Consider the following 144,179-nt stretch of genomic DNA (forward strand, 5'->3'; position numbering starts at 1 on the left):
TGCTACCTTCTTTGAGATAAAAAAGCAGGCGGTAGCTTTTAGAAAGGAGCGATTTCTTTATCTCTTCTAATATTTATCTTCGTTTCCTTCTGCTTTCAAATTGCCTCTTCAGTTGGTGTAATAATACGTACACCCTTATAGACACATTTTTTAAAATGAATGTGGTACAGTGATTGCCCTTGACAAGAAAGCATTTTAATAAAAGTACTCTTCTCCCTTTAAAAACTTTAAAATATGATAATGTTCTTTCACAGAGTGGGCCACTCATCAGAATATCCAGGGAAACCTTAAAAATTGTGTTCCTGTGACATCAGATTTTTTCGAAAGGTCTGTAGGCAATTCTGATGCACAGCCAGGTTGAGAATCAATTATCTTTCGTGGGAAAGATCTTAGTATGTTTCAAAAAGTTTTCCTTCTCTCTTTTTTTTTAATAGTTCACCAGCTTAAATATAAGCCCTGGCTTATTTATTTGTCTCTCTTTAAAAGAAATGAACTAGTAAGCATTAAACTCTGCCATATTTAAACAGTTTGTGACCCTTTGCTTAACTCTTGATAAGAATTTATTTTGATACCTGTAAGTTTTTCTTTCTTTTTGGAACTGGAGAAGCTGATTCTAAATTTTATGTGAAAAAGAACGTTGTTGTTAGGTGCCATAGCGTCTGTTCCAACTCATAGCAACCCTATGTACAACAGAACGAAACACTGCCCAGTCTGCGCCATCCTTACAATTATTGCTATGTTTGAGCCCATTTTTGTGGCCACTGTTGTCAGTCCATCTCGTTGAGGGTCTTCCTTTCTGACCCTCTTTTTTACCAAGCATGATGTCCTTCTCTGGGGACTGGTCCCTCCTGATAACATATCCAAAGTAAGGGACAGAAAGTCTGACCATCCTCGCTTCTAAGGAGCATTCTGGTTGTGCTTCTTCCAAGACAGATGTGTTCGTTCTTCTGGTAGTCCTTGGTATATTCAATATTCGTCGGCACCATAGTTGCGTTTTTTTCTTGGATCTTCTTTATTAATTGTCCCACTTTTGCATGCATGTTAGGTGACTGAAAGTTCTATGGCTTGGGTCAGGCTTACCTACTTCTCAAAGTGACATCTTTGCTTTTTAACACTTTAAAAAGGCCTTTTGCAGCAAATTTGTCCAGTGCAATACCTTATTTGATTTCTTGACTGCTGCTTCCATGGGTGTTGATTGTGGATCCAAGTAAAATGAAATCCTTGACAACTTCAATATTTTCTTCATTTATCTTGATGGTCCAGTTGTGAGGAGTTTTGTTTTCTTTATGTTGAGGTGTAATCCATACTGAAGGCTGTGGCCTTTGATTTTCATCAGTAGGTGCTTCAAGTTCTCTTCACATTCAGGAAGCAAGGTTATATCCTCTGCATATCATAGGTTGTTTATGAGTCTTCCTCCAATCCCAATTCCATGTTCTTCATGTAGTCCATCTTCTTGGATTATTTGCTTAGCATACAGATTGAATAAGTATGGTGAAACGATACAATCCTGATGCACACCTTTCATGATTTTAAACCGTGCAGTATACCCTTGTTCTGTTTGATGACTGTCATGGATTGAATTATGGCACCCCCAAAAATATGTGTATCAATTTGGCTGGGCCATGATTCTCGGTATTGTGTGACTTTCCTACATGTTGTAAATGCTGCATTTGTGATGTTAATGAGGGAGGATGGGCAGCAGTTGTGTTAGGCAGGACTCCATCAACAAGAGTGGATTGTGTCTTGAGGCAACCTCTTGAGATATAAAAGAATCCAGCAGAGAGACAGGGGGGCCTCATACCACCAAGAAAGCAGTGCTGGGAGCAGAGCGCGTCCTTTGGACCCAGGGTCCCTACACAGAGAAGCTTCTAGTCTGGGGGAAGAGTGATGAGAAGGCCCTGAATTTGGACTTTTAGCCTTCTTTACTGTGAGGAAATAAGTTTCTCTTTGTTAAAGCCATCCACTTGTGGTATTTCTGTTAGAGCAACACTAGATGACTAAGACCGCCCCTTGATCTGTGTACAAGTTCTGCATGATCACAATTAAGTGTTCTGCAATTCTCATTCTTTGCAGTGTTATCCATAATTTTTCATTATCCATGTAGTCAAATGCCTCTGTGTAGTCCATAAAACACGGGTAAACATCCTTCTGGTATTCTCTGCTTTCAGCCAAGACCCATCAGACATCAGCAATGATATCTCTCATTCCACATCCTCTTCTGAATCTGGCTTGAATCTCTGGCAGTTCCCTCTCTATGTACTGTTGCAACTGTTTTTTTGTTTTTGTTTTTTAATTACCTTCAGCATAATTTTACCTGCATGTGATATTAATGATATTGTTTGATAATTTCCATATTCCGTTGGGTTGCCTTTCTTTGGAGTAGGCACAGATATGGATCTTTTCCAGTTGGTTGGCTCCCAGCATTACATCCGTTTGTTGAAACATCTCAGCTAGTATTGGGTCAGTTCCTGGAGCCCTGTTTTATGCCAGTGCCTTCAGTGCAGTTTGGACTTCTTCCTTCAATACCAATAGTTCTTGATCATGTGCTGCCTCCTGAAATAGTTGAACATTGACCAGTTCTTTTTAGTATGGTAATAGTAGATTTTAATATGTCATTTTCAATAATTGAACAACTGCAAAGAAAATCAACAAAGATATAGAAGACCTGAATAACACTATTAACCAACTCAACCTAACAGACATGTATAGAAAACATCACCCAACAGCAACACGATACGCATTCTTCAATGCATATGGAACATTCTCCAGTATAGAACATATTTTTTGAAGCCCCACCTGATTTGTATTTTAGGAAGGGCAACCTGACTTCTGTGTAGAGAATGGGTTATTAGGGCAAAAGTAGAAGGAGATCTGTTTGGCCCTCAAAAAAACCAAAACCAAAGCTGTTGCTGTCGAGTTAGTTCTGACTCATAGTGACCCAATTGGACAGAGCAGAAGTGCTCCAGAAGGTTTCCAAGGAGCAGCTGGTGAATTCCAACTGCTGACTTTTTTGATTAGCAGCTGGGTTCTTAACCACTGCACTACCAGGGCTCATCTTTGGCCCTATCGTAATGTAAATGGAAGACGAAGGTGATTTGGAGTAGGTTGTTAGTTGTGGAAGTAAAGGGAAGTGAATAGGTTAAAAATATGTTTTGGTGATCAAATCAATAAAACTTGATGATGAAACATTTGGGTAGAGCCTAAGGGAAAGAGAGGCATAAAGATAATGTCTACGTTTATGTCCTGTGCAGTTGGGTGAATAATAGAGCCATATATTTAGAGTGGAGACTGACGGAGAAATAGGTTTGGAGGCTAGGGGAAAATCATGACATGCTAAGTTTGAAAGGCCTATTAGATATCCAGGGAGAGATGCTGAGTAGACAAGTGGACATGTAGAGTAGTCAAGGGCTATAACTCTGAAGACAGCAGCAGGGCCTGAAGGGGCCCAGCAGCAAGGCTAGCAGCGACAGGCCCAGAAGGGGCCCTGCGGCAAGATTGCTGGTGACAGATGGCAGGGCCATGACTGAGAGAGGGTGTGCACAGCAGACAGAAGGACCTGCTTGCTTGCATAGCTGAGGTGCTGAGAGAGCTGTCCTGCGCTAAAAATGGAGGGATGTGCTCACCTCTTCAGGGGAGCCTTCCAGACTTTGCTTACATGCTTCCTGTTCCTGATCCCAAGTGTTGCCTGTTAATCCTGATCCCTAGTTGAACCCTGTTGCTTGCTTATTAAACCATTAACTGTCAGTATGATACCTGGATTCTGTGTGGCCATCGCAACGGATTATTGAACCCAGTAGAGAAGTAGTGCCATGAGAGGGACAGCTGGTGTCAGAATTGGTGGAAAGGTTGGAGAATGGAGGTATGTCTGACCTTCACCTCATGGGAATCAGCCTTAGGCTGATCTTGATTCGCATCATCCCCTTTGAAGTAAGGTTCTGATGTACGACTCCCACCATTTTATAGACTTTCAAAATTATTTGCTCCAAATTTCATTTATTTACGTATGAAAAAACCAAAGAGAGAAGTTTTGATTTTCCAATTTAATACAACGCGTAGAAAGAAGAGCTGGGGCTTGAGCTAAGCCTCTCCACAGAGAATTTTTCACCCAAAGATGACAAATATAAGTTTCAATTTGCATGCTCACACTAAATCATCTGGTAGTCATTGTCTAATGTTGCATAGGGTAGGATACTGAGGAATGTCTGATCTCAATGGGGAATGGGGAATAGAAAAAAAAAAAAAGCCGTTTCTGCCAGGGGCTCAAAAGGTAGGCAATGATTGCATACGTGGCTTGGTTTTACATTCCCAGCAGGAATAAGATCTAAATGCAAAGGGAGAACTTCTGGTTTGAAAGTTGGTATGTTAAAGTCAACTTGTAAATTATCTAAAATAATAAAGAGAATGAGAAACAATGGATCTGAAGCCCTGAATCATAAATTAATAGGAAAGAGTTGCCGAAAGTATCAAACACCAAACTGGAAGAAAGCAGAGAATATGCCTGTAATTGCAGGTCTCAGAGAGAGATGGCAGCGTGCAGGTCTCTAAGGTAAGTGTCTCACTTAGAAAAGGGGCAGCCTCAAATCCTTTGTCTGCTATGAGAAGAGAGGGCAGAGACTTTGATGGGTGCCTCTGCTTCACTGAATGTGGTTTGGATCTGAGAAGCAAAGAAAAGGTTGACAAGGAATCACACAGACAAGCTGTATTTGCAGAATGGTGGTGGCGACCACTGAGTTGGTGGTAATGGTGGTGGCTGGCTAGAGAGAAAATTACATTGTGAGCAGCCTGTCTTCACTGACTTGGAAAAGTAATACTCAAAATAACTCATTTAAAAAATGTGGGTCATCATACCTCACACCATGCACAAAAACTAACTCCAAGTGGATCAAAGACCTAACATAAAGACTAAAACGATAAAGATCATGGAAGGAAAAATAGGGACAACGTTAGGAGCCCTAATACAAGGCATAAACAGAATACAAAACATTACCAAAAATGACGAAGAGAAACCAGATAACTGGGAGCTCCTGAAAATCAAACACCTATGCTCATCTAAAGACTTCACCAAAAGAGTAAAAAGACCACCTACAGACTGGGAAAGAATTTTCAGCTATGACATCTCCGACCAGCGCCTGATCTCTAAAATCTATATGATTCTGTCAAAACTCAACCAAAAAAAGACAACCCAATCAAGAAGTGGGCAAAGGATATGAACACGCACTTCACTAAAGAAAATATTCAGGCAGCTAACAGATACATGAGAAAATGCTCTCGATCATTAGCCATTAGAGAAATGCAAATTAAAACTACGATGAGATTCCATCTCACTCCAACAAAAAAAAACCTCCAACAAGGCTGGCATTAATCCAAAAAACACAAAATAATAAATGTTGGAGAGGCTGCAGAGAGATTAGAACCCTTATACACTGCTGGTGGAATGTAAAATGGTACAGCTACTTTGGAAATCTGTCTGGCGTTATCTTAAACAGTTAGAAATAGAACTACCATACAACCCAGAAATCCCACTCCTCGGAACATACCCTAGAGAAATAAGAGCCTTCACACAAACAGGTATGTGCACACCCATGTTTATTGCAGCTCTGTTTACAATAGCAAAAAGCTGGAAGCAACCAAGGTGTCCATCAATGGATGAATGGTTAAATAAATTGTGGTATATTCACACAATGGAATACTACGCATCGATAAAGAACAGTGACGAATCTGTGAAACATTTCATAACATGGAGGAACCTGGAAGCCATTATGCTGAGGGAAATTAGAGGCAAAAGGACAAATATTGTATAAGACCACTATTATAAGATCTTGAGAAATAGTATAAACTGAGAAGAACACATACTTTTGTGGTTACGAGGTGGGGAGGGAGGGAGGGTGGGAGAGGGTTTTTTACTGATTAGTTAGTAGATAAGAACTACTTTTTAGGTGAAGGGAAGGACAATACTCAATACATGGAAGGTCAGCTCAACTGGACCGGACCAAAAGCAAAGAAGTTTCCGGGATAAACTGAATGCTTCAAAGGTCAGCGGAGCAAGGGCGGGGGTTTAGGGACTATGGTTTAAGGGGACTTCTAGGTCAATTGGCAAAATAATTCTATTATGAAAACATTCTGCATCCCACTTTGAAATGTGTGGCGTCTGGGGTCGTAAATGCTAACAAGCAGCCATCTAAGATGCATCAATTGGTCTCAACCCACCTGGATCAAAGGAGAATGAAGAACACCAAGGTCACACGATAACTATGAGCCCAAGAGACAGAAAGGGCCACAGGAACCAGAGACTTACATCATCCTGAGACCAGAAGAACTAGTTGGTGCCCGGCCACAACCGATGACTACCCTGACAGGGAGCACAACAGAGAACCCCTGAGGGCAGGAGATCAGTGGGATGCAGACCCCAAATTCTCATAAAAAGACCAGACTTAATGGTCTGACTGAGACTAGAGGAATCCCGGCGGTCATGGTCCCCAAACCTACTGTTGGCCCAGGACAGGAACCATTCCTGAAGACAACTCATCAGACATGGAAGGGACTGGACAGTGGGTAGGAGAGAGATGCTGACGAAGAGTGAGCTACTTGTATCAGGTGGACACTTGAGACTGTTGGCATCTCCTGTCTGGAGGGGGGATGGGAGGGTAGAGAGGGTTGGAAGCTGGCAAAATTGTCACGAAAGGAGAGACTGGAAGGGCTGACGCATTAGGGGGAGAGCAAGTGGGAGTATGGAGTAAAGTGTATATAAACTTGTATGTGACAGACTGACTTGATTTGTAAACGTTCACTTGAAGCTCAATAAAAATTAAAAACAAAAAAAATGTGGGTCATAAGGAAAGTTCGTGCTAGCCAGGAACACAGAGAAAATTGTGACCAAATATTTAGCCATAAATAAACATTTACCTATATAGAATAACAGCACAAAGAAGAGGTACAAAAGCTTAGGGAAGAGAAAATGAAAAAATGGCAAATGAAATGTGAAAAAAATAGAAATAAAACCATCACAAAAATGAGGGTGAATTCAAGGATGGTGAAAGGGAGAAAAGTCACTGTTGAAAACACATGTATAAGAGATATAAAAGACATGTATAAAAAACACGAGAAAAGAAATGAGTAATTTAAACAAGTTAAAAGATTCAAGAATTATAGCTAAAACAAAAATAAGAACCAGCATAAGCATAATTGAAAAAAAGGAGAACATGGAAATAAAAACAATTTAACATATATAAAATAAATAATTTTATATAATTCAATAAAAGTTTTCAGAAATGACAGAATTTAATCTGTAATTTGATAGGACAAATCAGGTCCCAGGAAACACTGGCATAGAATAGTCAGCATTGAGGTTACTGTCAAACAGCAAAGATAAAGCAAGATTCTTTTAGGCAATGAGGCCCAGAAAATTAACTAAGGGGAAGATTCAGGTTAGCCTCAGACTTGGCCACAGTAACATCCAAGTAAGGCAGCATTTCTAAATTCTTAAGGAAAAATTGTGACCCCAAAAACTAATAACCGGGCAGACTTTTAAAGTATGAAGGCAAAAAACATTTGAACATGCGGTAACTCAATATTGTTTCCATAAGACCTTCCTTAAGAAAGTGGTAGAAGGTGAACTAGTGGACTAGTGAAAAAAATACAGCAAAAGAACTCAGACATGGTTGAATTGAGAAAAAATATATTAAAAGACAAAGTCATTTTTAAATGATAAAATGTGCAACTCATAGTGAAGACTGATTACCATAAAACAAGGCTTCAAAAATTTTTAAGTAAAAACTACAATGGACACAAGGAGAAAAAAGAATCATATTAGTATTAAGTATCTGTAGAGACAATTTCCAAAAATTCCAAAATTGAGAAACAATAGAGACAATATTCCCTGATTACAGTGCCAAAAAACAATTCATTAGCTTTACCAAAAATGAATATACAAAAATCCTTAATATTTTGAAATAAAAAATAACACTTTTTAAATGTCCTTTAAGTTAAAGAGGAAATAGAGGAAATAAAAATAAAACTATCAAGTATCTAAAAAATAGAAATTGTGAAAACACTAAAATTCTTTAGGGGTAACTCTAAAGTGGTCTCCTGAGAAAAATGCATGGTCTTAAATATTTCTATTAATAATCAAGGCAGAATGACAATAAATGAAGTAAGCATAAAGAGCTGGCAGAATGAACAAAAATGAATGCTAGCAGTAATAAGGAAGTCATAGATTAGAACAGAAGTAAGTTAGAAAACAGGAAGACTAGAAAAACCTGGTTCTTAAGAAGAAAATAATAAAATAGATAAACCTTACTTTATAAAATCAAGAAAAAAAGCAGAAGAAAACAAAAACAAGTGATAATTAGAGATGCAGAGAAAAATTCTTAAATAATGCAAATACTATGCTCGATTCTATGCAAACAAATTTGGGGACTTGATGAAGTGGGTTTATTTTTCTAGAAAAATGTAAATCATCAAATATCCCAAAAGATACGCTAAAAAATCTACATAAATTTCAATGGAAAAAAGTAGAGAAAATTGTTGAAGAATCATCCCAAAGGATGAGAATATTGTACCAGACCTTGGAAAAGCAAATAACTCAAAAGCTATTAAACTCTTGTAGTGCATAGGCAGAAAAAAAAAGGAAAGCTAAATTCTTCTCAAGCAAGCAAAACATTGATACGAAAACTCAGGAACACCCTGAAGAAGAAAACTGGAGACCAGTTTTACTTATGATTATAGATGCCAAAAGCCTATTATATAAGTATTAGCAAACAGAACATAGCTGGGCATTAAAAGACTAATACCCATTACCAGTGGGATTTTCTTCAGTAATACAAGGATAATTCAGTAGGAAGTCTTTCAATTAATTACATTCGTAGATAAAAAATCATCTAATGATCTCTATAGATTATAAAAATTTATTTGATAAAGTTCAACATCCTTTCTTAAAAAACTTTTAATTTTTCATTTACATAATAAAAATACATATTTTAAACTCAAAGCTAATACCGTGCTTAATGGGCAAACCCTAAAAGTATTTCTATTTAAGTTGGGAACAAGACTACTATTAACATTTTTTTCTTGAGGTACTGAGCAATGCAAACAAACAAACAAAAAATAATGAAATTAGATATTTAAAAAAAATTGGAAAGGAGCAGTTAAAATATCGTTACATAATCATATGCCTGGAAAACCTAAGATATCTCCTGAAAAACTCTTAAAAACAATACCAAGACTTGGTAAGATTGGTGGGTACAAAATTAATGTGAAGAAAACAGTATCCTTATATATACACAGAAGATGTAATGGAAGAAAAGATCGTATTTAGAATATCAGCAAATACTACACATAGGAGTAAAATTCACAAGAAATATGTGGTAAGTATATGAAAAAGCTCAGGGGGCAGAAAAAAGGTACTTGAACAAAGAAAAGTCATACCATATTATTGAATAAGATGTTTCAACATTACAAAGATGTCAGTTCTACCTAAATTCATCTATACATTTCATGTGATCCCAAAAAATTCCCGTAGAAAAAGTTTGACAGTTAAAAGGGAAAAATACCAAACCAAAACAAATAGGCAAATTATCATTTTTTAAATGGGTCATTAAAGGACTAGGCTTATTAGATAGTAAAGCATATTTTAAAATTATCACTACCAGTTGCCAATGAGTTGATTCCGACTCATGGTGGCCCCACGTATGTCAGCGTAGACCTGTGGTCCATGGGGGTTTTAATGGCTGACTTTTCAGTAGTGGATCACCAGGATTTTCTCTTGAGATATCTCTGGGTGAACTCAAACCTCCAGCTTTCGGTTAGCAGCTAAGCACATTCACTGTTAGCAGATCATTTAAATAGAATAAGAATAACAGAAGTAGGCTCAAATAGATATGGGGACTTAGTATAAGATAAAAGCATCATTTCAAGTTAGTGGAGAAAAGATAAATCATTCAATAAATGGCGCTGGGACTTCTGAGTCGCCATATGGAAAAAACAAACTGGATCCATAGCTCCCATCTCACCATGATCAGCAACTTGAAGTTAAAAAAAAAAAAAAAAAAAATCAAACAAATAGTAAAAGAATCTCTAATATTTCACTAGAGAAGGACTTCCTAGTATGCTACAAAATCTGTTAAGTCACAAAGGAAAAAGACCGATAAAATCAACTAAATAAAACTTAAGCTTTAAGAAATATAAATTTAAAATGTATGATGGCCAAAGCCAGAATAAACATTTAAAAGAAAAACATCTGCAGATATTGCCAATTCAGGGAAATTCTGAAATTAATAAATTGCCAGGCCTGGGTAGTGCAAATGGTTAGGCACGTGACTATTTTAGCTGAAAGTTTGGCTGTTTGAACCCTCTCAGAGGTGCCTTGGAAGACAGATCTGTCGACCTGCTTCTGAAAGGTCACGGCCTTGAAAACCCTGTAACTGTTGCCATTGAGTTGATTCCAACACATAATTGACCCTGTAGGATAGGTAGAACTGCCCCATAGGGTTTCCAAGGAGCGGCTAGTGGATTTGAACTGCTGACCTTTTGATTAGCAGCTAAGCTCTTAAACACTGTACTGTCAGGGCTCCTGAAAACCTTATGGAGCTGTTCTACTCAGCACATGTGGGGTCTCAAAATATCTTGAAACTGTTGTTGGTATGCCTTTAAAAAAAAAAATTGAGACATAGGTATTGAGATAAAGTTTACACACAGTAAAATTCACCCTTTTTAGGTGTTCAATTCTTTGAATTTTGACAAATGCATATAATTGTGAAACTATCGCCACACTTAAGAAAAAGGACATTTCCATTATCCCAAAAAGTTTTCTTGAACTCCTTTGTGGTCAATTCTTTCTATTCATTCCAAATCCCAGGAAACTAGTAATTTGACTTCTGTTCTTATAGTTTTCCAGTTTTTAGAATGTCATATAAATAGAATCGTACATGTTAATGAGGTCATACCAGAGTAGGGAGAATTCCTAAACCTAATAACGTCTGAGTTATGAAAAGAGAGAAGTAGAGACATACAGGAGAAAGATGCCATGGCGGATGAATCTACAGGCTCGGGAACGCCCATGATTGCTAGCTACTAGAAGCTGCAATAGACAAAGAAGGACACCCCTGTACATCCATGCCCTGAATTCAGACTTCTGGCCTCCTGAACTGTGAGAAAATCAATTTCTGTTCTTTAGAGTTCTAAAAATACTTGTCATATTTTTTGTTACGGCAGCACTAGGTCACTAAGTCAAACACAAAGTATGTCTCTATGACTTTATTTTCTATTATCAATGTTTTGTGGTTTTTGTTGTTGGTGGTGGTGGTGCTGACATGGAGTCGGTTCTGACTCACAGGGACCCTATGCACAACAGAATGAAACACTGCCCGGTCCTGCGCCATCCTCACAAGCCTGTTGTTGCAGCCGCTGTGTCAATCCATTTCCTTGAGAGTCTTTCTCTTTTTCGCTGATTCTTTATTTTAACAAGCATGATGTCCTTCTCCAGGGACTGATCCCTCCTGATAACATGTCCAAAGTATGTAAGACGCAGTCTTGCCATCCTTGCTTCTAAAGGGAGCATTCTGGCTGTAATTCTTGCAAGACAGATTTGTTCGCTCTTTTGGCCGTCTACAGTATATTCAATATGCTTGGCCAACACCACAACTCAAAGGCATCAATTCTCCTTCGGTCTTCCTTATTCATTGTCCAGCTTTTGCATACATATGAGGTGATTGAAAACACCATGGCTTAGGTCAGGCACACCTTAGTCCTCAAGGTGATATCTTTGCTTTTCAACACTTTAAAGAGGTCTTTTGCAGCCAATTTGTACAATGCAATGCGTCTTTTGATTTCTTGACTGCTGCTTCCATAGGTGTTGATTGTGGATCCAAGTAAAATGAAATCCTTGATAACCTCAATCTTTTCTCCATTTCTCATGATGTTGCTTATAGGTCCAGTTGTGAGGATTTTTGTTTTCTTTATGTTGAGGTGCAATCCATACTGAAGGCTGTGGTCTTTGGTCTTCATCAGTAAGTGCTTCAAGTCCTCTTCACTTTCAGCGAGCAAGGTTGTGTTATCTGCATAACACAGTTTGTTAGTGAGTCTACCTCCAATCCTGATGCCCCGTTCTTTTTCATAGAGTCCAGCTTCTTGGATTATTTGCTCAGCATTGATAGGTATGGTGAAAGAATACAACTCTGACACACACCTTTTCTGACTTTAAGCCATGCAATAGCCTTTGATCTGTTCGGACTACTGCCTCTTGATCCTTGTACAGGTTCCTCATGAGTACAGTTAAGTGCTCTGGAATTCCCATTCTTTGCAATGTTATCCATGATTTGCTATGATCCACACAGCTGAATGCCTTAGCACAGTCAATAAAACACAGGTAAACATCTTTCTGGTATTCTCTGCTTTCAGCCAGGATTCATCTGACATCAGAAATGATATCCCTCGTTCCACGTCCTCTTCTAAGTCTGGCTTGAATTTCTGGCAGTTCTCTGTCGATATACTGCTGCAGCCATGTATCAGCTTTTGAATGATCTTCAGCAAAATTTTGCTTGTGTATGATATTAATGGTATTGTTCAATAATTTCCACATTCGGTTGAATCACCTTTCTTGGGAATAGGCATAAATATGAGTCTCTTCCAGTTGGTCATCCAGGTAGCTCTCTTCCAAATTTCTTGGCATAGATGAGTGAGCACTTCTAGCACTGCATCTGTTTTTTGAAACATCTCAATTGGCATTCTGTCCTCCTTTTTCCACCAATGCCTTCAGTGAAGCTTGGACTCCTTCCTTCAGTACCATTGGCTCCTCATCATATGTTACCTCCTGAAATGGTTGAGTGTTGACCAATTCTCTTTGGCATAATGACTCTGTGTATTCCTTCCATCTTCTTTTGATGCTTCCTGCATTGTTTAATGTTTTCCCCATAGAATCCTTCAGTACTGCAACTCAAGGCTTGAATTTTTTCTTCAGTTCTCTAAACATTTGTTTGGGACCATTATTCTGCCTACCACAGATGGTTTCAAGAAGAATGGTGACTTTGTAGCATATTCAGAATTTCCTTTTGTTAGTGTAGGAGCGACAGTTTTTCCAGCTTTCTATATCCTGCATTCTGAGCTCTGGGGGAGGATGGGGGGAACCTTCAAATAATATGGTTTTGTTAATTAGCTGACAAAAACGGGGAAAAACATTTCATTACTTGATTTTGTACTTACACCTAATTTTAATTATTAAAAATACCTGGCACTTTTTTTCTTTCTCCTTCTCATTCTCCCTCTCCTCTAATGCTTTCTCTTTCTCTGTTGAGTTCTGAAGAACCTCCTCTTACAAGTCTGCTGCTGTCTATCTTTTGCCCAGTTGGTGGTGTTATTGATATAAACTTCTTTCCATAACCTTTCCAAATTCAAACCACACTTCTATCAACACTGAACTTCTTTATTTTTCATCATCACACAATCTTCTTCACCCCAACATTCAGACAAAAAGTAAATCTAAATTTTGATCTTCTACTTGGTTACTCATTTGTCGCTTAGTAGGTAAGACTTACCCTATATCCCTGGGTTTAGGACATTCAGTTTGTCTTCTATAGCACAGGTTTATCTTTTTACCCATGATATTCAGTAGTCTGAGTCCCACCTCTCTCCAGCTCTCATCCTTTCACTGGAGCATGGAGCAGGTCTCCCTCTTTTGTAGAATGTTTGGGTACTTCCTATGGATGATACACATTTCTCTCCAATTTTATTCTTCGCCAACTATTAAATATATACCCAGAGGCTCACATAGGGAAAAGGAACCCCTTTTGCAGAAGGAATTTGCCTACTAGGTTTTGATATTTGAAATGAAGGAATGCTTTTAAAATTTTAAATTACTTATTTCTCCTGTTATCTCCTCATATACAAATGTCAAGAACTACACTTATCATATCTTCAAAATACAAGCTTTTGAAGATGAAGGACCGTAGATTCAGGGGACATTTACATCAATTGGCACAACATAGTTCATAAAGACAAAGTTCTGTATCCTACTTTGGTGAATAGTGTCCAGGATCTTAAAGGTCAGAAGTAGCCATCTAAGATACAACTATTGTTCCCTTACCATCTGGACCAAAGGAGAGTCACAAAAACCAAAGACTCAAGGGAGCAGTTAGTTCAAAGGACTAATGGACCACATGAACTACAGTCTATATGACCCCAATGCCAGAAGAACTAGGTGCTCACTACCGGTTGCTCTGACTGGGATCAAAACAAAGGGTCCTAGACAGAGCAGGAGAAAAATTATACAATAAAAAATCAAACTCACACAAAAGACCAGACTTACTGGTCTGACAGAGACTGGAGGAACCCCAGAGACTATGGTCATAGATACCCTTCTGAACTGGAACTGAAGCTATCCCCGGCGACTACATTTAAGGCAAACCACAGAAAAAAACATTTAAGGCAAACCACAGACAGGCTGATAAAATAACACCTGAGAGGAATGTGCACCTTAGATCAATTACATGAGATCAAAAGGGCAACATTTGTGCAAAAGCAAAGATGAGAAGGCAGGAAGGGGCAGAAAATCAGGACAAAAGAAAAAGGGGAACCTAAGACTGAAATAAGACTGCTGATAGATAAAAACAAAATACAAGGTTACCCTCTCAAATGCCGTGTTTTTGGTAGTGACTCTGGACTCCTTCCACTCATTCAGTCTCAAAACTTGGGGTATATTTTTATATCTTCCCTTTCTTTTGTCATTCATGTTAATTATCGAGTCTAGACAATTCTCCCTTCATCATGTCTATGATGTCTGCCAACTCATTTCATTCCTGCTTTTACCCTCTTTCTGGAAACAATTACTTTATTTGGACTATATACATAAATTTTTATTAAATGAAAATCATCTTTGTTTTTATCAAACAGTAAATAAACATTTAAAAGTCAAATAGTACAAAAGAAAGCTTATCAGGAAAAGCAGAAGTCCTTATCCTTTCACTTCCCCATCCTTATCTATTCCCTATTGGGGAGGGGGTAAAAAACTTTTAATATTTTTATCAGTTTCCATTTTAATTTTTTTCTTTTCAGGTAGTTACATTTATATTTCTAAATGATATGCCTAAACTGTTATTTCCCTATTCATCAATTTAATTTTTTCAGTTGAATACTACTATGATACATGGTGATTTCGCTCATTTACTCCATTTACCTTTCATCTCTTTCAACCTCCTCGTCACATATTTATGTTACTCTTCTTACTCTCATGGTCACCTATGTAACTTTAAATAATATATTTATATTATCATTTCTTATTCAAACAACTATGGAAAGAATCTCTGAACTCCTCATTTTGAAAGATGAGGGTACTAGAGATGCGACCCTTCATCTACCTCTTCCCTTTTCATATTCCAACTCTTGTTCACTATAATTTTTCTTTTAAGTTGTCAGGAGTGATTCTATTTACAATTTGTTCTATGAACCCAATTAATTCTTCTGCATCTTGTATATTGATTCTACAATTTGTAAAGCAAGAGAAAGGTTAGATTATTGACCAATAATTTAACCTATCACCGGTAATGGCGCTCTGGTGGCGCAGTTGTTAAGAGCTTGGCTGCTAACCAAAAGGCCAGCGGTTCAAATCTACCAGCCACTCCTTGGAAACCCTATGGGACAGTTCTATTCCATGGTATAGGATAATTATCAACCCATCTTGATTGTATGTTTGATCAATTTCAGACTGCAGAAGTTGGTAAAAATCTTCAATTTCTTCATCTTTGGCATGGTGCATAAATTTGAATAATAGTTGTATTAACTTGTCTTCCTTGTAGGCATATGGATATTATCCTATCATTGACAGCATTGTACGTCAGGATAGATCTTGAAACATTCTTTTTGAAGATGAATGCAATGCCATTCCTCTTCAATTATCATTCCTGGCATAGTAGGCCATATGACTACCTAATTCAAAATGGCCAATACCAGTCCATTTCAGCTCACTAATGCCTAGGATATCCATCTTTATATATTCCATTTCATTTTTGATGACTTCCAATTTTCCTTGATTCTATAATTTGTACAGTCCACATTCTGATTATTAATGGATGTTTGCAGCTGCTTTTTCTCATTTTGAGTTGTGCCACATCAGTAAATGAAGGTCCCAAAAGCTTGACTCCTTCTACATCATTAAGGTCAACTCTACTTTGAGGAGTAGCTCTTCCCTAGTAATATTTTGATGCCTTCCAACCCGAGGGGCTAATCTACTGGCACTATATCAATGTTCCGTTGCCATTCATAAGGCTTTCACTGGTCAATTTTTTCAGAAGTAGACCACCAGGTCTACTAGCCTGTCTTAGTCTGAAAGCTCTCTGAAAATTGTCCACCACGGGTGACCTTACTGGTATTTGAAATTCTGGTGACATAGCTTCCAGCATCACAGCAACACACAAGCCACCACAGTACAACAAACTGACAGGTGAGTTGTGGTATAATTGCTTGAGATTGGAATGCAAATTTGGAAACAAAGAAGGATTGGTAGTTGGAAAAGATGGCCTTGGTGATAGAAATGATGCCAGAGATTGCACGATAGAATTTTGCAAGACAAATGACTTATTCTTTGGAAATATCTTTTTTCAGTAACATAAATGGAGACTATACATGCGGATCTCACCTGATGGAATACACAGGAATCAAATCATCTGTGGAAAGAGAATATGGAGAAGCTCAATATTGTCAGTCAGAACAAGGCCAGGCACCAACTGTGGAACCGACCGTCAATTGCTGATACGCAAGTTGAAGTTGAAGAAAATTAAAACTAGTCCACGAGAGCCAAAGTTTGACCTTGACTATATTCCACCTGAATTTAGAGACCATCTTAAGAATAGATTTTGACGCATTGAACACCAATGACCGAAGACCAGACAAGTTGTGGAGGGACATCATACATGAAGAAACCAAAAGATCATTAAAAAGACAGAAAAGAAAGAAAAGACCAAAATGGATGTGAGAAGAGACTCTGAAACTTGCTCTTGAATGTGGAGTAGCTAAAGACGATGGAAAAAATGATGAAGAGCTGAACAGAACATATCAAAGTGCAGCTCAAGAAGACAAAGTAAAGTATTATAATGAAATGTGCAAAGACCCGGAGTTAAAAAACCCAAAGAGAAGAACACATTCAGCATTTCTCAAACTGATAGAAGTAAAGAAAAAGCTCATGCTTCGAGTTGCAGTATTGAAGGATTTCCTGAGCAAAATATTGAATGATGCAGGAAGCATCAAAAGGAGATGGAAGGAATACTCAGAGTCACTGTACCAAAAAGAAGTGATTGATGTTCAGCTATTTCAGGAGGTAACACATGATCAAGAACTTAAAGTATTGAAGAGGTCCAAGTTGCACTGAAGTCATTGACGAAAAACAAGGCTCCAGAAATTGATGAAATACCAATTATGATGTTTCAACAAACAGATGCAATGCTGGAAGTGGTCACTTGCCTATGCCAAGAAATTTGGAAGACGGCTACCTGGCCAACTAACTGGAAGAGATCCATATATATGCCTATTCCAAAGAAAGGTGATCCAACAGAATGCAGAAATTATTGAATAACGTCATTAATATCACACACAGGTACAATTTTGCTGAAGATAATTCAGAAGCAGTTGCAGCAGTACATGGAGAAGGAACTGCCAGAGATTCAAGCCAGATTCAGAAGAGGACTTGGAACAAGGGGTATATATCATTGTTGATGTCAGATCTTGGCTGAAAGTAGAGAATAGCAGAAAGATGTTTACCTGCATTTTATTGACTGTGCAAAGGCATTTGATTGTGGGCATCATAACAAATTATGGAAAACATCGTAAAGAATGGGAATTCCAGAGCACTTAATTGTGCTCATGAGGAACCTGTACATAGACAAAGAGGCAGTCGTTCAAACAGAACAAGAGGATACTGCATGGCTTAAAATCAGGATAAGTGTGTCAGGGTTGTATCCTTTCACCATACTTATTCAATCTGTATGCTGAGCAAATAATCCGAGAAACTGTACTATATGAAGAAGGTTGGGGTATCAGGATTGGAGGAAGACTCATTAACAATCTACTATATGCAGATGACACTACTTTGCTTGCTGAAAGTGAAGAGGACTTGAAGCACTTACCGATGAAGATCAAAGACCACAGCCTTCAGTATGGATTACTCTTCAACATAAAGAAAACAAAAATCCTCACAACTGAACCAATAAACAACATCATAATAAATGGAGAAAATACTGAAGCTGTCAAGGATTTCATTTCACTTGGATCCACAATCAACACCCATGGAAGCTGCAATTGAGAAATCAAATGACACATTGTATTGAAAAAATCTGCTGCAAAAGACCTCTTTAAAGTGTTAAAAATCAAAGATGTCACTTTGAGGACTAAGGTGTGCCTGACCCAAGCCAAGGTATTTTCTGTCACCTCATATGCGTGCAAAAGCTGGACAATGAATAAGGAAGATCAAAGAAGAATTGATGCCTTTGAGTTATTGTGTTGGCAAAGACTATTGAATATGCCATGGACTTTTTAGTAGAATAAACAAATCTGCCTTGGAAAAAGTACAGCCAGAATGCTCCTTAGAAGTGAGGAAGGTGAGACTTCATCTCATTTACTTTGGACATGTCATCAGGAGGGACCATTCCCTGGAGAAGGACATCAAGCTTGGTAAAGTAGAGTGCCAGTGAAAAAGAGGGAGGCCCTCAATGAGATGGATTGAGACAGCAGCTGCAACAATGGGCTCAAACATAACAATGATTGTGAGGATGGCGCAGAACTGTGCAGTGTTTTGTTCTGTTGTACATAGGGTCGCTGTGAGTCGGAACAGACTCTATGGCACCTAACAACAACAAAAACAACAATGTAACCTAGCTGCGTTCTATGATTTCATTTCCTTTCTTGTGTAGTGCCCTTCTTCATGATAACTGCCTTCATTGTTTTCTTACGTCATGGTAGCAGCCCAGTATTGTGTGAAGTCTATGGTACCTTTCCCACCCCAACATTTTCTTTTGGGATTTCCTTCCTGGAGGCTCCATCCCTTGACTGGACAGTTCTCTCTGGGCCTGCTGCTCAGGCATCACAAAGGAGGCCTCTAAATGCCTGCATGTAGCTTTGCTCTCAGGGCCATCACACCCATACTAACAACCTGGCTCTCCTCAGACAGGGCATTCAATTTATTTTATTTTTTCAAGTCTCTTAACTTCTTATTTTTTCTCTTGGTATTAGAGGTGGGATGTTTGAGCTCCAGAGTATTGAACGTATACATGCATTGTTTTATATAGAGATTTTTCAATCAATTTTTCTGTTTTGGGCCTGGCGTGTCATTCTCACTCTCCATGCTCTCTGGTATCTGTGAGTCCCAAGCCTTTTTGGTATGCCGCAGAACAGACTGTCTTTCTCTTATCTGCAGCCTCCTTTCTGTGGATTTTCGATTAGAGCTTCCTTAGCCAGAACCACAGCTTTTTTATCTTCCCATTTCCCAGAAATTTGATGACCTCTCTCCTGTGCTTCCCTTGTATTCTCTTTATTGTGAGGTTTTTTTTTTAATGCCTTTATTCTAATTTTTAGTGGAGTTCAGAGCTTATAAATTCTTGTGCTTAGACTGCCATCATTAGCTAGATGTCCTGAAATGATTTCTTAGTGCTCATTCTGCTTATAGACTCTTTTCCTGCTCTACCAGCCTCACGTAATCCCCTGAAGACTCAGCCTTGTTCCTCTTACTGTCTGAATTCAGCTTGACATAAGCAAAGCGGTGTTCCAGCTGTCAAGTAGACTTCAACTCAAGGTGATCCCATGTACAACAGAATGAATCATTGGGCCATACTTATGATTATTGTTATGTTTGAATGTTTGAGTCCTTTGTTGCAGCCACTGTATGGTGCCTTCCACTCTAGTGGGTTCATCTTCCTGCACTATATTAGACAACACTCTGTTGTGATCCGTAGGGTTTTCATTGACTAATTTCTGGAAGTAGAACACCAGACCTTTCTCTCTAGTGTTTTAGTCTGGAAGTTCTCCTAAAATCTATTCACCATAGGTGACCCTGCTGGTATTTGAAATACTGGCAACATAGCTTCTGGCATCATGGCAACATGCAAGACACCACAGTATGACATACAAGGTAGTTGTATTTAAACCACCTCTGTAGCTCCCTCATAGAGAATGATTGAATCATCCTGCTGGGCCAGTGTTATTATAGATTGAATTGTGTCCCCCACAAAATATGTGTGGAAATCCTAATCCCTGTACCGGTAAATATGATCCTGTAAATAGGTGTTTTCTTTTGTTATGTTAACTAGGTAAGATAGGTCCTAAACCCAATGACTTCTAAGTTATGAAAAGAGTGGAATAAACACAGACACATACACACAGAGGGAGGAGAGAGACAGACTATGGAGGCAGATGCATCTACAAGCCCAGGAACACCAAGGGTTGTTGGCAGCTACTGAAAGCTGAAATAGACAAGAAAGGACCTCCCCAAGAGACACACACTGAATTTAGACTTCCAGCCTCCTGGATTGTGAAAAAAAATAAACTTTTCTTTGTCTTAGTCATCCAGCACTGCTATAACAGAAATACCACAAGTGGATGGCTTTAACAAAGAGAAATTTATTCTCTCACAGTTCAGTAGGTTACAAGTCCAAATTCAGGGTGCTGGCTCCAGGGAAGGCTTTCTCTCTGTTGGCTCTGGAGGAAAGTCCTTGTCTTCAATCTTCCCCTGATCAAGGAGCTCCTCAGGTGCAGGGACCCTGTGTCCAAAGGACACGCTCTGCTCCTGGTGCTGCTTTCTTGGTGATATGAGGTCCCCAACTCTCTGTTTTCTTCCCTTTCCTTTTGTCTCTTGAGAGATAAAAGGTGGTGCAGACCACAGCCCAGGGAAACTCCCTTTACCTTGGATCAGGGAGGTGACCTGGGTAAGGGTGTGTTACAATCCCACCTTAATACTCTCAATATAAAATTATAATCACAAAATGGAGGACAACCACACATGGCATAACCAAGTTGATACACAGATTTTTGGGCAGACATAATTCAATCCATGACACTGTTCTTTCAAGTCAACCACTCGTGGTATATTTTGTCTGGCAACACTAGACAACTGAGACAGCCAGGTATTTTAGTGCTGATCTTTGAGTCCCAGATTAGTCTTCAAGTTATAGTTTCTCCTGCTCCTTGTGCTCTAGATGCTCAGGATTTCACTTCTGCTGCATTCCAATTTCTAGCAACTCCGTCTTACTTGTGTCAGCCTTTTCCCTTGCCTGTCATTCTGTCTTGTGGTTCTGCCTCCATGTAGCACATCTCTAAGATAATGACCGCTAGCATGCCCATTGCCTGTGAAACACCATCTCAGATTCCTTGCTGCTGTGTGCTGTCTACCTGATTGAGACCTCATCATCTTCTCCTGGAAATGCAGGTGCCAACTGTTGCCTGTGTCTATCCTGAGGTGGAACGTTTTTAGAACACTTATCTTCCTGGTTGACCTTCTTTCTGTTAGTTCACTCTGTCTCCAATCTGAAGTAAGTTACTGTCTTTTGTTAGACCCCAGCTTCTTCTACTTCCTTGCTTGCTTATACTGCTACAAGGAACACAGAAATACTTTGTACCCCATCTTTTGACATGTTGTTGTTAGGTGATGTTGAGTCTGTTCTGACTCATAGTGACCCTATGTGCTACAGAATGAAACACTGCCCAGTCCTGCACCATGCTCACAATAGTTGTTATGCTTGAGCCCATTGTTGCGGATACTGTGTCAATCCTCGTTGAGGGTCCTCCTCTTCTTCACTGACCCTGTACTTTACCAAGCATGATGCTCTTTTTCAGGGACCGATCCCTCCTGATAACATGCCCAAAGTATGTAAAATGTAGTTTTGCCATCTTTTGACATACCACCCTTCAATTCTATATATCCTACAATCTATGCATTCTCAGTGGGGACCATATCAGTCCTAAGAGGGTGAAGATTTTTTTGGAGGGAGTAGAAAATAGCTTATTTTTTAATGTATAAGGCATAGATATACATACAGCACATAAACATATACACAATATATCTGTGGTTTTAAAATTTCATAATGGGTGGCAATTAGAAAAAAAAAGTATATTCAGGCTCTTTAGGGAGAGCAATAATAAAAAAAAGCTTGGAAAACACTGCTATAATCCTTGCTACTTTGCTTTCCAAGCACCATTTTTGTAATGTCTCCCATTGCTTAGAAACCTTCCATAACTCCTTATGGTCAACTTCATAGAGCCCAAACTTCTTGGGCTGTAGTTTAAAGCTCTTCATATTTTGCCTCCAACTCTCTTTCCAGTCTAGGTCCTACTTTTCTCTCTACATAGATCATCCACTCCAGTTAAATTTCACTCCATAGCCCTGAACCTCTGCCTATGTTTCCGTACTTTGTTCTCATCAGTTCTGTTGCCTGAATGCCTCCCCCTCAGCTCTTCTAAGATAATCCATTCTAGTTTTCAAGACCTTGCTAAACCCTGACTCTGTATTTAAACTTTCCCTAATCACTTCAGCCAAAATAGACCACTCAATCTTCTCTGTTTCAAGGGTATATCTTACCTATATCATGTAGTTGATGAGGATTTATTACTTTGTGCTTTTAGTTATCCTATTTAGATCTTCTTTTCTCAATAGAATGCAAATTCTTGAAGAGCATTCCTGAACCTTATACTCCTTTCTACCTAGAATAGTCCTTGTACAGTTGGTACTGATACGTATATGGTAATTTTCTTAGTCATCTAGTGCTGCCATAACAGAAATACCACAAGCACATGGTTTTAACAAACAGAAGTTTATTCTCTCACAGTCTAGTAGGCTAGAAGTCCAAATTCAGGGCGTCAGCTCCAGGGGAAGGTTTTCTCTGTTGGTTCTGGAGGAAGGTCCTTGCCATCCATCTTCCCCTGGACTAGGAGCTTCTTCACACAGGAACCCCAGGTCCAAATGACGCACTCTGCTTTTGGCACTGCATTCTTGGTGGTATGAGGTCCCCCTGTCTCTCTGCTTGCTTCTGTCATTTATATCTCGAAAAAGATTGGCTTAAGACACAATTTAATCTTGTATATCTCATCAACATAACTGCCTTAATCCATCTCATTAACATCATAGTAATAGGGTTGACAGCACATAGGAAAATCATATCAGATGACAAAATGGTGGACAATCACACAATACTGGGAATCATGGCCCAGTCAAATTGATACACATATCTGATACACAATTCAATCCATGTTAATAATTTATTTAATTTTTCTAATTTTGATTAAAGAAACCCTGGTGACGCAATGGTTAAACACTGGGCTGCTAACTTGAAGTTTGGTGGTTCAATCCTACCCAGCACCTCTGTGGGAGAAAGACCTGGTAATCTCCTTTCATAAAGGTTACAGCCTAGAAAACCTTATGGGGCATTTCTACTTTGCCACATGGTGTTGCTTGGAGTCAGAATTGACTCAACAGCAACAACAACAATAATTTTAATTAGCAAAAAGCCCAAGGATATACACTGGAGAGAGAGAGAGAGAACTTTTGTTGATGGCATGAAGGAATAGATTTATATGATTTTTTTTTAATATAATTCTTTACTTTCCTAGTTAAGATAATTAATACATTTATCATTGAGCAGTGTGAGAGATTTCTACAGAACAATTACACAGATGCCATAAGGTCATGGTATTCTCATTACCCCTTGTTTAAAGAAATGATTGTGACAGCCAGAGCTGGAATCATTAGTCAGAACCAAGTAGAATGTTAGAGATCAGAAGGATGCCAGGCAATAGTTGATACTGAAGGTCTTCTCTCTTTACGGTGATAAGTAATCTCTGCTTAAGAAGAATTTTTTGGTCTAATGGGGAGGTCCCCATTGGTGGGCCTGTTCCTGAATATTCTACCCAACACCGTCTTTGGCACTGGGACAGGACTGGGCTGGATATCTGCAGGAAGACTAGATGTGTGTAAGGGTAAGAGAAAGAGAGAGATTGATTCTGCTGCCATAAGCATTTTTTTTTGTACCAGAATTTCTGTATCAGATAATTTAGAACAAAATGGTTTTCTTGTAAAATAACTAAGTTTTGTATCATTTCAGAAAATGAAGGTGCTTTTTTTAATGTGTATTAGGTATGGATGCCCACCAATATCTTTTCAGTGCTCTTGGTGTTCTTTATCTTACCTAGGTATTAGGGGAAGTGAAGATTAGGGTTCTTGGCTGAAGAATCCTAGAGGGTAGAATGCATTTCAGTTTGATAGGTCTTAGGGAAAGGGATGGTGGAAAGGGAATTTCCAACAGGGAGCAGTGAGCTGTGGATGGAAGACTCTGGTAGTCACTCTATTAATATAGATGCTAGTATGAAAAGAGACATGTAATATCTCATTAGGACACTGATTATGAGCACAGCTCTTGAGCCAGACTGCCTATGTTAGAATCTCTTCTTTACAATTTACTAGCACTATGACTCTGAGCATGTTACATGACTTCTCTTAAGAAAAGCTTTCCTCATGTGTAAAAAAATGAAGATGATAAGTGTGTGCTTCATTGAAAATTACATGAGTTAATACTTGTGAAGATACACCTGGCATGGAGTAAGTGCTCAAGCATAAGTATTATTATATCCTGAGTCTCTAGCACCATGGATGTCAAGTAGAAAGTATTGAGAAATATTTGATGAATTATTTGACCATAATAAATGTGGTACTGCCTAGGAGTGGAATGAACTAGATCATTCTTGAGTAGTTGGTGAATGATGAGGCAAAAATTTCAATTCCAGGATCTTTTTATTAAAATACAACCTTAAATAAAGCAAGTTAAGCACTTAATGACTAGTTTCAATTTGTTGAAGTCTATTGCTAGATTCCATTTTTATGGGTACATGACAAGGAGAATTACACTAGTTTTTAGAATTATTACTAGTTTTCATTACTGTTGTTGATGCTGCTGCTGCTGAAGACTCACCAGGGAGGAATTAAGATCTCATTTTTTTCATCCCAACCCAGAAAGGAGTTGGTATCTGTGTTCCTGTGAAGGACACAATTTGGTCTGTGAGAAGCATCGCTGGTTCAGGTGTTATGGAAGGGAGAGTAGAGGGCAGTGGGGGGATTATAGAGGATACTTTGAGCGGAGGAAGGTGAGGTGGGGCTATAAGGGTGGTGAGAACAGAGGAGACCTTCAGATGGGGCTTGTACCACTTGCCTAGTTCCCAAGAGGAGCCCAGGTATGTGGCAAGGCCTTAGGTGGGGCAGCTGATAAAAGCAGCCGGAGGGGGATGGGCATTGTTCAGGAGCTGCCCCTTGAAATGACCATGCATCTTTCAGGATAACTAGGATGGACTGGTTACCACAGAAGCCCTTAGAACTTTTCTTTTGGATCATGAAAATCCCACCAGTTTCTTGTGTGATACCAAAGGAGGGGTAGTGGCTCACGAATCCATTTTGAAATGAAAAAGTTTTAAATTCTTATCAATATGGAAGATACAGAATTTAGGTTCAGATTTAATTTGACTTAAGACAAAGAGAATAATGTGACGTTTCTGCATCCTAGTCTTGTGCTGGCAGATTTGAAGTACTTTACAGTTTTCAGTTCAGCTGATGGTTGTAGGTGAACTGGACATAAAAGGAAGATTTAAAAAATCTATTTTTGATGATAGGCATTGCTTTTTAAATTTGAAGTTTTTAAAGTTTATACTCACAAGCTTGTTTTCTCCCTAGGAAGTAGGCTGCAGTTTGAGGAAGTTATTACTTAGGCACACATGTAGCCTGGGATATGTCTTTGTGACTTGAACAGTATGCCATTGTGATTTGCTGGGTGGTTCAGTTTTTTTTTTTTAAGGGGCAGCTCCAGAACACTCCCTATGGCTGCCCCATCAAAGGTTTTGCCACAGTCGAGGCCACCTCATGGGACCAGTGAGTGGTGTATAGGTCCAAGCCCCTCAAGAATGACCCCTTAGTATGCACATTCCTTATGGCCCCACCTCACGTTGTCCCAGTCAAAGCATGGAAATATATGATATTTGTATTTAACATATAAAAAGATCTATTGTTAACAAATTAGCTAAACATAAACAATGACTTTCAATTTCTATATTTAAAAGTGAGACATAATTTGGAGAAGATGTAAGATTCACTGCCGTACATGCCAGGAACAGAGCGTGGTACATAGTAGGCACTCTATATAATTACTATTTGTCAGTAATCATTTGCCAAGTTCCCCAGGTGGCACAAACGGTTAGTGCTTCAATAGGCCCGGTGATCTGTTTCCAAAAGGTTACAGACTTGAAAACTCTATGGAGCTGTTCTATTCTGCACACACAGGGTCAAACCTTGAGTCAGAATTGACTTGGCAGGTCATTTGGTGTGGGTTAATAGTTTTCCTGTAGTTGTTATATAAAATGGCTATGTATTTTATATATTTATGTTACGTAATACCTATATATTTTATATAACCCCTCTATATAAAACATTTACTCACAGGAGGCAGCATGGGATAGCAGGGTGAGCATGACCTTCGCCATCAGAGGAACTCAGATTGAAATTCTGAATTGCTAGCACTTAGTCTTCAGCCTTGGGGAAATAATTTAGCTTTAAGATAGTATTAATAAAGCCTACTGCACAGAATTGCTGTAAGGATTAATTAATATAAGTATTTAGCAAAGTGTCTATAATATAGTAATTAATATATATTTTTTTAATGGTTAGGGAAATAATGCCAGCTACTGTAGCATATAAACCCTGAATTCTTAGATGCATAACCTTATAAAATCTATTTCTCATTTATTTTGAGTTTTTCCAGGTGAGGGGCACTCCATGGGGTCATTTAGAAACTGAGGCTGCTTCCATTTTATGGCTCTGTCCTCATCTTTGTCCTCGGAGCCATCTCCATTCACCTAATGGATGGGGAAAGAGGAAGCAGGATGTTATGGGTATGTCTGAAAACAAGTCTTAAAAAAAAAAGTTGCTGTCGAGTCAGTTCTGACTCATGGCAACCCCATGACCTCATGTGTGCAGAGGAGAACTGCTCCATAGGATTTTCAAGGCCGTGATCTGTCAGAAATACACTGCCAGGCCGTTCTTCCGAGCCTTCCTTGGGTAGGTTCGAACCACCAAGCTTTCAGTTAGTAGTTGAGGGCTTAACTGATCACACCACCTAAGGAAGAGAGACTACTGAATGTAATCTCATTGTGTGCTTAGAAGAAGAGGAAATGAGTTTGGTGTTACAGTTTTATTCTCCTTCCGCTTCTATTTTTCTCTTCTCTTAAAACCAGGAATATTTTTATTTATTATTAATAACTACTATGTCAAATGCTTTTTTAATTTTTTATTATTTTTAATGCTATTTATTTCTGAAGGTCTAATTTATCTGGATAGTTCTTGTATATAATAAGCCTTTTTTTTTTTTTTTTTGTAGTTCCCTGGTTTTGACATACTTTAGACATGTTATCAGGAGGGATCAGTCCCTGAAGAAGGACATCATGCTTGGTGTCATGGATTGAATTGTGTCCCCCCAAAATGTCTGTCAACTTGGCTAGTATTGTGTGATTGTCTACCATTTTGTCATCTTATGTGATTTCCCTGTGTGTCGTAAATCCTATGAAGTTAATAAAATGGATTAGCAACAGTTATATTGATGAGGTCTACTAGATTAGCTAGTGTCTTAAGCCAATCTTTCTTGAGATATAAAAGAGAAATGAGCAGAGAGGCATAGGGACCCCATACCACCAAGAAAGCAGCACTGGAAGCACAGTGTGTCCTTAAGACCCAAGGTTCCTGTGCAAAGAAGCTCCCAGACCATGGGAAGGTTGATGACAAGGATCTTCCTCCAGAGTCAACAAAGAGAAGAAAGTCTTCGCCTGGAGCTGACACCCTGAATTTGGACTTCTAGCCTACTAGACCTTGGGAGAATAAACTTCTGTTTGTTGAAGACATCCACTTGTGGTATTTCTGTTATAGCAGCACCACATGACTAAAACACTTGGGAAAGTGGAGGGTGAGTGAAAAAGAGGAAGACCCTCAACAAGATGGATTGATACAGTGGCTGCAACAATGAGCTCAAACAACAACAATTGTGAGGATGGTGCAGGACCAGGCAGTGTTTTGTTCTATTATACATAGGGTTTTAGCCATGAGTCGGAACACACTCAATGGCATCTAACACCAACAACAACTCACTCACTCCTGAGGAAATAATAAGTAGCAACTTCTGCAGGAGCCCTGGTTGCACAGTAGTTAAGAACTCGGCTACTAACCAAAAGGTCAGCAATTCAAAGCCACCAGCCACCCCTTGGAAATACTGTGGGGCAGTTCTGCTCTGTCCGACAGGGTCACTGTGAGTTGGAATCAACTGGATGGTGGTGGGTAATGGGTAACCCTCTACAGATAAATTTGACTTTAAGATATTTAGACAGTTTGACATAGTGATTTTATTTTTGTGAAATGATCTAAGGAAATGCTTTGAAATATAGGTAAAAATTCTTATGTATAAAAATGTTCACCATAAAATGATTTATAATAGCAAATAATTAGAAATGATCTGAATGAAAACCCTAAGAGAATGGTTAATAAATTGTGCTACAGCCATACAATGAAATATGCAGCAATTAGACATAATATTTCAGAATTGTTTTTAATGACATAAGAAAGTACTTACACTATAATGTTAAGTGATTGAAGTGAAATATAAAGTTTTAGAAGCACTATACATTTACCATGGAAAGAAAACATTCAAGAAAAATATTGGCTATAACCCGTATGCTTATGTAGAATAGAATGGATATATTAAATTACTGCCTTTCATTAATTACTGCTTGGAATATTAAACAGCAATGAAAATAAATGAACTCCAGCTACACACAATAATATAGATCAATCTTGCATACATATTGTTTAGTGAAAGAATCAAGGCATAATTTACATATGATATTTGTTTTTTTGTTATTATCTCAATTATATAAAGTTAAAAAAACAAAGTAAAATATTTTTAATGATACACACTCAGTTGATAAAACTATAAAACAATGTAAGGGAAATAATTATCACAAAGTCAAGTGGTTATTTACAGAGGAGGAAATTTACGACTGGTGTTATAGATTGAATAGTGTCCCCCCAAAATATGTGTTGTAAATCCTAACCCCTATACCTGTGGTCATAATCCCATTCGGGAATAGGCTGCCTTTGTTATGTTAAGAGGTCATATCAGTGTAGGGATTTTTTTAAGCCAACCACAGCAGATTAAACACAGAGAAGCAAGCAGAGCTGGAAGAAGATAGACGTCATGCCACATGAGATCTCCAAAGAACCAAGGAACAGAAGCTGAAAAAGAGACAAAGATATTCTCCTAGAGTGGACACAGAGAAAGATTCCCCCTAAATCCATGCCCTGAATTCAAACTTCTAGCCTCCTAAAATGTGAGAAAATGAGTTTCTGTTTGTTAAAGCCACCCACTGGTGGTATTTGTATTACAGCAGCACTAGATAATTGAGACAATTGGGAAGGAGCTTATGGGGCTTCAGAGATAATGGTAATTTTATATATTTTGACCTGGCCACTTGGAGCCCTGGTGGTGCAGTGATTAAGAGCTATGGCTGCAAACCAAAAGGTCAGAAGTTCAGATATGCTATCTGCTCCTTGGAAACCCTATGGGGCAGTTCTACTCTGTCCTGTAGGATCACCATGAGTTGGAATCGACTTGACAGCAACTGATTTGGTAGGTTTTTCAGGTAATGGTTACTTGGGAATTTAGTAATTATTCACTAAACTTTACATATATATTGTGTGCACTTATATGCAGGTACTATATTTTATAATAAAAATATTTGAAAAATACTAGAAATAAGTAAACTAGCTCATAAAAGTGATTATCTCTTGATGGTGAAATTATAGTGATTTTTGTTCTTTATATTTCACATCATTTTCCAAATTTTCTACAATGTACATGCCTTTTATCATCAGAAAACCAGTGAACAAAAGCCAATTATAAAATCATTGCTGAGACTACCTTCCCATTCCCTGACAAGTGAGAAGTAACTAGTGCAAATTTATTTTAAAAAGTCTAAGAGTTCCAGTAAGGTGTGCTGGTGGTGCAGTGGTTAAGAGTTTGGCTCCTAACTGAAAGGTCAGCAGTCTGAGCCCACCAGCCTCTCCAAAGGAGAAAAGACCTGGCCATGTGCTACCGTAAAGATAGCCCGGGAAACCCTATAGAGCAGGTCTACTCCATCATTTGGGTTGCTACAAGATGGAATTAACTGGATGGCATACAATGACAAACATTCCAATGAGATTTTAGAAAATATTTGAGGGAAATTCCAGGAAAAGATGAGGGTTCCTGCTGTCAAGCTGGTCAGAGCATCAGAATTTGGGATATTAATGTGAAAATGACCCGATTTGCTCACACAGCCTGGCAAAGCATGGAAAACGCAGGTTACACAATCTGCTAGTTTATATTCCCTGGTTGCAAGTACTAGAAATGAACTCAAGCTGCCTTATATTGAGAAGATTTATTGGGAGTATGTTGGATATATAATTTAGTTTGCTTTAACCCAAGAGTGAGCAAAAACCCAACTAACTCTTATTTAAACAATATACAATTTATTATCTTGAGTTGAAATTGACTTGACGGCAGTAGGTTACAAAACAACAAGCTTGGAGGCTCCAGAGCTGGCTAATTCAGTAGCTCAATCAGAGTCCCAGGTGCTTTCCAACTTTTGGCTCTTTCCAACCACAGCGTATTAGTGAGTCTCTCCTCGTGGCTTTAAAATGGCTCTAGGTGTTCCAAGAATCACATGCAGACATGACACCTAGAGGAGAAGAGGAGAGGAGGTGAGAAAAACCTTTCCTAGCTTTCTCCAGATGACTCCATCCCAGGTGCTACAGGAATGCATGTGCCTATACATAAGCCAATCACTGGTAAGGAGAATGAGACCGCGTAACTGGCTCAGACCATGATTTACTGTCTTGGGTCTGGAAAAGGGCCCAGTGCCTACTGAGCACATGGTCAATTTGAGCTTCTACTACCAAGGATGAGGTGGGAGAGGAAATAAATGGCTGTTGGATATACAACCAGCACTGATTCAGCTCAAAGAATCAAAAGAAAATAACTGAACAACTAAATCTTGGATGTGATGGATGCAGGGCACTTCTACGGACCTTAGCAGAAGTAACACATGGATTTTTTTTTCCCCTTATGTGTTGGAATTACTATGATTTCATTCTAACAATTTCCCATCTCATTGTCTTTCAGTTCAAATTGTCAAATATTGAGAATGACTGGATTTGAATGGCCCAGCTCATGTTTGTTGACCACTCTGCATCAATAAGCTACAGCTGTGTAGCAGAGTTACAAAGAACAATCAGGGATGCTGGGCACGCAGCTCTGCAGGTAGCCAGCTATCTTATCATCTGGTAAAGAGGAAGGTGGGAAAGGGTATCCATCTAGAGCGAGTAATCATTTTTTTTGGACTCTTCAGTATTCCTGTATTTTGGTAACTTCGTCTCTGACAGCATGTGCTATTTGAATCTTGTGGCCCTACTTTCTCCAACACCCCAGGCCAGCTAATCAGAGATCCCCTTCTTCTAGGCAATGAGATTGGTTCAGAGATGGATGTGAGACCCAAGGAGTGGGTCTTTTCAGGATTTAGTATGGACCTTAGGGAAAAACAGTTTACTTATCTTTTCTCTTGGCTGATATTCTGAGAAAACCATGTAAATCTGTATCTCTGGTGGCTATTTTTCCCACTGTATGAGAAATACAGCCTGAAAATAAAGCCAATACAGAAAAGAACAGAGTGGAGAGATACAGAGGGATAAAGTCCTGATGATATTCTCTGAACAATCAGATTCATCCCTGCCTGAAGCTAGAGCAGCCCTGCTTGAGCTAGTTTCTGTCACAGTAACCATGAGTTCTGACCAATACACATCTTGCCTTTCACTCTGTGTCAATGCAACTGAAAATGGAGTAAGTATGAAGTAGGTGTTATGCCAACAATATGCATGAAAACCTCAATAAGAAAGCAGTTTTATAGTCTATATTGCCAGCTCGAATGGGGGCATAGCACCATACACCATTTAACTATTGCAAATTTAGCTAAGAGAGAGAAAGAGAAATGTGAGAAGGTTTCACACAACATTGCATTTAAGACTTCTCTGTCTATAACAGGAGGTAGTGGTGAGATCCATTCCTTCATGTCTCTCCTAGCCTGAGCTCTTCACCAAAATGAGTCTGATTATAATATTTAATGATACAAGCTTGTCATAAAACATAGCTCCATAGGAAGAAATAGCGATTTGTTCCAAATCTCATGAGAAAGCTGGCTGCTTGAAAGGGAGAACTTTATCAAGCCTTGGTGTCAAGCGCTGTAATAAATGCATAGCTGAATAAACAAGGGTTGGATAGGATGTTAGTGAAGACTTTTGGTTGGAATACTGAATCACAAATGTGACTCTATTGATGACAACACATTTCTATAACTCTTGCTTTCAGATCTCTTGTTGAAAGATTAAAAAAATATATAAAATCAACTAAGGTTGGCATAAAAGTTTTAAAATCTGCTTCAACCTTAACCAATATGCAAACTATTGGAGAAGGTGCAAAAATTTTTTTTGTACACTTATTCTTTAAAATATACTCTGCATTACTATATGTATTACATACTTTAAAATTCAGAGTTATCCACCCAGAGCCAATATAGCCTATGCTTTCTGGTGTTATGATTTAAGGGATTTTCGGTGTGATCTTTGTGATTTTGCTCTTTTTTTTTTTTTTTTTTAGCTTTAGAACCTAACCTTCAAATAAGATGCAACTCCACTGAATTTACATTCGTAATCCACTCAATGGCAATGGACTTGGTGTTTGGTTTGGTATGTACAAGAAGAGTTCTCCCAGCAAGCAGCCATCTAAGATACGGCTATTGGTCTTTACTCATCTGGAGCAAAACAGAAAGAAGGAAACCAAAGACTCAAAGAAGAAACTACTCTATAGGATTAATATCCCACATGAACCATGGCCTCATCTATTCTGAGACCAGAAGAACTAGATAGTGCCTGGTTACCACTATTGACTGTTCTAACCTGGAACACAATAAATGGTTCCGGATGGAATGGGAGAATAACACAGAACAAAGCTCAAACTCTAAAAAAGGCCAGTCTCTACCAGTCCAGAGAGGAAGTCCCAAGGCTATCACCCTGAGATACGGCTTAAACCTGGAACTGAAACTATACCCGAAGTTCACCTTTCAGTTAAATAACATATTAGCTCATAAAATAAACAAAATCACCCGGAGTACTGTGTTCTTTAAAAAAAAAAAAATCAACTATATAAGACCAAATGGCCAACATTTACCCTAAAGCAAAGATGAGAAGGTAAGGGGAAGGGCAGAGAAACTAGATTAATGAAAATGGAACAACCGGAATGGAGATAATGAAAATGTTGACTCATTGTGAAATATATAACCAATGTCACTGAACAACATGTATAGAAATTGTTAAATGCGAATCTATTTTGCTGTGTAAATTTTCACCAAAAACACAATATTATTAGAAAAATAGTTTTCCCAATGATTTCATTACACAAGGATTAGCTATAGCTTCTCTCCAACTTTAAAGACATCAAAAACTTCTTCTGAGCTTAAAATTTTCATTCAGTTATAAAAGTATACAATTATAAAAATAATATGATCCTTTTAAGAAAATTGAGCATATACAGAAATGAAAAAACATACTCTACCATCTTAACAACCGATATACGTACCATTTTCATAGTTTATCTTGTTCTTTGCCAGGGTTTTTGAGGACTCCAAAGTGTAGAAACTGTCTTTCCCACTTGGTTCAGATCAAGTTGGTAAAGTAAAACAAAAAATACGACAAGTTCTAAAAATTATCTTTATTCTTGTGATAGGAGCTCTAGGTTTGCCACATGCATTTGCTAGTATTGTACACCAGAATTAGGCAGATAAACCTAGGCCAGTAGCCTTGGAGGAGTAGCAGAGCCCCTGGGGTAACAGAGGAACAAGAGCGCCCTGAAGCCAGGACAATTTCAAGATGGTCTAAGCCAAGCACATCCAGTTATTCTTCCTAAATTTAGCAGCCAGTTAACTCACACTGCCTCTCCAGGTTCAGTGTGAGTAAAAGGAAGAAGGGAGGTTAAGAGTGTACTTAGAGAAAAATCCTCCTCATGGAAAATGAGACTGGGAAAAGATGTTTTCTTCTTCTTCTTCTTTTTTTTTAAATAAACCCCAAAACCAAACCTATTGCGTCGAGTGGATTCAGACTCATAGCCACCCTATAGGACAGAGTAGAACTGCCCCCTAAGGTTTTCAAGGTGTGGCTTGTGGGTTTGAACTGATGATCTTTTGGTTAGCAGCCAAGCTCTTAACCACTGAGCCACCAGTGCTCCCAAATAAACACAGGAGTACAATATTTCAAAACTCATAGATAGAACAAAGCAAGAGTTGTAATAGAGCCAGGATTACTGTCATATCAAGACATGTTTGCAGAAGAGTTACCAGAGAAGGCCTGAGACTGCTGTCCCCAGGAAGGCATGCTTGTATGATTGGCCTTTGGCTGGTACTTGGGAACTTGTAAATTAGGAAGGGTTCTTATCAAGCCCAGAACTGATAAGAGTGGCTCACTGTGCCTAAACAGTTCATACAAACACTGTAGTTTATACTGAACATCTCTTTTCCTTCTGGGAGTCTGGAATCTTGGTACATGCTAGGCAGAGGGTGCCTACACGACCAGCCCCCAATAAGAGCCTGAAGGACTGAGTCTCTAATGGGCTTGCCTGGTAGAAAATACACCATGCATATTGTTACAACTTGTTACTGGGGGAATTAAGTGAGACTCCACTATTGGAAACTTGTGCCTGATTTTCTGCTGATTTTACTTTGTATATTTCACTGTAATAAATCTTAGCTGTATGACTATATGCTGAGTCCTTTGAGTCTGCTTAGAGAATCATTGAACCTGGAGATGGTTTCGGGGGCCGGTAGATTCTATTGTCCCTTTGGTTCTCAGCTGTTTCTTCCATGAAAAGAGAGTGGTGGGAGCCTTGTTGCCCCAAGATAGACAGTGAGTCTTAACAGCCTTGGAAGGAAAGTAACATGGAGGCCATATGTCCACGGTCTGTGGTTATATTAGCTTGGCTAAGGTAGAATTATGTTTTCCAAAGTTTCCTGATTTGTTCTGGGTTAGCATTGGCCATGAGAGATATTTTGTGCAAGATTTGGAAGGTAGAAATGGAACAGAAGCCATCTTGTTTTTTATGCTGTAAAGGTTGGTGAGGCACTGTTGTAAATCATGCGTGTCATTGTTTATCTGCTGCCACCTGGTTGGCATGGGATAGCAGTCAGGCTTGCAGCAACTGCAACTCTTGCCTCATTTTCCTTTAGCTTCTCCAACACTTGGACCAGATGTGTGTTTAACTTTATAATGGAGGGCACCTGCTTCTCCTTCAGGACACATCTATTAACGAAGTTGGAGACTTTGGAGGCGGTGAGAGACTGAGGCAAGTTCCAATCCGTGTGATGGGTTCCAGCTCAGCCTCACAGGTGTTAGAAGAGGCAATCCACCATGAATATTGAGTGTCCCTTTAGATTCTTAACTGGGTGTTTACAGCATTGTGTTTACAGCAAGAAACCTTGAGGATAAGGTTATATTTCCCTCTGGGACAAAAAACAGACTTGCTTACTGATTATTATAAAAGCTGTGGATTCTCCAAACTCAATGTTTCTTCTTGTTATTTGCTGTCGAGTCAGCTCCCGACTCATGTGGCCCCATGTACAACAGGATCAGACTGTTGTGATCCATAAGGTCTCATTTGCTGATTTTCAGAAGTAGATCACCAGGCCTTTCTTTCTAGTCCATCTTAGTCTGGAAGATCTACTGAAACCTGCTGAGCATCACAGCAACACACAAGACTCCACAGACAGAAGAGTGGTGGTTGTGCGTGAGGTGCATTGGTCAGGAATTGAACCTGGGTCTCCTGCATGAAAGTTGAGAAATCTCCTACTGAACCACCACTGCCCTCAATGTTTGTTTTGTGATGCAAATTCATCATGAGTATGCAACATTCATCTGGATCCCTCACATAGCCACTGTAGGACTTGAGGGAAAAGGGGAATGGAAATAAACATGAAGTTCATGCTGCTTGCTGTGCGCTAGTAGCAGAGTACACTACCTCTTACCCAGGAATCTTGCGTCTTCTTCCATCATCCATGAAACAGTAAAAGGCTAACTTCTTAGCTTGAAAATAGGGTAAACTCCTAGACCCTGACAGCAGGTTCTGGTTTATCCTTGCTTTCACCACTTTGTGTCTATCTTCACTTCCCAATTCCCTGACCTATGAATTTCAGGCTCAAAAACCAGACACAAAGACAACCACAAAGATTGTTTAACCAGAGTCCACAATTGTGTAAGAATAAATCCTCACACCCATTGCCATTGAGTCGATTCCTGCTCATGGCAACCCTATAGGACAAAGTAGAGCTGCCCCATAGGGTTTCCAAGGAGTGGCTGGTGGACTCCAATTGCTAACCTTTTGGTTAGCAGCTGAGCTCTGAATCACTCCTTTTTACGTGTATTTTTCAGAGGCTCTGCTTCTCTGATCAAACTCTGATTATTACAGTTCTCATAACTAGTCTAATCAGTCCCCTGATATTCCATATTTTTGTAAATTCTGTGTTAATATCACCCTTAATGGCAGCAGAATATTTCACATTAGGTAGATCAGGCATAATTTGCATACCTGAATTTTCGGCACAAAAAATAATCGGGCGGTCAAATTATTAATCTACTAAGAAAAGGATTTATGAAGTTGAATTAAACTTTAAAAATAACACCTCTCTTCCTGTAATATTAATTTTATGTAAGTATTGGAACACTTTATTATGCATTATTCTGAAATTTTTCATTTGTTTAGAACTGGACTATCTGCATCGCAAATTTAAGAGAAAGAAAGAAAATTGAGTTAACATATTCCAGCCTGTAGAACCAAGTTCTTGTTTGATAGGGAAAAGAACGCTGAAATGAGGGGGCAATGAGGCCAAGTTCTGGTAGGCCCTCTGTGATGGTTAAGATTGTGTGTCAGTTTGGCTGGGCCATGATTCTCAGTGTTTTGGTAGTTGTATAATGTTGTGATCACTTTCCTGTTGAGATTTGATATGTGATCACCTCCATGATGGGATCTGCTACGAGTAGCCAATCAGTCGAAAGGGAGTTTCCTTGGGTGTGTGTCCTGCATCCAAAGATAAGCGGATGTTCTGATTTTTGCTTGCTCTGGATCCTGCATCTAGCTCCTGTCGATCTGACCTCTGGTTCTTGGAACTTGAGCTAGCAGCTTATCTTCAGTCTTGTATGCCAATCTTGGGGTTCGTCGACTTTCACAGCCTGTGAGCAAGAACCCTGCTCTCTGCCATGGTGATCTTGGGTTTGACAGCCCCTGTGGCTATGTGAATCAGGAGAAGCCTCTATCCTGATCAATGGATTTGGGACATTTCAACCTCTACAACTATGTGAGCTATTTCCTTGATATAAATCTCTATGTATTTATACGCTTCACTGGTTTCGCTTCTCTAGGGAACCCAGCCTAAGTCACCCTCCTATATTGTTGTGTGCCATTGAGTACATTCTGACTCAGTTGCCCCATAGAGTTTTCTAGGCTGTAATCTTTACAGAAGCAGATCAGCAGTTCTTTTCTCCCATGGAGCCACTGGTGGGTTTGAACCACTGACTTTTTGGTTAACAGTCGAGGGCTTAACCATTGCACCACCAGGGCTCCTATAACCTCCACTGACTTTTCATGTATTGACTTGCTACATGGCTTAATTTTAAGGTATGGTTAACATAGAAACAAACTTAGTCTTGGATGTAAGGCAATATGAAAATGGGCTTGGTGACAATATCTTCCTTCTTTCCCAATTAAAAGCTCTCAGTGACTCAGTTCATTAAACATGGTCTTTAAAGTGGGAGAAAATCATTATTTGAATTTCTCGGCACTGAAAATGGCCATTATTTTGCTCTGTGCAACTCTGCTTTTGTGGAGGGGAAACAAAAGACCATTTATATATTAATTTTCCTGGCACTGTGTCCCAAATATAAAATAATTTAACTATTGTTCTAAAAATGCTGGGACATAGCAACACCTATTATTATTTTAAGTGGACATCATATATAAGGAATTCTTGCTGAATCTGGGTAAAGAATGTGATGCAAGAATTACCTTTTCTACTGAGAAAGGAACAGAGGCAAAAAAAAAAAAAAAAAATTAGACCGTAGGCATTTTTTTAAGGAAGTGATTATAATAATTGTCTTATTTCCTGCTCTATTCCTAGGGTCCAACACAGTGCCTGGTACAAAGGGGATGCTTAAAATTATTTGTTTAATGAATCAACAAAAAGGAATTCAGAGACAAAACTAAGCTTTACCCACAGAGAGCCGAATCTTTCTGAACACAGATAATCCAACTAAGTTCCTGAATTTGAAGTTGAATGCCAGCAAGAAAGGACTCATTAACCCTTTTATCCCCACGTGTCTGTCAGTTTGTCGTACTGTGGTGCCTTGCATGTTGCTGTGATGCTGGAACCTATGCCACTGGTATTCAGACACCAGCAGGGTCACCCATGGAGGACAGGTTTCAGCTGAGCTTCCAGACTAAGACAGAGTAGGAAGAAGGACCCAGCAGTCTACTTCGGAAAAGCATTAGCCAGTGAAAACCTTATGAAGAGCTGCAGAACATTGCCTGACACAGTGCTGGAAGATGAGCCCCCCAGGTTGGAACGCACTCAAAAGATGACTGAGGAAGAGCTGCCTCCTCAAATTAGAGTCGACCTTAATGACATGGATGGAGTAAAGCTTTCGGGACCTTCATTTGCTGATGTGGCACGACGCAAAATGAGAAGAAACAGCAGCAAACATCTGTTAATAATTGGAACCTGGAATGTACGAAGTATGAATCTAGGAAAATTAGAAATCATCAAAAATGAAATGGAAGGCATAACCATCGATATCCTAGGCATTAGTGAACTGAAATGGACTGGTATTGGCCATTTTGAATTGGACAATCAAATAGTCTACTACGCGGGGAATGACAGCTTGAAGAGGAATGGTGTTGCATTCATCGTCAAAAAGAACATTTCAGGATCTATCCTGAAGTACAATGCTGTCAGTGATAGAATAATATCCATACGCTGGCAAGGAAGACCAGTTAATACGACTATTACTCAAATTTACCACCAACCACTAGGGCCAAAGATGAAGAAATACAAGATTTTTATCAGCTGCTGCAGTCTGATACTGATCAAACATGCAATCAAGATGCATTGATAATTACTGGTGATTTTAATGCGAAAGTTGGAAACAAAGAAGAAGGAGAAGTAGTTGGAAAATATGGCCTTGGTGATAGAAACAATGCTGGAGATTGAATGATAGAATTTTGCAAGACCAACGACTTCTTCATTGCAGATACCTTCTTTCACCGACATAAACGGCGACTATACACATGGACCTCGCCAGATGGAGCACACAGAAATCAAATTGACTACATCTGTGGAAAGAGACGATGGAAAAGCTCAATATCATCAATCAGAACAAGGCCAGGGGCCGACTGTGGAACAGGCCATCAATTGCTCATATGCAAGTTCAAGCTGAAAGTGAAGAAAATCGGAGCAAGTCCATGAGAGCCAAAATATGACCTTGAGTATATCCCACCTGAATTTAGAGACCATCTCAAGAATAGATTTGACACATTGAACACTAGTGACCAAAGACCAGATGAGTTGTGGAATGACATCAAGGACATCATCCATGGAGAAAGCAAGAGGTCATTGAAAAGACAGGAAAGAAATAAAAGACCAAGATGGGTGTCGGAGGAGACTCTGAAACTTGCTCTCGAATGTCGAGCAGCTAAAGCAAACGGAAGAATTGATGAAGTAAAAGATCTGAACAGAAGATTTCAAAGGACGGCTCGAGAAGACAAAGTAAAGCATTATAATAACATGCGCAAAGAGCTGGAAATAGAAAACCAAAAGGGAAAAACACTCTCAGTGTTTCTCAAGCTGAAAGAACTGAAGAAAAAATTCAAGCCTCAAGTTGCAATAGTGAAGGATTCTATGGGGAAAATATTAAATTGGTTCAATTGGTTTTATATAGTTATTGTTTTCAGAGGACAGCTAAATCTTGTTTCTGCTAAAATAGGCAGTTCCGTCAAGAAGAAATTATGGAAACAAATGACAGCACCACAAAAATTATTTCTTGCTGGCACTAATCCTGCTACCACTAAAACATGTTGAATAAATATTTGTGAAATACTGTTTTGTAGGGTACCATATTATTAGCCTGTTTAGAAGACTCATATGTCTCTTTCTAGCTTGATTCTATAAATATTGTGGTAGGAGGAAGGAACAGGACACCTATGGTATTTGTATAATTATTCATATCTATAAGTTGCTAGGAAACCCTGGTGGCATAGTGGTTAAGAGCTATGGCTGCTAACCAAACCGTAGGCAGTTCACATCCACCAGGCACTCCTTGGAAACTCTATGGGGCAGTTCTACTCTGTCCTATAGGGTTGCTATGAGTCAGAATTGGCTCAAGGGCGATGGGTTTTGTTTTTTGGGTATAGGTTGCTAAGTCCTATAATTTAAGGTAAGGTTTATCCTTTGAAAAAGTTCACAGAGTCCCCCTAAGTCGGGCAGGCGCTATTCATAAGTTAGAGATAGAGAGCTGAGTTCTTTCCGATAGCCAGAAACTTAGAGGGAAGGAAAAACTGTGTACAAAAGACATGGGACGATTGAGTGTGGGAGTGGGAACTGGGCAAGTTACAGAAGGCTGGACACCAGTTTAACCTAACTGAAATTGATCAAAGACTAAACCATAAACCCAACCAAGCCCATTGTCATCAAATCGATTCCCATTCATGGCGACCCTATGTGTTACAGAGTAGAACTACTCCATAGGGGTTTAATTATCTGTAATCTTTACAGAAGCAGATCTCCAGGTCTTTCTTCTATAGTGCTGCTGGGTGAGTTTTAACCATCAAACCTTCAGGTAGTAATTGAGCCACCCGGGGGAAGAATTAATATATAAGTGATTTTTGATAAGAGGTGGATCCAAGTGACTACCAATCTCTTAAAACTTCCTAAGACCTTAATTATTTCTTTCAACAAAAATGCTATGCATATATACTCTACATAAAGCACTTGGGTGGCACAAATTGTGTAAGATGTGGTCTCTGCAATCAAGTAGTTTATGATTGAATTGGATTTGCAGTAAAGTCTCTACTCTGAGATGCTTAGTGGTGTGTGGCTGAGTACTCCTACACTAAAGGGAAATCCATGGAACCCGTCATACCAGGCTACTCCATTTGATTCAGCATTTCCAGAATCCCATGGCATAATGACATTATCAATAATGTTTCATCATTTTCTTTTTAAAAACATTTAAGGGTATTATGTTTTGAAAAATAAGAACATAAAAAGAAGCAAAAAGAAATAAAATAAAACTCTCTCAAAATCATGAACCAGATCTAATCACTGTTTACATTTTAGTGTCTGATACTTTTCCTTTGAGACAACAAATTTTCTGTATTTTTTGGTGTGAATAGCTTTACAGAATGTGTTGTATCTTCAACTTGTTTCTTGATTTTCTAAAGATGTAGGCATTTTTGAAGTCAATGGAACTAAATTGCAACTAAGAATGGGAATAAAATTTAAAAAGCACAAACTATTAGTTCCCACAGGAAAAAAAAAAATTAGTTTCCACAGAGGACATGTAAATGCTATCATTTGATCATTCATAGACTCAGAGAAGAGTTAAAAATATTATAACATAATTAATACATGTCTTGGTAGAAAAATTAGAAAGTATGGGTATGGTAGAAGAAAAAAAAGTCACCAGAAATCCCAGAAATAATATAACTATTAACATTTCAGTGTATGTCTTTCTTGAACTTTTATCTGCATGCACACAGCTTTCAACAAAATGTGATCATACTCTACAAAATGGTTTATGACTTTACTTTTTTACTTTTCCACATTCTTCTATGTCAAAAAATATACTTTGGCTACATAATTTTTTTTAAAAACTGCATGATATTCCATCATATGGCTAGATCATAATTTAATAAGCTTCTTATTGTGAGGCATATAAATTGTTTCCAATTTATAGTTAAGAATAGTGAGAAGAACATTCTGTCTATACATTCGCCTCTTCTTTTTGATGATATCCTTGGTAACACAATAGGCATTTAAAGTGATGAAATACGCTTGTCAGAATAGAGAAAAAAATCTGCTTCTCTGATAGTTGTATGTCAAGGTGTCATCACTTACTGTGTCCTGAAAATTGAAAGCTATTTATCAAGTAGCGTAAGAAAAAGTGACAGAATAATGATCTGGCTGAGAAACATAACTTAGGATGTGAGATAATGTGGAAGGACTTTTCTGAGAACTATTTAATGAGTCCTCATAAAATGTTGGTCAACTGAATCTCTAACCTTGGATTTGAGTCTGATTACTCTTTAGTTAAAACATTTTTTTTTTTGTCAAAAGTTATTTATGCTTCACAGTATCTAGCTCAGCTTCCAGATTTCAGCATATGATTCACAGAGGGAGGAAAAACAGGAAGCACAGAAATTTAGCAGGAGTCAGCCGTGACAGAAAAAAGTGTATGATATATATCTTGTTCAGGATGGGAATAAACAGCCATGGTTTTGGATAAACGTCTGATGAACTTGATAGAACATTATGTTTCTGAGGCAGTAAATCAAGAACACAGGAGCAATAGTGAACAGTGGCAAATTTTAGCACTTTTCCAGGCAAGACCCAAATTACCACGCAGAAATTATCAGAACAGGGATTTAACCTGCAATGCTGTAGGTGGGGTGCAGTGTATACCTGGGTGAGATAAGAATCATATTGCAGGTGCTGGGGCTATGTTCACCCCAGAAGGATCATCGTGTGTACAAAAGTTTTGGTAAGACACAGCAGGGATAGCACAGTAAAGAATTGGTATCAATAAGGTTAAAACAGGATGCATCCCAGCAGATGAATGCAACCCATGGATAAGAAATCTAGAAATAGGTGGTTATTTTAAAAAGTCAAGTAATACAAGTGGCAGATATCAGAGAATTCTATTGACAAACTTGAAGGGGAGAATCCTAGTACCTGCAAAGAAGAACCTATTGGCAGGAGTAGGTGGACCACCTGTCCAAGAGAGACTAGGTCACTAGGGTGGTTCCTAAAACGGGGCAAACAAGGTAGGGTGATCAGTGATTAGAAATGGGGCTGGCAGAGACTGTCTGGACTTAATGGCAAGACTGGCTTGACACTAAATGCTAGAGTCTAGATTGCAACAGAATACAAGATCTGAATTGCACCTAGAGACAGAAAGAGTGGAGTTAGCAAATAGGACCCAAGTGATTCCAGCTCCGGGGAAAAGAAGTTTGCAGATTAGAGGTAGGACCTGGCTTGAGAATGTGAAGCACCTATCATTAGTGATGTTACATATAACAGCCTAAGTGCTGTCATCTTGTCACCTGGTATTGTCAGGTCCCTAGGTGGTACAGTTTACACTTGTCTACTAACTGAAAGGCTGGTGGTTTGAATCCACTCATAGATTCTGCAGAAGAAAGGCCTGTTGATCTACTGTAAAATTATAGCCATTGAAAATTCTATAGAGTGCAGTTGTATTCTGACACACATGGGGCTGCCATGAGTTAGAATTGACTTGACAGCAATGGGTTTTCCCTCTTACATAACAGCACATGACCTTCTTTTACGTTCCAGAGCCATTCTCAACCAACTGACTCTCAGAGTGCACATAATTTTACCCTTCTCTAGGCATGGCAGGAGGGAGAGGATTAGAAGATGGTTGTAGTTTTTGATCTTCATCAGAACTCATTGCCCCAGTATAATCATGAGAAAAATATCAAATTTCAATAGAGAGAAACTACAAAATATCTGACCAGTGTTCCTTAGAGCTGTCAAAGCCATCAAAAACGTGGAAAGTATGAGAAACTGTTACAGCCAAAAGGAGCTTAAAGAGACATGACAACTAAATGTAATGTGGAATTCTGGAAGGGATTTTGGAACAAAGGATATTAGGTAAAAATTAAGAGAATCTGAATAAAGTATGAACTTCTGTGAATAATAATGATAATAATGTATCCATACTGGTTCATTTATCGTGTCATATGAACCATATGAATGTAAGATGTGTAAGAAAAAAAAATTTGCCTTCCAAATAGGGAGCGCAATATATCCCAAATTAAGTAATGGGTTAAAAAAAGCCAAAACTGCTAAGGGGCGGGGGGGGGGAAGGCTAAATAGAGTAAAAAAAAATCTTACCAGTAAACTCTTACCTGTGCCACTTATCTAAATATTAATTAACTGAATTTCCCTTCATTTGTAAGCTGTTCCATATTCATTTCATAGCTCCTCCTTACTCCTTAAGAAACATTTGAAATTACCAAACAAAAAGAAACATCAGCTAAGAAAAATTATATGCCATATCTTTTAATTCCACTACTAAAATATCTGAATTTAAAGAAGCATGCCAATATGATAAAAATCAAAGGCCCTTCTCCAAAATGCAGTGTAGAGAAGGAAGGTGGGGTTTATATATTGAGCCTTACCAAATAACTCAATTACACCTTTGTTGTGGATTCATTTCCATGAGCGTATTGTAGATTGGAGATCTGTAATCTTACTTTTTTTTTTGTCATTTTTGGTCATGATGGTCTGACTCTATGTAAAATCTCAGATGTCCAATCAGAATAAGTAGAACTTCACAGGATCTCAAATTCATGCTTGGCGTGACCAGAAAGGCCCTGGGCCCTCTGCCCTTCTTTATCACATACCCTATGATCTCCTACAGCCCCACTGCATTAAATATCATCTTTGTTCTTGTTAAGTGCTGTTGAGTTGATTTTTGACTCATAATGACACCATGTGACATAGTAGAACAGCCCCACAGGATTTTCTTGGCTGTAATCTTTACAGGAGTAGATCATTAGGTCTTTCTCATGAGGAGCTGCTGGTTGGGCTCCAACAACCCATCTTTCAATTAACAGCTACAAGTTTAACCAGTGTGCCACCAGGACTCCTTAAATACTATCTCTAGCAATTTATTTTATGTTATTTGCTGTTGTTGTGAATATACACAGCAGAACATACACCAATCCAACAATTTCTATGTGTACAATTCAGCAACATTGGTTACATTCTTCGAGTTCTTCGAGCTGTACAACCACTTTTCCTGACTATTCCTCCTCCATTACTGTAAACTGACTGCCCCCTGAGGTGCTTATCTAACCTTTTGATCCCTGACCTTTTTACTGAGGTTGAAACCATAGGTCTAACTGCCTACTTGACATTTCCATTAGACCACTTCCCTCCAAACCTGCTCCTTTTCAGTCTTTCCAAATCAATGAATGCACCATTGCTCATTTATAGTCATGCCCCACAGAGCAGCCAAAGTGATCTTTTAAAACACAAATTACATCATGTCACTTTACTATTTCAAATCTTCCAATGGCTTCCCCTACAAGTAGAATAAAATGCATTCAGTTCTATTATAAAGATTGCTTGATGTATTAGGGAAAATTTGAGCATAATGTGAATTTCATGTTTGCTTAAGTTTGAAAAACACTGGGTGAATGAAGAAACTGCACACAGTTGAAGCAAGATGTGTAAGGACACATAATGCACACATGCACACATTGAAACTTCCACCTGCTACCTAAGTGTGCATGGGGCCACACCCATCCATATCTGTGCTAACAACTTTCCTTTAGATTTCCTTCCACCACTTCAAAATAACCCACAAGTTGCAACCCTTCTGAAGCCCACTTCCACAACCAAACTCCAAGTCTATTTTGAGGTAAAGTGACATGTTTATTACATTATTTATTTATTAACTATTGAAAATGTGAAAAATTATGCTGTTTTTTTCTAGGTTTCTATAATTTATGTGTCACTGACAAAGTTTTTGAATGTTTTACTTAATACTCAAATTACACCCTGTGGGTTTTGTTTTTTGGGGAGGAGGACCAAAAACCACATCAAGTCTGTTGCCGTCTAATTGGTTCCAACTCATAGCGGCCCTATAGGACAAGTAGAACTGCCTCGTTTTAGTCATTTAGTGCTGCTGTAACAGAAATACCATGAGTGGATGGCTTTGACAAACAGAAATTTATTCTCTCACGGTCTGGGAGGCTAGGAGCCCAAATTCAGAGTGCCAGCTCTAAGAGAAGGCTTTCTCTCTCAGTGGGTTCTGGAAGAAGATCCTTGTTATCAATCTTCCCTTGGTCTAGAAGCTTCTTGGAGCAGGAACCTCAGGTCCAAAGGGCGTGCTCTGCTCCCTGCACTGCTTTCTTGGTGGTTTGAGGTCCCCTTGTCTCTCTGGTTGCTTGTCTCTTTTATATCTCAAAAGAGATTGGCTCAAGAAACACAATCCAATCTTGTAAATTGAGTCCTGCCTCATTAACATAACTTCTGCTAATTCCATCTCATCAACATCATAGGGATAGGATTTACAACTCGTAGGAAACTCACATCAGAAGACAAAATGGTGGATAATCACACAATACTGGTCATCTTGGACTAGCCAAGTTGACACATATTTCTGGGGGGCACAGTCCAATCCATGACATACCCTATAGGGTGTCCAAGGAGCGGTTGATGGATTTGAACTGCCACCCTTTTGGTTAGCAGCTTAGCTCTTAACCACTACAAAACCAGGGTTGGAAGATGGGGGAGGGGAGAGGAGGCTAAGTGGATTTATTAGAAAAAGCCAGGGTTTCAAAGGGCTTAAGAGTTCACATTGGGGCCCTTCTTGCCAAAGGTGGGCATAACATTGACAAAATGCTGATTGTACTGCATTCAGACAGCCAGTCTTCTTGTTCTTCTCCTGTCTGGCCACTTTGGGAGTCTGACTTTCCCAGCTCAGAACAGGGAGACATGGATTTTACCTCCAAACATGTGGCCAGCCACTTCCGGAGTGGTTAGGGCCTCCAACCTACTCTAGCTCAAGATAGCCTCATCCTCCCAGGCCATTCCTGACAATAGCATGACTTGATCTTCCACGGCAATGCCATCCAGGGATGCTGCACGAGCCTTGATCTGGGTGTCTCCTGGCCAGTCACTGTGAGGGTGTGCAGCTTCTGGGGACAAAGAGTTGCATGGAGGAGGCTGAGATGTGGCTCCCACTGCTGTTACCTCGAAGTCAGGGCCCAGAAAAGGAAGGAACAAGAATGGGCACGGCCCTCAGCACTTGCTGTGAGCTTCATTACTGCTCAACCCTGTGGGTTTTATTGCACAATTTACCACAGTGCAGTGGCTTTTAAAAACTCATGTTGCATTATAGCAGAACCGGCAGTACAAATTCCTTATTTTCAAGGCCCTAATTTTTTTTTTTTTTTTTTTAATCTATTTGGCCTCAGCCTCCAACCTCATCTCATAGGAGTCTTCTTTGGCTCACAGTGATTCAGCCACACAGCTACGCTCCCACCTCAGGGTCTTTGAAATACCTGTTCTTTCTGTCTGAAAATGCATTCCTCCTCTTCTTGTCGTGCTGGCTCCATTTAGGTTTCACCTTCAATTTCAAATTCTCAGACTGTGATTCCAGGTCAGATTCCTAATCACTTTTTCTGAAGTACCATCCTCAAAGCCCCCACCAATATCACAATTATATCACCTTGTCTATTTTTTTCATAGCACTTATCACAATATAAAATTATCTGAAATATTTTATTATTCAGCTTACTAACATGTTAGATCCTTGATGATACTTCTTTATATCTATAGACTCTAACAAGGCCTGGTATACAGTGGGTACTCAATAAATATTTTTTGAGTCAGTGAACGAATTGATGGGGAAAAGTGCTTACATTATATTCTTTGTCCTACCATTAATGCTTTTGGAGCCCTGGTGGCGAAGTGGTTGGCTGTTAATCAAAAGATCAGCAGTTAGAATACACCAGCTGCTCCTTGGAAACCCTATGGGGAAGTTCTACTCTGTCCTATAGGGCCACTATGAGTTGAAATCGACTCGATGGCAGTGAGTTTGATTTTTAAGTATTAATGCTTTTATAAAAACAAACAAACATATTTTTGAGCTATAAATTCATGTCAGGAAAAATATTCAGTCATATACTGTAAATCTTCCTTTAAGCTCTTCCCAGGGGATCAGTGACTGAGCACTGGGAAAAAGAAAATACTCAGACTCTGGAAAGATTACTGGATATTGGCTCTGCACTGATGCTAAATCTAGGGGAAACAAAATGCCACTATGGTCCCCTAATCACATTGAGGCTTGTGGTGGTCTAGGAATAAAAGTTAATAGAAAAGTACAGCAACTACAAAAAGACAAGACCACTGAAGATTTAGAATCTCCAGAAATGAAATTTTGATTCACCAAGCAAGGCAGAGAACCCCGAGTAGCTGAGACCCTGACTCAGGACAAAGGAAACATAAATGAGATGTAGAAGAAAGGAGATAAAATTATCAACTAAGGCCATGTGGCCATTACAGAAACGAGGACTGCAGCAGCTATATCTTGATATCTTGGCTGTGTTTGTACATATACATATATACTTCTCTTTGTTTTCCCTTTCCTAGAATCTTATGCAAGTTTTGTTGGAGGTAAACTTTCCAACATAGTCTTTAGATAATAGAACATTCACATGTGGCTGTGACTGAATCTGAGGCGCAATTAACACAATTCAGAGACAAATAATCAATGGTTGGAACCTTGCATCTCCATATTTTGGGAAGAGAATGAGAATGCCTTCATTTGTCTAAAGGATAGTTCCACCATGCTAGGTGCAAACATAGGGTTTGCTTTGTTATTGTATGGAAGATATGCATGGATGTTGAGTAGATAAATGCGTAAACTGTGCCAATTATTAAGCTACTGTGTCTCAGGTCTAAGTGCACCATTTAATCTCTGCTTTGTAATGTTGTGGCTGGATTCTGCAAGCTGCATCTCTTTGTCAGCTGGCTCCCTGCTTGGCTCTGACAAAAGGAGCTGCTAGAGAGAACTGCAAAGCTTGAGAAAAGAAAAGAAACACGGTCCTTTCTGTTTGCTGACAGGTTGGGCTCCTCTCAGCATCACATCAGCATCATTTTTTCAACCCAGCTGTGGCATATTGCTCTTATGGAAGCAATTGAATCCAGTTTGCAGATTTTCCCAACTTTAAAGAGCCAGTTCCATTGTGCCTCTCAAAGATTCTAGTGCCAGTCAGTCAGCACTTTCTCCTGAGAAGTCAGCACCCCTGCCCTGTGGGATACTGCCTTAGGCTGGTTTCTCTAGAGAAGCAAAACCACTGAAGTGTGTGTATATATATATATATATCTACATATCTACATATATTTCAAGAGAATGGCTCATGCAGTTATAGAGGCTGGCAAGCCACAAATCCCTGGGTCAGGAGTCAGGGTAAAGGTTTCTCCTGACTCAAGTAGCTGCAGGGGCTGATGAACCCAAGCTCATCAGGTCAGATGGTCGGCTGCTGGCTCACAGGCTGCAGAGGCTGACAAATCCAAGATCAGCAGTCAGTATGGCAAGCAGCTGGCTCAAGTCTAAAGAACCAGAAGTCAGATGATGACAAGCCAGATGCAAGGCCCAGATCAAGCAAATGAGCTTTGCCAGAACATCCATATATATATTGGATGCAGGCCACATCCCCAAGGAAACTCCCTATACAACCATTGGTTGATCACATCAGAACACATCATAGAGGTCGACTACATCGTTAAAACTGTCAAATTACATTATTACTGAACTGCCAAACTCCATCATTACATAAGGGCTAAATCTCTGAGAATCACGGCCCAGCAAAGTCGTCACACAACCTTAACCACCACAGGTTCCTCCTCCAAGCACACAGACACTTGCTCCAGTGCAGTAATATTCTCTTTTTAGTGGCCTGAGTATACAAGTTCTAAGTTTTAGTAATTTCAACCTCTTCCTTCATCTTCCTAACCCCAGGGGTGGTAGCTGATGCTTGTAGTTCTAGCTTCATTACATCTTGATTTTCTTCAATTAAAAAAATTACTTTTTTAGTTTATTCTTTTATCTAGTTTAATTCTTTATATTAAATTCTCTCTTACGTGATTTTTATCTACTAACAAAGATCTATACACAATACAAAAACACTATATTTTTAACACTGAATAGACATTTAAAAAAATTCAGAATCCTTAATTGATCAGACTTGTGAATTCACATTCTTCAAAAGCCATTTTTTATCCTTTGTTTGTGCATCTTCCCTTTGTCAGCCCCTTGGAGGTATGTTCTATTCATTATCATCTGGTTTCTAAGTGAAGGAGAATTTTAATTGATACATTTGGTCTGAGGTCTAAGTAGAAACTCAGCCTTTTAGATTTTCCAAATGAGATCATTCAAAGTGAACTGAATTAGAGTTGGGAATATGCCAATTTAGGTCAAGTAGAAACACACTAATCTTAAATATTTCTGTACTTTGTTTTTATTCTTTATCTTTTGGAACAAATAGAATACAATAGTATATAAGTTGTTTCTGAGATGTCAGGTGAACGGAACACTGTTGCTTGAAATTCAAGAACAAACAATGTTTTCTTATATTTGATCAGCATTTTAAATATATGAAAAACCAAAGCACACATGATGATAAGTATATAAACCACGTCCACAAGATGGTGTGTAAGGGATCTTATGACTTAGGTTTACTCACAGTTCACCCCATGCCTTAGTCTATGGCAGTCCCCCAAAACCGATGGATTGAAGCTACAGAAATACTTCTTATCTTGAGTTTATGGGTAGGGGCTATCAGAGACATATCTGTAAGAATCTAGGGAAGACAGAGACTGATATTCTACAAGGCATTAGCTAATAGACAAAGTCAGAAGCCCCAAAACTGTGCTGTGCAGTCCTTTGGTAAATTTCTTTGGTAGCTTCCAAATTGGCAGAACTGTTTTATCAATTGTCTTTATCTTTTAACTCTTATGTACTAAGCATTCAGATCCTATGGAAGCTAGGCAGAAAGGTAAGAAATAACCATTACTTCCAAGAAACTTGCCCCACAAGTGACCTAACCACTAGCTGTATTGTCATGAGTAGCCACTGTTAGCTGAAGATAATTCAAAAAGGATTGCAGCAGTACCTCTACAGGGAACTTCCAGAAATCAAGCCGAATTCAGAAGAGGAGGTAGAAAGAGGGATATCATTGCTGATGTCAGAAGGATCTTGGCTGAAAGCAGAGACTACCAGAAAGATGTTCACTTCTGTTTTACTGACTACGTAAAGGCATTCGACTGTGTGGATCATAGCAAATTATGGTTAGTATTTCAAAGAATGGGAATTCCAGAACACTTGATATGCTCATGCAGAACCCGTACATAGAAAAAAAGTCAGTCATTCGAACAGAACAAGGGAATACTAACTGCATAGTTTAAAATCTGAAAAGGTGTGCCTCAAGGTTGTATCCTTTCACCATACTTATTTAATCTGCATGCTGAGCAAATAATCTGAGAAGCTGGACTATATAAAGAGCACAGTGTCAGGACTGGAGGAAGTCTCATTATAAACCTGTGTTATGCAGATGACACGACTTTACTTGCTGAAAGTGAAAAGGACTTGAAGCACTCACTGAAGATCAAAAGCTACAGCCTTCAGTATGGATTACGCCTCAACATAAAGAAAACAAAAATCCTCACAACTGGACCAATAAGCAACATCACGATAAAGGGAGAAAAGATGGAAGTTGTCAAGGATTTCATTTTACTTGGATCCACAATCAGTGCCCATGGAAGCAACAGTCAAGAAACCAAAGGACATATTGCATTGGGCAAATCTGCTGCAAAAGACCTCTTTAAAGTGTTAAATATCAAAGATGTCACTTTGAGGACAAGGTGTTCCTGACCCAAGCCATGGTCTTTTCAATTACCTAATATACACGGTAAAGCTGGACAATGAATAAGGAAGACTGAAGAAAAATTGATGCCTTTGAATTATGGTGTTGGCGAAGAATATTGAATATACTGCGGACTGCCAAAAGAATAAGCAAATGTGTCTTGGAAGAAGTACAACCAGAATGCTCCTTAGAAGCAAGGATGGCAGGACTACATCTCACATACTTTGGGTGTGTTATCAGGAGCCATTAGTCCCCAAAGAAGAACTTCATGCTTGATAAAGTAGAGGATCAGAGAAAAAGAGGAAGACCCTCAGTGAGATGGATTGACACAGTGGCTACAATAACGGGCTCAAACACAGTAACAATTGTGAGGATGTCACAGGACGGGGCAGAGTTTCATTCTGTTGTACGTAGGGTTGCTATGAATCAGAACTGACTTGGCGGCACCTAACAACAACAACAACATTGAACGAACAAATCTGTGTTAGAAGTGCAGCCAGAACACTTCTTAGAAGAGATGGTGAGACTTCGTCTCACATGCTTAGGACATGTTATCACAAGGATACCTAACAACAACAGTCATTGTAACATCAAATTTGGCCTGTCAGTTTTATGACTCATCTGTTAAAATGGTACCTGACAATTCAATATGTCACAGGAGAAGATTTGTTATTTTTCGTTTCTAGCCTTTCTTCCTCCTTACCTTTATCCATCAATTCTCCTAGAAGAGAATGGAAAGAGTGAACTTGCGAAGAATGGAAATTCCAGAACCTTGTGTGAAGCAGAGTTGGGAACATGGGGTGGGGAAAAGAATTAGAGAATCTGAAAGAACCAAGAAGAGGCACAATTTCTTTTCTTTTTTTTTTTTTTTTTAAAGGTACTCAAGCTGAGATTAAAGAAAGAGTATTGGGATTTTGTTATGAGAGGTTCTGGAGCAGCTGTGGGATGAGAGAGAAGAGAGGAAACAGGCTGTTGAGAAGTGTTATTGTGGATTACAAATGTGACCTTGCTTCATGTCCTTAGAGAGATACATGTAAAGATGTAAATTTCTTAAAATACGTTTTGTTTCTGGACTATGCTTCTCCGAGATTCCATGCGAGGACTGGGCAATATGGTACTGACTTATTTTGAAGTTTTGTATAGGATACAGCTCGTTTCCATACATTATCATTTAAATGAAGGAACTTCAGTTTAATATATCAGGTTTTAATTTTGGGGGGTACATGTTTCCGTTGTGGTTCTTATATAAGTTGTGGCTTAGTGTCTCTTTCTTTCCCTACTTCCGATTCACTGTAGTACAAATGTGTTTTCTGAGGAAATTTACTGAAGTTGAGATAAGAGTTATGTGTACACAGCAAGCAGGGAGTGTTAGGCTCTTTGAAAGCTGCTAAAAGTTATAAAAAAAAATAAAACCCAGTTAGCTTCCAGTAATTGTTAGTCCTAAGACTGGACCAACATTAGATGGCTGGTAAATCATTGCTCAGGACAGTTCATGCACCCAGGCCAAGAACTTCACGGAATACCTCTGATATTGTCATTGATTTTGTCACTCTCTGGAAAATAGACTCTTTAATAACACACCGTGTTTTTGGTTATCCAGATTCTCATTTGTCTCCAGTCTAAATAACTTGGCACTTTTATTGCTATGGAAACCTCAGTGGCGTAGTGATTAAAGCACTGTGGCTGCTAACTAAAAGGTCAGCAGCTGGAATCCACCAGGCGCTCCTTGGAAACTCTATGGCGTAGTTCTACTCTGTCCTATAGGGTCACTATGAATCGACTTGATGGCAACAGGCTTGGTTTTTTGCTTTTTTTTTTTAGTTGCCATTTTTTTTTATAGCTGCTATCACTACTGCTTCTATCATTTAATGCAGTTGGCTAACTTTTACTGATTGCTTACATTGTTCCAGGTATTATGCTAGGTACCCTACACATAATTTCATTTAAGTTTGTACTTGTGTAACTTCTATGCAATAGACCCTAACATTTCATTTAGTTCTTAGATATCCCTGTTATGAATTAAATTGTGTTCCTCCCAAAAGATATGTTGACATACTAGCCCTCGTACTTGTTAATGCGGCCTTGTTTGGAGAAATAGATTCTTTCTTTGAAGATACTATCAGTTAAGTTATACAGGAGTAGGGTAGGGTAGGGTAGGGCGTAGTATTAATCCCTTCTAAGTGGCGTCTTATAAAAAGGAAGAACAGACACAGACAGGGTGTGACACACAAGGGGAAAATACCATGTGAATATACATCTACAAGCCAAAGGACACCAAGGTGTGCCATGAGATGCCAGGGGCCACCAGAAGCTGTAAGTGAAAAGGAAGGATTTTCTCCTCTAGCCAACAGAGAGTGCATAGCCCCATCAACATTATGAATTCAAACTTCTAGCCCCTTGTCTTAGTTATCTAGTACTGTCAGAGATACCACAAGTGGGTGGCTTTAACAAACAAAAATTCATTTTCTCACAGTTTAGGAGGCTAGAAGTTTGAATTCAGGGTGCAGGCTCTACAGGAAGGCTTTCTGTCTCTGTTGTGCTCTGTGGGAATGTCCTTTTCTCTTTTCAGCTTCTGTTTTTTGGTTTCTTGGAAATCTCATGTAGCTTGGCATCTATCTTTCCCCATCTCTGCTTGCTTGCTTCCTTGCTTAATCTGTTTTCTTTTATATCTAAAGAAAACATTGATTTAAGACATACCTTACACTAATATTGTCTCATTAACATAAAGAAGACTCCTAAATGGGATTATAACCACAGATATAGGGGTTGGGATTTATAGCACGTAATTTTGACTTGATGGCAATGGGTAATTTTGGGGTACACAGATTCAATCCATAACATTCCACTCTTTGCCCCCCCAAAATTCATGTCCTTCCCACATGCAAAAGACATTCATCCCATCATATTATCCCAAAAGTCTTAAATAAACTTCAAACCCAAAATCTCACCTTCTGAATCATCTAAATCAAATATGGGTGAGACTTTAGGCATATTCCATCTTGGGGAAAAATTCCTCTTTATCTGTGAACCTAGAACACAAGATATCTGCTTCCAAAGTACCATGGTAGATCAGGCACAAGGTACACATTTCCATTACAAATGGGAGAAATTGGAGGGAAAGAAGAGTTAACAAGCACCAAGCCAGTCCAAAACCCAGCAAAACAAATTACATTACATCTCAAGGCTTAAACATAATCCTCTGTTTTCTGACACCATCTGGGCAATGTCCATGCCCTCCAGGCTCTGAGTGTAGACCATAGCCTCCAGATTCTGGATGTAGGCCTCTCAGCCCTGGGCAGAGGCCCCACCTTCCAAGCCCACTGGTAGAGAAACCTCATCCCTTGGCTTTGGGTGGCCCTGCTCTCTGAGGGGAGAAACTGCTCCCTCAGTCTTGGCATGCCTGTTCTTCTGCCCCTTGGGCATGGCAGTCCACCTGCTCAGTTTTTGGCATTGGCCCTATCCTCCTGCCGCACTTGTAAACAGCAGTCCCACACTGTGGAAATGAGTTGGTAAAGATCTGACTCTTTGAAATTAAGGAACCTGTGGCTCCATTGTTTGAAACCCAAGAGGCCATGGCTCCAACCTTTGAGACCTAGGTTTCTGTTGCTCCACCCTTAAAAACTTAGGAGGTTGTGGCTCCACCCCTTGAAACCAAGTCAGCCCTACTTCCAATGTTCCTTCTAACAGTTCTGCTGATCTTTAAGCTGCTCCAGGGAAGGTCCTTTTCTTTTCTTGGAGGACAAGAGATGTAGCTCCTTTGGTCTGTTTCCTGCCTATAGAATTCAAGAGGCAAACAGCTTTCCTTCTGTCTTAGTTATCTAGTGCTGATATAACAGAAATAGCACAAGTAGATGGCTTCAACAAATAGAAGTTTATTCTCTCACAGCCGAGTAGGCTAGAAGTCCAAATTCAGGGTGTTGCTCCAGGGGAAGGCTTTTTCTGTTGGCTCCGGAGGAAGGTCCTTGTCATCAATCTTCCCCTGGACAAGAAGCTTCTCAGTCAAGAACCCTGGGTCCAAAAGAAGTGCTCTTCTCCTGGCACTACTTTCTTGATGGTATGAAGTTCCCACTGTCTCTCTGCTTGCTTCTCTTTTATATCTCAAAAGAGATTGGCTTAAAACACAACCTAACCTTGTACATTGAGTCATGCCTCATTAACATAACTGCACAATCCCATCTCATTAACATCATAGAAATAGGATTTACAACACATAGGAAAATCATATCAGATGACAAAATGGTGGACAATCACACGATACTGGGAATCATGGACTAGCTAAGTTGACAGATATTTTGGGGGGACACAATTCAATCCATGACACCTTCCTTTCTTCCTTTCTCTCTCCACTTCAGCCTAAACTGATGGATTTTCTGCTGTGGTAGTTGGTTAGATCCATTAGCCACGGGCTTAATCTCTTTAACAAAAGACTGAGTCACCAAGTCCTCAGTGAGAGTTTTAGGGCACATATTCTTAGTTTGTAGAACAGAATTTTCCAAATCATTAAATTCTGGTTTAATTTTGCACTGTTCATCTTTAAGCCCATCTCTTTTCTATAGCATTTTACTGTAAGTGGCAAGGAGCACTGGCCCTTTAAGATATTGCTTAGAAATACCCTAAGCCAAATACCAAGGATCATTACTTACAAGTTCTGCTTTTCACCAAATATTTGAACATAATTCAGACGAGTTCTTTATCACTGCATGAAAAGCATTGTCCTTTCTCCATTGTCCAAACACATGTTCATCATTTCCTTTGAAAGCTTCACCAGAAACACATTTAACATCCACATATCTAGTAACATTCTGTTGATGGCACCATATGAATTTTCTATGACAATACTTTCTCTATAGCTCTCCTCACTTCCTTTTGAGCACTCGCCAGAATTGCCATTGATGTCTTAATTCTACCAATAGTCTCTTCAAGGCAGTCTAGGGCCTCACTATGAAACACATGGAAATTCCCCCAGCTTTTTTTCTACTCATTACCCAATTCCAAAACCACTTCAACATTTTAGGCATTTGTTAGAGCAGCACCCAAACTCTTAGTTATCTAGTGCTGCTATAACAGAAATGCCATACATATGCGGCTTTAGTAAACAGAAATCCATGTTCTCACAGTTTAGGAGGCTAGAAGTTTGAATTCAGGGCACAGGCTCTAGGGGAAGGATTTTCTCTCTGTTAGCTCTGAGGGAAGGTCCTTGTCTCTTTTTTGCTTCTGTTTCTTGGTTTCTTAGAGATCTCATGTGGCATGTATCTTCTTCCATCTCTGCTTGCTTGTTTCCTTGCTTAATCTACTCTCTTCTACATCTCAAAAGAGATGGCTTTAAGACACACCCTATACTAATAATGCTTCATTCACATAACAAAGAAAACCCTTTCCCAAATGGGATTATAACCACAGGTATAGGGATTAGAATTTAGAACACATACTTTTCGAGGCTGTAATTCAGTCCATAACACCTCCAGATATGTCAGAAAATCTATTTATGTTCTTTAAAGTCAATCATTTTGTGGTATTTTTTCATGGCATCCTTAGGAAATTAAGACACTTGCAAGATAGGTATTTTTAACCATATTAATTAACCCCAGAGCCCTTGTGGTGCAGTGGTTAAGAGCTCAGCTGCTAACCAAAAGTTCAGCAGTTTGAATCCACCAGCCACTCCTTGGAAACCCTATGGGGGCAGTTCTACTCTGTCCTATAATAGGATCTCTATATTTTTATGAGTTGGAATCGACTCAATGGAAATGGGTTTAATTAACCCCAGAAAATTTAACTTGCTTCACATGTTCACAGTTAATACATGTTAGAGCCAGGTTCTGAATCTGGGTTGGCCTACTCTAAAACTCAGATCATCATTCAAATTCCACCTTCAATTATAGAAGTGAATATGCAAGTAAGAATTTTTTTGGTAGAAAATACTTGGGTCATCTTTAGTAATGTAGTTGACTTAATTAGAAGGAAAAACTCCATGTGCTCAGGAGTGTTCTCTCAACTCCCCTCTCAATATAGAGGGTATTTGTTTTTGACTCTATCATAATTCATGCCAGAGTATATGAGAGTCTATCAGTATACTCTTACCTAACCCCTTTAATCCCACATGCCCTCTTGGTCAATTGGGAACAGCAAACAACTGCTAATAAAAGGCTTCAATACCAGGAGATTAAATAAGGTAGGGGGTTGATTTTCTACTCACACAGCATGAAGTGTGGAATCAGCCAGTCTTGGGCTAAGATAAGAGTCCCTGGGTTGTGTAAGGAGCCCCGGTGGCACAGTGGTTAAGAGATAGGCTGCCAACCAAAAGGTTAGCAGTTGTAATCCACCAGCTGCTCCTTGGAAACCCTATGGGGCAGTTCTACTCTGTCCTATAAGATTGCTATGAGTCAGAATTGGCTGGATGGCAATAAGTGTTTTGGGCTTTGAGTGATATAAACAATTAACACACCCAGCTGCTAACTGAAAGATGACTCAAGGCACCCAGCGGTGCCTAAGAAGAAAGGCTTGATGATATACTTCAGAAAAATCAGCCACTGAGAGTCCTATGGAGTGCAGTTGTACTCTGACACCTGGGGGTTGCCATGAGTCAGAATCAACTCAATGACAACTGACAGTTGTGGTGGGGAGGGGAGGAGTGGTATGGGCAGCTCTACTATCTCATCAGCGACTCAGATTCCTACTTTCCTGTTCCTCCATTATTAAGTCGTGGCTTCATCTTCAAGGTGCCTCCATGATCACAGAGGGACCCTAGCTATCATATCTGCGTTCTACAGGGAAGAATAAGATGGGCCTTAAAAAGACTTAAAAAAAAAAAAAATTCGTTGCTGTCGAGTTAATTCTGACTCAGAGTGACCCAACAGAGTAGAGTAGAACTGCCTCATAGAGTTTCCAAGGAACAGCTGGTGGATTTGAACTGCTAACCTTTTGGTTAGCAGCCATAGCTCTTAACCACTGTGCCACCTAGACTTCTTTAAAGAGCTTTCCTAGGGGCTCCACCCAGTGACTTCTGTTTATATCACACAAGTCGTATCAGCAAGGGTCGATGGGAAATGTTGGCCATTAATTAACTTTTGGAGGGATCAGTTCATGGGGAAGGGCATCATGTTTGGTAAAGTAGCGGGTCAGTGAAAAAGAGGAAGACCCTCAATGAGATGGGTTGACACAGTGGATGCAACAATGAACTCAAACATAACAACAATTGTGAGGATGGCACAAGACTGGGCAGAGTTTCGTTCTATTGTACATAGGGTCACTATGTATTGGAACTGACTGACGGCACCTGACAACAGTAATTAATTTTTGGCTGAACCCATTGCTGTTGTTATGTACGTCTCTTGGTGATTTGTATAACATTTGGACTTCCCAAATTATTACACTTAGGTTGATGATATCACTTTTTGTGTGTGAAAAGATATATACTCAAAAGCTTTGTGGAATTCTCCCACCAAAGGGAGTCTTTTCTCCCAGTCATTCTTGGTAAGCCCCAAATAACATGTCTGCAAATGTGAATGTAGTCTGTTTTCTGCTACCCCATACAGGGATTCTGTTGTAAGAAAAAGAGAATAGATATTGTGTAGTCAGTTAGCAGTTTTTTTTCATACTTCCTGAACAGAGTAATGCCTTCACAAGACCCCTGGATGTTTTGATTCAACTTTCTCTAGCTGTATTTAGAAAACATTATTTCCATTCTGCTAATCACAAAAAAAAGTTTCTTTAATCACCTTAGCTTTCTTCTCTCTTATCAAATTGTTTCTCTTTCTAATCAATTTCTACATTTTGAACCATAATATGCAGTGCACAGATTGTCCTTAAATCAATTTGCTTTGTTCTTTTTTCTAATCAAAATATGTAGGTCACTCAATTGTTTTTTCTTTCTCTTTAATCATTTCTGAATCAATCCTGAATTCTCTAGGTGAATCAACTAATTGCAGGTTGATGGGCTTCTCATATTATTCCTGAAATAGATCCAAAAGGGAGATCTATAAGAACTCCAACTCAGTGTGAAAGGAAGAATAATGAATTTCAAGAACAGAAGTAGCCTGTTTGTTTTTAATATCCATTAAGGTTCAGAAATCAAAAGCTATTTTTTTTGTCCTTTCAAGTTTTGCAGAAGTCAATACAATGTTTTAAAAAAAGCGTTGCCTCTTACTTTCTTATTCTCTGCAGTTCACTGTACCTAGTTGTTAGAACTAATAAGCTCAAGTCAGTTTCTAATTTGAGAAGTTCTGTCCTGGGCACGACTTATACAAGAATCCCTACCTCAGAAGTCTTGGTCTTCAGGTCAAATTCTATTCTTTATATGGTATACATGGCTGTTTCCACACTTTTTAAGTAAATAATACAATCAAGTATTATTTAAACAACATAAGGAAGCCTTGTTTACTCCTAGCAGGAGTTCTTGGACAATTACTCCTCCGCCTTATACTTCGAGTTACTGAACTAAATGTCTGTTTGTTTCCTTGAACTCATTGTACCTAATTGTTACTCTCTGAGTTTGCTGATTTCTCTGAATTTAATAGCTGATCAAATGACCCTTGACTTGATTTTGGAATGAACTATGTGCATTTTGTGTTATATGTTTAAAATACTGTGTATTCCTTACCCAATCCATTGTTAGAGGCCTAAATAAACCTGCCAGGCTGATTTCCTGCTTGTTTATAGTTGTTTCAAAGATGGGGGGGCTGTTGCTATTGCTTTCCATTCATTTGTTTTACTTTGTTTTAACTTCATGTGGAACTGAGAAGAAGGAATAGAGTAAAACTGTACTACATTTTTGTAGAGTTCCTAATTTTTTGAGTTTGGCTCAGATTTTTTTCTGACCTTTGCCTCCTCTTACTGGAGCTTTTATCCCTCTTTTCTGGTATGTTTTAATTATTCCATTAAACAGGCCATTACAGTGGTAACATCTTTCCTAAGGACCCCTTCATCCTAGTCTTCGGTTTTTCTGACTTTTGTTTCTTTGCTGTCTCAAACCCTGGAAGGACTACTTCCAAAGTTCCTATTACTCAGCCTGATCTTGAAATGACTCAAACATGTTTCTACCTGACACTTTATATTTTCTGACAAATTCCCTTATGGGTGAACAGTCTGTTGCAGCTGTAAGTCTGTCTGCAGATCTTTGGGAGCCATGGATTCCCCTCAGGATCTGCCTTTTATGTAGCACAGTGGTTCTCTACTGGGCGCAACTTTGCCCCCCAGGGGAAACATGACAACATTTGGAGACATGTTGAGTTGTCACAACTGGGATGGGAGTGCTATTGGCATCTAGTGAGTGAAGCCCCAGGATGCTGATAAACGTCCTACAACGCACAGTGTAACTCCCCATAATGAAGGATAATTTGTTCCAAAATGTCAATAGTGCCAAGGTTGAGAAAATCTGATGTAGCAGATGCTTTGGGGGTACACTGGGAGGCTCTCCAGTCTGCTTTCAGTGCCTAGGCTATAAGAGCTTCTTTTAAAGGGAACGCTCCTGATTTCCTGTGGCCACAGCAGATGACACTGCTGCTGCAGGGGACTCAGAGCTGTCAATCTCCCTGTGGCTCTCCATGTCTTCAGGAGGTGGGGGAAGGTAGAGGTGGAGGAAGAAATTCCTGTACCTTCTGACTTGTGGTACAGCTCAAGTACACTTGGTTCACACATCCCAGAGGCTGATCACTGGGAGACCAATGAAGTGGTAACAGAATCCTATAGTACTTTACCCCCAGTTTTTTTCTGTCAGATTTATTGAGGTATAATTTACATATAAAACAATTCACCCTTTTTAAAGGCATATAGTTCTATGAATTTTGACAAGTACATAAATTTATGTCACCACCACCACAGTAAAGATATAGAATGCTCAGACATCTAACTCAATTGGCATAACATAATCTATAAAGAAAACGTTCTGCATCTGACTGTGGTAAGTAGATTCTTTGGCCTGCAAAGAACCATCTAAGATACATCTACTGGTTCCATCCTTACTGGAGCAAAGGAGAATGAAGAAACCAAAGATTTCTTTGGTTCAGGGAAAGATTAATCCAAAGGACTGAACCACACCCTACACCAGACTGAGCCCAGGAACAACGAGGTGGTGCCTGGTTTACACTACTGACTGCTCTGGCAGGGATAACAGAGGGTCCCAGACAGGGTGGGAGAAAAACGTGGAACAAAATTTAAATTCATACACACACACAAAGACCAGGCTTGGTGGCCTGACAGAGACTGGAGAAACCCTGAGATAATGGCACCCAGATACCCTTTTCACTCAGTACTGAAATCACTCCTGAGGTTCATCTTTCAGCCAAAGATTAGACTGGTCTATCTACAGGGCCAACAAGAACACACGTGAGGAATGTGCTTTGTCATTAAATCATGCATACAAGACTAAATGTGTACAGTAGCCCAAAAGCAAAGACGAGAAGGCAGGAAAGGACAAGAAGACTGGATGAATGGAAACAGGGAAGGTAGTCAGAGAGGTTAGGGGTGGGGAGTGGAAGAGGAGAGTGTTGAGAGTTGGCAACCAAGGTCACAAGACAATTTGTGTATTAACTGTTTAATGAGAAACTAATTCACTCCATAAACTTTCACCTAAAGCACACACATACAAAAGATACAGAACACTTCAATCAACTCAAAATCTTTCCCTGGGCTCCATGTATAGGGAATCCCTCCCTTTCTCTCCAGCTTCAGGCAACTACTGATGTCCTTTTTGTCTCGATAGTTCTGAATAGTTCCAGAATGTTACCTTTTGATTCTGGCTTCCTTCATTTAACATAATGCTTTGGAGACTCACACAGGCTGTTGTGAATATGAGTAGTTCATTCTTTTTATTGCCCTGCTCTACTGTACGCAGGTACCATGATTTGTTTATCCGTTCACCAGATGACGCACATTTGCTTTTTTCTTTATGCTTTTTTTCCCCCAGTTTTGGGTGATTGTTGTTGTTATTGTGTCTGTGTGTGTAGAAATATGTTTTTATTTCTCTTGAGTAAATTCCTTGGAGTGATATGCAAGGTTGTATGGTAAGTGTATGTTTGACCATGCACAAAACTGCCACACTGTTTTCCAGAGCAGCTGTGCGATTTTGCATTACTATCAACAGCCCGTGAAAGTTTCAGTTGTTCCTTATGCTTCGAAACACTTGGTATTGTGAGGTTGTTGTTGTTACATATTGTTAGGTGCAGTCTACAGAGTAGAAACCCCCATAGGGTTTCCAAGGAGCGGCTGGTGGATTTGAACTGCCGACCTTTGGGTTAGCAGCCTAGTTTTTAACCACTGCGCCACCAGGGCTCCTCATAGGCATGTAGTGGTATCTTATTACGAATTTAATTTGTGTTTCCCTAATGACTAATCATCTTGAGCATCTTTTCATATGTGTATATCTTTTTCGGGTGAAATATTTATTCATATATTTTGCTCAATTTTGTTTGTTGTCCTCTTGTTGAGATTTGAGAGGTTTTTATTATTCTGGATATCAGTCTTTATCAGATATGTGTCTTGCAACTATTTTCTTTTAGTCTGTGCCTTGTATTTTTTTTTTTTTTAATATATGAGTGTCATTTGATAAAGTCCAACTTATAAAAAAAAAATTTTTATAGTTCCTGCTTTTCATGTCCCAAGAACTCTTTGCCTAACCCAAGGTCTCAAAGAATTTCTCCTGTTTTCTTCCAGAAATTTTAGAGATTTAGACTTTACATTTAGATCTATGATATATTTTAAATTAATTTTTATATATGATGCAATGTATAGGTCCAGGTTCATTTTTGCATGTGGTTGTCCAATTTCAATGCCAATTTAGTCACAATACATACAATCCTTGTACTCCTCCTCTGTATGATTCTTCTTGACTAATCCTCCCCTTCGTCCCCACAGATAGGAAATGGACCCTGCAGGGATTCTTACTGGATATGATTTTCACAATATATGCCTTTTGTCACACCTCTTATCAGTGGAGCAATAGCAGGATGAAGGCATGCTGGCATTTGGAATTCTACAAGGTTGATTATCTCAGTATTGAGGCCTAGAGCTTTCCACATAACCTCAAATGTACACGTTGTTGTTAGTTGCTGTTGAGTCAGGTAGACCTCATGGCAAACCCATGTATGACAGAACAAAACATTACCCCGTCCTGTGTTTCTTCATGATTGTTGGTACACTCGAGTCCATTGTTGCGGCCACTGTGTGTTTTGAGTGACTTCCAGTCTAAGAGGCTCATCTTTCAGCACTGTATTAGATAATATTCTGTTGTGATCCATAGGGTTTTCATTGGCTAATTTTCAGAATTAGATCACAAGATCTTTTCTCCTAGTCTGTCTTAGTTTGGAAGCTCTTCTGAAACTTGTCTACCATGGGTAACCCTGCCGGTGTTTGAAATACCAGTGGTATAGCTTCTAGCATCACAGCAACATGCAAGCTACCACTGTATGAAGAACTGATAGATGAGTGTTGGCAAAAGAACATTATGGCCCTCAGTTTTCCTCTGTCTACTTCAGCACTGTTCATGAAATTAGTGATTCTTGGGAAGAATCCCCCTTCCCATGAAAACATGTGAATCTAGTGCAAGAGGGAGTTGGTAATATGAGTACAGGAAGTCTGTAGAATTCACGGAGTTCAAGCACCTCTGTAGACTTCTCTGTATACAAATGGAAGTCAAAGATATTCTGTTTGATTCTTGGTTAGCAGGGCTGGGAACATCTGGGATCAGAAACCATAGAACCAAACCCAGTGCAGCAGAGGTGCAGAAGAGGCCAGAAGAAGTCCATGAAGACAGACTCATTCAGATGGGGGACGTTTAAGGGGAGATTAGGTGGAAAAAAACACAATCCTTGGACTGACAGTGTTAATTTTGAATCGTAATCCCAAAGACAGTGGAATGTCAGACACATTGGATAATATTGTATGAGAGAAATTCTAATGGAAATTTATGTATCATTTTCACTTGTCTCATATCTCATTTGTGCTGATAACAACTTTATGGGTATTATTCCTAGTTCTTAAATAAGGAAAAAAAAAATATATATATATAGCATACAGGTATGGAAAATTCAGTGATGTTTGTTCCCAAGGTCACAGAGTGAGTGATGGCAGAGCTAGGATGTAAATCCAGTGTTTGGCTTCACCTTCAGTGTTTCTTTCCACTATGCCATAAGGACCCCTGTTTCTGGAATTGGGGCACAGATTCTGAATTCTCTCTCTGTATCTATCTCTCTCTCTATTTTTCCCTTTCTTATAGATTGCATGAATCTGGAGATTAGGACAGGACTGTATCTGTAAACGGGGCTGAAGTGGCCCCAACTCCAAGGTGGAAGGATGGATGAATCAAAGGTCAAACTTTTAATTAAACTACTCTTCAGTCCCCCTGTCCCTACTCCTTCACTCGAGGTTCTTTGGATGGAATACATTGGATAAGAACTTGAGGCTACTTCCTTCTGGATTGTTGTTGTTGTTGTTAGTTGCTATGGTGTCGGCTCTGCCTCGTGGTGATCTTATGTATAACAGAACAAAATGTTGCTCGTCCTGTGCCAGCTCCATGATTTTTGGCATGTTTGAATCCATTGTTAAGGCTATTGTGTCAACACATCTTATGGAGAGTTTCTCTCCTTTTTGTTGACCTCCCACTGTACCAACTGACTGGGGCTCAAAGGTTAAGAGCTACGGCTGCTAACCACAAGGTTGGCAGTTTGAATCCACCAGCCGTTCCTTAGAAATCCTGAAGGACAGTTCTACTCTGTCCTATAGGGTCTCTATGAGTCAAAATCGACTTGATGGCAACAGGTTTGGTTTTGGTTTTTGGTCAACGTCATCTAACAACAACAACCGCTTTACTAAGCTTTATACCCTTCTCTAGCGATTGGTCTTTCCTGATGACTTGTCCAAAGTAAGCAAGATGAAGTCTCGCCATTCTCATTTCTTTTTTTTTTTTTTTTTAAGTTTTTTGGCTTGTTTCTTTTTGTTGTGCTTTGAGTGAAAGTTTACAATTCAAGTTAGTTTTTCATACAAAAACTTATACACACATTGTTATGTGACCCTAGTTGCTCTCCCTACAATGTGACAGTGCACTTCTTCTCTTCACCCTGTATTTCCCATGTCCATTCAACCAGCTCCTGTTCCCCTCTACCTTCTCATCTCTCCTCCAGGCAGGAGCTGCTCACATAGTCTCATGTGTCTACTTCAGCTAAGAAGCACACTCCTCACCAGTATCATTTTATGTCTTATAGTCCAGTCTAATCTTTGTCTGAAGGGTTGGCTTTGAGAACAGTTTTAGTTTTGGGCTAAGAGAAAGTCTGGGAGCCATGACCTCTGGGGTCCCTCCAGTCTCAGTCAGATCATTAAGTCTGGTCTTTTTACTAGAATCTGAGGTCTGCATTCCACTTTTCTCCTGCTCCATCAGAAATTCTCTGTTGTGTTCCCTGTCAGGGCAGTCATTGATGGTAGCTGGGTACCATCTAGTTCTTACGGTCTCAGGCTGATGGAGTTTCTGGTTTATGTGGCCCTTTCTTTCTCTTGGGCTCATATTTTCCTTGGGTCTTTGGTGTTTTTCATTCTCCTTTGCTCCACGTGGGTTGAGACCAATTGATGCATCTTAGATTCACCATTCTCACTTCTGAAGAGCATTGTCATGGATTGAATTGTGTCCCCCCAAAATATGTGTATCAGCTTGGCTAGGCCATGATTTCTAGTATTGTGTGATTGTCCACTGTCATGAATTGAATTGTGTCCCCTAAATATATGAGTATCAATTTGGATAGACCATGATTCCCAGTATTATGTTCATCTGATGTAATTTTCCTATGTGTTGTAAATCCTATCACTATGATGTTAATGAAATGGATTGGCAGCAGTTATGTTAATGGGATCTACAAGATTAGATTGTATCTTAAGCCAATCTCTTTTGAGATATAAAAGAGAGGAGAGAGCAGAGAGACATGGGAACTTCATACCACCAAGGAAACAGCACCAGAAGCAGAGTGTGTCCTTTGGACCTGGGGTTCCTACACAGAGAAGCTCATAGATCACCAGAAGATTGAGGACAAGAACCTCCCCCCAGAGCCGACGGAGAGAGATGGCCTTCACCTGGAGCTGGCACCCTGAATTTGGACTTCTAACCTACTTGACTGTGAGAGAATAAACTTCTGTTTGTTGAAGCCATCCTCTTGCAGTACTTCTGTTATAGCAGCACTAGATAACTAAGACAAGCATTCTTGTTGTGCCTTTTCCCTTTCCTTCCCAACAGCTCTCCTGAATTCTTAAGATAATTATGGGGCCTGGTTCTAAGCCTGGGCATAACTTAACAGTTAATTCACCAAGGAAAGTCTTTGATCATAATGAAGATTTGGTATCTTGTGGCCCTGAATGTCTGTCTCCAGTGCCCAAATGATTTCACTTTATCCCAAAGTATACTCAATCAAAAAGTACAGGCATCAGTACATTTTTTCTTGATGTTCCTCAAATATAGTATTACTGGAAAGTGCAAGACCTCATTGCCACCACTAGAGTATATCATTAGCTGTGTTCCTCTCTGATATGCTGAGTTGCAGAATTTAATGAGCACAGGGAGTCTGAGCTTGCTGAATCATGGTTTGTTTTTCTGTAGCCTGGCCAGGTTACCCCTCCATCAATCTTCTTTCCTGTGATTAATTTATTGAGACCCACATTTACTTTATGCTTCACAGATTTTTCCATTACTCCTCCTGGGTGGATTACTTGCATGGTTGCTTGTTGCTGGTGGTTGAAGGGAGATGGATTCATTTCATTTGAATTGCCTTATTGGAACTACCACCTGGGTAAAAGGCATACTCAATTTTTTTATTTGCTGGGTTGCTTTTAAAACTCTTGGAAATTAATGATTTATTCATTAAGGAGTGAGACAGTGGGTTCTCGGTGCAGTCGTAATGAATGAGGCTGTCAGGAGATCCTGGGTAGGCAAGCTCTTCATTTACCCAGGTTGAATAACTAAACTCTGTGCTGGGCACTGCCTTGCTGGCCCGGGGGACTCCTCACCTTTGGAGAAGGAGTGCCCTAGCAGTGAGAGGGCTGGATCCACTCAGCTTCCTTTCAGGGTGGCTCCAGCACCTGTGGACATGAATTGGGACTCTGATATACTTCAGCATAGGGATTTTCTTTCATCTTGGGTGGGAATGTGGTTGGGGCTTCTCTCTGAACACTGAGTTTGGAGCTTCCAACCATGTACCCCAATCTGCTCAACCACCAAAGCATTTGTTCCTATGTACTCCTGATTATGTGGGCTCTGGGCTGAGGTCTCTGTTCTTTTAAATTAGCTCATAATCTACAGTTGTTTAGCATTTGTCCTATACTTGCCATGTCATTCTCTCTACATTAACTCTTTTGCCAGTAAAAGCAACCTGACAAATTGGTGATTTGGCAACATTTCTTGCACAAAGAAATGAAGTAAATTATAGAATGTTTATAAACTAGCAGTTTGAGTGAGGGTTGCTGAGATGACTTTATAGTTATTCTGCAAGCATCATCACCTGTTGAATATGAATATAACACTCACACCAGTATGCAAAAAAAGCAATAAATCTTGCTTCTATAGAAACAACTTTTTTACTATATTCATTTTACAATTCTGTGACAGTTTAAGGATTGTCTAAATAGAAACATTACCTAGCCGCAGAAGTCTTCCAAATATTGCTATTTATGGAAATTGTGGCACTTGAAAACGATTGCTAGAATATCTCAAAATGTTAACAGAATTTCCGGCAAGTGCACAGCTGCGTCATTGCTTTTATGACCTCTTTCTTTTACTGTTTCACCATATAATTTTCTATATTGGGAGATTTTTCTCAACTCACCTGCTTCCATGGCTTATTCCTTTTAAGTTCTTATAACACTATCTCTTCAAATGTAAATGGACTTTTTTTTTCCAAATAAAAGTGTAATACATTCCAGTAAAAAGAAATTCACAGAAGCACCCTCAAAAAATAAAAAGGAAGAACATATAACACTATTTGTATGGGTGTGAGTTTAATATGAGTCCCCTCCTTAAGTACAGGTGAAAACTTCTTCACTCTAACATTAGAGAAATGACTTCAGACCGAAAATGCCACGCTTTAGTGTCAGTTTAGACAGTTAACATTTTAAAAAGAAAATTCTAAATGTCAGCACATCATGCAAATATCTAGTAAGACAGGGTTGATATTCAAAGGAGTTAATAACTATTAAGATAGCAGAATGATATGATGGGTGGGTGAGTGCTGACTAAATATCAGACCTGCTTTTGAAGAAAAATCTAATTCCTTCCTTTGGAAAGGAGATGAATTTGAGACCTTTACAAAATACTATGAAACAATCACATGACTTAAAGATGTAGCCAAGACTTCCAAGAAAGAAATATATGAATCGGTGACCAAGGCCAGTGATCAGACACTCTCAAGATGCTGCAGAAAGGCAGGCTTGGGCAGGTGGGCAGCAGTGATCCTCAGTTCTCAGCAGACAGGTTCTTTTAGAACCTGAATGGTATAACCTTCTGCATGGATAGATCTCATATCAAATATAATCAAATTGACCTTATTTAACACCACTTATAAGAAGATAACAAATCCCCACTTTTCACCTCTCTGTTCAGTTCTGACACCAGCTGTCCATGCAGTACTTCTGTCTCTGACCCCAACTACCCAGAGCTTCGTCAGAGCTCACAAGTTAAAGGACGCAGTCTTCCAGATTGCCCAATAGGCCCAAGACTTCAGACACCAGTCACAAGCTTGGGTGTTCCTATGACTTCTGATATGCTGGCTACAAGTTCAAGGTTTCCCCGTTACCCTTTCAGGATGCCAGCCACAAGCTTGAGTGGATGGGGCTGGGCTCCCTCACCTCTGATCTGCTGTTTCCCACTACTCCCTCAGATTCAATAACTCTCTGGGACAACCTACAGAACTCACTGGTGCTATGCTTACAATTATGACTTTCTTAAAGCAAAAAGGATACAAACAAAGAGACACATAGGGCAAGGTCTAGGAGGGTTTCCAATGAAGAGCTTCCATGTCCCCCCCAAAAGGATATGTTACCCTCCCGTGTGCACGGATGTCTTCCACCAACCAGGAAGCCCAAGGAGTTTCAGTTTCCTGAGCTTTAACTTGAGAGGGGTGGGGCTCACTGTGTAATGCAAACCCCACCCTTTCTCCCCCGAGGTCAGTCAGTAAATATCATGAGATGATCACAAGGTATTGTGAAGTGGGCCTCTCTGGCCTGGCCAGCTCCCACCCCAGAGTCACCTCATCATCTCACCTAACCTGTTAGGTAGCCTGCGGTTTGGAATCCTTGTCTGAGACACTTAAATTCCAAGGTTTTTTTTTTTTTAAGAGGTCATTTCTCAGGAACTGAAGAGAAAGACCAAATTCTTTGGGTAAAGTTAGCGTGAACACCATACCTTCCTTTCCTACTTCAGAATACCATTTGGCATTCCTTAAGACTGTCCGGGAAGTGCTATCACTCCCCACATGCACCATCAGCCCAGTGATTCATCTGAATGACCCCCTGTGGTTTGATACTGTGCTTTCAGATGTTGGTGGAAGGATGTTTTCTTGCAGTTTTTTTTCTTTTTTTTTTTTACCCAGCCCTTAGTAACCCCAGGAGACAAGCCTCCATAGAACAGATAGACAATGATGATTACCTGTGTGAGAAACTGAGCTGGGATTTGGAGTTGTCAGTAGCAGCTTTGCATATGGACTACACTCTTGTTTCTTGCATTCAGTGATAGGAGACAAACTCCCTGCATGTTGTTTGTCAGGATGCTAAGACACAAAGCTACTCAGTTCTGATTATCCTGATTTCATGGTTTTTCATAAGGAAATGAAGTTTAGAAGCTTTGATAATCTATTCTTTTTTAGACATGTAGCATACTATTAAGGGTAATTTATTCCTTATTCTGCCTCCTTTGCTAGCCTGTAAGCTCCTTGAAGGCAGGGACAATGACTAGTTCATCTTTGAATTTCTAGCACCTAGCACAGTGCCTTCTTATAAAAAAAAATTTTGAGTGAATGATTTTCAGCAAGGTTGGACATTTTATGATATGTTTTATGGATTGAGGATAGGTAATATTTTAAAATTTGGAATAAATGCTATTCATCCCAAAGAGTCCATGGGTAGTACAAATGGTTAACGCACTTGGCTGATAATGGAAAATTTGGAGGTTCTAGCTCATCCAGAGTAACCTCGGAAGAAAAACCTGGATATTTGCTTGCAAAAAATCGGCCATCGAAAACCCTGTGGAGCACAGTTCTACTCTGACGCACGTGGGGTTGTCCGTGAATTGGAATCATTTGGAAGGTAGCTGGTAAAGTGGTTATCTATTCCAAATCAATTTCATTCTTAATGTCTATTCAGGAAAGCTCTATTAATGTTGTCAAAAAGCAGAAAACAAAAGGTCACAAGGACTCATTTATGTCCTTTTCTATTCAACTGCAGGTGTCTTCTATCTTATTTAGCATTGCTTTATCGGAAACCCTGGTGGTGTAGTGGTTAAGTGCTACAGCTGCTAACCAAAAGGCTGGCAGTTTGAATCCACCAGATGGTCCTTGGAAACTCTGTGGGCAGTTCTATAGGGCCACTACGAGTTAGAACCGACTTGACAACAATGAGTTTGGCTTGTTTGGTTTTTATTTCCTGAACAACTCAATGCAATGTGTGTGCCAGTCAGGAGAATTTTTTCATGTGCTGGAAGTCTAATTGCAATTTGATAATACTTAATGCACCGAAATTCACTTAAAAGGTGCTACTTAAACAGCACTATTTAAATTTTTGGCCAACATCTTAGCGAGACCGCTGTACTAGCAGCTGCTCTGCAAGCTTTGTGATGCCACCAGAGGCTGACAAGAAAGATAAAAACCCAGTAAAAAAATCTGGGGTCAAGACCAAAAAGAAGTGGTCAAAAGCAAACTTTGAGACAAGTTCAATAACCTGGTCTTGTTTGGCAAAGCCACATATAACAAATTCTGTAAGGAAGTTTCCAACTATAAGCTTATAACCCCAGCTATGGTCTGTGAGAGACTGAAGATTCATGGTTCCCCAACCACGGCAGCCCTTCAGGAGCTGCTTAATAAAGGACTTATCAAGCTGGTTTCAAAACACAGAGCTCAAGTAATTTACACCAGAAACACCAGGGATGAAGATGTCTCAGCTGCTGGTGAAGATGCACGAACAGGTCAAAACAACTGCACATTTTGAAAAACAACTTTGGTAAATAAATAAAAAACCATGTAGCTTTTTTGTGAAAGACTGACTTGATTTGTAAACTTTCACTTAAAGCACAATAAAAAACAAACAAAGAAATAAAAAAAACATGTAGCAAATATTTTACTTAATGGGGAAACTTCAGATGCCCTATAGAATCAGGAATAAGACAAAATTGCCTGCTCTTACTGTTACAACTTAATGTAGAGTGAGAGGTTCTGGCTAATGTATAAGAAAAGAAAAATCAATACGATGTATAAATATTGGCAGAGATAAAACTTATTATTTGCAGATTATAATGACATGTAGAAAAAACACCAGAAAAATTGCTGTAACTAGTAACGGAGTTCAGCAAGTTTGCAAATATAAGATCAACTTAAAAACCCAATAGACAATTGAACATCTAATAGCATAAATAAATAAATAAACAAACCTTGACTTAAACCTCAGACCTTATAAATAACTCAAAATGGATCATGGACTTAAAATGTAAAATGTGAATAATAAAACTTCTAGAAAGGAATGTAGGAGAAAAAAATGCACGATTTATGACTAGACAAAGACTAGACTTGACACCAAAAGAATGATCTATAAAAGGAAAAATAGATAAATTGCCCCTCGTCAAAATTAAAAACTTTTGCTCTGTGAAAACCCTGTTAAAAGAATGAAAAGACAGGCTCCAGACTGGGAGAAAATATTTGCAAATTACATACCAAAGACCTTGTGCCTAGAATGTCTGAAAACTTTCTCCATTCAATGAGAGAAAGTTTCAATAAATGGTGCTGGGACAACTGAATCTCCACATGCAAAGGATGAAGTTGGACCCATACCTCACACTGTATACGAACACTAACTCAAAATGAATCAATCACCTAAATATAAGAACTAAAACCATAAAACTCTTAGGACAAAACGTAGGAGTTAAACTTCAGGACCTAGTTTTTGATAATGGATTCTTAGATATAACACTAAAAGGATAAGCAGCAAAAGACAAAATAGGTAACTGGGCTTAATCAAAACTTAAAATATTTTTATATCAAAGGACTTTACCAACAAAGCGAAAAGACAAACTACAGAATGGAAGAAAATATTAGGGAGCCGTGTTGTTTTTGTTGTTAGGTGCTGTCAAGTTGGTTCCGACTCATAGCGACCCTATGCACATCAGAATGAAGCACTGTCTGGTCCTGTGCCATCCTTAAAGTAGTTGTTATGCTTGAGCTCATTGTTGCAGCCACTGTGTCAATCCATCTCGTTGAGGGTCTTCCTCTTTTCCGCTGACTCCGTACTCTGCCAAGCATGATGTCCTTCTCCAGGGACTGATACCTCCTGACAACATGTCCAAAGTATGTAAGACTCAGTCTCGCCATCCTTGCTTCTAAGGAGCATTCTGGTTGTACTTCTTCTAAGACAGATTTGTTCATTCTTTTGGCAGTCCATGGTATATTCAATATTCTTCGCCAATACCGCAATTCAAAGGCATCAACTCTTCTTTGGTCTTCCTTATTCATTGTCCAGTTTTCACATGCATATGATGCGATTGAAAATACCATGGCTTGGGTCAGGCACACCTTAGTCTTCAAGGTGACATCTTTGCTCTTCAAAACTTTAAAGAGGTCCTTTGCACCAGGTTTACCCAATGCAATGCATCTTTTGATTTCTTAACTGCTGCTTCCATGGCTGTTGATTGTGGATCCAAGTAAAATGAAATCCTTGACAACTTCAATCTTTTCTCCATTTATCATGATGTTGCTCATTGGCCTAGTTATGAGGATTTTTGTTTTCTTTATGTTGAGCTGCAATCCAAACTGAAGGCTGTGGTCTTTGATCTTCATTAGTAAGTGCTTCAAATCCTCTTCACTTTCAGCAAGCAAGGTTGTGTCATCTGCAAAATGCAAGTTGTTAATGAGTCTTCCTCTAATCCTGATGCCCCATTCTTCTTCATATAGTCCAGCTTCTCAGATTATTTGCTCAGCATACAGATTGAATAGGTATGGTGAAAGAATACAACCCTGACACACACCTTTCCTGACTTTAAACCAATCAGTATCCCCTTGTTCTGTCCGAACAACTGCCTCTTGATCTATGTAAAGTTCCTTATGAACACGATTAAGTGTTCTGGAATTCCCATTCTTCACAATGTTATCCATAATTTGTTATGATCCACACAGTCGAATGTCTTTGGATAGTCAATAAAACACAGGTAAACATCCTTCTGGTATTCTCTGCTTTCAGCCAGGATCCATCTGACATCAGCAATGATATCCCTGGTTCCACATCCTCTTCTGAAACCAGCCTGAATTTCTGGCAGTTTCCTGTAGATATACTGCTGTAGCCATTTTTGAATGATCTTCAGCAAAATTTTGCTTGGGTGTGAGATTAATGATATTGTTCTATAATTTCCACATTTGTTTGGATCACCTTTCTTGGGAAGAGGCATAAATATGGATCTCTTCCAGTCAGCTGGCCAGGAAGCTGTCTTCCATATTTCTTGGCATAGACAACTGAGCATCTCCAGCGCTGCATCTGTTTGTTCAAACACCTCAATCGACATTCCATCAATTCCTGGAGCCTTGTTTTTTGCCAATGCCTTCAGAGCAGCTTGGACTTCTTCCTTCAGTACCATCAGTTTCTGATCATATGCCACCTCTTGAAATGGTTGAACATCGACTAATTCTTTTTGGCATAATGACTCTGTGTATTCCTTCCATTTTCTTCTGATGCTTCCTGCGTCATTTATTATTTTCCCCATAGAATCCTTCACTATTACAACTCGAGGCTTGAATTTTTCCTTCAGTTCTTTCAGCTTGAGAAAGACTGAGAGTGTTCTTCCCTTTTGGTTTTCTATTTCCAGCTCTTTGCACATGTCATTATAATGCTTTACTTTGTCTTCTTGAGCTGTCCTTTGACATCTTCTGTTCAGTTCTTTTACTTCATCAATTGCTTTAGCTGCTCGACGTTCGAGAGCAAGTTTCAGAGTCTCCTCCGACATCCATCTTGGTCTTTTCTTTCTTTCCTTTTTTTTCAGTGACCTCTTGGTTTCTTCATGTATGATGTCCTTGATGTCATTCCACAACTAGTCTGATCTTCCGTCACTTGTGTTCAATGCGTCAAATCTATTCTTGAGATGGTCTCTAAATTCAGGTGGGATATACTCAAGGTCATATTTTAGCTCTCGTGGACTCGCTCTCATTTTCTTCACTTCCAGCTTGAACTTGCATATCAGCAGTTGATGGTCTGTTCCACAGTCGGCCCCTGGCCTTGTTCTGATTGATGATATTGAGCTTTTCCATCGTCTCTTTCCACAGATGTAGTCAATTTGATTTCTTTGTGTTCCGTCTGGTGAGGTCCATGTGTATGGTCGATGTTTATGTTGGTGAAAGAAGGTATTTGCAATGAAGAAGTCTTTGGTCTTGCAAAATCCTATCATCCAATGTCCAGCATTGTTTCTATCACCAAGGCCATATTTTCCAACTACTGATCCTTCTTCTTTGTTTCCTACTTTCGCATTCCAATAGCCAGTAATTATCAACGCATCTTGATTGCTTGTTCGATCAATTTCAGAGTGCAACAGCTGATAATAACCTTCTATTTCTTCATCTTTGGCCCTAGCAGTTGGTGCATAAATTTGAATAATAGTCGTATTAACTGGTCTTCCTTGTAGGGGTATGGATATTGTCCTATCACTGACAGCTTTGTACTTCAGGATAGATCTTGAAACATTCTTTTTGACGATTAATGCAACACCATTCCTCTTCAAATTGTCATTCCCAGCATAGTAGACTGTATGATTGTCCAATTCAAAATGGCCAATACTAGTCCATTTCAACTCACTAATGCCTAGGATATCAATGTTTATGCATTCCATTTCATTTTTGACAATTTCTAATTTACTAGATTCATATTTTGTACATTCCAGGTTCCGATAATTAATGGATGTTTGCAGCTGTTTCTTCTCATTTTGAGTCGTGCCACATCAGCAAGTGAAGATCCCAAAAGCTTTACTCCATTCATGTCATTAAGGTCGACTCTCATTTGAGGAGGCAGCTCTTCCCTAGTCATCTTTTGAGTGCCTTCCATCCTGTGGGGCTCATCTTTCAGCACTATGTCAGACAATGTTCCGCAGCTCTTCATAAAGTTTTCACTGGCTAATGATTTTCAGAAGTAGACTGCCAGGTCCTTTTTCCTAACCTGTCTTAGTCTGGAAGCTCAGCTGAAACCTGTCCTCCACGGGTGACCCTGCTGGTATCTGAATACTGGTGGCATAGCTTCCAGCTTCACAGCAACATGCAAACCTCCACCATACAAGAAACTGACGGACACGTGGGGGTTGGGAACCATATGTCTGATAATATCCAGAACACCATAACAAACTCCTACAATTCAACAATAAAAAGACAAGCCAATCAAAAAATTGGCAAAGGACTTGAATAGACATGTCACCAAAGAAGATAAGCAAATGGCCAGAAATCACATGAAAACATGCTTAACATCATTAGTCATCAGAGAAATGCAAATCAAAATAACAATGATGTTTTAGGCTGGATTCTTTAGAGAAGCAAAACCAGTGAAGTTTATGTATATATAAGGAGAAATGAAGTTATGATACATACTACAATAGGGATGAATCTTGAAAACATTATGTCGAGTGAAATAAGTCAGACACGAAGGGACAAATAATGTATGAGCCAACTTACATAAATTATATATAATATGCAAATGAATAGATTTCAAAATCTATTAGCAGTTACTGGGGGAATGAGGGGGGAATGGGGAGTTTATTGCTTAAGGAGTACGGATTTTCTGTTAAGGGAGATAAAAGATTTGGAAATAAATAGTGGTGATGGTTACACAATGTGGTGAATGTAATTAATGTCACTGAATTGTACACATAAGAGCAGTTGAAACGGCAAATGCTTTGTTATGTATAGTCTAAAATAATTAAACAACAATGAAATGAAAAACTCAAAACACTGCCACCACCACCACCACCAACAGCAAAATCCAATTAGAAAATGGGCAAAAGACATAAATAGCCATTTCACCAAAGAGGATATACATAAAGAAAATAAACAAATGAAAAGATGTTCAAGATTATTAGCCATTAAAAACAAATTGGACATATGAAAATTAAAACTGCAATGCGATAACACTACACACCTATCAAAATGTCTAAAATGAAAAATAGCAATAACACCAAATGCTGGGGAGGATGTGGAGAAACTGGATCTCTCAAACATTGCTGGTGGAAATGTAAAATAATACAACCACTCTGCAAAAAGTTTTGGAATTATATTCAAAAATAAAAAAAAGGACTTACCATAAGACACAACAATTGTATTCTTGGGTATTTATCCCAAGGAAATTAATATTATTTTTATGCAGAAACCTAAAAACAAATGTTCATAGGAGATTTACTTCCAAGAGCCAAATACTAGATCTATCCAAATGTCCTTCAAGGAGTGAATAATTAAACAAACTGTAGTATATTCATGCCATAGAACACTATTCAACATTAGAAATGAATGAACTATTATTGTAGAACTGTCTATTTCTCCCTTCAGTTTGTCAGTGCTTGGTTCACATATTTTGGGGCTCTGCTGTTAAGTGCATACATATTTATGTAGTTGTTGTTAGGTGCTGCCAAGTCAGTTCCAACTAATAGTGACCCTATGTACAACAAAACGAAACACTACCCAGTCCTGCAACTTCCTCACAAGCGTTGCTATCTTCGAGCCCATTTTTGCAGCCACTGTGTCAATTCATCTCATTCAGTGTCTTCCTCTTTTTTCATTGATCCTCTATTTTACCAAGCATGAAGTCCTTCTCCAGGGACTGGTCCCTCCTGATAACATGTCCAAAGTATGTGAGACAAAGTCTTGCCATCTTCACTTCTAAGGAGCATTCTGGCTATACTTCTTCCAACACAGATGTGTTTGTTCTTCTGGCAGTCCAGGGTATATTCAATATTCTTTGCCAACTTCATAATTCAAAGATGTCAATTCTTCTTCTGCATTCCTTTTTATTGTCCAGCTTTCTCATGCATATGATGTGATTGAAACTACCATGGCTTGGATCAGTTCACCTTAGTCTTTGAGATGACATCTTTGCTTTTCAACACTTTAAAGGGATCTTTTGCAACAGGTTTATCCAGTGCAATGTGTCATTTGAGTTCTGGACTGCTGCATCCGCGGACATTGATTGTGGAGCCAAGTAAAATGAAATCCTTGACAACATCAATATTTTCTCCATTTATCGTGATGTGGAAACCCTGGTGGCATAGTGGTTAAGTGCTACGGCTGCTAACCAAAGGGTCGGCAGTTTGAATCCGCTCCTTGGAAACTCTATGGGGGCAGTTCTACTCTGTCCTATAGGGTCGCTATGAGTCAGAGCCGACTCAACAGCACTGGGTTTGGTAATCATGATGTTGCTTATTGGTCCAATTGTGAGGATTTTAGTTTTCTTTATGTTGAGGTATAATCCATACTGAAGGCTATAGTCTTAGATGTTCACAAGTAAGGACTTCAAGTCCTCTTCACTTTTGCAGGTTGTTAAATAATCTATACAGAAAAGAGAGTAACTAAAATCAGAAATGAAAATGTTGACATTACTATTGACCTTATAGAAATTAAAAAGATTATGAAAGAAAGCTATAAGCAATTGTATGACAACAAAGCACATAATCGAAATTAAATAGACAAATTGCTAGAAACATACAAAATACCTAAATTGGTCCAAGAAGAAACAGAAAATACCAACAGACCTATAACAATAGAAGAGATTGAAACAGTAATCAGGAAAACTCCCAACAAAGAAAAGAACAGGACCAGAAGACACAATAGGTACAGAGAAACAAAGATAAAGATGATAGATTTCTTGTCAGAAACATTGCAGACTAGAAGACAATGGAGGAACAACTTTAGTAACTTAAAGAAAACACCATCGGGAGCCGAGATGGCAGAAGAGACAGACACTTCTGGCAAGCGTTCTTTACAACAAAGACTTGAAAAAAACAAGTGAAATGAGTATATTTGTGACAAGCTGGAAGCCCTGAGCATCAAAGGCAAGCTTAGACAATGAACTGATGGGCAGGGGGAGGAAGAGACCATTCAGAAGTGGAGAGGAGTTGCCGGACCTGAATCATGGGGAGACCTCAGGCACCATTCCCGGAGCGGCGGTGGCAGGGGCGGCGGGCTGGTTCTATGGTTCGGCCGCAGTTTCCTCAGGGAGAAGCAGCCAGCCACACAGCCTACTCACACCTCCAGAACCTGAGGAGAAGGACAACGGCAATCTCGGCAAAAACTAAGTACTTGTGTATATTTTACTGTGCCCCCCCCACCCCCAAGCTGGCTTCAGCGGTTGAATACCTGGGCCTGAGGTAGACCCTGGTGAGCACCTAGTGCCATCCTCCCGGCCTTGGGGAAGGAAAAAAATTTGCAATTGGGGGAAAAGATAATTTGCTAGCTCCGTTAACCGGGGGAGCTCAGGAGAGAAGCAGCTCCTGTCCAGGCATAAACTGTCCGTGGGCCTTGAGCACCTTTCCCTTCTGCATGGGCCTGTGTGGGCCTATTTCGGGAGAATAGATCCTTGTTGGTAAACTCCAACCATTTCAGCTGTGTGGTGGAGAGGTGGGTGTTTGACGTTTGACATTGTTTTGCCTATTAAACAAGGTCCTCACCTACCCTCATCAGGGACCTAAGGACTGGTAGCTCCACTCAGGTCACCCAGTCACCCACGAAAGGGGTCCAAAGATAACTGGTACCTCCCAGTCCTTATAACCAAAAACTTTAGGTGCCCCTGGTCCCTCTGCAGAACCCACCCACCAGCATGCTCCAGGGAACAGAGATGCGTTTTCCTCAGAGACACTCGGGGGTCGGTTCTCAGCCCCCTGCCTTGTTCAGAGCGTGACCCCCTGCTGCAATCAGATAGCAGTATATAGGCCAATCAGCCCTTCCCCTCTAAGACTGTAGGACAGAGCCTGTACCACACACTTGATGATCAGCTACCTGGAAACCTGAACTGAATTCATACAAGAAAACTGAATGGACTCCTAGACTGATATACCTGATAACAGCTCTAGCCAGCTGGGGACAGGACACCAGAGCTCCAAAGGCAAAAATAATCAAGCTAGATCACTCAAGCAACCCATAGGGGTATACCAAAACAAAACAAAGCAAGCAGCTATGACACAGTAAGCAAGCATAAACTAACACGATAACTTATAGGTGGCTGGGAGACAACAGTCAATATCAAGTCACATAAAGAAACAGACCATGAGCACTTCAACAGGCTCTCAAAACAAAGAATCCAGGAATCTTCTAGATGAAAGTGCATTCCTGGAATTACCAGATGCAGAATACAAAAGTTTAATATACAGAACCCTTCAAGACGTCAGGAAGGAAATGAGACAATATGCAGAACAAGCCAAAGAACACACAGATAAAGCAACTGAAGAAATTAGAGAGATTATTCAGGAACATAATGAAAAGTTTAATAAGCTGGAAAAATCCATAGACAGACAACAATCAGAAATTCAGAAGATTAACAATAAAATTACAGAATTAGACAACTCGATAGAAAGTCAGAGGAGAAGAATTGAGCAAGTAGAAGCCAGAATTTCTGAACTCAAAGATAAATCACTTGGCACTAATATATTTGAAGGAAAATCAGATAAAAGAATTAAAAAAAAAATGAAGAAACCTTAAGAATCATGTGGGACTCTATCAAGAGAAATAATCTACGAGTTCTTGGAGTACCAGAACAGGGAAGGATAACAGAAAATAAAGAGAAAATTGCTGAAGATTTGTTGGCAGAAAACTTCCCTGTTATTGTGGAAGATGAGAAGATATCTATCCAAGATGCTCATTGAACTCCAAATAAGGTAGATGTTAAAAGAAAGTCACCAAGACATATTATAATCAAACTTGCCAAAACCAAAGATAAAGAGAGAATTATAAGAGCAGTGAGGGATAAAAAAAAGTCACCTACAAAGGAGAGCCAATAACAATAACCTCGGACTACTCAGCAGAAACCAGGCAGGCAAGAAGGCAATGGGATGGCATATTTAAAAAATTGAAGGAAAAAAATTGCCTGCCAAGAATCATATATCCATCACAACTGTCTCTTAAATGTGAAGGTGAAATTAAGACTTTTCCAGATAAACACAAGTTGAGGGAACTTGTAAAAACTAAACCAAAACTACAAGATATATGAAAGGGAGTTCTTTGGTTAGAAAATCAATAATATCAGGTATCAATCCAAGACTAGAACACTGGGCAGAGCAACCAGAAGTCAACCCAGACAGGGAAATCCAAAAAAAACAAAGCAAGATTATTAAAAAAAAAAAAAAAAAAGAAAGCCCAAAACAGGGTGATGGTGATGTTATTATATAAAAGAAGACAACATTAAAATAATAAAGAGGGTCTAAGAAATGTAAGAAATGTAATCATACACCTTCCATATGGAGAGGAAGATACGGCGATACAAAGAAAGAAAACTTAGTTTTAAATTTAGAAAAACAGGGGTAAATAATAAGGTAACCACAAAGGAGACAAACTATCCTACTCATCAAAAGAAAATACAGGGAAAAATACAGACTCAGCAGAAACAAAATCAACAACAACAAATACGAGGAAAGACAATATATAAAGAAAATCTACTCAGTACATAAAATCAAGTGGGGAAAAGAAACTGTCAACACACAAAAAAAGACATCAAAATGAAAGCACTAAATTCATACCTATCCATAATTACCCTGAATGTAAATGGACTAAATGCACCAATAAAGAGACAGAGAGTGGCAGAATGGATTAAAAAACAAGATCCGTCTATATGCTGCCTACAAGAGACACACCTTAGACTTAGAGACACAAACAAACTAAAACTCAAAGGATGGAAAAAAATATATCAAGCAAACAACAATCAAAAAAGAGCAGGAGTGGCAATACTAATTTCTGACAAAATAGACTTTAAAGTTAAATCCATCAGAAAGGATAAGGAAGGACACGATGTAATGATTAGAGGGACAATACACCGAGAAGATATAACCATATTAAATATTTATGCACCCAATGACAGGGCTGCAAGATACATAAAACAAACTATCAGCATTAAAAAGTGAGATAGACAGCTCCACAATAATAGTAGGAGACTTCAACACACCACTTTCAGTGAAGGACAGGACATCCAGAAAGAAGCTCAATAAAGACAGAGAAGATTTAAATGCTGCAATCAACCAACTTGACCTCATAGACATATACAGAACACTTCACCCAACAGCAACCAAGTATACTTTCTTTTCTAGTGCACATGGAACACTCTGTAGAATAGACCACATATTAGGTCATAAAGCAAGCCTTAGCAGAATCCAAAACATTGAAATATTACAAAGCATCGTCTCTGACCATAAGGCCATAAAAGTGGAAATGAATAACAGAAAAAGCAGGGAAAAGAAATCAAACACTTGGAAACTGAACAATACCCTGTTCAAAAAAGACTGGATTATAGAGGACATTAAAGATGGAATAAAGAAATTCATAGAATCCAATGAGAATGAAAACACTTCCTATCAGAACCTTTGGGACACAGCAAAAGCAGTGCTCAGAGGCCAATTTATATCAATAAAAGCACACATCCAAAAAGAAGAAAGGGCCAAAATCAAAGAATTATGCCTACAGCTTGAACAAATAGAAAGAGAGCAACAGAAGAAACCCACAGGCACCAGAAGAAAATGAATAATAAAAATTAGAGCTGAACTAAATGAAATGGAAAACAGAAAAACAATTGAAAGAATTAACAAGACCAAAAGCTGTTTTTTTGACGAAATCAACAAAATTGATAAACCACTGGCCAAACTGACAAAAGAAAAACAGGAGAGGAAGCAAATAACCCGAATAAGAAATGAGAGGGGCGATATTAGAACAGACCCAACTGAAATTAAAAGAATCATGTCAGATTACTATGAAAAACTATAATCAAAAAAATTTGAAAACCTAGAAGAAATGGATGAATTCCTAGAAACACAGTACCTACCTAAACTAACACAAACAGAGGGAGAAAAACTAAATAGACCCATAACGAAAGAAGAGATTGAAAAGGTAATCAGAAAACTCCCAACAAAAAATGCCATGGTCTGGATGGCTTCACTGCAGAGTTCTACCAAACTTTCAGACAAGAGTTAACACCGCTACTACTAAAGGTATTTCAGAGCATAGAAAAGGACAGAATACTACCAAACTCATTCTATGAAGCCACCATATCCCTGATACCAAAACCAGGTAAAGACACCAGAAAAAAAGAAAATTACACACCTATATCCCTCATCAATAAAAAAATAAATAGATGCAAAAATCCTCAACAAAATTCTAGCCAGTAGAATTCAACAACATATCAAAAAAAAAAAAAAAAGTCACCATGACCAAGTGGGATGCATACCAGGTGTGCAGGGATGGTTCAACATTAGAAAAACAATTAATGGTTTACCACATAAATAAAACAAAAGACAAGAATCACACGATTTTATCAGTTGAGGCAGAAAAGGCATTTGACAAAGTTCGGCACTCATTCATGATAAACACTCTCAGCCAAATAGAAATAGAAGGAAAATTCCTCAACATAATAAAGGGCAACAGCCAACATCACTCTAAATGGAGAGAGCCTGAAAACATTCCCACTGAGATCGGGAACCAGACAAGGATGCGCTTTATCACCACTCTTATTCAACATTGTGCTGGAAGTCCTTGCCAGAGCAATTAGGCTAGATAAAGAAATAAAGGGCATTCAGTTTGGCAAGGAAGAAGTCAAAGTATCTCTTTTTGCAGATGACATGATCTTATACACAGAAAACCCTAAGGAATCCTCCAGAAAACTACTGAAACTAATAGTTCAGCAGAGTATTGGGATACAAGATAAACATACAAAAATCAGTGGGATTCCTCTACACCAACAAAAAGAACATGGAAGAGGAAATCAGCAAATCAATGCCATTTACAGTAGCCCCCAAGAAGATAAAATACTTAGAAACAAATCTTTCTGGAGATGTAAAAGACTTATACAAAGAAAACTACAGTACATTTCTGCAAGAAACCAAAAGAGACTTACATAAGTGGAAGAACATACCTTGCTTGTGGATAGGAAGACTTAACATTATAAAAACGTCTATTCTACCAAAAGCGATCTATACATTTAATGCAATCCCGATCCAAATCCCAACGACATTCTTTAATGAGATGGAGAAACAAATCACCAACTTCATATGGAAGGGAAAGAGGCCCCCGATAAACAAGGCCTTACTAAAAAAAGAAGAACAAAGTTGGAGGCCTTACTTTACCTGATCTTAGAACCTATTATACTGCCACAGTAGTCAAAACAGCCTGGTACTGGTACAACAACAGATACATGGACCAATGGAACAGAATTGAGAATCCAGACATAAATCCATCGATATATGAGCAGTTGATATTTGACAAAGGCCCCAAAACAGTTAAATGGGGAAAAGACAGTCTTTTTAACAAATGGTGCTGGCATAACTGGATATCCATTTGCAAAAAAATGAAACAAGACCCATTCCTCACTCCATGCACAAAAACTAACTCAAAATGGATCAAAGACCTAAATATAAAATCTAAAACAATAAAGATCATGGAAGAAAAAATAGGGACAACGTTAGGAGTCCTAATACATGGCATAAACAGTATACAAAACACTATTAAGAATGCAGAAGAAAAACTAGATAACTGGGAATTCCTAAAAATCAAGCACCTATGCTTATCCAAAGACTTCACCAAAAGAGTAAAAAGACTACGTACAGACTGGTAAAAAGTTTTTAGCTGTGACATTTCTGATCAGCGCCTGATCTCTAAAATCTACATGATACTACAAAAACTCAACTACCAAAAGACAAATAATCTAATTAAAAAATGGGCAAAAGATATGAATAGACACTTCACTAAAGAAGACATTCAGGTAGCTAACAGATATATGAGGAAATGTTCATGAACATTAGCCATTAGAGAAATGTAGATCAAAACTACAATAAGATTTCATCTCACTCCAACGAGGCTGGCATTAATCCAAAAAACACAAAATAATAAATGTCGGAGAGGCTGTGGAGAGATTGGAACACTTACACACTGCTGGTGGGAATGTAAAATGGTACAACCACTTTGGGGATCGATTTGGGGCTAGAAATAGAACTACCATACAATCCAGCAATCCCACTCCTTGGAATATATCCTAGAGAAATAAGAGCCTTTACACGAACAGATATATGCACACCCATGTTTATTGCAGCACTGTTTACAATAGCAAAAAGATGGAAGCAGCCAAGGTGCCCATCCACCAATGAATGGATAAATAAATTATGGTATATTCACACAAATGGAACACTACGCGTCGATAAAGAACAGTGAGGAATCTGTGAAACATTTCGTAACATGGAGGAACCTGGAAGGCATTACGCTGAGTGAAATTAGTCAGTTACAAAAGGAAAAATATTGTATAAGACCACTATTATAAGAACTTGAGAAACAGTTTAAACTGAGAAGAAAACATTCTTCTGCGGAATTTTTTTTTTTTTTTTAGCAGAGTGGGGAGGGAGGGAGGGTGAGAGGGGGCATTCACTAATTAGATAGTAGATAAGGACTACTTTAGGTGAAGGGAAAGACAGCACACAATACAGGGGAAGTCAGCACAATTGGACTAAACCAAAAGCAAAGAAGTTTCCTGAATAAACTGGTGCTTCGAAGGCCAGAGTAGCAGGGGCAGGGGCATGGGGGCCATGGTTTCAGGGGACATCTAAGTCAATTGGCATAATAAAATCTAATTAAGAAAACATTCTGCATCCCACTTTGAAGAATGGTGTCTGGGGTCTTAAACGCTAGCAAGCAGCCATCTAAGATGCATCAACTGGTCTCAACCCACCTGGATCAAAGGAGAATGAAGAACACCAAGAACACAAGGCAATTATGAGCCCAACAGACAGAAAGGGCCACATGAACTAGAGACTACATGGTCCTGAGACCAGAAGAACTAGATGGTGCCCGGCTACAATCGATGACTACCCTGACAGGGAACACAACAGAGAACCCCTGAGGGAGCAGGAGAGCAGTGGGATGCAGACCCCAAATTCTCGTAAGACCAGACTTAGTGGTCTGACTGAGGTTGGAGGGACCCTGGTGGTCACAGCCCCCAGACGTTCTGTTGGCCCAGGAAAGGAACCATTCCCGAAGCCAACTCTTCAGACACCGATTGTACTAGATGATGGTTTCGAGAGAGACGCTGGTGAGGAGTGAGCTTCTTGGATCAGGTGGACACTTGAGACTATGTTGGCATCTCCTGCCTGGAGGGGAGATGAGAGGGTGGAGGGGGTTAGAAACTGCCAAAATGGACACGAAAAGAGAGAGTGGAGGGAGAGAGCGGGCTGCCTCATTAGGGGGAGTGTAATTGGGAGTGTGTAACAAGGTGTATATGGGTTTTTGTGTGAGAGGCTGACTTGATTTGTAAACTTTAACTTAAAGCACAATAAAAATTATTAAAAAAAAAAACTGAAAAAGAAAACACCATCACCCTAGTTTGTTCTCAAAAGTGAGAACAATATAAAGACATTTTCAAATGTCCAAAAAACTGAAACAATTTATGAACAGCAGGCTTGCCAGACAAGAAATGTTAAAGAAAATCCTTGAGGCAGAAGGAAAATGATACCAGATGGAAATTTAGAGCTACACAAATGAATGAAGAGCTCTGGAAATAGTAACCATGTGGCTAAATATAAAATATTTTTTCTTGTCTTAAAATATAATTGTTTAAATAAAAAAGTAGTAGTCATATGTTTTGGAGTGTATAACATATGTAGAAGTAAACTGTATGACAGCAAAAAGCCCAAGAAGAGAGAAACAGAAGTATATTATTATAAAGTTATTGTACTATACTATAATAGCCCTTGATGACAGATTTGATAAATTAAAGATATATACTATAAACCCTAAAACAATCATTAAAACAACAAAACCAAGAGTTTTGGCTTATAATCCAAGAAAAAGATAAGGTGGAATCATAAAGAATACTCAATTTATCCAAAGAGGCAAAAACAAAGCAAAACAAAAACTATAACAGAAAGAACAAGGAAAGGGGACCAAAGGACAGATGGGACAAATTTAAAACAAATTGAAAGATGATATATTTAAATCCAACCGTGTTGATAATCACTTTAAACAAAATAAAAACTAAAGAACTCACCATTGAGTTGATTCGGACTCGTTGCGACCCTATAGGACAGAGTAGAATTGCCCCATAGTGTTCCCAAGGCTGTAATCTTTAGGGGAGTATACTGCCACATTTCTCTCCCACCAAGCTGGCGTAGTGGTTAAGTGCCATGGCTGCTAACCAAAGGGATGGCAGCTCGAATCCGCCAGGCGCTCCTTGGAAACTCTATGGGGCAGCTCTACTCCGTCCTATACGGTCGCTATGAGTCAGAATCGACTCGACGGCACTGGGTTTGGTTTGGTTTGAAGCAGCTGGTGGGTTTGAACTGCTGACCTTTTGGTTAGCAGCTGGGCATTTGATCACTGTGCCACCAGGGCTCCTTCGCTTTAAGTATAAGTGGTTTCAACAACCCAATTAAAGGCAGAGATTGTTAGACTGGGGAGGGGGCAAGAAGAGCAGCACCCAGCTATATGCTACCTGTCAGAAACTCACTTTAAACATAGAGATGCAAATAAAATAAAAGGATGAAAAATATAAACCATGCTATTGTTGTTTTGTGTTGTTGAGTTGATTCTGACTCACAGCGACCCTACAGGACAGTGTAGAAACAGCCCCATAGCGTTTCCTAGGCTGTAATCACAGGTCTTTCCTCCCACAGAGAGGCTGGTGGGTTTGAACCACCGTTTCAGTTAGCAGCCAAGTTCTTTACCCATTGTGCCACCGGGGCTCCTTAAACCATGCTAATAGTAATCAAAAGAAAGTCAGATTTGCTATATTATTATCAAAGTAAATCTCAGAGGAAAAATATTACCAGGGATAAAGAGGGCCTTTTTGTAATTGGTAAAGCTGTGAGTTCATTAAGAGGACATAACAATCTTAAATGTTAATGTTACTAAGAACAGATGTTCAAAATACATGAAGCAAAAACTGACCAAAATGCAAGGAAAAATAGACAAACCAATTATGATAGTTGCAGATTTCAACACCCTCTCTCAGTAATAGGGGAAATGGAGAGAAAAGTAGTAAGAAAATAGCAGACTAAAGGTATGCTATCAACCAGCTTGACCTAATTAACATTTATCAAATACTCAGCTAACAACCATAGAATACACATTCATTTCAAGTGCACCTGGATAGATCATACTCTGGGCCATAATAAAACTCACAAAAAATTTAAAAAGATTCAAGTCATACGAAGCATATTCTCTAACTATAATGGAATTAAATTAGTAATATATCACAGAAAGATATCTACAAAATCTCTAAATATTTGGAAACTAAAAACAAATATCTGCTGTTTTCTGTTTCCAGCCAAGATCCATACGACGTCAGCAGTCCCCTTCTGAATTCGGCTTGAATTTCTGGCAGTTTCCTGTTGATGTACTGCTGCAAACAATTTTTAAATTATCTTCAGCAACATACTTCTAAATAATGAGAACACAATGTATCAAAATTTGTGGGATGTAATTAAGAGTACTTAGAGGGAAATTTAGTGCTCTAAATGCCTGTATTACAAAAAAGGTCTGAAAGCAAAAAACTAAGCTTCAAATTTAAAAAACTAAAAAGAGCAAATGAAACTCACAGGAATCATTAAAAAAGAAAAAGGTCAGAACAGAGATCAATGAACTTCCAAAAGTCATGCAAATGCTTTAAAAACATTTTTAAAATTTTATTGATGTGAAATTTATATAACGTAAAATTAATCGTTTTAAAGCCAACCATTCAGGCATTTAGTATAGTCACAGTGACGTAAAATCACCCTCTTTAATTATGAAACATTTTCATCACCCCAAAAAGAAATCTCGTATCTATTAAGAAGCTCACTATCCATTTTCCTTTCTCATCAGACCCTGACAACGAACAATTTGTGTTATTTCTCTGTGCATTTAACTACTATAAATGTTTCACATAAAAGGAATCATACAATATGTGACCTTTTTTGTCTGTCTTCTTTCACGTGTCGTTAGGTGCCATTGAGTCTGTTCCAACTCATTGTGACTCTGTATACAACAAAATGAAACACTGCCTGGTCCTGCACCATCCTCACAATTGTTGTTATCCTCAGCCCATTGTTGTAGTCATTATGCCAGTCCATCTTGTTGAGGGTCTTCCTCTTTTTCATTAATCCTGTACATTACCAAGCATGATGTTCTTCTCCAGGGACTGGTGTCTCTTGATAACATGTCCAAAGTACATGAGGCAAAGTCTTGCCATCCTCTCTTCTAAGGCGCATTCTGGCTGTACTTCATCCAAGACAGATATGTTTGTTCTTCTGCAGTCCATGGTATATTCAATATTCTTCACCAATACCATAATCAAAATGCATCAATTCTTCTTCAGTCTTCCTTATTCACTCACTGTCCAGCTTTCACATGCAAGTGAGGCAATTGAAAATGCCATGGCTTGGGTCAGGCACACCTTAGTCCTCACGGTGACACTTTTGCGTTTAAACACTTTAAAACAGCCTTTTGCAGCAGATTCACTCAAAGCAATACATTCATTGTTTGATATCTTGACTGCTTTTTCTGTAGGTTTTGATTATGGATCCAAGTAAAATGAAATTCTTGACAACTTCAATTTTTTCTCTGTTTATCATGATGTTGCTTATTGATCCTTTTTTTTTCTTTATGCTGAGGTGTAATCCATACTGAAGGCTGTAGTCTTTGATCTTTATCAGTAAGAACGTCAAGTCCTCTTCACTTTCAGCAAGCAAGGTTGTGTCATCTGCATATCACAGGCTGTTAATGAGTCTTCTTCCAAACCTGGTGCTGTGTTCTTCTTCATATAGTCCAGCTTCTTGGAGTATTTGTTCAGCATACAGATTGAATAAGTATGGGAAAGGATACAACCTTGACACACATCTTTCCTGATTTTAAACCATGCTATGAGTAGAAACCAACTCGACGGCGATGGGCTTTGTGTTTGATATTAGTTTCTCCTTCTTCCGTTCGAATGACTGCCTCTTGATCTATGTACAGGTTCAACATGAGTACACTTAAATGTTCTGGAATTCCCATTCTTTGCAATGTTATCTATAATTTGTTATGATCCACACAGTCTTTGCATAGTGAATAAAATACAAGTAAAAATCTTTCTACTATTCTTGCTTCCAGCCAAGATCCATATGACATCAGCAATCCTCTTCTGAATCTGGGTTGAATTTCTGGCAGTTTCCTGTTGATGTACTGCTGCAACCATTTTAAAATTATCTTCAGCAAAATTTTTCTTGTGTGTGATATTAATCATATTGTTCAATAATTTCACAATCTGTTGGATCACCCTTCTTTGGAATGGACATAAATATGGATCTCTTCCAGTAAGTTGGCCAGGTAGCTGTCTTCCAAATTTGTTGGCATAGATGAATGAGCACCTCCAGTTCTGCATCTTTGTTGAAACATCTCAATTGGCATCCTGTTAATTCCTAGAGCTTTGTTTTTAGCCAATGCCTTCAGTGCAGCTCGGACGTCTTTCAGTTGTCATTGGTTCTTAATCATATACTACTTCCTGAAATGGTTAAATGCCAATTTCTTTTTGGTACAGTGACTCTGTGTATCCTTTTCATCTTCTTTTGATGCTTCCCGTGTCATTCAATATTTTGCCCATGGACTTCTTCAATATTGCAACTTCATGCTTGAATTTCTTTTCATAATAGGGTTATCCAAGCCTCGAATTTATTTCGCTTAGCATAATGTTTTTTAAGGTTCGTCCACATTGTAGCATGTATCAGTACTTTCTTCCTTTTATGACTGAATAATATTTCATTGTTTGTATGTACCACAATTTGTTTATCCATTCATCTGTTGATGTAAATTTGGGCTGTTTCCATTTTTTGGCTATTGTAAATAACACTGCAATGAACATTGCTGTACAAGTATATGTTTGAGTCCCTGCTTTCAGGTCTTTTGGATATATAACAAGAGTGGAGTTGAAGAGTGATGTGGTAATTCTGTTTAACTTTTGAGGAGCTGCCAAACTGTTTTCCACAGTAGCTGAACCATTTTACTTTCAACCAAGTGCAAGTTTTCCAATTTCTGTACAATTTGTCATCACTTGTTATTTTCTGTTTTTAGTTTTTTTTATTATACTTATCCTAGAGTTGTGAAGTGGTGTCTCATTGTGGTTTTAATTTGCATTTTCCCAAAGATGAGGAAATTGAAGATTTACCAGCTTCTACAGTCTGAAATTGATCAAACATGCAACCAAAACGCATTGATAATTACTGGTGACTGGTATATGGAAGTTAGAAACAAAGAAGAAGGATCAGAAGTTGGAAAATATGGCCTTGGTGAAAGAAATGAAGCTGGAGATCCCATGATAGAATTTCCCAAAACTTATTCATTGCAAATACCTTTTTTAAACAACATAAACAGTGACTATACATGTGGCTGTCATTGCATGGAATACACAGGAATCAAATCGATTATACACGTGGAAAGAGATGATGGGGAAGCTCATGTTATCAGTCAGAACAAGGTCAGGGGCCGACTGTGGAGCAGACCATCAGTTGCTCATATTCAAGTTCAAGTTGAAGCTGAAGAAAATTAAAACAAGCCTATGAAAGCCAAAGTATGATATCGAGTACATTCCATCTGAATTTAGAGACCATCTCAATGATAGGTTTGAATCATTGAGCACTGATGGCTGAAGACTAGATGAGTTGTGGGATGACATTAAAGACATCAGACATGAAGAAAGTGAAAGGTCACTAAGAAGACAAGAAAGAAAGAAAAGAGGAAAATGGATGTCAGAAGAGACTTTGAAACTTGCTCTTGAACGTAGAGTAGCTAAAGCAAATGGAAGAAATTATGCAGTACTGGAGCTGGACAGAAGATTTCAAAGGGCAGCTCGAAAACCCAAAGTATAATGAAATGTGCGAAGACCTGGAGTTAAAAAACCAAAAGCGAAAAACATGCTAGGCATTTCTCCAGCTGAAAGAACTGAAGAAAAAAAAATCAAAGCCCAAGCTTCACTGGAGGCACTGGCAAAAAACAAGTCTCCAGGAATTCACAAAATACCAATTGAGAAGTTTCAATAAACAGATGCAGCGCTGGAAGTGCTCACTCATCTATGCGAAGAAATTTGGAATCCCATTTTGGGATGGGTTTTCTTTGTTATGTTAATGTGGAGTACTAGTGTGGGGTGTGTTTTAAGTCAATCTTTCTTGAGATATTAAACAGCAGGTAAAGCAAGCAAACAAGCAAACACAGAGGGGAAGATACATGCCACTTGATTACCAAGGAGACTAGGAATAGAAGCTAGAAGGTCATCCACTGGCCAGCCGAAGGGAAAGAACCATATTTGTGCCCATTTCAAAGAAAAGTCATCCAATGGAATGCAGAAATTATCAAACAATATTATTAATATCATACTCCAGTAAAGTTTTGTTGAAGATAATTTAAAAATGGTTGAAGCAGTACATTGACAGGGAACTGCCAGAAATGCAACCCAGTTTCAGAAGAGGATGTGGAATGAGGGATATCACTGCTGATGTCAGATGAATATCGGCTGTAAGCGGAGAAAAGCAGAAAGATATTTACCTGTATTTTATTGACTATGCAAAGGCATCGGACTATGTTTACTGTAGTTTTGTAGTAAATTTTGAAATTGGAAAGTGTGAGTTCTCCAAGTCTTTTTTTCCCAGATTGTTTTGGCTATTCAGGGCCCCTTGCAATTCCATATAAATTCAAGGAGTGGCACTTCCATTTTTTCCCAAAAAATTTCCATTGGAATTTTAATAGGAATTGTACTGAATTTGCTGATCATTTTAGTAATTATCATCATGTCAATAATATATATATATTTTTCTCTTCAATAATATTAACTCTTCTAATCCGTGAAGATGGGATCCTTTTCCATTTATTTAGTTCTTTATTTCTTTCAGTAATGTTTTTTAGTTTTTTAGTTTTCAGAGTTTTTCACCTCCTTTGTTAATTTTTTTCTAAATATTATATTCTATTGGATGCTATTATACATGGAATTTTCTTAATACATGGAATGTGCTTTATTATACATGGAATGTGCTTTAGGGGAAAGTCTACAGCTCAAGTTAATTTCTCATACAAAAATCTGTACACATTATTGTTATGTGACACTAGTTGCAATCCCTGTAATGTGACAGCACACTCCCCCTTTCTACCCCGGGTTTCCTATGTCCATCCAACCAGCACTTTTCTCTTTCTGCCTTCTCATCCCACCTCAGAACAGGAGCTGCCCATTTGGTCTTATGAATCTGCTTGAACTAAGAAGCACACTTTTCACAAGTATTATTTTATATTTTATAGTCCAGTCTAATCTTTGTCTGAAGAGTGGGCTTTGGGAACGGTTTTAATTCTGGGCTAGCAGAGTGTCTGGGGACCACGGCTTAGAGGGTTCCTCCAGCCTCAGTCAGACCATTAAGTCTGGTCTTTTTTAGGTGAATTTGAGTTCTGCACCACAGTTTTCTCCTGCTCCCAGGGACTCTCTGTTGTGCTCCCCGTCAGGGTGGTCATTGGTGGCTGCTGGGCACCATCGAGCTCATCTGATCTCAGACTGATGGAGTCTCCGGTTTATGTGGCCCTTTTGTCTCTTGGGCTAATATTTGTCTTTTGTGTTCTTCATTCTCCTTTGTTCCAGGTGGGTTGGGACCAATTGATGCATCTTAGATGACCACTAGAAAGATTTTAAGACCCCAGATGCAACTCACAAAAGTGGGAGGCAGAATATTTTCTTAATAAACTGTTATGCCAATTGACCTACATGTCCCCTGAAACCATGGTCCCCAGATCCCAACCCCTGCTACTCTGTCCCTTAAAGTGTTTGGCTGTGTTCAGGAAACTTCTTAGTTTTTGGTTTAGTCCAGTTGTGCTGACTTCCCTGTATTGTATGTTGTCCTTCCCTTCAGCTAATATGATTCTTGTCTACTATTGAGTTAGTGAATTCCCCCCTCCTTCCCTCGCCACTCTCATAACCATCAAAGAATGTTTTCTTCTGTGTTTTAACCTTTTCTTGAATTCTTATAATAGTGGTCTTATGTAGTATTTGTTCTTTTGTTACTGACTAATTTCACTCAGCGCAATGCCTTCCAGACTCATCCACGTTGTGAGTTGTTTCTTGGGTTCATCATTGTTCTATTTCACTATATAGTATTCCATTGTGTGTATGTACCATAATTTGTTTATCCATTTGTCGATTGGCACCTATGTTGTTTCCATCATTTTGCTATTGTAAACAGTGCTACAATGAAGACGAGTGTGCATACATCTATTCTTGTGATGGATTTTTTTCTCTAGGATATATTCCAGGAAGTAGGATTGCTGGATTGTATGGTACTTCTATTTCTAGTTTTTTGAAGAAGTGCCAAATCAATTTCCAAGGTGGTTGTACCACTTCACATTCCCACCAGAAGTGTATAAGTGTTCCAGTTTCTCCACAATCTCTCCAACGTTTATTATTTTGTGTTTTTTTTTTGGATTCGTGCCAGCCTTGTTGGGGTGAGATGGTATCTCATCCTAGTTTTGATTTGCATTTCTCTAATGGCTAATGGAAACCCTGGTGTCGTAGTAGGTTAAGAGCTACGGCTGCTAACCAAAAGGTTGACAGTTGGAATCCACCAGGTGCTCCTTGAAAACCCTATGGGCAGTTCTACTCTGTCTTATAGGGTTGCTATGAGTTGGAATTAACTTGATGGCAATGGGTTTTTTTTTTTTTTTAATGGCTAAGGACTGAGAGCATTTCCTCATGTATCTGTTAGTCAACTAAATGTCTTCCTTGGTGAAGTGTCTGTTCGTATCATTTGACCATTTTTTAGTTGGGTTATTTGGCTTTTTGTTGTTGAGGTTTTGCAGTATCTTGTAGATTTTACAGATTAGACCCTGACTAGATGTGTTGTAGCCAAAATTTTTTCCCAGCCTGTAGGTTGTCTTTTTAGTGTTTTGGTGAAGTCTTTTGAAGAGCATAAGTGTTTGATTTTTAGGAGCTCCCAGTTATCTAGTTTCTATTCTGGTGTTTGTGCATTGTTAGTTATGGTTTGTATTCCGTTTATGCCATGTATTAGGGCTCCTAGAGTTACCCTTATTTTTTCTTTCACGATCTTTATCATTTCAGATTTTCTATTTAGGTCTTGGATACAGTTTGAGTTAGTTTTTGTACATGGTATGAGGTATGGGTCTTGTCTCATTTTTTTTTGCAGAAGAATATTCAGCTATGCCAGCATCATTTGTTAAACAGGTTGTCTTTTCCTCATTTAACAGACTTCGGGCCTTTGTCAAATATCAGCTGCTTATAGGTAGATGAATTTACACTTGGATTCTCAATTTTATTTTATTGGTCTATGTATCTGTTGTTGTGCCAGTACCAGGCTGTTTTGACTACTGTGGTGGTATGTATAGGTTATAAAATCAGGTAGTGTGAGGCCCCCCACTTTGTTCTTCTTCAGTAATGCTTTACTTATTGGTGGCCTCTGGAATTGTTTTCTTAATTTCGTTTTTGGATTGTTCATTGCTGGTTAAAGAAACACAACTATTTTTTGTGTGTAGATCATGTACCCGCCAAATTTGTTGAATTCATTTACTAGCTTTAGTAGATATTTCCTGTATTCTTTTGGATTTTCTACATAAAGGATCACATCATCTGCAAATAGAGACAATTTTACTTCTTACTTTTCAATTTGGGTTCCTTTTTTTCCTTTTTCTTGCCTAATTGCTCTAGATAAAACTTCCAGTACAATGTTGAATAGCAGTGATGAAATTGGGCATCCTTGTCTTATTCCTGATCTTAAGGGGAAAGCTTTTGGTCTTTCACCATTGAGAATGATGTTAGCTGTGGAAATGAGTATACTTTTTGAGAGTGATGGATAGGTTCATTATCTTGATTTTGATTATGATTTCACACATTTATACATATGTTAAAACTTATTAACTTATTATGCAATCACTGCTTTGGTGGTACAAATGCCTAAAGGCTCGACTCGAATCCACCCACAGGCTTCTTGGAAGGAAGGCCTGGCTATCTACTTCTGAAAGATCACAGCCATTTAAAACCTTAGGGAGCACAGTTCCAGTGTACTGTGAAGCACGTGGGTTCACCGTGAGTCAGAACTGACTTGATGATTTTTTTTTCTTTTTTTTTGAAGTATGCAGTAATTCTGCTCATGGGTAAGTCTCAAAAATATGTCTAAATGCATAAATCCACCCACATATGAGCAACTGATATTTGACAAAGGCCCCAAAACAGTTAAGTGGGGAAAAGACAGTCTTTTTAACAAATGGTGCTGGCATAACTGGATATCTGTCTGCAAAAAAATGAAACAAGACCCATACCTCACTCCATGCACAAAAACTAACTCATAATGGATTAAAGACCTAAATATAAAATCTAAAACAATAAAGATCATGGAAGAAAAAATAGGGACAATGTTAGGAGCCCTAACACATGGCATAAACAGTATACAAAACATTATTAAGAATGCAGAAGAAAAACTAGATAACTGGGAACTCCTAAAAATCAAACACCTATGCTCATTCAAAGACTTCACCAAAAGAGTAAAAAGACTACGTACAGACTGGGAAAAAGTTTTTAGCTGTGACATTTCTGATCAGCGCCTGATCTCTAAAATCTACATGATACTGCAAAAACTCAACTATAAAAAGACAAATAACCTAATTAAAAAATGGGCAAAAGATATGAATAGACACTTCATTAAAGAAGACATTCAGGTAGCTAACAGACACATGAGGAAATGTTCATGATCATTAGAAAAATGGAGATCGAAACTACAATGAGATTTCATCTCATTCCAACAGAGCTGGCATTAATCCAAAAAACACAAAATAATAAATGTTGGAGAGGCTGTGGAGAGATTGGAACACTTACACACTGCTGGTGGGAATGTAAAATGGTACAACCACCTAGGAAATCGATTTGGTACATCCTTAAAAAGCTAGAAATAGAACTACCATATGATACAGCAATCCCACTCCTTGGAATATATCCTAGAGAAATAAGAGCCTTTACACGAACAGATATATGCACACCCATGTTCATTGCAGCACTGTTTACAATAGCAAAAAGATGGAAGCAGCCAAGGTGCCCATCCACCAATGAATGGATAAATAAATTATGGTATATTCACACAATGGAACACTACGCATCGATAAAGAACAGTGAGGAATCTGTAAAACATTTCATAACATGGAGGAACCTGGAAGGCATTTATGCTGAGTGAAATCAGTCAGTTGCAAAAGGACAAATATTGCATAAGACTACTATTATAAGAACTTGAGAAATAGTTTAAACTGAGAAGAAAACATTCTTCTGTGGTTAGGAAAGTGGGGAGGGAGGGAAGGTGGGAGAGGGGTATTCACTAGTTAGATAGTAGATAAGAACTATTTTAGGTGAAGGGAAAGACCTCCCCTGGTCAGCACGACTGGACTAAACCAAAAGCAAAGAAGTTTCCTGAATAAACTGAATGCTTCGAAGGCCAGTGTAGCAGGGGCAGGGGTATGGGGGCCATGGTTTCAGGGGACATCTAAGTCAATTGGCATAATAAAATCTATTAAGAAACCATTCTGCATTCCACTTTGAAGAATGGCGTCTGGGGTCTTAAATGCTAGCAAGCAGCCATCTAAGATGCATCAATTGGTCTCAACCTACCTGGATCAAAGGAGAATGAAGAACACCAAGAACACAAGGCAATTATGAGCCCAACAGACAGAAAGGGCCACATGAACTAGAGACTACATTGTCCTGAGACCAGAAGTACTAGATGGTGCCCGGCTACAACCAATGACTGTCCTGACAGGGAACACAACAGAGAACCCCTGAGGGAGCAGGAGAGCAGTGGGATGCAGACCCCAAATTCTCATGAAAAGACCAGACTTAATGGTATGACTGAGACTGGAAGGACCCCAGTGGTCATGGCCCCCAGACCTTCTGTTGGCCCAGGAAAGGAACCATTCCTGAAGCCAACTCTTCAGACATGGATTGGACTGGACAATGGGTTTTAGAGGGATGCTGGTGAGGATTGAGCTTCTTGGGTCAAGTGGTCACTTGAGACTATGTTGGGATCTCCTGCCTAGAGAGGAGATAAGATGGTAGAGGGGGTTAGAAACTGGAGATATGGACACGAAAAGAGAGAGTTGAGAGAGAGAGAGCGGGCTGTCTCATTAGGATGAGAGTAATTGGGAGTGTGTAGCAAGACGTATATAAGTTTTTGTGTGAAAGACTGACTTGATTTGTAAGCTTTCACTTAAAGCGCAATAAAAATTATTAAAAAAAATGTCTAAACAGATTTTATAGGGAACTAGTATAAGGATATTCATTGTATTTGTGGTGTTGGGGACTTAGTGGATTTTTGGTGATAATCACAGGGAAAGTGGATTGGTAAAATGTGGTGGATGTACCCATGGGGTACTACACAACAGTTAAAAGTAATGGAGTCTATGTAGACAGAACAACGTGAATGGATCTTAAAGCAAACTGTTGACTGTAAGAAGGAACATGTGTGTGTGTGAGTGTGTGAATTCATATGTATATATATGTGTTACAAATTATAATTTACATAAAATAAAAGAAAGCGTGCATATGAAATATCATATACATTTGGCAAGAGCACACAGACATACTTTAAACTTAATAGAACGCCTGTAAAGGATAGGATTGAGAAATGAACTCAAAAGAGAAAAAAAAATTGGTATTTTTATTATAACGTATCATCTAGGCCTCTTCAGGGAAGCCATAACTGTTTTTGTTGTATTTTACAATGTGATTCAAGTCTCTTGAGCATTGTGTTTTGATGTGACAAGTGACCTATCAACTCTTTTTCCTGTAGGGATTCTACTTCCCTTTTCCTACTGATTGCCTTTAACTGGTAGGTCTGATCAGAAGAAGTCATCAACACAATTAACTCCAGAATGAGGTCTTAAAAACCCTGTTTTTTACTTAAAAATTTTACTTTAAATCCTATTAAATTCATGTGCTTAGGTATAGTAGGTTTGATGTGAGCAGAAGGTTAGATTTTTTTCAGTTGGATAGTATTCTAAAGATAAAACAAAAAAACCAAACCCGTTGCCATCGAGTTGATTCCAACCATATAGGACAGAGTAGAACTGCCCCATAGGGTTTCTAAGAAGCGCCTGGTGGATTCAAACTGCTGTCTTTTTGGTTAGCAGACGTCGCAATTAAACACTACGCCACCAGGGTTTCCATTCTGATGTTAGGCCCACTGATTCAAGAAATAGTTACTGAGTGTTATCCACGTGCATGGTGTGCTAGGTGATATGGACACAGAGATGAACCAGAAGGTGCCTGCTGTTAATTACTTCATTGTCCTGAAGAACACAGCAAGTGTAAGACTAAGTCCTGAATACTGTAGGTGCTGTGACAATAATCTGCCTAGGAAAGAGTGTGGACATGAAGGAAAGTGTTGTCAATTCTAACACAGTAGGAGGAGAAATCTGGGGGTTAGGAAAAGCTTCAGAGAACTGAACATATGTGAGTATAATTTTATAATTAAATTGGGTGTTTGTCACGTAGGTAGCAGTGGGGAAGCATGCACTGAAGTGAGGCCACTTGAGCATCAAATAATATAATAAGTTAGGGGAGATGAAAGTGCCCAGATAGGTTTGGAACAAAAAGTGTGCAAGGGGGAAGGAAATATAGCAAGACATAAGGCTGGGGATCAGGGGCTCTTATGTCGTTGCAATCCTGATCCTTGCTCTACTATCATCTCTTTCTCACTCTTTCTCAGCCCCTTGTTTCTGTACCTAACAATGTTGTGAAAGCCTTTTTTATTTTATCTGTAGAAGTTGATGAAATTCTCTTTTATAAGATGGAAAATACCCTAAAGATATTGCAACTTGATTGCGTACCAAAAATGTCATTCTTCAAAGTTATTTTTAATGTTACAGTTAATGGGTAATGTATGATAGACAATCTGAGTCTGACTGCCAATGCCATCATAACAAATACAGGTACTTAAATTGTTAATCTATGAATTTTTTAAATAGTTGTCAAGCATAAATACACAGTGAAAATTGCCTCCACTTTTACATTAATTTTCACTCCACCCAACTTTTCTGTTTTCTTGACTTATTTTAAAGGCTTTTGGTATTAGAAGTAGGAATTATTTCACAGTCACTGATTTTTAGTCATTAGCTAAGGTTTAAATTCACTGGTATAGATGTCCCAAGTTATTTGGCAACCGTTGTGAGAAATCTTTTAAAATAGCATCCGTTACTTTTCATCTATGAGTGACCATTATTTCACCTTGGATTAAAAAATTGGATTAGATTATTAAGGATTGTTTTTTTTTTTCTGGACCTTATTGAAATGTAGAATGCATATAGAAAAACACATAGCTATAAGTTTACATGTGAATGAATTTTCAGAAAAGGAACAGACCTGTTTAACCAGCTCTCAAAACAAGAAACAGAATGTAAACAGCACCCTGAAGTTCTCTTCATACCCTTCACCCCCCCATCACTATTCCCTACCACCAACCCATGGCCAACCACTCTTCTAACTTCTAATACTACAGATTAGTTCTATTTATATCTGAACTTTACATAAATGGAATAATACAGTAAGTATTCTTCTGTACCTGGCTCCTTTCACTCAGCATTTTTTTTTTTTTTAAGTGAAAGAAGAGGCTTTATTTGGTTGGCCAAGCAAAGGAGCACACTGGGACTTGCATTGTCAAGATGGCTTCCAGAACAATAGCCCAAGGGGTTTATACAGGTGAAGTAAATTGGGTCTGGGGTCTACAGGAACACCTTGAGATGGGGCCAGCTTGCTGACTGGTCTGGCTCAAAAATGCATTCCCGGGGCAGTCCAGCCTTTCTGTGCTTTGTCAGTCTAAAAAGGGGGGTCTCTGGAACTGAATCTTAGGCTTGTACCCCTCGCTTCTGAAAACCTTCCCCCAATCTTGGAACACTAAAGTTTGGTTCCATCCCATGGGAGAAGAGTTCCGGGATCACCCAGAGGACAGGGTCGATGGTTTTGTGCATGCCAGGCAGGCTAGGTCTAGTTCTTGCCAGCTTCAGCAGGTTCCATGACCCAGTCTCTTGTTTTCCTCAACTTGTGCTGAAACAGGAAGCATACCTAAATAAGGAGACAGCTTAAAGACAGGGACTTGGTTCCTATATCACAGAAGATGGCAGGTACAGCCTTTTGCCTATTCAAGGTGGTAGGAAGGCTGTAGGTCTCATTCATTCCTTTTCTTTTCAGGTTTTGGATGTTCATACCAAATCCTGACTCTCAGTGGGAGTAGGGACGAAGATCATTCTTCTGTAGCTGCTTCAGGCTGGACAGGGTCATTGGCAAGAACTGAAGTCTGGCTTGTACAGGTTCAGGAAAGGTGGGTCTGTAACCTTGAAGAATATATGGGCCTGAGGCCCTTAATGTTTTTCTATAAATTGCATACTTGTAAGAGGTAGGCCCCAAAAAGGTGGATGGCAAAAATAATTAATACAGGGATTATTATTGGCCAAACCCATTTGAGTGAAGTGGATACCCAACTACTTGCCATCTTGGGGTTGAAATAAGGAGATAAGGGGTTTTGTTTGAGCTGATGTAGCCAAGCTGCTTTCACATGGGTTAAAACAAGGAACGAACTAGTAAGTGAGGCCCACATTTTCTTACTTAGAACAAGGAGCTCTAGCAGCAGAAGTTCAGTCCATTGGGAAGTAGCTGAAGGTTTCAAGAGTCTATCAAGAGCAGGAAAAACGATTAAATCCCCACAGCAGTAGGCACAGGAAGGATGAAAGATAAAAGATTAGAACAAACAGTAAGCAGGCTAACACCTATGCACCGCAGATCAACTGTTGGTATGTGTCGCTTATCTGGAAAGTCTTTCTTTTTCTTGAACAGCCACCGCAACCCTGTTATTAGTTCAGCCTCACAGTTGCTGTTGTTCTGCGAGGTCTGTTGTTCAAGGTCAGGTGTAGGAGCCAGTTTGACTCTGGTGTGGTGAATCTGGGCGCTCTTCTCACTGAGCTTCACAGCTGTGGGTGTGGACATCAGCACTTGATAGGGACTATTCTATTTCTCACCATGGTCTTAGTGTCCCAGGCTTTAATAAATATCCAGTGTCCAGGCTTGGTAGGGAAAAGTTTGCCAGGTGGGATTGGTATACCTGTGGAGAGAAAAAAGAGTTTCCCCCACAAGATGCAGGTACTGTTTTGCAGTTTACCTTGTTCATGAATACTGTAGGCCCCTACATCTCTAGTCACATTGTTGTAGTCCAAATCTAAGGCATTATAGCTACTGAGCAAGGGGTACCCATAAATAAGCTCCAATGGACTTACTTTTACCTTAATTTTATTTTACTTAACATTCTTATTGTTAGCTGCTGTCAAGTTGGTCCCCGACTCATGGTGACCCCATGTGTTATAGAGTGAAACAGAGTAGAGCTGCTCCATGGAGTTTTCTTGGTTGTCATCTATAGACATCTTTGCCATGCCTTTCTCCCATGGCAATGCTGCACGGGTTTGAACTGCCACCCTTTAGATTAGCAGGTGATCACAAACTGCTTGTGCCAGCCAGACTCCACATCATTGTTTGTGAAATTCATCCATGAGTTGTCATTTGTTTATTGTCATTCCTGTATAGTTTTCCACTGTATAAAGAATCCATGATTTATTTATGCTTTCTACTGTAGATGGGCACTTAGAGTGTTTCCATTTTTTTTGTCAATTAAAAGTTGTACAAAACTCTTGGTAGTTTGATTTTAACAGTGATATAGCCTCAAGTATAGGCTGCCTTTCATGTGAAATTGTGACTTGCAATGTCGTATGAGAGGAAATGTGAGTTTCTATTGCCTGACAGTATTCTTGGTGGCAAAACAGCAAGGATTACATATCTTGCAAAATTCTTTCCCCCACCCCAAATTTATATCCTCATTTAAGCATTGCCAACCACAACAATGTATATATATATGAAGGCTGAGAAATGACTAATCATGAAGAATCCACCCACTCAATTATTGATATGGTTAGGCTCCAAAGACCAGGTCGTTATGTGAAAATCAGTGTCATGTGAAAATGGAGGATGACCACATTCGATCACAAAATGGAGGAGGACTGCATCATTACATAACTGCAAAATTACATCATTATATATGTCATGGACTGAATTATGTCCTCCCAAAAATGCATGTATCAATTTGGCTGGGCCATGATTTCCAGCATTGTGTGTTTGTCCTCCATTTTGTGATTGAAATTTTTTTGTTAAAAAGGATTAGGGTGGGATTGTAACACCACCCTTACCCAGATCACTCCCTAATCCAACGCAAAGGGAGTTTTCCTGGGATGTGGCCTGCACCACCGTTTATCTCTCCAGAGATAAAAAGGAAAGGGAAGCAAGCAGAGAGTTGGGGACTTCATACCACCAAGAAGGCAGCACTGACAGCAGAGTGCGTCCTTTGGACCTGAGGTTCCTGTGCTGAGATGCTCCCAGACAAAGGGAAGACTGAGGACAAGGACTTTCTTCCAGAGCCCACAGAGAGTGAAAGGCTTCCCCTGGAGCCGACACTCTGAATTTAGACTTCTAACCTATTAGACTGTGAGAGAATAAATTTCTCTTTGTTAAGGCCATCCACTTGTGGTATTTCTGTTACAGCAGCACTAGATAACTAAGACACTTAACTGCCAAACCACTGAGAATCATGGCTCAGGCAAGTTGACACATAACCCAAATCATCACAGCCGGTGTTCCTCTCCTTGCACCTTGGTGCTCGTTACTGCCAGACATACGTTGTTAATACACAAAACAGTTGAATGGTAGATTTTTGACTATTGTTGTAAATGTGAAATGTTGGATAATGAGATAGTCGATAAGTGAGAAGTAGGTGTACTTCCATTCTGTGGATTAGGGGAAGGCTTGATTGTCTTATCAATGTAGCGATAGTTGATCACATAAATCAGAAATCTCCACTAGGACCTCCTGGAAAGTCATTAAGTATTTAGAGGGCCATAGGATAATGGGCTTGCAATTGGTAAACAGGAACACCTCCTGAACTGCTACAAAAGGGTAGGCACCAGGAGAGGCACATAATGGTGTGAATTCAAGTGTGCGGCATTTGTGATTTTGGTCAACTATGGAAGCTAGTTTTAGCTCAAATTACAAGCCTTCGAATCCCTGCTAAAAGAAGATTAAAACCAGTCTCCTTTCTACAGTGACAAGGTTTATGCAGGAGGGAATTTAGCTGGGAAAAAGAATGGAGGTGCAGGGCAGGTTTAGGGAATATACTGAAAGCAGCAACAACATGGGAAGAAGGAACCATGTATTTCTCGGAACATATTGATTGAGAGGTTGGCCTGTTTACTGATCTATTCTCACTGCCTAGAACCGGGGGTGGCATGTTGTCGGTAATAAGTAAATATTTCTGAATGTGAATGAATGGAAGCAAAACCTTCCGTAGAAAATCATTTGATAAATGTTAGCTACCCAAATACTTTGAGTATGGAAATAAGCAAAACCTAAAATTATAGTAATAGGCACCTTGAAGCAAAAAATAGATGCCCCTGTGCAGATAGCAGGTTCTACAGAATGAGGCTAAGCATTCCCTTAATCATGTTGATTATTGTTACTAGTCTAGAGAAGAGAAACTGGTTGTTCACGTGTATCCTTTTTATACCCTTTGCCGTTGAGTAAAACTGCCCCATAGGGTTTCCAAGGAGCACCTGGTAGATTTGAACTGCTGACCTTTTGGTTAGCAGCGGAGCTCCATTTTCTAGTTCACTATTATTCATTGATAAAGAGAACTAGAGTCAACACATCCAGCAGTAACACAACTGTGTCTGGAGTCACAAAGCAGCACAACCTTCACATGTTGGCTTGTGTCTGAGGTTACTGGGCTTTCAAAGTTGGTGGTAGCCCAGGAAATCTTTGTGTTCATAAACAAGTGAGGCACAATATTTGAGATATGCACACACACACACATATATGTATATATACACATACATACATACATACACATACGTATATAGAAAGAGTTCCAGAGTGGTACAAATGGTTACATGCCCCACTACTAACTGAAAAGTGGCAGTTCAAACCCACCCAGAAGCACCTCAGAAGACAGGAGACCCGGTGACCTGCTTCTGGAAGGTCATAGCATTGAAAACCGTATGGAGCAGTTCTACCCTACACACATGGGGTCGCCATGGGACGCAATCGACTTGATGGCAACGAACAACAACAACATATAATCTGGTATTTTCTGATAATGCAACTTTGAAATATAGCAACTTTGGAGAAGGAATGCCTTCCTGTAATGATAGCAGGAAATGAGGGGAGTTTTAAAAATGGATATCTAGAAATTGGTACCATGTGAAAGCTAAACAACCAAGGGGTTGATTAGCTGTGTATTAAGAGGCCTGGTTTTGCACCTCTGGGGCAAGTGATGAAATTGAGGGAGGTGTATCACGGGGGAGCCAGTCTTCAAGAGATGTACATGATAACTCCAGGGAATGAAATGAGGGATCTGAAAATAGTATTTCTTGGTTTGTGGTTTTGCAAACATACTGCTCATAATAAATTGCAGGTACAGGAGAGAGAAGGCCAGAATTATCTGTAATCTGGACCCTGCACTTGTTTTTCTTCCCTTGAGAAAGTGCTACTTTACTTAAAATGGCAGGGTTTTAACGAGCTAGCTGAGTGAAATCACCCAGTTGGAATCTGGCCTGAACTGTGGGCTCTATTCTCCGGTACAGAACATGCTAGGCCTCACTTGTATGTAAAACACTCTGTGCAGAGAAGGTTGGAAAAGAATGTTCTCTTTTGGGTAGGCTCTTTGGGGACTGCTTTCCCTTTGAAAATCCTCAATAATGATTAATGCTGCTTTTGGATTGTTAAGGTCTAACCCAGAGGCCACAGAAATAATTAATACAATAGTGGTCCAATGTATTTGGAGCTGTAACTTCATTTTAAGAGGAATGAATGATGGAGGCTTAGAATCCGTATCTGCTGAAATTCCAGTAGCACAAATGTGCCAGGACCAACTGATCAGTAGGAGTGATTTACTCACTCAACTTTTAGTGAATTATCCTAATTTCAAGAATCTATTTTCTGGTGCCTTCAAACACTTCTTTTTCTCCCCATCCGCCCTGGCTTCTGACGAGGTGCTATCAAGGTGGCGGTGATGACAGTGGCAGTGATCTAACCCTACTGTGCATGTCAGACTCCTGTTCATGGAATTCCAGGTTAGAGATTCATCTGCAAACTGAAAGGCTGTTCTTCCACCCCTCACCCCCAGTCCTCTGACACTGGATTGAGGCCAAGTGGGTTTTTAAAGCATAATTAATTTTGGAAAGGAGAGTACAATTTATGGATTATTTAAAGCCTTTTTTTTTTTTAAATCCATTGTTTCACCCATTATTTTTGGTTCCCTTTTGGCCTTTTTTAATATTTCACACTCCTTCCAGAGCAAGGCTGGGGGAACTAAAGGAGAGAAATTTTCTGTCAGTCTCGTTACCTCCACACATTGATGATTTGGGGATGAGTTCAAGGCTGGAAGAAGAGAAGGCAACTTGTTTACTGTTTAAATGAGTTTATATTTTACATCTAATAGTCCATTTTGATTATTTATGGTCTGTAGCTATTCATAATTGCCTTATTATCATGATATTATATAAAGACAAATTCACTGATTTGTCCAATGTCCCAGAAGGGTTGGGTGCTGTAATGAGATCTGACTTTGAAAGTCAGTGTTCATCTGAGTTTATCTTTATTACTATGAGTGTATTTTTAGTGGCTTTTGAAAAAAATGACTGCTCAGCATCTATTTTTTTCTGCTGACGTAAACTTTCCCTCTTGTGGTAGGCTGAAAAATATCCTACAAAAGATCTGAGAGTCTAATCCCTGAAATCCATGAATGTTACCTTATATGGCAAAAAAAAAAAAAAAAAAATTGCAAATGTGATTAAGAATCTTGAGATTATCCTGGTGTTATGGATTGAACTGTACCCCCTCAAAATACATGTCAATTTGGCTAGGCCATGATTCCCGGTATTGTGTGATTGTCCACCATTTTGTTATCTGACATGATTTTCCTATGTGCTGTAAATCCTACCTCTATGATGTTAATAAGGCAGGACTAGAGGCAGTTATGTTAGTGAGCCAGGACTCAACCTACAAGATTGGGTTGTGTCTTCAGTCAGTTTCTTTTGAGATATAAAACAGAGAAGAGAGCAGAGAGATAGGTGGACTTCATACTACCAAGAAAGTGTCAGGAGTAGAGCACATCCTCTGGACCTGGGATCTCTGTGCTAAGAATCTACTAGAGCAGGGGAAGGTTGATGACAAGGACTTTCCCCCAGAGCCAACAGACAGACAAAGCTTTGCCCTGGAGCTGGAGTCAAGGATTCAGACTTCTAGCCTCCTAGACTGTGAGAGTAAATTTCTCTTTGTTAAAGCCCTCCAATTGTGGTATTTCTATTATAGCAGCACTAGATAACTAAGACACCTGGATTATCCTAAATGCAATCACAGGTGTTCTTCTAAGAGGGAGGCAGAGGAAGGTTGGACCACAGAAGAGAAGAAGACAATGTGCTCACAGAGCCACAGACTGGAGTGTTGCAGCCACGCACCGGACAAGGAATGCTGGTAGCCAGCAGAAGCTCCCAGAGGCAAGGAATGGATTCTCTCCTATAGCTTCCACAGGGACTGCTGTCCTGCCCACACCTTGATTTCAACCCAGTGAAACTGACTTTGGACTTCTGACCTCCAGAACTGTGGATGAATACATCTCTGTAGTTTTAAACCACCAACTTTGTGGTGATTTGTCCCAGCAATCATAGGAAACTAGCCCACTGCCTCTGCGCTGTTGAAATCAGTTTGGAGAAATGTTACCCAAAGGTTCTCAAATGGAGTGTTGGATGATTCCACCTCCCCACCCACCTGGAATATGAACTGTGAGCAGAGGGAAGAAAGCCTGAGGATAGCTAAAGTTTATTCATTCTAGCAAGAGAATCTCAGTTATTTCCTGTTTCTGTGACTCTCTTGAGCTGCCTTGTTCCTGTTTTTTTCTGAAACTGATTTTTCAAACTTTGCTTCAAGCCCATGAGTGTACCTGCATCCTGAGAATAAATTAACTTATTGCTTAAAGTAGTCAGAGTTATTTTCTATTGTTTGCACCCAAGGAATTCTCTATAGCTGCGTAGAAATACTGTTCTGTGTTTTCCTATTCTGATGAGATACCGTCCAACGGTTATTCTTGGTTCAACTTTAAAAATTTGAAATGATTGTTTAGCAGTTGCTTCTGAGTTGCTTTCATAAAGCAGGCGAGAAGCCCTAGAGCCATCTTTTTACATGTGGATATGTAAGGACCTATGGAATGAAAGGTCTTGATAAAATTATTTTTTTCTTTGTTTATGGTATAAGAAGTATCGGTAGGGTTTTTGTCTTTAAAAATAATATAGACTTTATTAAACAATAAAGAACTGGGAATAGAAAAAGATGAAAGGTTATAGAATTATAGAATTCATTTTTATTTATCGAGTTTAGTTAGGACCATAAGAATATCTCTGTAGGGTAGCAATAATAGTGCTCTGAGCTAAGCCTCCATCATTTTTTAGAAGGCTTATTTTAATAAATACCAGACAATGTCAGCTTCCTAAGCAATGAAGGACCAGAGACAGAGGACTTGCCACACAGCAGACTCAGTAAATGTCTGTTCAGTGAGTGATTGAATGAACTAACATGAGACTAATGAGTACAAACATGCGGGCTTATTTAGAATGGGGTTGTTCTTAAAAGATCGCTTGATATAAACCCTTGTCGGAAAGTTGTGAGCCCTCATCATTCTCTTGATTTGAAAAGTGGTACCAAAGATCAAAGGGAGAAAATAAGTAGGAAATTATTTCCAGTCTTATAAAAGACAAAGCAATGAAATGAAACTCTTTCAACTTTGTAGAATCATAAAGCATTGATGGCCTGCTTATGAAATCCACAAAACCCACAGCTGTGGAGTCGATTCTGACTCATGACTACCCTACAGGACAGAGTAGAACTGCCCCATAGGGTTTCCAAGGCTGTAATCTTTACAAGAGCAGACTTCCACATCTTTCTCCCCCAGAGAGGCTGGTGGCTTCAAACCTCCAACCTTTTGGTTTGCACCCCAGCACTTTAACCACCGTGCCACTACAGTCCCTAATTCACAAAGGAAATGTTTATTTACGTAACCCCTTAGTTATGCCTTTGATATTTGGAAGGGCAAAAAAGTTAGTCCATTACCAAAAAAAACCCCAAAAAACTCACTCTTAAATAATCAGGCACATCAGAGAGAAGCAGGTAAGTGGTGCCAGGGAGTTCTTTGTTCTCTCCCAGAACTTCACAGCCATTCCCACTATGCCCACCAGAGGTGTGTTTGCTGGAGGACGAGCTGGTGATACTCTCTTTTCTCAGCCTGTACGTCACCTTTCCTTTCGTCCACCTTGCCCCGGGCCCTGTGTACACATGCTCATACAGTTCTGCATCTTTGTCCTTTCAGTCTTTGCCTTGATCCATCCCTTGTTGAGTCCATTTTGACTTTCTCCCAGAAGCATCTGGAATGAGGGCACTTCAGGTGTGGCAGGGAAAAGAAAAGAACAAAGAAACAGCCTCCTGGTCCACCTTCAGGGTGACACAGCAAAGGAATTAAGCTGTTCCCCTGCTGAGACCAGCTGCCTCTTAGCGTACATTCCCAGTGCCTTATTATGTTGACAGAGTCTTTGACTTTCTTTGATTTACCAAGGGCTGCTACTTTGCTCGATTTTTAGCATAATGCATTATTATATTAAAAACTCCTGTCAGTGTTACATCCTTGAGATAACACGCTAAAAAGAGTCTCTGTTGCTTTCCTTTGCCTTGCACTTTTTTATTGTCCTTGCAAGACAGGCTTTTGAAGAAGAGTGTGTAAAAAGCTATGGATGTGGTGTGGTTTGGGATCCAGCAAATGACCCATTTACCCTTGATTTCTGTACTTCCTATTATTTTTCTATTAGTCTTTTCCTTTAGTGTCGTTTGAAAGAAGACAAACATTTGAGACTATTGGTAACTGCGTTACATGATTACTCCATTGTCAGAGAGTAGTGTTTTCCTGGGGTGAGGCACAGAGGTGTACATTTTAATTGGGAAGGGTGGGAGGATGGAGGGAAAGTTCACGAGCACCCGGGACAGTGCCCAGGGAAGTTTTGCTCAGGTAGGATGCTACAGTTAGTTTTGTGGCAATCAGGGGACTACATGGGGACAAGGGCAGGAGGCAGCCAAAACAGCAAGGAGGGCCAATCCTCCTTATAGTTGGAGAAATTGACCAATACCTGGGGACTGACAATTCCCTGTAAACAAAGCTCTTCTTTACTAAAGTTCAACTTTTTATTTGGAAATAATTTCAGGCATATGAACAAATAGTGTTTTAAGATACAATGTATTTTGGTGAATTAGTAGAGGACTCAGGGGGTAGGAGGTTGTGGGGGCATTCAGATGAATTCCTGTTTGTTATGGGGTAGGTGGGTGGTGGGTAGTTCCATGACAGCAATCTCTGGATAAATACGAGGAGGTTTGGGCAACTGATTTGCTTCTCCCCCTTGCTTCTATCTGTTTCCTTGGACTTCTCTCTCTCTGTTTCCTATAATCATCTCACCTTCTTTCCCTTTCCTGCCTTCCCTTGTTTTCTTCGGTTTTTCCCCACATTTACTCACTTTCCTTTTCCTATACTTCTCTTGCATTTTCAGGTCTGAGTTTAACTTCCGTGAGTCTGTTTCCCAAACTATACAATGAGAATAAAAATATTTCCTTTATACCTGTTGAAGATGAGTTACTTTATGTAAAGTGAGATAACATGTAGAGTTTCTAGTTCAATGCCTAGAAATGAATAAAAGCTCAATAATTATTTCTCTGTCCTTTCAGATTCTCATTTTTTCATTCATAAAATGCTGAGTTTTTCATCATAAAAAACCCTCCATGGTGATATACCTAATAGAAACCCACCAAATATTACACTAAAAAGTGTAGCTGTAGCATAATACCAGTAATGAGCAGTTAGAAATGCAAAGGAAGTGAGACATAATTTATAATAGCAACCAAGATATATAGGATAAGAATAAATATAACATAAAGTATATATGATTTCTATAAAGAAAATTGTGAACCTTTATGAAAGAGCAAAGGAGACCCGTGAAGACCCACATAAATGGAGAGACATACCATATTTGTAGTTAGGAAGACTCAGTATTTCACAATTTCAAGGTTGGGTATTGCCTAAATAACCCTTTCACAGATCATTTGAAAAATAATACAATAAGTTTTTCCATCAAAAATATACAACTACGGTACAAATTAAAACACAAAACAAGCCACTATCTCAAAGTTATGTGAATGAGTGATTCCGGTTTGTACAAAATTTCTGGAGATAGAATCCTACAGAGGTTCAAAGAAAATGCTGTGTCTGAGATCACTTAGAAGGGAATAAATGTGACGTGTTTTGAGAACTGTGTTAGATGACTTGAAAATGGTTCTGGTGATGATGAAGACAGTGATATCAAGATGTCAGTACTCCTCAAACTGATCTCTAGAGTCAATACAATTCCAATCCTAATCCCAACAGGAAATGTAAAATGTTTGTGGAATAGCAAAGGCCCAGGAAGAGTAAGGAACCTCTAAAGAACCAAGTAGACTGTTTTCCCTACCAGGTACCATGACCTACATAAAGGTATAGCTATTGAGATGGTGTGGTTTAGGCATAGGGATAGACGAAGAGACACCTGAATGGCAGGGGAAATGACAAATAGAACAGAGAGGCCAGAAGCATATATGGAAATCTGATATATGACCGTGTTTGTATCGCAGAGCACTGAGAAAGTTATCCATAAATTTTGGAAAAGTGGTTACCAATATGGAAAATTTTGGATTGGTTCTCTATATCTCACAATATATGACAGTGACTTACAGGTGGATCAAAACATTACAACTTTCAGGAGGAAATATAGAAGAATACGTTTAGGCTCTCAGGGTGAGGGGGAATTGCATAATAAAATACACAAAATGCAAACTGAAAAGGAAACAATTGATAAATTTAACTACTTTCAAGTTAAATAATACATTCAAATAATCCAAGAAGCTGGACTATATGAAGAAGAACTGGGCATCAGGACTGGTGGAAGACTGCACATGACACAACGTTGCTTGCTGAAAGTAAAGAGGATTTAAGCACTTTCTGATGAAGATCAAAGACCACAGCCTTCAGTATGGATTGCACCTCAACATAAAGAAAACAAAAATCCTCACAACTGGACCAATGAGCAACATCATGATAAATGGAGAAAAGATTGAAGCTGTCAAGTATTTCATTTTACTTCGAATCCATAATAAACACCCATGGAAGCAGCAGTCAAGAAATCAAAAGATGCATTGCACTGGGCAAATCTCCTGCAAAGGATCTCTTTAAAGTGTTGAAAAGCAAAGATGTCACTTTGAAAACTAAGGTGTGCCTGACCCAAGCCATGGTATTTTCAATTGCATCATATATGTGTGAAAGCTGGGCAATGAATAAGGAAGACCAAAGAAGAACTGATGCCTTTGAATTGTGGTGTTGGCAAAGAGTATTGAACATACCATGGACTGTCAAAAGAATGAACAAATCTGTCTTGGAAGAAGTACAACCAGAATGCTTCTTAGAAGCAAGGATGGTAGGACTGCGTTTTACATACTTTGGGCATATTTTCAGGAAGGATCAGACCATGGAGAAGGACATCATGCTTGGTAAAGTATAGGGTCAGCGGAAAAGAGGAAAACCCTCAATGAAATGGATTGACATAGCGCCTACAACAACGGGCTGAAGCATAACAACGATTGTAAGGATGGTGCAGCACTGGGCAGTGTTTCATTCTGTGGTGCATAGGGTCACTATGAGTCAGAACTGACTCAATGGCACCTAACAACAACAACAACTACATTCAGGTTAAGAACATCTGTTTATCAAAAGACACCATAAGCAGAATAAAAAACAATTCATAAAATAGAAGATGTGCAATACAAAAATCCATAAAAGTACATCCATATATATATGAAAAGATCATATGTGAAAAGATTTTTATTTTCATTTATAACCAGGGTTGTGTAATCCAATGGACCTGCAAAACAATGAAACTGAGATATCATTTCCTACTCATCAGATTGGCAAAAAAAAAAAAAAAAAATCTAATAATTCCAAGTGTGAGTATGGCTTGGAAGCAACAAGATTGCTTAGAGTCTGCTGGTAGCACTGTAAATTGGTACTTTGGAAAAAAAAATTGACATTTTCTCATAAACCAGAACATATGCATGCTCTCAAGGTGTATTATTTCTAGGTATATATTCTACCTGAGCATATGTTCCAGGAGAAATAAACAAGAGTGCCTCCAGCAGCATTGTACGTAAATGTGAAAAACTAGAAACAAGCCATACGTTCATCAATAGGATAGATAAATTGTGGTTTATGCACACAATGGAGCCCCGGAGGCACAAAAGTTAGGAGCTACAGCTGCTAACCAAAAGGTCAGCAGTTCGAATCCTTCAGCCACTCCTTGGAAACTCTATGGGGCAGTTCTGCTCTGTCCTTTAGGGTTGCTATGAGTTGGAAGCGACTCTACAGCAATGGGTTTGGATACACACAATGGAATACTACAAAGTAGTGAAAATGAATGAAATACAGGTATACCCACACTGTGGATGAATCGCAAAAGTGATGTTGATTGAAATAGTCAAAAAAAAATTATATAATAGTTTATTTAGCAACATATACACATGTAGCGTATATAGAAAAGCGAGTACGTGATTACCACATGGTAATAACATAGTTATCGCTGCCTGGGTAGGATTGGGATATGATTGGGAGGGAAGGGGCATGTAAGAGATGTCTCAGATGCTTACAATATTTTCTTTCTTATTTTAGCTGATGTGTCCCTGGATGATTGCAGTGTGATGGATTGCTTTTATATGGCCTTTCTCGCCATGGTCTTATAACTCCCTCCAAATGACTGGGACTATGAAATGAGGGGATTGCACCAAGGGGACTATGCCAATGAGAGGACTATGCACCAAGGGGTTTGGATAGTTTGCTACTAGTACAAATAAGGTTCATGGCACGCTTGTGGGGGTAGGGCCATGAAAATAAGGTGTATGGAACGCTAACAAGGGTATTGGTCAGTTTTGGCATCCTGGTAGGCTTAAAATGAACCATTCCAGAGCTGGATGGTTGGACCTCACTACCATCAAGAAGAAGAAATGGGAGCAGAGTACATCCTTTGAATCCAAGATCTCTGTGCTGAGAATCATCTAGACCCAAGAAACAGAGAGTGAGCAGTAACACTGGAGATGGCAAGAGATGAAGAGAAGTAGTGGCAGAGAAATAGCAGCAGCAGAGGCAGCAGAACCAGGACACTGGCAGGAGACAGAGTGGTGGGCTTCCTGGCCCATGGAGGGGAAGAGCTGAGGGTCTTCAGGCAGGAGGCTTGCTGGCAGAGTGGGGTGACTCTGGGCACTTGTTGATGGAGCTAGGTTTGTTGACTTACAGAGCTAAAGAGCTGAGTGCCTTTGGGCCAAGGCTTACTGGTGGAATGGATGCCTCTGGGCACTTATTGGTGGAGTTAAAGAGTTTTATAACACTTCCCTGAGCAGGGTAGAGGCAAGGCCAGCTCAAAAGGCCTGAGCAGCTGAGGGGCTAAGGGAGAGGCCTGCCTCTGGGCATGGTGGAGAAGCTGTCCTGACTGAAAAATTATATCCTGAGTTGTTGCTGTTCCTGAGTTGCAACCTATTACTTCCCTAATAAACCCCGTAATTGTGAGTATTGAATGTGAGTTCTGTGTGACCATTGCAACAAAGTATGAAACCTAGTAGAGAAGTAGGGAGTGCCGTGGGAGGAACGGCTGCTATCAGAATTGGTAAATAAGGTTGAAGAGAGGAGGTCTGACCTCCGCTTTGTGGGAATCAGCCTTGGGCTGATGTTGATGGTGATTCTCTTTCTCCCTCACGAAATGAGAGGAGGTCAGGTGCCCCCACCATTTTTACAGTGATATTTCATTATTATTCTTTAATCCATGAATATACCTAATATGCTTATACATATAAACACAAAAACATATATGTGTATATATATCTCACACACACACAGTCTGGCACGCCACTTAGTACGTAACCAGGTGCCGCCGAGTCGACTCAGACTCGTGGTGACTCCGTAAGTGTCAGGGCAGAACTGTGATCCACGGGGTTTTCAATGGCTGACTTTTCAGATGTTGATCTCCAGGCTTTTCTTCCAAGGTGCATCTGGGTGGACTCAAACTTCCAACCTTTTGGTTAGCAGGTGAGCGCTTTAACCGTTTGCACTACTCAGGGACTCCACTTAGTACATGAGAGTTATTTAAAGACATGTTAGTTTCCCTTTTCTCTCCCTTGACCTCCTGTTGTATAACTGCAGCCTCATTAAATCCGTGGAGATGAGCCAGGTGACGGCGAAGCGACAAGGCTAAAACACTCTCTGATGTACCTTGGACTGTTTAGAAGGGGGCGATAGCTCAGGGCTCTTAGTCAGGCCAGGCAGAACCAGTCTGGCTGAATCCGAGATTCCTGGTGAGAGGCAGAGCTTGGTAAGTCCTTGGTGATAACAGCTGTAGTCGACTGCCTTGTGCCAATTTCTGTCCCCTACCTGAGCCGATAAGAGCAGATCCCCCGTAAAGCGACTGCCAAGCATGTGAATACAGGTTATTTTATCTCAGTATATCAGAGTTTCAAAGCAACTGGCAAATTTGAAAATTCGTGTTTAGATCCATGTTCCATATTTTATGGCAGAGTTGTTATCATTTAGTAGTATTGTGATGGATAAACCTACTTTTTTGACTTTCTGAAATCCTTTGCTTCAGAGATGATCTCTATGTCTGCTGTCTATGTTTGAAAATGTGGCAAGCCATTCTAACACATCCTCTTTGAAAACAGAGGTGTTACCACTACTTAATCAAACTAATTCTGATCTTTAACATTTTTTTTTTCCAAAAGTGGGATCACTCTTTCCAGTAGTCGTATTTGCCTTTTACCTTTATATGTTAAACGAAGCTGCTTTTTCCTTCCACCTTGGGTAGCTCTGCCTTTGTGGATCACTAAGAGCTTGTTTTGGCTTGAGCAGGTGGCTAGTATCACATTTCAAGATAGTGCTTCAAGTTTCTTTATTTTTTCAAATTTTGAAAAATCTAAATGTATGTAATAATATCCTGTTATTCTCCTCCTTTAACTTGTCAGAAATAGAGATAGGTCAGAGAAATAAATTATGGCCTCAGCTGCTGTGACATTGATATCAAATTATAGCAACTGGAACAATTGAAGTTTATTTCTTGATCTGAGTTGTTACGGCTGCCCTGCTTTATGAAGTAGTGAAAATTCCGACTCCTCCCATTCTGTTGCTCCCACTATTTCTAGGGTATAGTCTAAGATGGATCATCACCACATCTACTTTTCTATTAGAGCGAAGAGGGGAATAAAAGGGGTAAAGGAGTGCATTCCTTTCAAGCAGTACACATTACTTCTAATTGGTCACATGGTCACATGTAGTTGCAAGGGCTGCTGGGATATGTGGCTGTATGCCCAGCCAAACAACAGAATTCTGTGACTACTGGAGAAGGACAAAACGATCAACTTTATCTCTCCACCAAAAGCAGGTTCCAGAATTAATAATTAAGGTCAGTTTAACCTCCTGTTTCATTTTCTTCTATGATATTTTTCCCACCTTAGAGGACGTTATAGTAGAGCAATAATATTTTCTGCTTTTCACCTCAAAAGTTCCAAGTCCTGGGAAACTCAAACTCATCGAGTTTTCCTTCCTATCCCCACAGCCTTCCTGTCCAAGATAGGCAGAGATTAGATTAACTGGGAATATCAATTTAACATTTAGTGATTTCTTTGACCTTTATCAAATGTTTCAATTTATCTTTTTGTTTTGTGATGTCTTTCTACCTAAAACAGCAATAGCTGGGGTATCAAAAAAAATTAGGTCATCCTTTGCAAGTATTGTAAACAGAACGTTTAATAATTGAATTATTTTTCTTAGAGATGTCCTGGCTTGACATTTTCTGTCTCTCAGTACTCAGAATTGAACTATTTCAGAAGTGATCTTCAGGTTTAAAGAACATAATGTGTTCTGTAAACCTTCAACTAAAGTTCAATAAAAAAAGAGAAAAAAAACATAATGTTAATAGATACATGAGATAAAAGGTTTTTTACCCTTTTATAAAAGTAGCTGCATTCTTTCAATGCAATTTGAATACTAATGACATCATGATGCCCCACAAGGCAGTGGGAGTCAGAATTTAGAGATTATCTATCCTGGTTTCCATTCTACCCCGGCTCCTCCTTTTAAAAGAGTTTAAGGCTTTTATTTATTTATTGTCTCAGAATTTTCATTTTAGTTGGAGATTTAATCATTTAATAGTTAAGATACAATTATTAATAATCTACCATACCAAAGGCACCCGAATGATTTCTGCCAGGTAGAGAAAAAAGCGTAGACTGACTCTTGACTTTGAGTTATAATTATTTTTGTATGTTTTCTAGTTTACAGAGTATTTTTAACTTCCATTATCTTAAACCACTTGAGTCGATTCTGACTCATAGCGACCCCATAGGACAGAGTAGAACTGCCCCATAGGGTTTCTAAGGCTGTAATCTTTACGGAAGCAGAAGGCCACACCTTTCTCCCGTGGAGCAGCTGGTGGGTTCAAACTGCTGACCTTTTGGTTAGCGAGGTGTTTATCAAATATCTAAGTGACTAGCTGAATGCCTTAGACACCTAATACATTTTTTAAAAGAATAAATATTACTTTCACATTTTAAAGATTAGGAAATTGAGGTTCAAGGAGGTTAAATGGCTTGTTCAAAGGCATATAGACAATAAGGGGTGGCGAAGGCTTATTATCCTGTGCTTCTGACTCCAGGGTTGATGTTCTTGCCCCAATCTTGCTGCCATTTAAAAGAAGAGGTGACCGAGGTTTCTATGATAACCAAACAGAGTACCCAGTCAGCAGATATTCAAGTCTGGTTTGCCCAAAGATCAAGGTGATGAGTTAGTTAAACAAAGAACTTAAAGTCACGTATGATATTAGGTTTCTGTTAGAGCCCTTGTTCCTACTCTCAGCTCTTCTACCTTCTAGGTGTTCTTGGGAAAGTCTCCTAAGCTCTTTGGAGCTCAGTTTTCCTCATCTATAGAACTAATGATATTGGAAGGGCTAACGTCCTTGATCCCTTTGAGGTGATAGCTAGACTTTAGCAATTGCCTGTATTTTATGGATGTGTTTTGTGATTTAGACTTTGAAGTAGCTCAGAAAAATTTGCCTGTAGTTATTCTTCTTTCACAGATAAAAAAAAAAATTTTTTTTTTTTATACAAGTGGAAATTTATTTTCTCTGGGTGCTTCCTTCTCGTTGAATAATATATCTGTGTCCTTGGGTGATGTAAATGGTTTATACTCAACTACTAACCTAAACGTTGGTGATTCAAACATACTCGGTGTTGCATGGAAAAAAGGCCTGGAGGTCTGCTTCTGTAAAGAGTACAGCCAAGAAAACCCTGCGGAGCAGTTCTACTGTGTAACACATGGGGTCACCATGAGTCAGAATCAAGTCTATGGCAACTTTTTTTTTTTGGTGGGTGGGTTTTTTTTCCCTTTATTAAATTTACACACATGTGTGTATATGCACACACACACACACACACACACACACTTTTTTTTAGCCATATATGTCAAAAAAAGATATTGCTTAGTTTGACTTGTTTTTAAAATAAAAAATGGAATAATATTTATATTATGTGATTTGCTTTTTTCCACAAAATATTTAGAAGATATATATATGTTGATGCTTGTAAGTTTAGTTCATTCATTTCTGTAAAATACTCAGTTGTGCTATATACAATGATTTATTTATTTGTTCTGTTGGACATACTGAAGTACAATAATTCATTTGTTTTGTTGAAAATTTTTTGGTAGCACATGCAATGATGCTGTAAACATTCTTGTGTAGGTTTTCTTATGCACATATATAAGTTTCCCTAGAACGTATGTCTAATAATGAAATTGCTGTGTCATTAGGCTAATTATCTGTTTAACCTGACAAGCTACATTGTTTTCCAAATGGTTACATCAGTTCTGTACTCTTCTGCATATGAGCATTACTGTTGCTCTCCATTGTATGGAGCTTGTGAGACATCTCATGAGACATTTTAGTTTTCTTTAATCTGATAAATGTGTTTTTGCACTTCACTAATTACTAGATGAAGTTGAATATCTTTTCATGTTTATGGGCCCTTAGGGTTTTGCCTTTTGTGAAATGCTTTTTCATTTCTTTTATCCACTTTTAATAGGTTTCTTGACAACAGTGTTCATTAGATTTCCTTATCGTATTACAGATATGTGCTTTGAAATTTGTCTGCCTGTGGCTTGTTTTTACATTCATTATATGTTGTGTTTGATAAACAAAATTCTTGATTTTAATATAGTCAAATTAATCCATTGTTTCTTTTTTGGTAGGCATTTTTGTGTCTTGTTTAAGAAATTCTTGCCCACTGATGTCATAAAGATATTCATCTATATTTTCTTCTAAAAGTTTCAGGTTTTGCCTTTATAAATAATTGCATCTAGAATCGATTATTATGTACATTGTGACATACGGATCCAATTTTATCTTCTAGCATATGGATAACCAATTGCCCTAGCAATGTTTGAATGGTTCATTGTCTTAGTGATCTGCAATGCCTACTCTCTCATACCTTAATTTTCCACGTATGTATGTATGAAATCTGTTTCTGAGCTTTCTATTCTATTCTATTGGTCTCTTTAACTATCCCTATTTCAAGCATACACTCTCTTAATTACTGTAACTTTAAAATACCTTAAAAAAAATACCTTACGTTTATGAAAATAATGCACACCTTCTGCATTTTCGCCCTCCCCGCCCCCCCAACTCCCTGTGAGGCACCTCACAAGTGTCATCATGACAATCCTCTTCCAAATTTTACTGTAAAAAAAAAATTAACATAGCAAGCTTATGAAAATATCTTGTGGGGGTAGGGTGCCACCGGCAAACAAATGCAGAAGTTGTGTGTTATTTGCGTAAAAATATGGTAAGTTTTGGTATCTGAGGGAGTACGTCTGGTCACCTTCCCACTTCACATTTCTTCTTCAGGGGAGTGTCTTGTCTAGTCCTGACCCTTTGTAGTTCAGTATAAATTTTGCATGAATTTTTCCATGAAAAATTCTTGTGGAATTTTGACTGAAATTTTATTAAATCTATACATCAATTTAGGGACAATTGACTTTCTTTTTTTCCAAAATGGTGTCTCTTATAAATGAGCATAATATCTTTTTTTTTTTTATTGTCTTTCAATAAAGATTTATAATTTTTCCATAAAGGTCTTGCACATGTTAGGTTTTTTTCATTGCTATTCTAAGCAGTATTTCTTTGTGTATATTGTGGCCTATCTCTTTGTTGTTGGTATGTACAAATTCAGTTGATTTTTTGAAATTGATCTTATTTCTAAGCTCTTTTAGTATTCTCGTAATACATCTATATAGCTTTAAATCATAGGTGGTTGATTTAATACAGGCCTTAGTCCATGGTACTTCCATTCTGCTATTGTTTCATTACTCTGTTTATTATTTTTTATCTCCATATCCTATTTTGATTCTTCAATCTCCTTCCTTTAAAAACATTTATTGTCTGCATAAATATTTTGTGTGGATTATCATATGTTTGCAAATAATAACAGTTTAGTTTATTCTTTTCCATTCCTGGTGACTTTTGTTTATTTATTTTACTTGTCATAACTTTATGGCTAGGATGAATAGTTATATTAAATAGAAGAGATAATGCCATTCATCTTAGACTTGTTCCTGATTTTTAGGTGATAATTCTAATGTTTCATAAGTGAGTGTGAAATTTGTCATAGGTTTTTGTTAGCTGTGCTCATCAGGTTAGGGAAATTCTCTCCTGTTCCTAATTTGATAAGAGTTTATCAGTAATAAAATATTGAACTTTATTGAATGATTTTTTTGTGTGTCTGTAGAGGTGATTATATTCTTTATCTACTGAATTTTGCTAATGTGGTAAATAATATCAATAGATTTTCTAATGGTAAGCTTCCATTGCAATCCTAGGGTAATTGTGACTTGATCCTATTTTATAGACTATCAGTTTTGGTTTTGTAATGTTCTCTTTGTTGTTGCTGTTGTTTAGCTGCCATCAAGTTGGTCCCAACTCATGGCAACCCCATGTGTTGCAGAATAGAACTGCTCCATAGGGTTTTCTTGACTATAATCTTTACGGAAACAGATTACCAAGCCTGTCTTCTGTGGAGCTGCTGGGTGATTTCAAACTGTCAACCTTGAAGTTAGCAGCTGATGGGAAATTTGTTGAGCCATCTAGGCTCCTAATGTTCTGTTAAAGATTCTTGTATCTATATTTGTAAGTTTGAATAGCCTATAATTTTTCCTTTCTTCTACTGTCCTTGTTTTTACTATAAGGTTTATACTATCCTGGTAGAAATGAAATAAGCTTGTATCAGATTAGAATTATCTTTTCATCGACTGTTCGGGAGAGTTTGTTTATAAAGCCCTGTATGTTTATTGTTTTCTTTGAGAGAAGATTTTGAATTACTGATTCATTTCCTTTAATGACTCTGTGTATATTCATTGTTTTATATCTTTTTGAGTCAACTTTTTTTTTTTTTTTTTGGGAATTGTGCATTTCATCTTTATTGATTTATGTATCTCTATTGATTCATCTTTCAGATTTATTGATGATATTTAACAACATTTCTTATTAAGCATCAAAATACTGAGCTGGGCAGATGGTGTTTACACGAAATAGACAATAAATTTCTATAAAACCACAATTTAAAATGTTTTATTAGCACAAGTAATAAATCTATTAATAATATATAAACTATTATTTTCTTTCTTAGGCGTGGTATGATTTTAAAACAATTTAGCTTAGCTAGCTGATCTCTTACTAAAATTAAGATATATATATCATATATTTTTAAAAGGTTATATATATATAGTCTTTAAAAAATTATTTCTCCTTCCATATATATATAGCTGATATCAGATGGATCCTGGCTGAAAGCAGGAGAATTCCAGAAAGATGTTTACTGTATTTTATTGACTATGTGAAGGTATTCCACCATGTGGATTATAACAAATCATGGATAACATTGTGAAGAATGGGAATACAACAACATTTAATTGTGCTCATGAGGAACCTGTACATAGATCAAGAGGCAGTTGTTCGAAAAGAACAGGGAGATACGGCATATTTTAAAGTCAGGGAAGCTGTGCATTAGGGTTGTATCCTTTCACCTTATGTATTCAATCTGTATGCTGAGCAAATAATCTGAGAAGCTGGACTATATGAAGAAGAACAAAAAATGAGAAATGGAGGAAGACTTATTAACAAACTGTAGTATGTAGATGACACAACCTTGCTTGGTGAAGGTGAAGAGGACTTGAAGCACTTACTGATGAAGGGCAAAGGCTACAGCCTTTAGTATGGATTACACCTCAACATAAAGAAAACAAAAACCTTCACAACTGGACCAAGAAGTAACATCATGGTAAACAGAGAAAAGATTGAAGTTGTCAAAAATTTCACTTTATTTGGATCCACAATCAACACCCATGGAAGCAGCACTCAAGAAATCAAACGACATATTGCATTGGGTAAGTCTGCTCCCAAAGACTTATTTAAAGGGTAAAAAAGCAAAGATATCACTTTGAGGACTAAGGGTGCCTGACCCAAGCCATGGAGTTTTCAATCACCTCATATGCATGTGAAAGTTGAACAGTGAATAAGGAGAAAGAATTGATGTTTTTTAATTGTGGTGTTGTAGAAGAATATTGAATATACCATGGACTGCCAGGAGAAGAAACAAATCTGCCTTGGGAGAAGTATAGCCAGACTGCTCCTTAGAAGCAAGGATGGTGAGACTTCGTCTCATGTACTTTGGATGCACTATCAGGAGGGACTATTCCCTAGAGAAGGACATCATGCTTGGTAAAGTAGAGGGTCAGCAAAAAAGAGGAAGATCTGCAATGAAATGGATTCACACAGTGGCTGCAACAATGGGCTCAAGCATAACAGCGCTCATGAGGGTGGCAGAGGATGGGACAGTTTCCTTCTGTTGTAAATATGGTTGCTATGAGTGGAAACCAACTGGTTGGCACCTGACAACAACAACAATGTATTTCATAAAATTTATATTATATATATATATATAAAAGCTTTAAAAAATTAGTTCTTGGGTGAATGGATAAATAAATTATGGTATATTCACACAATGGAATACTACGCATCGATAAAGAACAATGATGAATCCATGAAACATTTCATAACATGGAGGAATCTGGAAGGCATTATGCTGAGTGAAATTAGTCAGTTGCAAAAGGACAAATATTGCATAAGACCACTATTACAGAACTCAAGAAATAGTTTAAACAGAGAAGAAAATATTCTTTGATGGTTACAAGGGTGGGGGGAAGGGAGAGGGTTTTTCACTAATTAGATAAAATAGATAAGAATTATTTTAGATGAAGGGAAAGACAACATACAATATAGGAAAGGTCAGCACAACAGGACTAAACTAAAAGCAAAGGAGTTTCCTGAATAAACTGAACACTTCAAAGGCCAGTGTAGCAGGGGTGGGGGTTTGAGGACCATGGTTTCAGGGAACATCTAAGTCAATTGGCATAATAAAATCTATTAAGAAAACATTCTGCATCCCACTTTGGAGAGTGGCATCTGGGGTCTTAAACACTAGTAAGTGGCCATCTAAGGTGCATCAATGAGTCTCAACCTACCTGGAGCAAAGGAGAATGATGAACACCAAAGATACAATGTAATTATGAGCCCAAGAGACAGAAAGGGCCACATAAACCAGAGACTACATCAGCCTGAGACCAGAAGAACTAGACAGTGCCTGGCTACAACCTATGACTGCCCTAACAGGGAACACAACAGAGAACCCCTGAGGAAGCCGGAGAGTAGTGGGATACATACTGTAAATTCATGCAAAAAGACCAGACTTAATGGTCACACTGGCACTAGAAGGACCCCGGAGACCATGGTCCCCAGACCTTCTGTTAGCCCAAGACAGGAGCCATTCCCAAAGCCAACTCTTTAGACAGGGATTGGACTGGACTATGGGATAGAAAATGATACTGGTGAAGAATGAACTTCTTGGATCTAGTAGACACATGAGACTACGTTGGCATCTCCTGTCTGGAAGGGAGATGAGAGAGCAGAGGGTGTCAGAAGCTGGCCAAATGGACACGAAAATAGAGAGTGCTGTCTCATTTAGGGGGAGAGAAATTAGGAATATATAGAAAGGGATATATAAATTTTTGTATGAGAGACTGACTTGATTTGTAAGCTTTCACTTAAAGCAAAATAAAAATAAAAAAAAAAAAGTAAAGTATAATAAAGCATCTCAATACAGCTTGGAAACTTGAAAAAAAGGCAAAGCCTGAATATGAGGCAAAAGAAAGAGATTGCTTGATGTTTTATGTCGTACTAAAATGTTATCTAATCAGCTGGCCTAAGGATCACCTGATGTTCTAGATAAACGTACCTGGTCACTATTAATTAGGGCTGAGAGCCTGTAAAGTTAGATTTTCACTTAAAAAAAATGACAAGTTTCAAATAAATTTTGTTGGTAGAAAAAAAAAATTAGTTCTCCTTCCATTTGGAGGTTTGTAAAATTATTTTACAGGAAAAGAAATATTGCTTCATAGCCTTTACCAGGGAGTACTGGTCCCCCCCCACCCCATTTCTTTTAAGCCATAAAAAGTGGAGTCTCATAAAATGATATAATACAAAAACTGTACTTTTTTTTCTTTTAAAGTTACTTATTCACTTTCTAGCACAGGGCAAATATTGTTATGTCAAGAAACATAGTGAATCATATTAATATCTTATATTTGCTTTCTCATGCATTATCTCATGAATTTAGCCATGAATTTATAGAGGTAAAACCTCGTTGGGAGGTTTTTGTGTGTGGTGAATAAATTCATCTTAATTCTGTTTTCTCAGCAATTCTGACAATTCTGTGAGCTGTTCATACCACTTAATAAATTCTACTTCAACCAAGTTCAGTAGGTTCTGTTGTCTACAACTGCAAACCCTGACCAACACACCTGCTGAGAGCTTAAGGAAATGGCAGCTGAATTTGATAGGTGGATAAGGATAAAAATGATATTACAGAACTATTTTTCTACTGGCTTAGTGTTTGTGTATGTCCCTTTAATGCTGAATCAATTTGTCATGGAAAAATTATCACCGGTGAGTGTCAGCTTAGAAATATGGACTGTGCAACAGAGAGCGAGCTTCCTTTAGATTCCATTCCTTCTGTGCAAAATTATATGAGTTCTAGGTATCACAGAAATCTTTTAAGTATTTGTGAAGCTCAAGGAAGCCAACAAACTCAGCAGTAAAATAACAAAGACCCACAAAGATAATTAACAGCACACCAGCCTTAGCACTGAGTAATTTACATAAATAAAGAAATTATCCCCTGCAGGATGGATGGAGTGCCAAAGCTATTGAATGTGACTTATCGAACAGCTATTACTGGTGCCGTATGTCACATAAAACTCAGAATATCGTTTGTGTGGTTCAATTCAGATTAAACAATGGTACTAGTTCTCTACATTAAAGATGAATGTGAACAGCAGTCAATGAGTTTTTTTTTTTTTTTAATCTCTTTTCATTCTGATAGAGGGCTGTTTATCACCACAGAGAATAACAATTATTTATAATGGGCATACTTCACTACATCTTGGTAGATTTCTTTGTTTCATGGGAAGGAAAGAAAAGCAATGTATTAGACAAGCAATTTTCATACTGGCTTTCATTCAGGATCCTTAGTGGCCAAAGAGGACTTGCTTTAACTAGTTTAAACAGAATATATATTTATTAACAGGAGATACGAGGTGCACAGAAATTTCTGCTAGGTTTGGAGGCCAGACAGCCAGGAAAGTTGCCCAGATGGTGCCCTACTGATGATGGACAGCTCACCATCACCCAAGACTGGGTCAGCATGCTCCTATTGAGGCCTGTGAAAACTGGATGAATTTCTGTCGCATCACGTTCCCGTGGATAAATGGATTTCACACAGCTTCTCTTTCTTCCTGTTAGTCTTGTCTAAAGCAGTTGACTGGCAGAGCCCTTAGGTACTTCCTGAGTGCTGGCTGCAGGGAAAGCTATTTCTTGGCTTTTATCTTGGGGTGGAGGGGTGTTTAAGGTAAGAAGGTCCCCGTACACTGCTAGAATGTTCACAGGCATCATGTGGGCTCAACGCATGAAAAATATCCCTGACATCTTCTGAAAAGAGAAGCTGTCCACCACAGACAAACCCGTTGCCGTCAAGTCTATTCCAATCAATAGTGACCCTATAGGCCAGAGCAGAACTACACCACAGAGTTTCCAAAGCTGTAATCTTTACGGAAGCAGACTGCCACGTCTTTCTCCTATGGAGCGGCTGGTGAGTTTGAACCGCCAACCTTTCCTTAGCAGACCAACATTAAACCACTGCATCACTAGGGCTCCTTTGTCACAAACAAGAGAATCTAATTTCCTCTGAATTTCCAGTTTGTTCCATTTTGTCCTCTCCTATTGAAGCAATTTTTCAGAATAGCTCAGTAGTGAGAAACTAATGCAACAGTAGTGATGGCGCTTGGGTGTTATACTGATTGATTTTACCTTCACGATTATGAATTTGTACTTCAAGTATGGTGCACCTAATACAAAATAGTCATGATTTGGAATACTTGATAAAGCGATGGGATATGGAAGGAAGATTTAAAAAAATTCTTTCTAGATACTCATATTTTTGTATATGTTACCTTTTTACAAAACCCTGAGGTGGTCTAGAAATTGTAGGTTGGCTTTTGCTCTTTAAAAGGGTTTTGTAAAAAGAAGGAGAAGAAAGGGGAAAAGGTCAACTAAACATACCTAGCAGTATATGTAGAATCCGGGGAGGAGTAATGGAAATCAGTTAACCCAGAGAAGTGGTGTGTGATGTAGGGAGACGGGAATGACAGGGACTTACTTCCTTTAGTGAAGTGGGTTTGAGGGAAGGTAATGTTAGTTTGGAGTCCCTGGGTGATACAAACAGTTAATGCACTTGCTGCTAACAGAGAGGTTGGAGGTTTAAGTTCATCCAGAAGTACCTCAGAAGAAATGCTTGATGATCTACTTCCAAAATATCAGCCATTAAAAACCCTGTGGAGCACAGTTCTACTCTGACACACACGGGGTCGCCAAGAGTCAGAGTCTACTTGATGGCAACTTGTTTCTTAATGTTAGTTTCCTTGAGGTTTCTCCTGGTGAGAAAAAATAAAAAGTTAGTGGAAGGGGGTCAGTCAGGGTTCCTACTTGCAAACAAGAGAAACCAAATATATATAGCTTTGGAAGAAAAGACATTCGTATTTATTGGAAGCATGTTGAGTAGTTTACAGAAGAATCAGGCAAGGAAAGTAGCCAAAAGCCAAGGAGTAACTGAGAACTTGGGCAAATTCATGTCTCAGGAAAGTCTGGCTAGAATGCCGATGCTGTTGCCACTGGGCAACACTTGCCACCATTTCCATAAGCTCTCGACTCTGCCACCATCTGTATGAATAATTCGATGTCCCTTTAGCTTACATCATCCCTTCAGGATTCTATCTTGTATGGGAGCTCTTGTTGGCAGAGTTGAGGCCACATGCTCTGCTAATCACTGCCAGCAGCCCCTTTTGCTTTCATGGTGGGAGGTGAGATCATGTTTTCCACTAAGATCTGCAAAGGAAGATTCCTTCCGCTAGATAGAAAGGATGATCAGATGCCATGTAATTTAAAGCAACAGCAACAGCCTTGGCAAACATCTACTACTTGGGAATCAACATCCCTCTGTTGTGGCACAAGTACTTAGGCTGTCCACAATCTTCGTGGGTTCAGCTTGGCCTGGGGTGGAGAAAGAACATCTGTATCGGGGCCCAACTAGTGGGTAGAGGAAGTCCCTGGATGGTGTAAATGGTTAATGCTTTTGGCTGTTAACCAAAAATGTTGGAGGTTTAAATCTACCCAAAGGCATCTCAGAAGAAGGACTTGCAGATCTAATTTCAAAATATCAGCCACTGAGAACCCTATGGAGACCAGTTCTACTCTGACACACATGGGGTCGCCATGAGTCAGAGTCAGTTTGATGGCAACGGGTTTAGCAGAGAGAAGCACCTTGTCCAGAACAATGTGACAAAAGGGTCTGGATATTATTAGTTGGAGTCACAGCCACCGAGAAAGGTGACTGGGAAAAGTGCAACGATGGCAAAAGTAAAGTGAAGAACAGCTGAGGGGAGTCATTGGTAGCTATATGCTCATGAGCTATAGGACATTTTAGTAGTGCCCTCAGCCATTAGTGGCACTGCAGCTGGTGAGCTGAAGAGGAATGGTGTCACATCCATCATTAAAAAGGACATTTCAAGATCTATTCTGACGTACAACGATGTCAGTGATAGGATAATATCCATATGCCTACAAGGAAGACCAGTTAATACGACTATTATTCAAATTTTCAAACCAACCACTAATGCCAAGCATGAGGAAATTGAAGATTTTTACCAACTTCCGCAGTCTGAAATTGATCGAACGTGCAATCAGGATGCATTGATAATGCGATTGGACTGTGAAAGTTGGAAACAAAGAAGAAGGATCAGTAGTTGGGAAATATGGCCTTGGTGATAGAAATGATGCCAGAGATAGAACTTTGCAAAACCAACGACTTCTTCATTGCAAATACCTTTTTTCAACAACATAAACCGCCACTTTTTATACATGTGGACTTTACCTGATGGAATACAATGGAATCAAATCAACTACATATGTGGAAAGAGACCATTGATAAGCTCAATATCATCAGTCAAAACAAGGCCAGGGGCTGACTGTGGATCAGAGCATCAATTTCTCATATGCAAGTTCAAGTTGAAGAAACTTAAAACAAGTCCATGAGAGCCGAAGTATGACCTTCAGTATATCCCATCCGAATTTAGAGACCATCTCAAGAATAGATTCGATGCACTGAACACTAATGAATAAAGACTAAACGAGTTGTGGGAAGACATCAAGGACATCATACACGAAGAAAGCAAAAATTCACTAAAAAGACAAGGAAGAAAAAAAGAGCAAAATGGATGTCAGAAGATACTCTGAAACTTGCTCTTTAATGTAGAGTAAGTCAAACAAATGCAATAAATGATGAAGTTTTAAAAGAGCTGTAGAGAAGATTTGAAAGGGTGGCTTGAGAAGACAAAGTAAAGTATTATAATGAAATGTGGAAAGATCTGGAGTTAAAAGACCAAAAGCGAAAAGCGTGCTGTGCATTTCTCAAGCTGAAAGAACTGAAGAAAAAATTCAAGCATTGAGTTGCAATATTGAAGGATTCTAGGGGCAAAATATTGGACCAGGCAGGAAGCATCAAAAGAAGATAGAAGAAATATGGGTCAATGTACCAAAAAGAATTGGTCGATATTCAATGATTTCAGGAAGTAGCACATGATCAAGAACCGATGGTACTGCAGGAAGAAGCCCACACAGCAGTTAAGGCAGTGGCAGTCATTCAAACAGAACAAGGGGGTACTGTGTAGTTTAAAATTGGGAAAGGTGTGCATCAGGGTTTATCTTTCACCATACTTATTCAATCCGTGTGCTGAGAAAACACTCCAAGAAGATGGACTATATGCAGAGGAATGTGGCATCAGGATTGGAATAAGACTCATTAACAACCTGTGACAAGCAGATGACACAGCCTTGCTTGCTGACAGCAAAGAGTCCTTGAAGCACTTACTGATGAAGATCAAGGACTACAGCCATCAGTATGGATTACACCTCAACATAAGGAAAACAAAAATTCTCACAAGTGGACCAATAAGCAAATCATGATAAATGGAGAAAATATTGAAGTTGTCAAGGATTTCATCTTACTTGAATTCACAATCAGTGCCCATGGAAACAGCAGTCAAGAAATCATATGAGGTATTGTATTGGACAAATCTGCTACAAAATACCTCTTTAAAGTGTTAAAAAGCAAAGATATCACTTTGAAGAATAAGGTGTGCCTGACCTAAGCCATGGTATTTTCAGTTGCCTCATGTGCATGTGAAAGCTGGACAATGAATAAGGAAGACTGAAGAAGAATTGATACATTTTAATTATGGTTTGGTGAAGAATATTGAGTATACCGTAGACTGCCAGAAGAAAAAAATCTGTCTTGGTAGAAGTACAGCCAGAATGCTCCTTAGAAGCAAGGATGGGGAGACTTAGTCTTATGTACTTTGGACAGGTTATCAGGATGGGTCATTCTCTGGAGAAGGACATCATGCTTGGTAAAGGAGACGGTCAATGAAAAAGGGGAAGACCCTAAAGGAGATGGATTGACACAGTGCCTGGAACAATGGGCTCAGATAAAGCAATGACTGGGAAGATGGCACAGGACTGGGCAGCATTTCATTCTGTTGTGCATGGGGTAGCTATGAGTAGGAACAGACTTGACAGCACCTGTCGGCAACAACATACGACAACAACCCAATCAAAATTTAGAACGTTCGCAGCAGCATTCCGTTCCTAAAGGTAATCACTACTCTGACTTATATCACTAGGGATTAGTTTTACTTGTTTTTAAACTTCATGTAGATGAAATCATACTGTGTACTTTATTTTGTGTCTGACTTCTTTTGCTCATTATGTTTCTGAGATTCAGCCATGTTGTTGAATGTAGCAATAACCCAGTCTTTTTATTACTGTATATATTCTATTGCGTAACATAGCAAAATTTATTTGTTCATTCTACCATTAATCCCTGATATGAATAAAGTTGCTATGAAAATGATTTTATGTCATTTGGTGAACATATGCACTCTATTTTGTTGAGCATATGCCTAAAAGTGGAATTGCTGTATTTTTAGGGTGGGCATATGTTTATCTTAAGCAGATACCGCAAAACAACTTCACAAAAGTGGCTGTACCAATTTACATCCCCAGTAGCTAGCAGTGTGTGGGAGTTCCAATTGCTCTACATCTTTGCCAACCTAGGGAATTAGAAAAAAAGAAGTCATCCTGGTGGGTTGTGGTGTTACAACATTGAAGTTTTAATTTGCACTTCTTTTGACCAAAAATGTTGAGCATCTTTTCATATGCCTTTTGGCCATTTGAATGCCTCTTTTTATAAAGTGCCTTTTCAAGTCTTCTGCCCATTCATTTCTTTTTTAGTTGGATCGTCTGTCCTTTTTATTGCTTTTTAGGAGATTTATATGTTCTTTTTTTTTTTTTAAATAGAAGTCCTTTGACAGATAGGTGACTGTAAATATCTTTTTTACATAACATTTAAAAACGTCATCTTCACATACTTTTATAGGAATCTGAGATTTAGCGATCTCACTTTACAGTTAAGGAAATACACCTGGCAAGTTTAAAGGATTTGTCCAAGGTGCCATAGTGGGTTAGTGATAAGAGTCAGGGTTATCTTGTCTCATGCTTGTTTTTACTCTAACTCTCTGCCAATTAAAAGTAAATAACCTAGTCAACACAAACTTTTCACAACAAAAATAAGCCTTAAGTCTACAGGTTTTTGAGTCTCTTTTCTTTTAATTCATTAGACCAGCTCTTGAGCCTCTCTCCAAACTTACTTTTAATCCTCTTACATTGCAAGTAGAGAGTTGTCATGTTTTCTCAAGGAAAAAAAAATATATTCCAAAAAATAGTTCTTGAGTCTCTTTTACTTGATAAGCTTTATGAAGCAAAGGTTTTCTTAAATGGGGGCATTTTCTTCAAGCTGTGGCTTTGTAGTTTGTGGTTGTCCTTGATCCAAAAACCCATTGCCATTGAGTTGATTCTGACTCATAGCGACCCAATAAGACAGAGTAGAACTGCCCCCGTGGGGTTTCCAAGGAGCAGCTGGTGGACTCGAACTGCAGACCTTTTGGTTAGTAGCCCAACACTTAACCACTGCACCGTGAGAGCTCCTGTCCTTGATAATGCTTGATGTATATAAGTGCTTGATATGAGCACTTGATAGTGATCCATCTATTGATCTATCGATTTATCCTTCCATTGGTCTATTGATCTATCAGCCTATCATCTGTCTCCCTGGGTAGTGCAAATGGTAACTAGCTCAACTGCTAGCTGAAAGGTTGGAATTTCACCCAGAGAAAGAAAGTCCTGGTGATCGGCTTCCAAAAAATAAATCAGCTGCTGAAAACCTTATGAAGCACAGTTCAGTTCTGACACATATGGGGTAATCATGAGTCAGAGTTGACCCAATGGCAACTGTTTTTTTTTTTTTTTTATTTGTTTCATTTTAAGTTGTGGTTGTCCTTGAGGTGCTTGATACACACACACACACACACACACACACATACACACACAAATATATATGCTTAAGAAAATTATGGAGGAGAGAGGTGAAAACTAGCCCTTAGATCATGTATGCTGTGGCAGATCCTTGCAACAAAATGTTTTAGGCTTATCAAAAAAACAGACTAACACTCACCTTCTGTGTTTACCATTGGGATTGTACAAACCAAATCAAACCAAACCCGTTGCTGTTCTGACTCATAACAACCCTATAGTACAGAGTAGAACTGCCCCATAGGATTTCCAAGGAGTGGCCGGTGGATTTGGACTACTGACCTTTTGGTTAGCAGCTGAGCTTTTAACCACTATGTCACCAGGGCTCCAGGGTTGTGCAAATGTGTATAATAGAATCTTTAGTGCAAATCATGAAAAAATGGAGCTCTAGAAACAAAGAAAAATAATTGTCAATGAAAATGAACTCCTAAGGAGACAAATTCCCAAGGGGCCAAACCAGAACTTCTTGCACCATCCTGAACATGTCACCGAAAGAGCTGAAGGTACTGATACAGCTTTGAACAAGCAGTAATGTCTAAGAAAAGAATCTAATGACATTTACAGTCCAGGCATGGGCCTGAGTATTCTGGCATCTGAAGGCATCATCAGGGACTATCTTATGAGTGGGTGGATGATAGGGACCCATGTTGTGTTGGTGGTTGTTGATTGTGTTGGTTGATGGGTTTTCTTGGTGTTCGGAGGTCATCAGCCTTGCAAGGGGTTGATTTTCATTTTAGAAGTACATTAGTTGTCTAGCAAAGAGCACAAATGCACTACTCTGCAGCAAAAGAACATAGGGATGCGGAACACAGTTAAACATAGAATTACTCAAAAAATAAACACAGAATTATCATATGACCCAACAATTCCACTCCTAGGTACATATCAAAAGAAAGCAGGAATTCAAAAAGACAACGTGTACACCAGTGCTCATGGCAGCATTATCCACAATAGCCACAAGGTGGAAGCAACCCAAGCGCCCATTAAGAGACGAACAGATTAAAACAAAAAGTGGTACATACAAACCATGGACTATTATTCAGCCGTAAAGAGAAATGAAGTCCTGATACATGCCATGGATGGACCTTGAAAACATAATCATGAGTGAGATAAGTCAGACACAAAAAGGCCAAATATTGTGTGATCCCACTTATATGAAATATCTAGAATAGGCAAATGCATAGACTCAGAAGTTTATAAATGCTTACCAGGGGCTGGTGTACAGCGGGAATGGGGAAGTGTTACTGAAAAGGCACTGAGTTTCTCTGTAGGGTGACAGGAAATTTTTGGAGATGGATAGTGGTAATGGTAGCAAAACATGGTGAATGTAATCAATGTCACTGAACTATACACTTACAATTGGTTAAAATGGCAAACAATTTATTATATATGTCTTACCACAAAGGAAACCCTGACGGCATAGTGGTTAAGAACTACGGCTGCTAACCCAAAGGTTGGCAGTTCAAATCTACCAGGTGCTCCTTGGAAATTCTATGGGGCAGTTCTACTCTGTTCTATAGGGTTGCTATGAGTTGGAATCGACTCAATGGCAATGGGTTTTTTTCAATGGATTTTTACTACACACACACACAAAAGAAATATAGGTCTGAGGTGTTACACTTCCTTCTTAATTCTCAGTTCTAGGACAAGTTTTTTACCATTTATGCACAAAAATGAGATGAGATGGTCTATACTTTGGTTTAAAAAGAAAGTAATGGCATTCACAGATTTAGCAGCTATTTCTGGGAACCTGACGGCACAATTTCATTGCTTTAGATGAGCCTTTTAACTATCACTTTAAAGAGCAATTTATTAAGTTTTTCCATCAAAACTATTTAACTACAGTATAAAGAAACAAAATCAAACCAAAATAAATAAATAAATAAAATAAAACAGAACCAAACTAACCAAAAGACATTATCCAAAAAACGGCTTATGAGAATGAGTAATTCTGGCTTGGATAAAATATCTGGAGACAGCATCTTACAGAGATTCATAGAAAATGCTGTGTCTCAAATAACTTAAAAGGAAAAAGATGATATTCTCTGGAAACTCCATTAGATGCCTTGAAAATGAGTCTGGTGATGATGAAGACAGTGATATTAAGATGGCACATAAAGAGTTTGAATAAATAGTGTCATGAAATGTAAGGGTAGAAAAAGCAATACTTTACAACTGCCATGTTAATTTACATCTTACATGATTTTACATAGTATGGTATTTAAAATATGCATATAATATAATGAGCAAATTCCATATTTATGGAGTTGTTTAACTGTTTCATCTATATCCCTAAAAGACTATATAATCAAGGCAACTGAACTCTTTTATTTGGAGGGCCTCCTTACTGGGAAAACAGAGATCATACGACGTCTGGCATCATCTTCTACTTGGGCCAATTTGCTTCCTTTGTTCTTTTCATGTTTTTCAGAGCCCAGTCGGGGAAAAAAAAGACTATTTTATCACTCACACTGGTTGGAATTGTCCCTCTAGGTGCAGGCAATAAGGGAATGAATCATCTTTGAACTGAAAGTCAGTGATAAAATGGACCAATATTTGGTCTGCTTTCTATTATTACCACAGGCTGATGATTCTAAACGGTATCAGTGTGAGAACTCCTCTCCACTGGGGCTGACTTCTCTCACTGCCGTACCTCCTGCCCCGCACCACCGCCACCACCACACCACCCCTGTAGCTCGTTGGTCCTTTTGAATTTTTGAAGAAACAGTATAAGAAGTTTCTGGGGGAGGAAGATGATGGCAACAATCAACATATTTCACACAATCCAGTTTTGCCAAACTGGAACCTACAGTAGGTAAGTACTCAGTTGTGGAAAGACATGAGACCTGAGAAATCCAGTTCTGTCACTAATCAGCAGTGAGGCCTGGGCAAGCCGTTTCATCTTTTTGTATCTTACTGATTTATATATTAAAAAAAAAAGAAGGAGTGAGGAGGGTTGAACATGATAATCTCTAAAGTCACTTCCAGTTATCAACTTCTGGGCTCTGATACAGCAATCACTGTGGCCAAAACACTGGACTTAAGGTAAGAAGACTGGGATTTCAGTCTGCTGTGTCCCTAACAGGAGCCCTGGTGGTGCAGTGGTTTAGAGTTCCACTGCTAACCAAAGGTTAGCCACCAGCCACTCTTTGAAAACCCTATGGGGTAGTTCTAGTCTGTCCTGTCTGGTCCCTATGAGTCAGAGTCGACTTGATGGCAACGGGTTTGGTTTTTGTCTCTAACTAAAGTGATCTTAGACAAGTAACTTTACTGGCCTTAATTTTGTAAATTAGAGTCCAAGTTGTTTCATATCTTTTCTGCTTTCTCTTGCCACATGCTTCGTATTTGGCACTCCAGTAAAATCTATCTTTTAATGTAGTTCTTGCAACTGTATTCCTTTATATTAGCTCTGACTCCTTGTGTTCTTTTGGAGAGAAAATAAAATTATTTTGGTTAGAGAATTCTAGGGGATATTTTTGATGTCATGACACTTGCTGACACCACTGAAGTAGGTACAGTTGGATGAATATTTATGCAAGTTTTAAAAAGCAGACTTTTCCACATTTTATCATTTTGAAGTTCCTTCCAGGTTCAGCCTCCTTTCCTCACCATAACAGCCCACATCCCTGACAAATATCAGCCCACTACCAGGAAAGGTAGGAGGAGCGAGCCTGCCAATCTTTGCATAATTTTGTAGATTTTAAAAATTTACATAATCTTTTTGTGACTCTTGGCATATGTTGCGTATAGAATTTGTTCCTGAATCCTTAAAATTTGCATTTATGGGCAGGGTTTTTTAACATCTTGGCACAAAAGGATATTTCTTAGATCTTTCGCATATTCACACCATCTGATGAATAAATACTCAATTACACGAATCCTACTAGGGTGAAGTTGAAGGCAAAATATTTTAAGCCAAGAGGGAAGCAATATAAACATAGTACAGTGAAGAAGAGCATGGACCCTTGAGCTAGAGAACCTGGGTTCAAATCTCAGCTCTGCTATCTGTTAGCTGTGTCTTAGGTAAATTACTAAATCTTGCTAGGCTTCAGTTTCCTCAGCTATTTTGTTGTTGTTAGGTGGTGTCGAGTTGGTTCAGACTCACAGTGACTCTATGTACAATAGGAAAAAATACTACCTGGTCCTCTGCCATCTTCACAATCGTTGCTATGTTTGAGGCCATCATTGCAGCCACTGTGTCAATCCATCTCATTGAGGGCCTTCCTCTGTTTTGCTGATCCTCTACTTTACCAAGCATGATGTCCTTCTCCAGGGACTGGCTCCTTTTATAACATGTCCAAAGTAAGAGAGACAAAGTCTCACCATCCTCATTTCTAAGGAACATTCTGCCTATACTTCTTCCTAGACAGATTTATTGGTTCTTCTGGCAGTCCATATCTTCAATAGCCTTCATCAACACTGTAATTCAAAAACATCAATTCTTCTTCGATCTTCCTTATTCAATGTCCAGCTTTTGCATGCATATAAGGTGATTGAAAATATCATGGCTTGGGTCAGGCACACTTTTGTCCTTAAGGTGATATCTTTGCTTTTTAACACTTTAAAGTATTAAACTATAAAGGAGGGATGATGCCTACTTCACAGGGTTGTCCTGCAAATCAATTAAGTTAAGAAAGAAGAAAAGCAGTTAGAGCAGTGCTTGGCACATAGTAAGTACTCAATGCTTGTTAGCTATTGCTATTATTAGGAGTTCCTGGGTAGTGCAAATGGTTGATGAAATGATGCTAACCAAAAGGTGCCTTGGAAGAAAGATCTGGAAATGTACTTCCTAAATATCAGCCATTGAAAATCCTACGGCACACAGTTCTATTCTGAAACAGTAGGGTTACCGTTAGTCAGAATTGACCAAACAACAACTTTGTTGTTGTTGTTATTACAGGTTATCTCTGGATAACCTGCTTAATAGATAAAGACATGGGTGATGATAGATGCCTACATTGGAGCTGGCTGAGAGAACAGCATGGCCAGACACAGTAGGTATAGTGGGTTTGATTCCAAATTCTGGGCTTTTAGGCAGGATTTCTGTATATCTCACCTATTCTGACTGAAGTGCTCTTCACACACTGTTATAGATTGAATAGTGTCCCTACCCTCCCAAATATGCTGAAGTCCTAACCCCTGTACCTGTGAATGTGATCTTGTTTTGAGAAGTAGGGTCTTTCTTTGAAAATACCATCAGTTAAGTCATACTGGAAGGGGTGGATCCTCATCCCTTCTGAGTAGTATCTTATAAAAGAAGAGAACAGACACAGAAAGGGAGTCACACATTTATGGGGAAGACAGCCATCTGAAGATGCAATGACAAGCCAAGAAATGCCTGGGGCTAGCAGAAGCTGAAAGAGGCAAGAAAGCATCAGCTGTTGCTGATCTCGTTGATCCTTGGGCCACATTTAGTAATTGGCAAGGTTACTGGGCACAGTATTTCCTTTTTACCTTTAGACTCCTTATGCCTGTCTCTACCTATCCACAGGCTGAATTTGGACTTCTAGCCTCCAGAACTGTAGGAATATAAATTTCTGTTCTTTAAATCCACGTACTTTGTGATATTTTGTCATGGCGGCCCAAGGAAACTAAGACACATTCAGTGCTAAATTATCCTCCTTATACACCAGCCACTTGCCTACCTAATAGTAACCCTCCTTCAAGACTCAGCCCTGAGACTAGGTCCTCTAGGAAAACTCCCGTGACTGTCCTCCTCAAGACTGCTTCCTCATCTCCACTATCACCACCACTAGGCTATCAGTTTCTCCTGTGTGTGCTCATAACCTCAAGGTCATACCTTCATCAGTGCTATCTTCATCTTGAGTTGAAACTACGTGATTACGTTTCTGTATACCTGCGTAAACTATAATGTAGTTAGTAGTTAGGCAGAAACCATCTCATTTTCACATTTGCATCCTTAGTGCCTATTATTGCATAGGGTTTATGGTTTGTACAAATGACAACCATCACCCATTTGTCAGTTTGTCATACTGCGATGGCTTGCATCTTGCTAGATGCTGGAAGCTATGCCACTTTTATTTCAAATACCATGGGTCATCCACAGTGGACAGGTTTCAGTGGATCTTCCAGACTAAGACAGACTAGGAAGAAAGGTCTGGCTATATACTTCTGAAAATTAGCCAATAAACCTTATGAATCACAACAGAATATTGTCCACTATAGTGCTAGCAGGTAAGCCCCTAGGTTGGAAGACACTCAGGATGCAATAATGGACTTTCTAATGTTTGTGAAGATGGTGCAGGACTGGGCAAGGTTTTGTTCGGTTGTACCTGGGGTCGCCGAGAGTCAAAGCCAACTTGACGACAACTAACAAAAATAACAACAGATGAGAAGCATGGGAGAAAGGGAGCCCAGTGCCTGGATAAAGGGTAATACCAGGAGTTGAGGTAGGGAATACAGAGGGAACACTAGGTTGGAGTATGAAGAGATAACGAGTCTAGGCTTGGGCAAATTGAATTGATGATTTCTGCACAATAGCCATTGTAGGAAATAAGGGTTTGAAATTAAGGAAAAGTGTTAGACCAAGACAAGGCTAAATGTGGGAGTCATCCAAATATATGTGAGATTTGAAATTTTGAGAATGATAAGAATATGGATGAGAGGAAAGCCAAGAAAAGAATCCTGGAGAATGTCTACATCCAACTGGTGGGAATCAGATAAGGCTAATGAAATGGACTAGGAAGAGTTAGAAGAGAAAAAACCAGAGATAAACGATGTCCCAGAAGTTAGGGGTGTGACAAGATCATAGGAGTGATAAACAGTATCAAATGGTTATTTATTAATTAAAAAAATAATTGAAAACATTATGAAAAAATAAAAATGGGTTTGAAGAGAAACAAGCATTGGGATAACAGCCTTTGGCTGGGACAGTCCACTAGGGGTGCCAATGAGCAGTGCTGAGATCAGAGAGGTCGGATTGTGAAACAGAACTTTCGGGCACTATTAGTCACAGAGAAAAGAAGTCCCTGGGAAGTGCAAATGGCTAAACACTTGGCTACTAATCAAAAGGTTGGCAGTTTGAGTCCACCCAGAGGCACCTTGGAAGAAAGGTCTGGCAATCTACAGCCAAAAGATCACGGCCATTGAAAACCCTATAGAATACAGTTCTACTCTGAAACTCATGGGGTCACCATGAGTCAGAATCAACTAGCTGGTTTAGTCACATAGAAAAACCAAAAAAAGAAAAAAAAAAAAAAAACCCAAAGCCGTTGCCGTTGAGTCGCTTCTGACTTATAGAGACCCTACAGGATGGGTTAGAACTGCCTCAAAAGGTTTCCAAGGAGCAGCTTGTGGATTTGAACTTCCAACCTTTTGGTTAGCAGCCAGAGCTCTTAACCATAGAGTATAGTTTAAAAGTTAAAAATAATGGAGGGAGGTTAAAAGCCAAAATTATATTAAGAAATGTGCATTTCATAGATACACTGAAAATAGTTTTATTCTATATTCCAAAGAGTGTGCAAATGCAGATATGCCAGTTTACTTATTGAAATGGAAATGCCATTCCTGGGACTAATGAACTTAATCAAAACAAGACTAGGTGGTGGGATGTGGCTGCAGGCAGCGAGCACAGAGCTCTGGCTTCAAGAGACAAATTACTTATTTTGGAGGCTGTGTTGTAAAGAAGTAGGAAGTGAGCCATGGCAGGATCTAGCCCTGGGGTAAGCCTGCTTTCTTTGGTGTGGTGCCTTTGTGGAGGGGCCCCTTCCAGCACGAAGGGTTCTCAATTCTTTTCTGCAGGAAGGGAATTCTCTTTGCTCCATTCCTTACTGTGTAGCCTCAAGCTGTTCACACTTGGATATCTTATTTTGATGTTAAAATCATGCGGGGCCCAGAAGATATGCATAGATATTGAGGGAGTTGGGGGCGTTTTTCCATGCCCTCTTCCCTTGCCTGCTCAGCCTGCTAAGCTCCTCCACCAAGTTTCTGAGCTGGATGACCCTTGGGCCACATCTGGTAACTGGCAGGGTCACTGTACTGTTGCTGTCGACTCCTACCCAAGGTGACCCACGTGTGTCAGAGTAGAACTGCGCTCCGTAGGGTTTTCAGTAGCTGATTTTTCATGAGCAGATCACCCTGCCTTTCTTCTGAGGCACCTCTGCATGTACTTGAAGCTCTAACCTTTCAGTTAGCAGCCGAGTGCTTAAGCGTTTTCACCATCCAGAGACTCATCTCTGTGCACAGTTATTTCTTTTTCACCTTCAGTCTTCTTATGCCTTAGGCCAAGTGGATCCAAGTCTTTTCTATTCTCCCTCTTCTGTCTCCACAACTGACTGGAGCAGGTAAGCCAGGATTCACTCTTTAGAACTCACTGTTTTCAACTGGAGAAAGCAGAGAACCTTGCTAAGGCCCCTAGGGCTAAGCTGTATCTTCCAACTGGGTTTTTACCAGACAACTTTACACTAGTTTCTGTTTTTTGGAGTGGAGTAGGGAGCACTGGCATTTCGTTTCCCACTTGGCTCTTGTTTCTTGCATATACCCCCTTAGCTGGAGATTGGGTGGGAAGAGGAGGAGTAAGGGACATCTGTTATTTTATCTGATGAGAACATTGGGAAGAGAGAAGCAGTCCCATCTTTCTGAGGTCACAGACGTAAGGAAAGAACTTTCAAGAGACTGGCATTAACACAGAGGAAAGCAGAATCAAGAGATGGAAAGAGAAAGAGACAGCTCTCCAAGGACATTGTTTTAGACATTTGCTTCTATTGCACCTGAACGTAGACTAGCTCCTGGACTTTCCATGATATAAGCCAACATACTTTTGTTTTTATTCCTGCAGTAATTTGTGGCTTTCTACTACTTGCCTTGACAGAATCCTGAATAAAACAAGAGGTGATTAGCAAGGCAGAACCTGGGCTTGTCTAGGTCTCAGATAGCAATAACACTTTCTCTAAAATCTTCAGAGCCTCACTCCTAGCATTGAACACACCATCCTGTTTCTTTTACATAATAACACTTTCCGAAAAGGAGGGCTAGGTGCAAGGGCATGAATGCTTGAAGAAGCTGAAGAAATGTTTTCCCTTGGCAAGTGCTAAGAATAGAAATAGGTAACCTTGGGGATGATTTAACTGCTGTCCTGTCCAGAAGCAGGAGGGAGAATGGAGCAGGTCATCACATCCCAGCAGTACCAGCAGTCTCACACAGTTCTATCAGAAACTATCTAGCTTAGACCATGTTGAGGGAAATTTGCTAATGGTCACCTCCTATGCTCCAAGCTTTATTTATCCTGGCTTTCTGATCAAGAATTTGGATACTTCACTGAGGTGGCTTATAACACCTCTGATAATGCCTCTAACACTGTTCTCTCAAATTCAGATAAAAACCCAAACCAAAAACATTCATCTAGTGCTTATCAAATGCCAGATACTTTCTACGGGGCATTTCTCCAAATTCTCCCCATCACCTCCATCTCACAAAGAAGCACTGAAAAAAACAAAACAAAAAACAAACCATTGCCATCGAACTGATTCCAACTCATAGCAACCCTATAGGACAAAGTAGAAATGCCCCACATGGTTTCCAAGGAGCACCTGATGGATTCAAACTGCTGACCTTTTGGTTAGCAGCATAGCTCTTAACCATTATGCCACCGGGGATATCTAGATATTAGGTAAATAGTGTTGGCAGGGGTGGGATTCAAACTTAAGTCTGCCTCCAAACCCCTTGTTTTAACTGGTAAGCCTTCCTATATTTGCAAAACCCATTACGTGTTGAGTCATGAGACTACTGAGGTAGTCCTGGGTATTACTAAATGTTTCCTCCATCTTTCCAGGGTTGTTCTTTGCTCCCATGTCCAAATAGAATAACTTGGCCCATAGCCCATCTTCCGCAGTAAACCAAGTCTTTCTGACAATTCTTGGGGAATGTTGACATTTGCTTGATTGTCACTTCTCACATTGAACAGCAGTCTGTTCCCCTCTTGGCACCACTTTGCAGCCGCACTGCTCCAGGGGACAACTTGGGACACATCTCCGTTCCCAGAAGCACAACTGACATTTTTTTTATCTCCTTTTTTTTTTTAATTTTATTTTGATTTAGGTGAAAGTTTACATCTCAAGGTAATTTCTCATTCAAAAATTTATACACATATTGTTTTGTGGCATTAGTTACAATTCCCACAATGTGACAGCATGCTCCCTCTTTCCATCCTGGGTTCCCTATGTTCATTTGTTCAGTTCCTGCCCTTCCAGCCTTCTCATCTTGCTTTTGGGCAGGAGTTGGCCGTTTGGTCTCATACATTTGATTGAACCGAGAGGCACGTTCTTCACATGTGTTAGTTTGTTTTATAGGCCTGTCTAATCTTTCACTGAAAGTGGACTTAAGGAGTGGTTTTGGTTCTGAGTTAGCAGGATGTCTGGGGGCCATAGTCTTGGGGGTTTCTCCAGTCTCTGTCAGACCAGTAAGCCTGGCCTTTTTTCATTAATTTGAATTTTGTTCTACATTATTTTTTAGAATTTATAATTCTTCAAGCGTATCAGGAGGGAAGTATGATACAGAGCAGGGAGTTTTAAGGCCAGTGTTGGCTCTTACTAGAGCTAAAGCCATGGCCAGTAAACCAACACTCACAGCTTCTCACCTTGAGCCTTGGCGCTCTTTTCTTTCTGCTCATCCTCATCATAGCATCTTCCCTAAACTGCATCTCCAAGTCTGCCATAGAAAACCAGAAATCCTCTACATTAACTGGAGTGATGCTGCATTCTCACCATGGGGCAGCCTTTTTCATTATTAATGTTTTAACATTTGGATTTCTTCGCCCAAATCCAAAATTACCTCAAGGACAAGGAAGAGAGATTGTAAATGGTTTACATCTTTAGCCAGAATTCACCAAACCAATCCCTGTCCCCACCCAAAACAGTCAACCCTTAAGAAAAAATTTTACTGCAATTCTTAGAGTATAGGAAATGTAATTTTTTAAAATAAGTTTTTGAATCACCATTTTTTCCCTGCTTCCAACCAGAAGGCATTCAGTACTGTGGTTCCATCTTTCAGGGTCCCCCCTCTTCAGGGATCCTATGATCCTGAGGGATATATATGAATCTCGTGATAATTTCCAGCCAGCCAATTTGTTTTTTAACTTGATTCTGCCCTTATTGAGGCCCAGGTTGTTACCCCTCATTTGAAGGTAAACTGTCTATAGAGCTTCCCTCAGCCTTAGGAGTTGCCTCTTCCAGGGTGGTCTTTATTAGAAACCTCCTTCTCAGTTTTGACTCTCCAATCTATGGGACTCCACAGCTCTTTTCTGACCCCTCCTCCTCTAGTGCAGTAATTTCTTAACCAGGGAAGTACACCAGAGACACTCGATTAGCTTTTATAAAATATAGATTCTTTGGTCCTCCTCCCGACCAAAACCCAATCCATTGTAGTCAAGTTGATTCTGACTTATGATGACTCCATATGTTACAGAGTAGAACTGCTCCATAGGGTTGTCTTGGCTATAATCTTCACGGAAGCTCATTGCCAGGGCTTTCTTCTGAAGAGCTGCTGGGTGGGTTTGAACCACCAGCCTTTAGGCTAATAATTGAAAGCAAATGGCATCACCTGGGGACCTGCCTAGGAAGCTCTG

At 39.1% G+C, this 144,179-nt stretch overlaps 1 pseudogene; it reads right to left on the reverse strand.

Moving 5' to 3' along the window:
• Positions 1-44,442: 44,442 nt before the first annotated feature.
• On the reverse strand, positions 44,443-102,200 carry LOC111750778 (ubiquitin-like FUBI-ribosomal protein eS30 fusion protein; annotated as a pseudogene).
• Between the last annotated feature and the right edge of the window lie 41,979 nt (positions 102,201-144,179).

Source organism: Loxodonta africana, chromosome 5 (assembly GCF_030014295.1).
Source record: "Loxodonta africana isolate mLoxAfr1 chromosome 5, mLoxAfr1.hap2, whole genome shotgun sequence".
NCBI lineage: Eukaryota > Metazoa > Chordata > Mammalia > Proboscidea > Elephantidae > Loxodonta > Loxodonta africana.